Source organism: Vigna umbellata, chromosome 6 (assembly GCF_029865625.1).
Source record: "Vigna umbellata cultivar VRB3 chromosome 6, Vumbellata_1.0, whole genome shotgun sequence".
Taxonomy (NCBI): Eukaryota; Viridiplantae; Streptophyta; class Magnoliopsida; order Fabales; family Fabaceae; genus Vigna; species Vigna umbellata.
In genome coordinates, this window is record NC_142170.1 from 12,408,856 (window position 1) to 12,552,663 (window position 143,808).

General features: G+C 32.1%; 15 protein-coding genes and 1 pseudogene across 22 annotated transcripts in view; 10 read left to right on the forward strand and 6 right to left on the reverse strand.

Annotated features, from left to right (window-relative positions):
- Positions 1–2,394, forward strand: part of LOC148196805 (uncharacterized) — a 6,827-nt gene extending 4,433 nt beyond the window's left edge. Inside the window, exons 5-6 of the mRNA XM_088093517.1 lie at positions 1–1,138; positions 1,193–2,394. The exon at positions 1–1,138 is cut by the window's left edge and continues 977 nt beyond it. Of these exons, the coding sequence (XP_087949643.1) occupies positions 1–1,138; positions 1,193–2,394 (2,340 nt within the window). The remainder of the gene's footprint in view (positions 1,139–1,192) is intronic.
- Positions 2,395–15,523: 13,129 nt separating this feature from the next.
- Positions 15,524–16,518, forward strand: LOC124846669 (uncharacterized). The gene is made up of 2 exons (XM_088093412.1): positions 15,524–15,939; positions 16,154–16,518. Exon 1 carries the CDS (start codon positions 15,571–15,573, stop codon positions 15,931–15,933), a length of 363 nt encoding a protein of 120 aa, XP_087949538.1. The 5' UTR covers positions 15,524–15,570; the 3' UTR covers positions 15,934–15,939; positions 16,154–16,518.
- Positions 16,519–18,775: 2,257 nt separating this feature from the next.
- Positions 18,776–21,271, forward strand: LOC124846665 (THO complex subunit 4A-like). The gene is made up of 5 exons (XM_047323977.2): positions 18,776–19,133; positions 19,241–19,393; positions 20,148–20,216; positions 20,302–20,483; positions 20,814–21,271. Exons 1-5 carry the CDS (start codon positions 18,972–18,974, stop codon positions 20,980–20,982), a joined length of 735 nt encoding a protein of 244 aa, XP_047179933.1. The 5' UTR covers positions 18,776–18,971; the 3' UTR covers positions 20,983–21,271.
- A 6,046-nt stretch (positions 21,272–27,317) lies between these two features.
- LOC124846668 (histone H2A) lies at positions 27,318–28,104 on the forward strand. The gene is made up of 2 exons (XM_047323980.2): positions 27,318–27,615; positions 27,714–28,104. The coding sequence occupies exons 1-2, from the start codon at positions 27,406–27,408 to the stop codon at positions 27,951–27,953; spliced, it is 450 nt and encodes a 149-aa protein (XP_047179936.1). The 5' UTR covers positions 27,318–27,405; the 3' UTR covers positions 27,954–28,104.
- A 2,739-nt stretch (positions 28,105–30,843) lies between these two features.
- On the forward strand, positions 30,844–31,643 carry LOC124846666 (histone H2A-like). Its single transcript, XM_047323978.2, has 2 exons — positions 30,844–31,138; positions 31,232–31,643. Exons 1-2 carry the CDS (start codon positions 30,929–30,931, stop codon positions 31,469–31,471), a joined length of 450 nt encoding a protein of 149 aa, XP_047179934.1. The 5' UTR covers positions 30,844–30,928; the 3' UTR covers positions 31,472–31,643.
- A 2,044-nt stretch (positions 31,644–33,687) lies between these two features.
- On the forward strand, positions 33,688–34,463 carry LOC124846667 (histone H2A-like). Its single transcript, XM_047323979.2, has 2 exons — positions 33,688–33,979; positions 34,078–34,463. The coding sequence occupies exons 1-2, from the start codon at positions 33,770–33,772 to the stop codon at positions 34,315–34,317; spliced, it is 450 nt and encodes a 149-aa protein (XP_047179935.1). The 5' UTR covers positions 33,688–33,769; the 3' UTR covers positions 34,318–34,463.
- A 518-nt stretch (positions 34,464–34,981) lies between these two features.
- On the reverse strand, positions 34,982–38,429 carry LOC124846664 (ACT domain-containing protein ACR9-like). The gene is made up of 6 exons (XM_088093432.1): positions 37,965–38,429; positions 37,653–37,871; positions 37,453–37,558; positions 36,566–36,917; positions 35,901–36,185; positions 34,982–35,318 (listed from the first exon to the last, which is right to left on the reverse strand). Exons 1-6 carry the CDS (start codon positions 38,125–38,127, stop codon positions 35,172–35,174), a joined length of 1,272 nt encoding a protein of 423 aa, XP_087949558.1. The 5' UTR covers positions 38,128–38,429; the 3' UTR covers positions 34,982–35,171.
- Positions 38,430–39,152: 723 nt separating this feature from the next.
- On the reverse strand, positions 39,153–43,521 carry LOC124846660 (UDP-glucuronic acid decarboxylase 6-like). 6 transcript variants are annotated; one of them, XM_088092689.1, is made up of 13 exons: positions 43,502–43,521; positions 42,591–42,725; positions 42,273–42,359; positions 42,068–42,155; positions 41,384–41,475; positions 41,243–41,307; positions 41,078–41,166; positions 40,840–40,917; positions 40,635–40,728; positions 40,313–40,379; positions 40,173–40,236; positions 40,022–40,062; positions 39,153–39,758 (listed from the first exon to the last, which is right to left on the reverse strand). In XM_088092689.1, exons 2-13 carry the CDS (start codon positions 42,699–42,701, stop codon positions 39,573–39,575), a joined length of 1,062 nt encoding a protein of 353 aa, XP_087948815.1. In that variant the 5' UTR covers positions 42,702–42,725; positions 43,502–43,521; the 3' UTR covers positions 39,153–39,572. The 6 variants fall into 6 exon arrangements, with proteins under 6 accessions (XP_087948815.1, XP_047179927.2, XP_047179926.2 ...); XM_047323971.2 differs by having other exon boundaries at positions 43,376–43,503; XM_047323970.2 differs by lacking the exon at positions 43,502–43,521 and adding an exon at positions 43,341–43,494.
- A 1,738-nt stretch (positions 43,522–45,259) lies between these two features.
- LOC148196806 (P-hydroxybenzoic acid efflux pump subunit) lies at positions 45,260–48,723 on the reverse strand. The gene is made up of 3 exons (XM_088093394.1): positions 48,154–48,723; positions 46,990–47,157; positions 45,260–46,881 (listed from the first exon to the last, which is right to left on the reverse strand). Exons 1-3 carry the CDS (start codon positions 48,706–48,708, stop codon positions 45,304–45,306), a joined length of 2,301 nt encoding a protein of 766 aa, XP_087949520.1. The 5' UTR covers positions 48,709–48,723; the 3' UTR covers positions 45,260–45,303.
- Positions 48,724–54,408: 5,685 nt separating this feature from the next.
- LOC124846495 (uncharacterized) lies at positions 54,409–58,399 on the reverse strand. Of its 2 annotated transcripts, none has more exons than XM_088092252.1 (7): positions 58,286–58,399; positions 57,205–57,582; positions 56,512–56,684; positions 56,280–56,375; positions 55,591–55,843; positions 55,167–55,379; positions 54,409–54,938 (listed from the first exon to the last, which is right to left on the reverse strand). In XM_088092252.1, exons 2-7 carry the CDS (start codon positions 57,499–57,501, stop codon positions 54,579–54,581), a joined length of 1,392 nt encoding a protein of 463 aa, XP_087948378.1. In that variant the 5' UTR covers positions 57,502–57,582; positions 58,286–58,399; the 3' UTR covers positions 54,409–54,578. The 2 variants fall into 2 exon arrangements, with proteins under 2 accessions (XP_087948378.1, XP_047179721.2); XM_047323765.2 differs by having other exon boundaries at positions 55,167–55,387; positions 55,587–55,843.
- A 1,839-nt stretch (positions 58,400–60,238) lies between these two features.
- LOC124846493 (ubiquitin-conjugating enzyme E2 7) lies at positions 60,239–64,344 on the reverse strand. Its single transcript, XM_047323762.2, has 6 exons — positions 64,167–64,344; positions 63,947–64,049; positions 63,259–63,356; positions 63,092–63,192; positions 62,080–62,157; positions 60,239–60,475 (listed from the first exon to the last, which is right to left on the reverse strand). Exons 1-6 carry the CDS (start codon positions 64,207–64,209, stop codon positions 60,398–60,400), a joined length of 501 nt encoding a protein of 166 aa, XP_047179718.1. The 5' UTR covers positions 64,210–64,344; the 3' UTR covers positions 60,239–60,397.
- Positions 64,345–73,818: 9,474 nt separating this feature from the next.
- On the forward strand, positions 73,819–75,138 carry LOC124846492 (WUSCHEL-related homeobox 2-like). Its single transcript, XM_047323761.2, has 2 exons — positions 73,819–74,188; positions 74,615–75,138. The coding sequence occupies exons 1-2, from the start codon at positions 73,819–73,821 to the stop codon at positions 74,905–74,907; spliced, it is 663 nt and encodes a 220-aa protein (XP_047179717.2). The 3' UTR covers positions 74,908–75,138.
- Positions 75,139–84,182: 9,044 nt separating this feature from the next.
- LOC148196807 (uncharacterized) lies at positions 84,183–87,482 on the reverse strand (annotated as a pseudogene). The gene is made up of 2 exons (XR_015780480.1): positions 87,204–87,482; positions 84,183–85,327 (listed from the first exon to the last, which is right to left on the reverse strand). The product of XR_015780480.1 is annotated as an uncharacterized LOC148196807 (transcript).
- Positions 87,483–105,101: 17,619 nt separating this feature from the next.
- LOC148196808 (uncharacterized) lies at positions 105,102–106,923 on the forward strand. The gene has a single exon (XM_088092332.1). It carries the CDS (start codon positions 105,642–105,644, stop codon positions 106,566–106,568), a length of 927 nt encoding a protein of 308 aa, XP_087948458.1. The 5' UTR covers positions 105,102–105,641; the 3' UTR covers positions 106,569–106,923.
- A 10,450-nt stretch (positions 106,924–117,373) lies between these two features.
- LOC124841223 (dof zinc finger protein DOF3.6-like) lies at positions 117,374–119,114 on the forward strand. The gene is made up of 2 exons (XM_047317463.2): positions 117,374–117,666; positions 117,831–119,114. Exons 1-2 carry the CDS (start codon positions 117,616–117,618, stop codon positions 118,689–118,691), a joined length of 912 nt encoding a protein of 303 aa, XP_047173419.2. The 5' UTR covers positions 117,374–117,615; the 3' UTR covers positions 118,692–119,114.
- A 17,604-nt stretch (positions 119,115–136,718) lies between these two features.
- LOC124841221 (putative E3 ubiquitin-protein ligase XBAT31) lies at positions 136,719–139,869 on the forward strand. Its single transcript, XM_088093130.1, has 8 exons — positions 136,719–137,140; positions 137,226–137,285; positions 137,387–137,458; positions 137,542–137,663; positions 137,756–137,896; positions 137,989–138,096; positions 138,433–138,688; positions 139,095–139,869. The coding sequence occupies exons 1-8, from the start codon at positions 136,961–136,963 to the stop codon at positions 139,488–139,490; spliced, it is 1,335 nt and encodes a 444-aa protein (XP_087949256.1). The 5' UTR covers positions 136,719–136,960; the 3' UTR covers positions 139,491–139,869.
- The last annotated feature ends 3,939 nt before the right edge of the window (positions 139,870–143,808 follow it).

Here is a 143,808-nt window from a genome sequence, read left to right on the forward strand (position 1 = left end):
GAGGTTCGAGGTTTTCTGGGAAGGCTGAACTACATTGCTAGGTTCATCTCCCAATTAACTGCTACTTGTGAACCAATGTTCAGGTTGCTACGGAAAAACCAGGCCGTAGTCTGGAATGAAGATTGTCAAGTTGCTTTTGAAAAGGTCAAACAATACCTGCAAGACCCTCCTGTATTGCGTCCACCTATGCCAGGAAGACCGCTCATTTTGTATTTGACCGTATTGGATAATTCAATGGGTTGTGTATTGGGTCAGCATGATGAAGATGGGAAAAGAGAGCATGCTATATATTACTTGAGCAAAAGATTCACAGATTGCGAACAACGATATTCGTCGTTAGAGCGAACTTGTTGTGCACTGGCGTGGGCTACTCATCGCCTAAGGCAATACATGTTGAGCCACTCTACTTGGTTGATATCCAAGATGGATCCTATCAAGTATATTTTTGAAAAGCCTGCTCTCACTGGAAGGATAGCTCGATGGCAGATGCTACTATCGGAGTATGACATTGTATATGTTACTCAGAAATCTATCAAGGGTAGCGCTTTAGCGGAATATTTAGCCCATCAGCCCATTAATGATTATCAGCCAATGCAACCTGAATTTCCTGATGAAGATATCATGGCTTTATTTGCTGAGAATAAAGAGGACAAAGATGAAAAAGCGTGGACGGTATTATTCGATGGGGCCTCGAATGTAATGGGGCATGGAATAGGGGCAGTGCTTATCTCTCCTAAGAATCAATACATTCCAATGACGGCAAGGTTGTGTTTTAATTGCACGAATAATATCGCAGAATATGAAGCCTGTGCCATGGGAATTCGAGCAGCTATAGAGTCTAAAGCAAAAATTCTAGATGTATATGGAGATTCAGCTTTGGTCATCCATCAATTGAAGGGAGAATGGGAGACTAGGGATACTAAATTAATTCCATACCAAGCTTACATCAGGGGATTAATTGAGTATTTCGATTCCATCACGTTTAATCATATACCGAGAGAAGATAATCAATTAGCAGACGCATTGGCTACCTTGTCATCGATGTTTAAAGTTGATCAAGATGCAGAATTGCCAATGATTGAAATGAAGAGTCATGCGGGGCCAGTGTATTGTCATTTCATCGAGGAGGAAGTAGATGGTAAACCTTGGTACTTCGATATCAAGCATTATCTTAAGACTCGAGAATATCCAGAAAAGGCATCCGAAAACGATAAAAGGGCGTTAAGGAGGTTGGCTGTCAGTTTTATTTTGAGTGGGGATATTTTGTATAAGAGGAATCATGACATGGTTCTCCTTAGATGCGTAGATGCAAAAGAAGCTGAGCTGATACTAAAAGAAGTGCATGAGGGTACATTTGGCACGCACATGAATGGGCATTCAATGGCCAGGAAGATATTAAGAGCAGGGTATTTTTGGTTGACTATGGAAAATGATTGCTGTACACATGTGAGAAAGTGTGAGAAATGCCAGGTATACGCAAGTAATATCAATGTTCCACCCACGACCTTGAACGTGTTGTCTGCACCATGGCCCTTTTCGATGTGGGGAATAGATGTCATCGGAGCTATAGAGCCAAAGGCGTCAAATGGACACCGTTTCATATTAGTCGCAATCGACTACTTCACCAAGTGGGTTGAGGCTGCTTCTTATGCTAATGTGACTAGAAAGGTGGTGACCAAGTTCATAAAAAGGGAGTTGATTTGCAGATACGGACTCCCTAACAGGATCATCACTGATAATGCCACTAATTTGAACAACCAGATGATGACAGAGTTATGTGAGGAGTTCAAAATTCATCATCTTAATTCTTCTCCTTATCGTCCAAAGATGAATGGAGCAGTAGAGGCTGCTAACAAAAATATCAAGAAGATTGTGCAGAAAATGGTGGTCACGTATAAGGATTGGCATGAAATGCTTCCTTTTGCTTTACATGGTTATCGCACTTCGGTACGAACATCGACTGGGGCAACGCCTTTCTCGCTTGTATATGGAATGGAGGCAGTACTTCCGTTTGAAGTGGAAATTCCGTCCTTACGAGTTTTAATGGAAACCCAATTAGAAGAGGCGGAGTGGGTTCAAGCTCGTTTCGACCAGCTCAATCTCATTGATGAAAAGAGACTAACAGCAGTATGCCATGGACAATTGTATCAAAGAAGAATGAAGAAGGCATTTGACAAAAAGGTACATCCAAGAGAATTTCATGAAGGAGAGCTAGTGTTGAAGAAGATCCTACCTATACAAAAGGATCATAGAGGCAAATGGACTCCAAATTATGAAGGGCCATTTGTAGTGAAGAAAGCATTTTCTGGTGGGGCACTAATTCTCACAAGAATGGACGGAGAGGAGTTACCATTGCCAGTCAATTCTGATGCAGTAAAAAAGTTTTACGCATGATGATTCCGTGATAGTGGTTGCTATTAAAGGGATGTGGATATTATCGTTAAAGATTATTGTACTCTGTGTCTTTTTAATAAATTTCATGTGATTTCATTCATATTTCGGTTGTTTGCATTCCATCTGAAATATTGCATGTCACGCTGAGCTGTTAAGTAGTTAAGTGAAAATGAAAATGAAAATAAGTAAACGCGTGTTGATAAAAGCATCACAGGTATATCAGGTTGGCGAGCTCGGTCCTGGAGGATGTCGGAAAAGAAAAACGAAAAAAAAGGGGTTACATGTTGAGTTTATTGTTAATAAAGTTGTCAAAGACATAGTATTTTCGGAAACAGTTTTGAAAAATACCGTTGGTGAATACTTCCCTGATTCAAGGTTTTGGGTGTAACCGGTGTTCTTTTCTTGATAAAGCATCTGCATTCACATTACTTGAACCCTAACTTTTTCGTTTCTCACAAGACGAAGGATTTCGCCATATGCCTAATATTGGGGCAGTTTTCAGGATTAGGGAGATAAAAAAAAAAAAAAAAAAAAAAAAAAAATGATGAAATTGATGTGTCAAGCACTACATAGTTTAGTTTCAGGTTTAAATTCAAGAGAAAGTCAGACAAACAAGATTCGGAGTGACGTGTGGCCGTTTTTCGTTATCCAATCGTCAAAAAACAGTTCATCCAATTGCACCCCTTTTGAGCCGAAATTCATAATTGTTTTCATCACCCTAGACAAGAATCATTAGCATGTCGACGTCAATTTGAAAGGGTACATCACAAGCATCCAAAGTTGAGAAAAAATGAATGAAAGGGGAAATATCATAAAAGACCACAACAGGGGCAACGAAAAGAATGATCCAAAGGGAAAGAAAGAAAAAACAACAATAAATATGCTTGAAATTCAAATCCCTAAGGACAATTGACTGGGCACCTTGCAAATGATTCGTGTTTAAAGACTTTAACCATCAAACACTTATTTGGGCCTTTGTTATCCTTTCTTTCAAAACCCTTTGACCTTTAACCACGGTACAAGCCCATAAAAGTCCACGCTGACTGAAGACTGTTGGTCCTAATCTTTCTCACGAATTTAACTTTGAAACAAAATGATGTGGTGAACGACACAATTCAGTGTTATTCTTAAAAAAAAAAAAAAAAAAAAAAAAAAAAAAAAAAAAAAAAAGGGAAAAAGAGGTCTCCCTGTCAATCGAAGATCATCCAATTTGGGGGAATCCTTCATACCCAAATCTTTTCACTTTTCCATTGTGTAAAATTGGGGCAGTATGGGAGCACAACATGTTAATAGCACTTTTCCCCAAAGGAGGGACACACATACGTTAATCATTATTCATTTGTTTTGCATAGCCATTCTTCCACATTCTACAGGGTTCAAATTAATTTGGATTGCAAAAAGCGATAAAAAGAATTTTAACTCAGGGTTACACTTTCTTCCTGCTCATCAAAGGGTTCTATATCTATCAACGTTGTTTTTAGGAATGCGTTTTGAACGTACATTGTGTTTGATGACAATATTAACAATGGATTCCAAGCATGGAATTTTCAAAAAAAAAAAAAAAAAAAAAAAAAATGATGAAAAGCGAGAACAAAAGAAAAGAACAAAATGAAGGTCTCATGTGTCCATGCATCCATGCATCATCGTGACATAACATCATCTTAGAGGAAGCGAGGAGAATTGTTTGCAAAATCTTCATGTTTTACTCGGCATTTATCAACTTTTCAAAGTTACAAATCATGGTTTTAATTTTCTGTTATCGACCCTCTGCATGGCAATGGTCGGGTTTAAATTTCTGTTCTGTGAGTTTGGCCCTCTGCGAGGCAATGGTCAAATCCAGGTTTTAATTTTCTGTTATCGACCCTATGCATGGCAATGGTCGGATTTAGTTTCTGTTCTGTGAGTTTGGCCCTCTGCGAGGCAATGGTCAAATCCAGGTTTTAATTTTCTGTTATCGACCCTATGCATGGCAATGGTCGGATTTAGTTTCTGTTCTGTGAGTTTGGCCCTCTGCGAGGCAATGGTCAAATCCAGGTTTTAATTTTCTGTTATCGACCCTCTGCATGGCAATGGTCAGATTTAAATTTCTGTTCTGTGAGTTTGGCCCTCTGCGAGGCAATGGTCAAATCCAGGTTTTAATTTTCTGTTATCGACCCTCTGCATGGCAATGGTCAGATTTAAATTTCTGTTCTGTGAGTTTGGCCCTCTGCGAGGCAATGGTCAAATCCAGGTTTTAATTTTCTGTTATCGACCCTCTGCGTGGCAATGGTCGGATTTAAATTTCTGTTATGTGAGTTTGGCCCTCTGCGAGGCAATGGTCAAATCCAGGTTTTAGTTTTTGTTATTACTTGACATTGGTCATTTGGCACCGTGACTTGAATTGTTTTGTTCGTTTTCTTTCAGGATTGAAACCCGGACAAAATTAGTGTCTTTATCTTTACTTAGCTTTACTTAAATAATACGAAAAGATTAAATTTTCATATTATTTAGTAATATCTAAGTAAAGAGGGGCAGCTGTCAACACTCAATTTTGTCCGGGTTGAAAAAAGAAGTGTTTTTTTTATTGTTTTTTTTTATTTTATTTTACCTTTTTGTTTTATTCTATTTTTATGTATTTAGATTTTTGCTTTTAATTCAATTTCTACTTTTCTTATCTTCAATTTTGTTTTAATAGAGTTAATAATTAAAAAATTAAAAAATGAAATTAAAACTGAAAATAAATAATAAATAAAATAAAAAAAATTAATTAAAAAAAAAGGGAAAATAGAAAACGTGGGAAAGGGTTACGTGGGAGGCATGTCTGGGGGAGGGGGACCAGGCGGTTAGAGAAAGGAATATTTCCCAAGATTTTGGGAGGGATTTTTGTTGGGATCAGAGGGAGAAAAAGGAGGTTTTGAGAGCTCGGTTGATTATCTGGGATCATCCATCGCTGAGGAATTTTGGACCATTTTTTCTGCACCGGCAGAGAACGAAGAACGCCAGCTACAAAGGTGAGCGATCATCGGAGACGAAGCAGAAAAGGCAAGCAGAGCTACAAGAGGTAAGCACTCACTCGTGTGGATGTAATCATGTAAGTTTGCTGCATTATGCTTCATTTTTATGCTTGAAGTCACCTTGCTTGAATATGTATCGTGGTAGGAGTCTTCCCCTTTCTCTATTCTACATTCTCACTGAAAATTTTCATCACCTTTCTCTAAGAACCCCTGCACATTGGAGCTCTGAAAATCCCTTTGGTGTCAATCCGTTTCAAAGTATTTGAGCATCACGAGTTCTCCCAATTTCAACATTCTTTAATGCCTCTGTTCACCCCCAACCAACAACAAGATTGAACCATTAAGCAGAAATTCATACACAACCTATAATTCCTTTCCTCTGCAAGAAGAAGAAACAACCACCACACTGGTCTCATATAGCCAAAAAGCTCCAACTCACTCACTTCCGAGCCTCCACTAGGCTCCCATCATCATCTCGCCAGCCCATATACCATCGTCACAGAATCATCTATCCCACTCATGCTCATATGCACACTACGCACTCATCGTTTCCGATACCAAATGGACAAGATTCAATCAACATTAAAATCAATCAATAAACAATAAAGATTAGGAGAGGCAGAGAGGAAAAGTGGTGTTGCGGGGAGCATTTGGCATTCGAGAAAATCCTCGAATGGGGAAGAAGAAGAGTGTCGTTGATGGCACCGGTGAGGTTAGGGGCGTGACGGCGTTGAGTCCCGGCAGCCCGGGCTGTTGAAAGGGAATCTGGTGGCCGTGGAGATGAACGCGGAGGAGGACCCTCCCTGAGAATTGATGTTGTCGAAAAGAGAAAGGCGGAGACAGTGGCGTCGTGGCTGGTGGTGGATCTGGTGGCGCGAGTTGCCGCCGGCGAAGCCAAGGTTGTCACCGGCGAGGCCAAGTCGTGGTCTTGGCAGAGGTGGTGGTGACTGGTTCCAGCCGAGGTGGCAGCGGCGTGCCTCCCAGATTTAGGGTTTTCCTGGTCAGAGAGAAAGAAACTTGGGTCTGAGTGGGTGAGGAATGAGAGCGGGAAGGTAGAACCCCTAGGAAATTCTAGGTTAGAAACCATTCAATTGGGCCAGGCCCAAAATTTAACGTACGTCCAGGAACCTTTGGCCTTTTTCGAACGTTCGTTATCCCTCCTCATCATTCCCAACGAACGCTCGTCCATAACGAGCGTTCGTTATCCAGCCTAATCTGCCCAACGAACGCTCGTCCCAAACGGGCGCTCGTCATTCGTTCGCCATTCAGCCCATATCCTCCCAACGAACGCTCGTTAATAACGAGCGTTCATCATCCAGCCTCTTCATCATTCCCAACGAACGCTCGTCCATAACGAGCGTTCGTCATCCAGCCGAATCTGCCCAACGAACGCTCGTCCCAAACGAGCGCTCGTCATTCGTTCGTCATCCAGCCTAATCTGCCCAACGAACGCTCGTCCCAAACGAACGCTCGTCCATAACGAGCGTTCGTCATCCAGCCTAATCTGCCCAGTGAACGCTCGTCTAAAACGAGCGCTCGTCATTCGTTCATCATCCAGCCTCATCTTCCCAACGAACGCTCGTCCAAACGAGCGCTCGTTGTTCATCATCCAGCCTCATCTTCCCAACGAACGCTCGTCCAGACGAGCGCTCGTCGTTTGTCATCCAACCTCATTTTCACAACGAACGCTCGTCCAAACGAGCGCTCGTCGTACATCATCTCACCTCATCTACCCAACGAACGCTCGTCCCCAGCGAGCGCTCGTAGACTAGCCTCCTCTTCTCAGCGTCCGTTCGTCTCATCATCCACTGAACGCTCGTCATCTACCTTCCTGTACTCAACGTACGTTCGTCGTATCACCCAACGAATGCTCGTTCTTCAGCCTACATTAACAACGTTCGTTCATCCTCTATCAACGAGCGTTCGTCATTCAGCCTTAGTTACCAACGTTCGTCCTTTAAATTCCCCAATGGACGTTCGTCCTCTCCCCCAACGAACGTTCGTTCTTTACCTAACGAACGCTCGTTATGCTGATACTGTCCCCAACGTTCGTTCAACCTCTCCCATTTTTTTTTTTTGTTTTTGTTTATTTTATTTTTCTTTATTGTCTTATTTTTAAATAACTACTTATTTTAAAATATATATTTAATAATACAATATTTATAGTTTAATTAAAAAGAATTTACAAAAATATATAAAGGTTTAAGCGCACGTGTGACCGCTCGCGTCGTCCTTATGCTAAAAAACCTTTTCTTCTTTTCTTAAATAAAAATTACAAAAATATTTTAAAGGTTTAAGCACACGTGTGACCGCTCGCGTCGTCCTTGTGCTAAAAACCTTTTCTTCTTTTCTTAAATAAAAATTACAAAAATATTTTAAAGGTTTAAGCACACGTGTGACCGCTCGCGTCGTCCTTGTGCTAAAAACCTTTTCTTCTTTTCTTAAATAAAATTTCAAAAATATGTTTTAAAGGTTTAAGCACACGTGTGACCGCTCGCGTCGTCCTTGTGCTAAAAACCTTTTTCTTCTTCCTTAAATAAATTTACAAAAGAAATACGTTTTGAAGGTTAAGCACACGTGTGGCCGCTCGCGTCGTCCTTGTGCTAAAAACCTTTTCTTTTCTTAAATAAAAAGAATTTCAAAAATACGTTTAAAGGTTGAACACTCGTGTGATCGTTCGCATCGTCCTAGTGTTCAATACTTTTCTCTCTTATTTACGTAATATTAAACGAGGGTATGAGTACTCGTGCGATCGTCCGCATCAGCCTAGCACTCAATACTCTCAAGTTTTTCTAAATAAGTAAATAATGGTATGAGTGCTCGTGCGATCGTCCGCATCAGCCTAGCACTCAATACTCTCAAGTCTTCCTAAATAAGTAAATAACGGTATGAGTGCTCGTGTGATCGTTCGCATCGGCCTAGTGCTTAATATCGTTATCTCTCTTTTCAAAAATAATTAAAAATATTTAAATATCATTCTAAAGGTATGAATACTCGTGCGACCGTTCGCGTCGGCCTAGTACTCATTACCTTCTTTTTCTCGAAAATATTAAAAACATAAAAATCTCCAAAAATTAAAAACATATGCTTTTCCAAACAACAAACAATCTTTTAGCTAGAACTACGTAACCCTGATTTCTCATTTTGAATGAGAATACGTAGGAGCAAGGTCAATCCTTGTCGGGCCCAAAAAAACTAAAAAATATATTTTGTTTATTTATAATTTTATTTTAGGGGATAGTTAAACATTTTGAAAACCACATCATATTCGCGCATTTAGTTAAAGGTACTGCCTTAGGGCAGGCGTTGTAGGGTGCTAACACCTTCCCTACACGTAACCGACTCCCGAACCCAGAATATGGTTTTCGTGGACCATGCTTTATCGTTTTGAGGTTTTTCCATAGTTTTCCATAATAAACTATGGTGGCGACTCCAAATCTCTTTTTAAAACCCGTTTCCTTTTTGGATCGTCGTCCCGTCGCGATTCCGGTTGCGACACAATGACAACATTTTTAAAATAAAATCATATTAAGATGGCATAACTTTAATTTTAAAATTCCTTTAAATTAAAATCAGGTTATCTTAACGTGATTTATTTATAATAAAGTCAAGCTACCTTGACATTATTAATCTATTTTCTTAATTTTTTTTTTAAATCTATCCATTTTGATAATTTACAAAAATAGACAAAGATATGTTTTTGCCCAGAAACTCAATAAACTTATAATTCATTCTCGTAAATAATATACGAAATTAAATATTTATTCTAATATTGTATTTGATAAATTTAATACGATCATTGTATTCCAAACATAAATTTATTTCATTTTTCAAAAAAATAGATAAATAATATTTTTATTTCATGATTAGATATAAACTTGTTACACGACTTAATTTCAACTAATGTATTGATTAAAACTCAACGTACATAAATGTAATCACTTCTATCTTTAGTTTATTCAAAACCTTTTGTGAGTATATAATTCAAATTCATGATATAGTGAACTTCTCAAGATTTTTCTCATTCTAGTAAAACTTCATATTTTTTTATTAATTTTTTCTTTTCATTTTTGTGTGTACTTTATACGTACTTTTTTCTTTTTAATTTTATCTCATAAAGTATACTTATCCTTAAATCATTATTATTCCTAAGAATTTGGAATTTAAGTTTAATCGAATGTTTTAAATGGAGATCACAGGGTTGTTTGATCTCGTAAAGGTTAAAACTTGAAACCCAAAATTATGCAATAAACTAGTTCTGTCATGTTGAGATAAAAGTCACACCTCAGAGTCTCCATTATGAATACAACAGGGTTCATAAAATTGAGAAAACAAACAAAGACCATGAAGAGAGAAGCGTTCAGGAAGAAGTATGGAAATATGCTCAGTCTGATGGAGGTGGATGTACAATTACACGTTATCACTGCACTTTCCCAATATTATGACTCTCCACTAAGATGTTTTACATTTCAAGATTTCCAGTTGGCACCAACTATAGAAGAGTTTGAGCATGTCATGGGCTTGCCACTACAAGGTACAACTCCGTACCAACACTTGGAGCATCATACTTCTATTACTACCCTCGCTGCCATTATGAAATTACATCCTAGAGAGTTGGAAGACAGGTTGGTAACAAGAAATCACGTGCAGGGACTTACTTAAGGGTATTTGGAGCAATACATACATCATCTGGCTAATAGTGAAGAATGAGAAACATTTATGAATGTGTTGACCCTTACTTTATATGACATTATGTTGTTTCCTAAGGTTGAGAATTTTTTGGATTATGGTGCAATGGGTCCTTTCATGGCAGAAGCTCGTTGTCCCATAAACATCAGCAAAAATTGCAGTGACAAGATTCTCCGATCTCATCCTACTTGCCACAAAAACATCCATTGCACCATACTCAAAAAACTCCTCAACCTTAAGAAACAACATAATGCCATATAAGGTAAGGGTCAACACATCCATAAAGGTTTCACATTTTTCACTATTAGTCAGATGATGTAAGTATTGCTCCAAATACCCTTAAGTAAGTCCCTGCCCGTGGTTTCTTGTTATCAACCTTTCTTACAACTCTATAGGGTGTAATTTTATAATGGCAGTGAGGGTAGTAATAGAAGTATGATGCTCCAAGTGTTGGTACAAAGTTGTACCTTCTAGTGGCAAGCCTAGGATATGTTCAAACTCTTCTATAGTCGGTGCCAATTGGAAATCTTGAAATGTAAAACATGAGTAGAGGGTCATAATATTGGGAAAGGGCAGTTATAACGGGTAATTGTATACCCACCTCCAGCACGATAACCATATTTCCATACTTCCTCTTGAACGCTTCTCTCTCACGGTCTTCATTTACTTTCCCAATTTCATCAATCCTGTCATATTCATATTGGAGACTCTAAGGTGTGGCTTTCTTCCAAACATGGCAGAATCAATTTGTTGCATAGCTTTGGGTTCCATGTTAAGTTTCAACCTTTACGAGATCAAACAACCTTGTGATTTCCATTAGTACCGGTTTAAAAAATGTTGGTAATGCATATGTATGAAAATGTATATGCCAAATAATAATAGAAAAGCCATACATTTTTTTATCTTTTATGCTTTTAGGGTAGGTCTAATGTTTTAAGGTTTAAATATTGTATATGCAATCTCACAATGATGTTTTCATAAACCTAAAATCAAGGTCACCAGAGCTATGGTCCTTTCCACAACATTTGAGACACAACTAGGTGTGAAATTGCAAGTGAAGAAAACAGACTCTGGTTGGGGTTCTCACGATAGCCAAACAGGATGTAGTTCCAAGTGACACTGCTACACAACCCCTCTAATTTTATGTTACACTTAGACCTAGGTATAAGGTCTCACTCATGATATGCAAAGTAATAATTATTGCAATAATTAAACAAAACAAGACTATAGATAAATTATCAAAATGAAAAAGGACTAATCATATAGGCAAATGAAGGGAAAAGGAAATTATAAAGAGAAACCAGATGAATTTGCACGTTTAATTAACGAGGCACGGTTTTCTAGCGTTCCCAACGGAGTCGCCATCTATCGCAATCGAGATCGCAATGGGACGACGATCCAAAAATAAACGGGTTTAATAAAAAAAATATATTAGAAGTCGCTACCATAATTTATTCTGGAAAAACTATAGAAAATCATAAAATAAGACATGATCTACAAAAATTGGATTTTGGCTTCGGGAATCGGTTACACATAAAAAAGGTATTAACACCCTACTGTGTCTGCCTAAAGGTAATACCTTTAATTAACGGTACAAAGTTGACCTGGTTTTCAAAATATTTAAGTTTCCCAAAAATAATATTATAAAGAAACAAAAAATATTTTTTTACTTTATGAGTCTGACAAGGATTGACCTCGCTCCTAAGTATTCTCATCGAGAATAACAAATCAGGGTTAAATAGTTCTTTAAAAAAAAGTTTGTTTAACAATGTTTATATTTTTTGCTTTAAAGATTTTTGTACTTTTTTTTAATATTTTATTAACGATGGCAAAAATGAAAGAAACAACCTTTATAAACATGAAAACACATTTATCCCTTATTTTATGATTTATTATTTAAAAAAATATGTCATAAGAAAATATTTTTATTTTGGAATTGTTTATCTTTTATTAAAAAAAAGAAAATTGAAAATAGGTATTACGAGAAGGAAGACCTTCTCCTTATGATTTAAAATAAGTTATTTGTGATTAGTAAAAGTAATGCCCTTGTGAGAAAATGCCTAAGTTAATTGTAAAAGAAAAGCGTGTACAATATAATATAATACCCCAGCTCAAAAGAAAAAAAATTGTGGAGGTAACATACCTTGTTAACTTTTGGTACTCTCCTAGTTTTTCATTAGTTGTCACTGAGAGAATCCTTTTGCATGAGAAATTATCTTCTGTATGTCCTCTTCCTCTCTTTCTATGTTTTTATATCTTTATTATTTTTGAGTCTCTCTCACTTTCTTCGTCTCCCTTTCTCCTATGACAGGATGCATATTTATATACCCTTATTGTAATATTATGATAATCTTGCTTTAATTGTGAATTAATTAACAACGAACAAAATAGAAAAAAAAATGTTTTTGGTTACAATATATTTGAAAACAAAATCAGAAAATATCTAAGACATTCATTATAATTATTGTCATAAATTTTATCAATTTTTAGATCATATCTTTCTCTCTTTTTTTCTAAAAAAAACTAACTTAGCAAATCATATCAAAATATTATTTCTAATTATCATCAAGAATATCACTTATAATTATTCATATTGATTCAAATTATTATCCTATTAAAAACATAACTTTAAATAAAAATCAATATTTCAAAAATATTTTCTGTGTTTTGCAAATATAAATAAAACTCAGGAAAAACTAAATTAAAGTTTAAAAATTATATACATTTACATCCTTAAATTTTTTTTCTTCTTCCTTTTCTCTCTCTACTCACCATTAATACTATTATTTTATTTTATTTTTTATCTTTATTGACTTACTATAAATTAAATATTTACACAAATAAACTTAGTTCAAGTCCATAAAAATAATTAGGTTGGACAAATCCATATAAAACATGTTATATGAGGGACATATCACATCAATTTTTTCATAAAAAAAATTGTTGTAATATACCCACTTTTCTTTTATATAAACTTTCTATATTTTTTACGTTAATGATATTAATATTTAATTAAAACAGCACCACGCAATTATTATTCCTGTTATTACCTTTTTTTTTCGTTATTATTAGCTTAATTATTTAATTGTAACTTATTATTATTATTTTGTGTTAATATAACTCATTTGTATCTCACTCTATTATTACTATCAAATTCTTGTATTTCATCAGATGAAATCATGATCTTCAAATGAACCCTAAAATCTCACTTCAATAATCTGTACAATAAATGTTCACATTAAAAGAAAATTTTTTAAATTTTAATTTGTAATTCTAATTATGAATATTTAGCTAAAAAAAAGGAATATTACCTCCCACTCATAGGAACTTATGTGATTTAAAATTGTCCCATGTTATTAAACATATAACTTTTCTAAACAACATTAATATTAAAGGTACACGTTAATTATGAAGATAACATTACATTTTAAACTAAAGAAACTTTTTAGAAGCCTATAGGGAAACTCATCCAACTTTTTCGATTTTATAAACCAATGAGAAATGAGAAGAAATCAAAATAAAAAATCAAAGTAATCATGATTAATCATTTCCGCAATCAATTTACAAAAGAAAGCTTCACCATTTTAAAAGCAAACCAGGGTCCAAGACAGTTAAGCAGTAGTTTTCTTCATGATAGTTTTTTTTCCTGTATTTTCATAAACTTTTCCTCTCCTTCAATATAATAGAAAAATAATTTTTTGTCTTTTCAAATGGTGTGATTTAAAAGTAAAAGATAAACTTGAATTGTATAATTTGAAAACAAAAAAGAACTTCTAAAAATTCAAAAGTTTAAAAAAGGTAGTTTCTGAATTGAAAAATCATTTATTTTTTGAATTATACAATTCAAAAATTGAATTAAACATTTTGAATTTGTTTTAAGAAAAAAAACTCTTAAACTGTACGATAAGAAATCATTTTTGTTACTTTCCAAAATAATTTTTTGATTACAAAATCTTCAAAAGATAAAAATGTAATTTTATTATAATAGAAGTGTAAGGAAAATTTACGGAAGTGCAGAAAAAAATTTCCTTTCTTGGTAGAAAAAGCTTTTGGAAATGGGTGTTGCTCCCTCCATCACACCCCAGGTGTTCATGCACAATTTACTATTTTTTTATTTCAAAAATATTCTACATTTTTCCACTATTTTCTTTTATTAGCAAAATTTTATTTACACTTTTCCTTAAATAAGTTTGATTCAATCTTATTTTCATTGTTCAATATATTTTTTTTTCTTCAAATTACTTGATAAATGGTAAAATTTTGTTCTAAATTTCTAGAAAAATATTTATATATATGTGTGTTTTTTTTATATTTAATATTTATAATTTTTAACATTATATTATGTTTTAATTTACCGACGTGTTTGACTCAAATAACTTGAATAAAGTATTTAATTTATTAGATAAATAATATAAAAATATTATTAAATACTTAAAATATAAAAGAAAATTTATTTGTTAAAGATTTAGAATTTATTTAGTTCTTTCGTCATTATAAAGTTAGTATATAATAATAATAATAATATATTATTTACTATTAATATTATTATGTTTATTATTTTGTATTTGCATCTAAATTTTAAGTTTATAAAATGGAAGTGGTAGAAGCACTAATATTGAAGTTTCCTCTGAATTTTATATTTTGCAATATATCATAAGTTTAAATCTAAGCTATAAATGAGAGAAAAAGAAAGATTGTTGAGGATAGTGGGGAGATGTAGGGTATTTTTGAAATAAAAAAATAGTGAGAAAGTGTAAAATATTTTTGGAATAAAAGAAAATAGCGGAAAAATGTAAAAGGACTTGAGATGGTAGAGAGAGAGCAACACCCTTTGAAAATTTGGAATAGCCCATCAATTGTTTTTTCATTCCTTAATTTGGCAATTTAACTCCTCTATATAAATAAACAATAAAACATTATTAAAATTTACCTCAAGTCCATGGCTTGTGTAACGGAACAGTTTTCTGTTTTAAAATTAGTTTTAAAATTTTCGTTAGATACTATACTTTAATATTTAAAAAATATATTCTCCTTTCATACTCATTATTTTGTTTTTTATTTTTTATAAATTCAAAAAAAAAATAATGATTATAGTATCTCTAAAAATAAATTGTCAAATATTATTTGGAGTGAAAAAAAAACATTTTTCTTTCCATTAAATTCCTCTGTCGTGCCGTGCCACGATGATCTTCACGGCCTGCAATTCACGTTAGTTTCCGGCCAACGTATGCGACCAAACACAAATAATAAAAAAAAAAGTTTTTTTTTTCTTTTTCTATTTTCACGACCCTTTTAACAATTCTCACAAAGGCATTTTCGTCATTAGACATGAACTTATGCAAACGTGCGTCCACATCACCTTGTATTGTAGTCAAAGTCAAACGTTAGTTTAGTGCCAATCAGTAACCAACAAAAACAGTGTTCGCTCTCTAAAATCCAAACCTATTTCCAGCGAAGACTTGTTCCTGAGTTTTCTTATCACATCTCCGCGACCATGTCTCTTCTTTGCTTCCATTCCTTTTTCCGGCAAGTGGCGTCTACGCTACCCTCGCGGTTGCTCAACGCCGTTACGTGGACACTTCTCTTAATCGTCACCGTGACGGTGGCATCGGTGGCTCCTGGGGTGACTTTTCTGTTGGCTATATCTCCACCTTCATCCTTCTCATCCAAACAACCTTGCAACGGCGTCGGTGGTCAGTTTGTGAGAATTCCTTTGGATTTTCCCACAGAGATCGTGTGTTTGCCCCAACATGCGGTTATGAGCAGGTCCAACCTAGATTTCTTCTTGCCAACGTTGTTCGCTGCTTTGGTTGTTGGTGTTTCAACTTGCCTCCTTCGTTCAGTGGCCTCTGTGTGATCGAAGGTCATTAATTGAAGATAGCTAGTTTCGATTACTCTTACCCCTGAATTCCCTTGCATGCTGTAGTTGGTCAATTGGGGTAGTTAACATGCAGTTTCTCTCACCACATCATTCACTTTTGTACATTAGAAACAAATTAAATGCTATTTTGCCGTGAAGTTGAGTATCACTTTTGCAGAATTTTCTCCTGTCAACTTAATCTGCTTTGATTTTTTAGATATTATCCTTTAAATTCGCCGGGGTGGTTGATGAATGGACAGAAAACAAACTTGTTTGAACGTTCTACGATAGTGGGAGTTGAATGAACATGGAGATTCGGGAAAACCTACAAAAAGAGCAGACATGTTTGGTAACTGCTGTGTTCTCCACTTTTACTGAGAGTATTTTACCCTGTGTTATAATTTCTTCCTCATGTTGCATAGAGAATTGTTAGAATATAATTGCACTAGTAGATTGTCAAGAAATTCTTTGAATACAGAGTCAGATGGTGGTTTCCTTCACAATTCTCTTCGTTTTGTTTTTGTTGGAATTTCCTTTTTGTTTAGTGCTTGAATATGAATGTGGGGTAGGGAAATGTATGACAGAAACAACCAAAAAAATTACAGATAATTCTTTATATAGTGATATGAGATGAGATGAAATCACAATAATATATAATATAATTATGATAAAATAAATATTAATACTAAAGAATTAAAATATGATTAATATATAATATAAATATGATTTAATTAAGTTTAAAGTTTTGAAATTTTGAGATATTTTCAATTTATTTTTTATTAAATTTGTTTGTATTATTGAATACTCAATTTTATATTTTTCAAATAAATGGATTATAATATAATATTTATATTTGTTATGAAAGATGTTTTATATGATTATTATTATATCATGTTTGAACGAATATTTATTATTTACTTTAAAAATACAACATTTTTTATGATAATTTAAGGATAAATAACGTATTTAATTCATATATAAACATATATTAAAGTTACAATGTACTTTGAAACAATATGAAATATATAATTTCAATTTTAAGTAAAATAAATATAAAAGTATTAGATTTTTATGTTTTCCTCCTTTCTAAAAATTAATTACGAGTTTGTTTATGGTATAGTTAATCGGAGAAGATATTTCTTATCTAGTTCTTTTATGGTTAAACTTTTCCTTTACTATTTTTTAGTTTTTTATTTCAACCAGTTTTTATATTTATTTTTTTCTTTTTTTATTTAAGAGATATTATACGAGAGTTTACTAACATAAGGAAGAGGTGATCATGGATTTCATGGTTTGAAATCCAATCCACACTTAATGAACTTATAATTCGTGTTTATTTTAGCTGCATTATTTTGATTTTGATTTTTGAAATTTATTTTAAATTAGATAAAAATTGTATTAAATTTACTTTGTCAATTAAATTAAATTTAAGAAGGAATCAACTTAATAATCTAGTTTGGGATCAACCTTACCAAATTTAACATAATTTTAATTATATATCAATTTCAAGTAACTTGATTTGACTTGACAATACTATATTTAGTTTAAGGTTCAATTTAATTTAATTTTAACTAAATTCTACTTTACCTTGATTCAAATAACTTAATTTGATTTGAATTCAATCTACTTGACTTAGTTCGACCTGAGTTTGAATTGACTTGCGTTAACTTGAGTCTGAGACTTAGTTTGACATGTGAGTTTACTCAAATTTATTTTAAATATAGATCGTTTGTCATGACTTTTGTCTAGATCCGAATAGATTTAACCTTTAGTCCTTAACAACTTATCTTGTCTTAAACTAGATCAACTCAACTCAATTTTTTTGTTCAAACTACACCTATTTCATGAAAGGTGTTATTTTTTACCCACATATTTTAATATGTCAAATTTTCACGTTTCATTATTAAATTTATCGAAATTTCACTTTATTTGTAGACATGTTAATTTGACATGTCACACTACATCATGGTACATCATTTCACAAACACATAATATTTCAGTAAAAGAGCTTAGTGTCATAATTACAATGTTTATGGTTTCAAGTATATTTCTTCTACCAGGTTTCATGCTCTATGTGGTTTATTGAAATTTTTTCTCTTATGTTTCATAAATTTATTTTAAATTGTGTACAACAATTTGTATGTATTGCAAAAAAATAAATTATTTCTTTATTATCATTTTCTTATTAAAACGAACATTACATTTTTTTTTGTTGACATTTTATTTCTTCATTAAACATTAGAAGATTATATGTATCATCAAATAAATGCAAAATGGTATAAGCCATCAAAAAGTACAAATCGTGTCATTAAATACTTCTTGTTGTAGAATTTTATTGATACTATTTGAGAGAATCACTTGTCTTTTGGTGAAAATAATTCAAATTTTAAAAAGAAAATAATTAAGTATGAATTAAGTGTTGAAAGAAAATTAATTGAGTATTCAACGTGATACAATATTAGTGCCTATGATCTTAAATAAAGATCATATTACATAAATATAATCAACTATCACAAGATATTATTATGTTCTAATAATAATCAATTATCACAAAATATTATTTATATCTTCTACCTATATTAGATAATTAAGTATTATATAATATGATATCATCTAAATATTTCGACTATATAATATGATTTAATAATATATTACATATTATAAGATATTATTTATAAATAAACATATTAAAGCTATAACAGAATCTAAAATTTTAATAGATATCGTAAAAATATTTTATAATATCTTCTAGGTAGTACACTATTATCGTAAAAGTGTATTTCTTTTGTGAATATTTGTTTTTTTTATAAGCCGAGTTGGTTTTTATTTGCTAGATTGCGCGTAGTCGCTGGCCCAGTGTTTTTTTATCACCCTCGTCTCTGTTTCTTCCCCTTCTTCGACGAAACCCTAATCCTCCCATCTCGCCCTCTTTCTTTCAACAACCTACTTAAATCCCAAATCACATTGAATCTGATAATCTATTCTCTCAGATCCAATATCCGATTCCGTTCCTCGTCTTTCTCTCACAACCAAAAATGTCTGCTGCTCTGGATATGACGCTCGACGATATTATCAAGAACAACAAGAAGTCAGCCTCCGCCAACACCAGGGGCCGAGGCCGAGCTTCGGGACCCGGACCTGCTCGCCGTCTCCCCAACCGGGCCGCAAATCGCGCCGCGCCTTACGCCACCGCTAAGGTATTCGTTTTCATCCCATTAGGTTTTCTGTTTCGAAGATTCCCTTTCCGATCGTAGATTCGCGCTGTGCCCTAATTCGTCTCACCGTTACGGATCGCCTTGTGTAGGCGCCGGAGTCTGCGTGGCAGCACGATATGTACGCCGATCAGCCAGCCGCCGCGGCTTTCGCAGGTCAAGGTGGTCGGGCTTCTTCCATCGAAACAGGGACGAAGCTTTACATATCTAATCTGGATTATGGCGTTTCCAATGACGATATTAAGGTAAGATCTCTACTGTGTTGGTATTTGGCTACTTTATTGTTTCATATTTCGACTAATTGGATTTGTTTTAGCGTTGCTTGTACTATTTAACCTTATGAGAAAATTGATTTCTATCGAAGACTCTCGATCTCCTCTCCAAAAGTGGCCTCTTGCTCTGACATATCCGCATACGTGTCGTGCTGCCATGCTATCTCCAGGCATGCTAGGTTCCTGCTTCGATGGAGACGTCGTGGCAGCACTACATGTATGCAAATCGGCCAACAAAGTGTCTTTTACCGAAAAAAGGACCAAGCGTCTTCCAATCTATTTGTTTTTCATTAATAAATCTGTGTGCGTTTAGTTGTCAAGGTTTAATTGTTAATTTTGACCTTATACTTGTATTTTTGCTGTTTGGTGCCTATATTTGCATGTAATTTTGCCGGTTGTCTTCTGTTTTAGTTAACTTTGACCACAATACTGTAACTGTATTATCCGGGGATGTAGCAATCCGGGCCAAATATCATTAAATCAAAAGCAGCTTGTCCGTGGACTAAAAACAATTTTTAAAAATAGGACCTGTGCTATTTGAGCACACATGTGTAGAGACCAGTTTAATACTGAAGTGTTAAATCAATTAATTTCACATATTTTGTGTCTTTGTCTTCGTTTACTTTTTTGAATTATGCTTTGTTGTGCGGTGTGTGTAAAACATTTAGTTGTTACAAGGCATTTTCATGTGCGAGGTTGTTAATGTTGTATTTTGTTGTACTTGCAGGAGTTATTTCTTGAAGTTGGTGACCTGAAACGGCATACTGTTCATTACGATAGGAGTGGAAGATCCAAGGTATCTTGTCTATTCGACACAACCAGCACCCTGTGATCAATTCAATGTGTCCTTCTGTAGTTTATAAAAGTTGTTTTTCGTATAGGGTACGGCAGAAGTAGTCTTCTCTCGACGTGCTGATGCTGTAGCTGCGGTGAAGAGGTACCACAATGTTCAGCTAGACGGGAAACCAATGAAGGTAGAGATTGTGGGGACAAATATCGCCACACATGCTGCAGCGCCCACTGTTAATGGGACTTTTGGAAATCCTGGTGGACCTCCCAGAAGGTATTGACTTCATAGATAAATTTGTGTGCATAGTTTACTTGATATGATTTTTTGTGGTCTAAACGGTGACCAATCTTGCTCTTAATATTTTTATGTTGGAATATTACTTCTGGGTATGCATATCATGCGTATGATTTGAGGTTTTGCCTTAATATTTTGTCTGTTTTGTGGTTTCTTTGTTGCAAATAATTATTAATTAGGTTTGTGATTAGTTTAAGGGAATTTCATTTTTTACATTAATCACTTTGAATTTGCTATTTCAAATTTCAAACACGCCAATATCTTGTATTTAAGCTGATTGTCTGTATCATGCATTTGACTTTTAAACAGTGGACAAGGGAGAAATGGGCCACTAGGAAGGCTGCGTGGTGCACCTAGAGGGCGAGGTGGCAGTCGGAGGGGTAGAGGACGTGGTAGAGGTCGTGATGAAAAGGTATCTGCTGAAGATCTCGATGCTGAGTTGGAGAAGTATCATGCTGAGGCTATGCAATTGAACTGAAGGAATCACTGATATTCTGTTTTATTGATATTACATTTGCGGTTGTCAAGGGCATGTCAGTGAAACACCGCCCAATTATGTATCTTTATCGAAGTCATGCTTTTACGGAAAGGAAAAGGATAACTTAGAGTGAAAACTTTTACAGTTGATATATGTAGTTTGGGATTCTGTTATCAAATATTTATTTTCCTTGGGTATGACTATGAAATGTGGCTGAAGAAACAGAACTCAGCTTGTATTATTCACTCTGGCTCCTTTCATTGGATTTAATCATTTCTTTATTCGACAAGTGAGTATGGAAGTGGGAATCCTGATCTCATCTATGCATGCACACAGCACAAAGAAAGCATTGGCTGGAATGTAGGAGGCTGCAGAATTCACTCATTGTGTTGCTTTGTGCTTTGGTTAAAACTATTGCAATGGAATCTTCAAATAAGGTAGATTCCTGCCCTAATCCCTCTCCTTCAGCCTTCCTCCCTGAAAGAAAATTGATAATTTAATCTGTTTTGTAGTGTTGTTTGTCTTATGCTATAATTGTCTCATTTGATTTTGGTCTTTTTTTGATTAAACTTCTTTTCAAGTACTTATCGGAGAAAAGTAGAGAAAGGAAATGAAGTTTCTTTAATAAGCTAAAAGTGACTTGTGCATAAGTTTTTTTTACATTAACTTATGTAAGTTAAAAACCTATTTTTGGAAGAGCTAGAATGTGAGTTTTTTATATTAGCTTATGAAATTGCTAATTTTAACATGTAGAAGAAGTTTATGTATTTATTTATTTTATTTTTCAAGTTCTTGTGGAGATGTTTGTCCAAATAGAATCTTAATTTAATGCAATCTTAAGATTTTCTTATCTGTTGTTTTAGGGGAGTAATTTTTCTCTCAACTATTTTGGTAATTTTGGCATATTAGCTAGTGAGATGGAATCTATCATCTTTTCTTCACTGGTTGAGTGCACTGGTCAAGCTAAGAACATTTCGACAGATGAAGAGCCTCCGGGATATGGATGCTGAAGGAGTTAGTATTTTTGGTATGCTCACTCTGGTTGCATTCAGATTAAGTTGTCCCTGTTGTGAATTGTTTTCTTTTGGCCTATTCTGTGATGTGCAATTTTCGGAATTGGCTGAAGTTAAAGTGTTAGTCTTTCTTACAACCCACATTTTCTCCTAGTGGAACTGAGTGGTAACTAGGGAAGGAGGAACTCGAAGTGCTTAATTTATTGGGGGTACTAATCTGAATAGCTTTTGCAGTTACAGTCGAACTTAATTTTCATTGTAGAGCCTGTTGCATATATACCACCTTACCCTGGGATGGTAGGGGATGGTAAAGTATGCTTTTTACAGTGCCTGTTTCTCCTCTGTACTGGAGGTTTTTCAACCGGTCAATATGATAGCAAAATAATGTGTTCAATTATACATGTTCTCACGCAAATAACATAGTTCAGTATAAATGTCGGTTGCTAAGATGATTTTTATAGTAAAACATCCAGTGTGGTGCCCCGCATGCTGAAGTTAGAAGTCGTGGAGTCGTAGTTTTGGAACTCGTTTATTTTTCTGTAACATGTTAGTTTCTATGCATTATGATACATATCTCTATTACGGCTAGTCACGCAGGTCAGTTTGAGTTGTCATGTAAATATAACATTTCAATATTATTTGCCTCCATTTTTTTCATTACATAATTAACATGATCACATTGTCCTGTAAATATTTTCATTAAATGGTATAGGCGGATTCTTGTGCAAAATTATTTAACCTTTCTAACTATGACCTTTGTTTGACTTATTTTAAAATAGTTCTTGTAAGATACGTTTTTGCATGCTAATGTGACGATTGGCTTTAAATTTGAGAACTTATTTTTGTAAATTGTCAATAGAACACCTTAATTTAAAGAACATGATAATCTATGTATAGACGTCTCTTGTTAAGAAGTTTACAACTTCAAAACATTCGTCGTTAAATTGTTCTAGTAAAGTAGTAGTCATCGAGAACGAGTCATCAGAAAAATAGATAAATAACCGATGCCTTTCCTTTCTTCCATAAGACAGTAGGGTTTGGATATTTCACAGTTGGTCCATTGACAATATTTTTGCCCCGCAATATACGTACAAGCCTTTTATGCATTTCAAGAATAAAGTGTTTTACTCAAATCAATGCATATTTGGGTGATAAGAAAAGTACTTCAAAGTATGATTTCTCGTTAAGCTCAAAGTGTTGTTTCTTAGTCTCGAAGGAAAAAAATATTTGTCACTCTCCCTAAAGCAACTTTTTGAAATAATAGTGTAATAATTAAACTATCAACGAATATATTATTTATAACAAACACATAACAATTAGTAGGTCTAAGCAAAGAAGCGATAACCATCCAAATTCAAAAGATCCAAAAAGAAAAATAAATGCATTGTCAATTATGGAGATTGAATTAAAATTGTTAGTACTCAACCCAATTTAATAATAATATTTTAATATTGCATTTTTCTAAGTATAAAAATGAAAGTTTCACAATTAACTCCGTTTCTATCGTCATATTTCTATTTTTCACAATTACAAACCTAATTTCTCTAGGTTTTTGTTGAAGATTCATGATACGAGATTCATGTATCCTTTATTATCTTTCTAGCTAGAGGTGAAGATGATTTCATCGAACCAACAATTAAAATAAACATCTTCGAGAATCCCTGTATTCTTCCTTGGGATAGTCAATAACATTCCATGGATAAAGATTGTCCGGAAATGGAAGTAAGGTAACATACTCGAATGCACACACAACTTAGGCTTTGTTAAAAGTTCATAATCAATTAGAGAGTATGATTAAACTTCAAGTCCATGAGATCCATGTTTCATACCACTTTATAATCCAATATTAAACTATTCATTTATTTAAAATTAAAATAAAAGTTCTTTTTGAAGATTGATCCAATAAAATTAAACTTTAACAACTCACTCATATTTAACCGTAATAAGAATTATCCATACTTTAATTTGACAAATTAAATAATGAGATATAAATTTTAAAACTTTAAATTCAAGTTAAGTTTGATTTATCAAATTGAGTATGAATATAATATAACTATATCGTTGCTTAGACCTACACGTTAACTTTCATTTTCTCTGTAAGTTTTAAAAAGAGTTAAAAATTTAGTCTATAATTGAAATCAAGTTACAAAAAGGATAATTAAACTAGAAGTTGATTTATATCAGAATTTTTAAAAAAATTTAAACCTATAAGTACTACTTAATCAAATAATATAGATAAATTAACATTCAATTCATTAAAAGTGTTGAATTGGTAAAACAAAATCAAATTTCAATTCAATATATATTTATCTGTTATATTTATTTAAAAGATTCATATTTTTTTAAGAGTCTAGAAAATTGTATTTTTGCATTGACAGTTTATTTAAGATAATGACTCAAATATTTTAATATTAAAAGTTAAAAGTATAGATAGAGTTTTATAAATGAGTTTCATTATTTCAAAACACACAATCTCTCTCAAAAAACTTCCCTCTAGAACTCCCTCCCTTCTATTTAGGTTTTCTTACCATTCGTTCATATATTTTAATATTAAAGACTGCTAGAGTGATCCTTGCAGCGCACTCTTCACTTCTGTTTGATTAGTTTCTTCAATAGAGTAAGTTGATTTTCTATCCTTTTATTGGTTACATCATTCTTTCTTTACATGTAGCCCTTTTTGATTCACATGTAGTGTTTAGGTTTTTTTGCTAGCCTCTACTGATCAATTGACCTAATGGTGTGCCTTGATCATGTATATGTTGTTTATAGGGGCAAATAGAGTTTTTCGTGCGTTTGAAAGTGTTTTAAGGGTTCTTAATCAATTTAGAATCTCTCTCATGCAAAGGAAGCTAATTGCATAGTTTTCATGTCATTGATACATTGTAATTGTTAATTGTATGCTTGTATGATGTTTTTCTTGTATGCTTGTATGATGTATTTCTTGTATGATTGAGTTGTGTGAATAAGAATTGGTGAATTAAGTTGAAATTAGGGTTATGAATTAATTCACTTGAATTGCATGATGAAATCGAGGATGTTGTCTGATTGGAATTGCAGGTAATGTTGTTTGAATCATTTGATGTAGTGAAATTTGAATTGAACATTTGTGTTGGCTATTAGAAAGAACTTCCTAGATAGACTAACATAAATTTTAAAAATTGTGGTCACTAGGTAACAATAATCTCATTGGACAAATCCAAAGTCAAAGAACTTACTGGCTTAATAGACATTGGGTGAGAATATAATCACTAGACGAAGTCAAAGCCAAATAGTTACTGACTTGGTGGTCGTTGGACAAAACCAAAGTCAGAGAACTCATTGACTAGATAATGGTTGGGCAAGAGTCTCACTAGGTAACTTTGAGGGAATTTAAGTCTGTGAGTTATAGTGATATTCTCGTGAGGGAGCTAATTGGTTGTTGGACGAGTGTGATTTTAGATACGTTTCATAAGCAAATTTATATTGTTGTTGAGCAGGATTAACAAAGTTTATCTCTATTTTCAAATGTTTTTTTTTTCTGATGTGTTTTAATGTTTGATTTTGTAAATGTTAAATGTTAAAATGATTATTGGTTGGTGATGTTTATCCGATAATGGTTGGAACCAATCCAAGGAGAATTGGTCTCTGGTTTTGTTAGTTTTTGGATTGACATATATGGGGGGTGTTAAAAAGAAGTTATCTTGAACTTTAATAATTACTCACACTCAAATAAAGTAGAACGAGTTATGTGGTGAAACCATGGTAAAGACATATATCCAGATAATTCAGTCTGGTGTTAAATGCTCGTATTAAATCATATTCTAGGACTCAACCTCAAGGGACTAAAGGGTTTCCTTCTCAATAACAATATCATTTTTTTAGGTCCCCGTGCTTTCGGTATGGACAAACACATCTAAGGAATATTTTTCCGCAGTTGGTTAGTGCTAGAAGATGCTTTAATTGTGGAAAAGAGGGGCACATTTTTAGAGGTTGTCCTTCTAATAAGAACACAATGACGAGACCCTTACCCCTACCCAAATCTTAGTTTCAGAAAGAGAAGACAAACCTCAACCTTTTAGGATAGTTTATACTATGATAGGATAGAGGCACCCAAATCCATGTAACCTTATAGTCGGGTGTTGTGTGATAGTTGGTAAAAGTTTATAAGTACAGTTTGATTCTGGAGCGAAACTCCCTTTGTGTAAGAGTCTTGTGTTCAAAAGTTGAGTTTTCTTGTGAACGAGTTATGGTATGATTTAGTGGTATCTACACCAACTTGGGGTTTAGTCAAGACATCTCTAATTTGTGCTAGATGTTTAGTGTTAGTAAAGGGACGGACGTTCAAAGTCAATCATATATATTTACCTCTATAAGGTTTGGATGTAATCTTAGAGTGAATTAGTTATCTGCCAATTGTATTTTTATTAATTGAATAAAATAGATCACTGTTTTTGAGTTTCATTATTTCAAAATACACATTTTTTCTAAAACCTTTCCTCTATAATTCTCCATTCTCTTTAGGTAATGATATGATAGAACAATTCTATAATTTTTTTAGTAGTTTCCTATAAGAGTTATTTTTTTTTTAAATTGATGTAGTTTTCGGTTGACATTGATAATTCTATTAATATCATATATATTTTTTATTATCGGTTCTAGTTTTTATCAATTTTATAATATTTTTTTAACTATTAAATAAGTTATTATATTAGTTTATCAAATAACAACTAGGAGAAACATTTTTAATTATTCGAATACTATTAGTTTTTAATATTTACTTTTGATTGTCCTATAGATTACAAATGCAACCATCTTTTGATTTTTTTTCATTAAGTTAAAATCAGACTATCATTTCCTTTGGTAAGAGCTTTTGTTTGTAATTTTTACGTAATCTTAGTTTCCTATACGTGGTGTGTATGTTCGTGTTTATGATTATTATTATTGATCGTAGAGTAATTTTAGACCAATCATAAAATGACATATAAATGATGTTAAAATGTTGTCAAAAAAATATTGTTAAAGTATCATTATCCTTTAAATATTTTTAGGAGTTTTTGTTTTATAAATCATTTAAAAAATAACTGGAACCCTAACGTTAAACTTCGTATAGAATGTATTCGTGTTTATTTCCTATACCCGTGCATTTTAAAAGTGATAACAAATAAAAAATGGTACACGCTGGCAAAACAGTAGCTGATTGGTCATTTAGAAAAACACGGATCGCCAAATAGAGAAACATGAAGCGTCGATTAAATCCAATCCAACGGCGGATACGTGCGTGAAAACGGTATTCCTTTAATGAGAACGTGAGCGCGGAAAACTATATGTATAACACGGTGTCAACGCATCTTCTTCACAACGCACTCTTGATCTTTCTCATACCTCTCTCCCCTCTTATTGTTCAAGCGGAGTTAATTTGTAGGGTTCCGACATGGACGCCGGTGGAAAGATCAAGAAGGGTGCCGGAGGAAGAAAGGGCGGTGGGCCAAAGAAGAAGCCGGTCACTAGGTCCGTTAGAGCTGGTCTCCAATTCCCCGTTGGAAGAATTGGGCGTTACTTGAAAAAGGGAAGATACGCTCAGCGTGTGGGAACCGGTGCTCCTGTTTATTTGGCTGCTGTTCTTGAATACCTAGCTGCTGAGGTAACTTTACATTAACTACATCCTTCAGTTCCTGTTAACTGTGGTTGGATTTGTGATGTGGCAATTAATTGTGTTTTGGTGTGAATTTGGTTGCATAGGTTCTTGAATTGGCCGGAAATGCTGCACGGGACAACAAGAAAAACAGAATTATTCCCAGACATGTGCTTTTGGCTGTGAGGAACGACGAGGAATTGGGGAAATTGCTTGCCGGAGTCACAATTGCTCACGGTGGTGTGCTGCCTAACATAAACCCTGTTTTGTTGCCTAAGAAGACAGAGAAGGCTTCCAAGGAACCAAAATCTCCATCCAAGGCCACCAAATCTCCCAAGAAGGCTTAGACTATATTTTAATTTAGTTCTGTAAATCAGTGTTTAGGGTACTCTGGTTGTTTCAAGAAAGGAATTTGTTGTTTAAAACGCTGAAGTTTGGTCTAGTTGTGTACTCCAAGAAGTTTGTTCATTACATGAAAACCATCTTGTTTTCGCCCAATTTTCTCCCATCGTAACTGTTTATTTATTTATGCTATTCTTTACCTTTTCGATACAGGGGAGTTAATTCCTGGGGTAGTGAGTTGGGAAGTCATTAAAGATTATAGAATGTTGTTTGCCATTTTCCTTGCGCAATTAATTGTGTAATCTGATTTTTAGTGGGCTCTGTTTTTGATTTGATTCAAGTAATTGTCATTCGAAGATTTTAATTTCTTATAAATATATGAACTGACTACATTGCTCTGGAATATATTCTTAAATGACTCACAGGCTGCTTGTTATGTTGAGACTTTACCAGTACTTGGTTATTGTTGGTTTTGAGCAAATATTTTGTTTATTGCTGGCGATCTGGAATCTGGTGCAAATTGATGTATAATGTGTGAATTGTATCTAATGGGTGACGCATGTTTTGCAGCGTTCAGGGTTACATTTTTTTTTGTAATGCGATAATTGTGGCTGTGAACTATATGGTGCATCATAGTAGGTACTAAGTACCACAATTTGAAAGTTTTCGTGCATTTTATTTCCTTTAAGGCCTTAGAACCAAAGATCGAAAATGGGCAAGTGGAATTACAGAGCGAACACCTGGTGAACATATAAGTAATCATCAGAAAACACAAGATGGTTCAAGGCGCATGTTGCCAAACGCATAATTTTGTATACGTATTGTGGTGAAAAGATGCTGCTTTCCAACCCGTTGAGGTTCTTCTAAGCTACTCAGAATCTTATTTCTAGCAGCATTACCTGTTAACTGAAACTTTCAGTTATTATCCAAGAGAGGTCTGTACGGCTCCCATTCATGAAAATGCAAGATGAGAAGACAACCAACTTGAATGAGTGGTTTTATGAGGGAAAATATTCAACAAATTGTCATGTTTATTACAAATGATCCAACTTTTAGATAAGATCTAAGGTTTTAAAGGTAGAATTTGTGAAAGTATGTTAATAATTTGACATATGTAATAGTTAAAAAACAAGTTCTAATGGATTAAAATGTAATATTTTAAATAGTTAAAATCAATATAAAATAAAATTTGTTTTTGTTACGGGTTGATGTTTGTTGTATTATGTATGTGTTAAGCTCTAAATATTCCTCAAAGTTAGTAAACATTTTATAGTTATAGCAGTTAATTATATTAATTATAATTACTTATCTTTTTATTTGAGTTTATATTTATAATCTTTTAAGTGAGTTTTTGATTAACGCAAATAATTGTCTCATTTATTGTGTAAACCTGATTATATGACAAAAAAAACTACTTAAAAGATTAATTGAATTCTTATAAGAAAAAACGATGGTTGTGAAATGAATATATAAGTTAAAAACAAATAAAAATGATGCTGAAGAATAATATAAAACAAGCCTAATTATATATATATATATATATATATATATATATATATATATATATATATATATATATATATATAATCCAATAAAAATTATGGAGTTTTTTGTGTTTGTTACACATGAAAACAAGATGTTTGATGATTTTACTTATTGCTAAAACTAAATATTAACTCTACCTTATTCCTAGATAATTTAATTAATATATTTTCACTAATCAACCACTTGCACCAAATAGAATGTTTATAAGCTAAACAATATGCTTTATATGGATTGAAGTAGACATCATGAATCAAATATAGTCCTATAAATTATTTATTTGATTAAGAAGATTTCAAGGTGTTGAAGTAGAAAATAGAGGTAAAATGTTGGCTGTGTGTTTGTATCTTAATGATCTTGGTTTTAATGACAAAAATGAGAAGATGGTCGAAGAACTTAAATGTTTTATGATGCATGAATTTGATAAGATAAAACTTGAACAATTAAAATATTTTCTTGACTTAAAAGTTTTGTGAAGTTGAGGATAATTTATAAAAGTTTAATAAGGACGAATGTAATAAAATTCATTATCCAATTATTCATTATTTCAAACTCACATAAAATAAGAATTAAGTTAAAATCTACCACAGTCATTACAAGCAAGAGAATTTGACATTGTAATTATTAGTTTGTTATTTAAGTATTATCAATTTTCAGTACATATGTTTAAATATTTTCGGGAGTATTTTTTTTTTTAGAAATCATTTAAAAAGTAACTACATCCATAACATAAAAAGAACCGCTTATATAGAATGTATTTGTATTTATTTTTTCCATATGATTTCATTTTAAAAGGGAATAATAGAAACACGTATACTTTTATCATAGATAATTTATTTAACTAAAAAAAAAAGAATTTAAATAAATATTAAGTTAAAAAGATAAAATAGTAAAAATAATAATTTTATTTTACAAATAATTAAATTTAAGTTAATATTTATTTAAAAGATAAAAGTAAAAATACAATTATTTTAATTTAAAATAATAATTACTTAAAAGGATAAAATTAAAAAAAATGTCTACCAATCCTTTACATATAAATAATAAATAAAAGAAATAGACATATATAAATAATAAAGAAAAGAAATAGACATATATAAATAACAAAGAAAAGAAATAGACATATATAAATAACAAAGAAAAGAAATAGACAGATATAAATATTAAAGAAAAGAAATAGACGCTGACAAAGCAGAACTTGATTGGTCACCTAGAAAAACACGGATCGCCAGATATAGAGAAACTTTAAGCGTGGATTAAATCCAATCCAACGGCAGAGACGTGCGCGAAAACGATATCCTTTTAATGAGAACTTGCGCGAGGAAAACTATATCTATAACAGGTGTCAACGCAACTTCTTCAGAACACACTCCCAACCTTTCTGATTTCTTGCTCCGTCTTTCTATTTTCAAGCGCATCTAATTTCTAGGGTTTCGACATGGACGGCGGTGGAAAGATTAAGAAGGGTGCCGGAGGAAGAAAGGGTGGTGGGCCAAAGAAGAAGCCGGTCACAAGGTCTGTGAGGGCTGGTCTCCAATTCCCCGTTGGAAGAATTGGGCGTTACTTGAAAAAGGGAAGATACGCTCAGCGTGTGGGAACCGGTGCTCCTGTTTATCTGGCTGCTGTTCTGGAATACCTAGCCGCTGAGGTAGCTTTGCATTATTTGTATGAATCAATGGTTTGAGGTTATTTTTTGTGTTGTGGTAATTGACTATGTTCTGTTGTGGATTCGATTGTGTAGGTTCTTGAATTGGCTGGAAATGCTGCACGGGACAACAAGAAGAACAGGATTATTCCCAGACATGTGCTTTTGGCTGTGAGGAACGACGAGGAATTGGGGAAATTACTTGCCGGAGTCACAATTGCTCACGGTGGTGTGCTACCTAACATAAACCCTGTTTTGTTGCCTAAGAAGACCGAGAAGGCTTCTAAGGAACCAAAATCTCCTTCCAAGGCTACCAAGTCTCCGAAAAAGGCTTAGACTATGTTTCGATTTAGTTATGTATATCAGTGTTTAGGGCTCTTTGGTTGCGGCAAGAAGGGAATTTGATGTTTTAGCTATACGTTTCGTCTAATTGTGTTTTGTGAATTTTGTTCATTAATGTGAAAACCCTCTTGTTTTCGACCAATCTTATTCTATATTTACTCTCGTATTTTATCTTTTTGATACAGTGAAACGAATTCCAAGTATTATGTGTGGGTAAGTAAATAATTAAATGTTACGAATGATTTATGCCAAATTTTGTGGTGCAATAAATGGGTTAATCTGATTCCTAATCTGTTAATATGTTTAAGCTTCTAATTATTCATCTCTTTAAGCTAAGGGTAACAGAAACATTAGGAGCAAATATTTGCTTACTTCAAATGCTGTTGAACCTGCTGCAAGTTGATGTTTTATGCGTGTGTTTTGTCTAATGATTGACATTGAATTATCTCGTGCCAGACTCATCTCACTTATCCCATGGTAATTTTTAATTTCTACATGCCAAGCTCATTGGGCCTATGGTAACCAAACATCAAAGTTTCAGTATCATATCAACTTCCGACTCTTGATATTATCATATATTTAGAGTTCAGGTTCATCAACAGAAATGGTTCCATTTATGAAGCTCTTTGCATGATGAGAATGAAATAAAGGAACTTACCTCTGAAGTTGATGTAAGCAAATCCTTTCAGTAATGAAATTGAAGTCTTACTGAAGTGACCCCATAAATATGAAATTATTGTTATATCAAGCTCTGCCACATATGCTATAGAGTCCCAGAAGGCTTTTTATTCAGGGATATATTGAGAAATTGCAGTCATTGAAATAAAAATTAAAGTCTTGTCAAACGTATTCAAAATTTTTTGCAAAGCAAATATTTTTACTCCCTCCTCAATCACATATTGGTTAGAGATAACAACTTTACATTGTGTCCTAATTCAGTGTAGTGACCTTAACTAAATATATGACCTTGATTTTTGAAGTGGTTTGTCTTTTATGCATTCTAGTCATGACATTTTCCAGCCAGAGGTTATTTTCTTTTTCAAGTGTCTTTTTTATTGCATAGATGTGTTGTATTACTTCTTGTTTTTGATTAAAATAGTATTCACCTTGTCCAATTCACAAGGAGGTATCCAACACTCTTTTTGGATGATGCTCTGATAAAACGCTTTATCCTAATGGATTTTAGGTGAGTTTTTTTTTTCTTTAAATATTTTTGACAATTTTTAATAAATTCAAACATAATAAAATAATAACTATTTTAATGATCATATTACCTTGTTTAACAGAAAAATTTAACAATAAAGATTCAATTAAAAAAATAAATTTATTAAAAACTTAAAATATAATTAAGTCATTATAAAATATTAAAAGAATAAATGTTTTATTGACATTGCTTTGAATCATAAATCAGACTAATATATAGCCTTACATCTATAAAATTTATGCGCAAATATAAGGGTTTGTTTCCTACTAATACGGTGGACTTGTTTAAAAGAAAAAACATAATTGCTACTAAAAATATATAATCAGATCACTCACTAAGAAAGATAAATCTACACATTACCGAGCCTTGTCTATTCTGATTAAGTGGAAGATCATAAAAGTAGGAAAAAACAACCACATGTATCAAAGTCATCGCAATGATTACAAGAAAGGCCTAAACACATAATTTCTATCTTTTCTACGTAATTTATTGTATGAAAATAATTAATTATATATTTTATCAAAGAATAAGTATGAAAAACATTTTTCATCACTCTAACACTTTATGTTCTTAATATTTCCCTATATATTGCTAGTGTAAGTAGCGTTTGATCTTATTTTAGTAAGTTAAAAAGCTAAGTTATCATTTCCTTTAAATAGCAGGAAACGCTTTTGCAAGAGATTTTGTTTTTAATTTTCATATAAATCTTACTTTTTACACGCAGTGTACATATATTTAATTATTTTCAAGAGTTTTTGTTTGTAGAAATCATTTAAAAGATAACTACATCAATAAGGATGCATTTTAAAAGTGATAATAAAGAAAAAACAAAAACGCAGACAAAACAGCATCTGATTGGTCAATTGGAAACACACGGATCGCCATAGAGAGAAATATGAAACGTAGATTACATCAAATCCAACGGCGGATATTTGCGTGAAAAACGTATATCCGTGCAATCTGAACTTGAGCGCGGAAAACTATATCTATAGCTGTCTGAGCTCTTTCTTCTCATTACACTCTTAACCTTTCTAATTTCTCATTCCCCCACCTATTTTCCAAGCGCATCTAATTTCTAGGGTTCCGACATGGACGCCGGTGGAAAGATTAAGAAGGGCGCCGGAGGAAGAAAGGGCGGTGGCCCAAAGAAGAAGCCGGTGGCAAAGTCCGTCAGGGCCGGTCTCCAATTCCCCGTTGGAAGAATTGGGCGTTACTTGAAGAAAGGAAGGTACTCGCAGCGTGTTGGAGCCGGTGCACCAGTATATTTGGCTGCTGTACTTGAATACCTAGCTGCTGAGGTAACCTAACATTAATTACATTAACCAGTGATTCTTAGCTGCGGTTATTTTTTCGATTGTGGCGATTGATTGGTTCTGGTGTGCATTGGATTGAGTAGGTGCTTGAATTGGCTGGTAATGCTGCTCGTGACAACAAGAAGAACAGGATTATTCCTAGACATGTGCTTCTGGCTGTGAGGAACGATGAAGAATTGGGGAAATTGCTTGCTGGAGTCACAATTGCTCACGGTGGTGTGCTGCCCAACATTAACCCTGTTTTGTTGCCTAAGAAGAATGAGAAGGCTTCCAAGGAACCCAAATCTCCATCCAAGGCCACCAAGAGCCCCAAGAAGGCTTAGACTATATTTTAAGGAGTTATGTATATTAGTGTTTAGGGTTCTTTTGTTGTAAAAGGAATATTTGATGTTTGAAACGCTGTTAGTTTCGTCTAATTGCGTGTGAAGGAGTTTATGATTTAATAGAAAACCCTCTTGTTTTCGGCCAATATTCTTCCTATGCTAACTGTTTATTTATTTTTGGTTTGCTTTATCTTTCTGATACTGAAATTTGAATTCCTATTATTCTATGTTGGTAAAATAATTGATTATACGATGTTGTGTTTCAATTATAAATGGCGCAATTAATGGGGTAATCTGTTTGGTAACGGGTTCTGTTTTTGCATTTAAAGTCATTGTCTGTCGAAGCTTTTAATTATTCTTCAATTTTCATTCCTACAAGTACTCGATTAACTGTTTTGCGCTGAAAGATCAAGGATTTATAAATTCTGAGACTTGACCATGACTTGCTAATTGTGGTCCTTGTTTTTTTTGGTCTGTTGAAGTCCGAGTTTGTTGTGAGTTCGTGGTAAAGAGTTTCGAAAATGTTTGATGTAGATGCTGAGATGACGGAAGTAGAAATTGATGTCTTATCCGTGAATTGTTTCTAATGGTTGACTAATACGATGCATCGTTGAGAGATTGAATTTTATCTTTAATGCGATAAACGTGGAAGGTACCAAGCAACACAATCTGAAACTTCTCGTGCATCGTATTTCTTTTAAAGCCATAAAACCAAGAACACAAACATGGCTAGTGGAACTACAGGGTGAAAACCCAGTGACCATTTAAGTACTAATCGTAAGACACTCGATGGTACATGGCTCATAGTGCAACACCCACAATTTGTATACATATTGTGATGAAAAAAATACTACTTAGCAACCCATTAAGGTTCTTCTAACCTTATTTACAATCTTATTTTTAGCAGCAACACCTGTTAATTGAAACTCACAGTTCTCATCCAAGAGAAATCTGTACACCTCCCATTCACGCTCTGAAGTTGAATGCCTTCCTACTTCAGCCTATCACAAAACGGAACCAAGTGATTAGTTTTTTTCTTTTTCATAAGCTTAATATTTTACTATCTAACAGAAAAAGCAGATGACATTAACGATAGCTCTCTCCAAGCTCCAAGAGAGCAAAACAACTGAACTCCATGCCAAAAAAATCAAGGATTTTAAATTTGATGCAGTGATATATAATGTTTTTTCTTCTGTTAATCAGTTAGAAAATCATAGTAGCTCTAATTGATATATTGGTTATTGTGAAAAAAACCAACATATCATATATGATGACTTTTTGTTGGATAATAATATAAAGGCCTTTTACTTTGTCAGTGAATTTGTTGGATAGAATTATTGAATGTAAATAACTAAAATGGGACGTGTATACAAATTAATGACTGTTAAAGATTTACAGTGAAATTTGCATTTTTGGAAAGTGTGAGAATTGTTTTCTCAATGCCAAAACAAACAGATAAATTATATATGAAAGGAACTAAGTTACAAACACAACTATATATGCATGCTTATTTTGAAATGCAGTTATATTTTATATCTACAAAGATATTCCAGACTTGCTATCACATTTCTGAATTTTCTTACCGAGAAAACACAAATTCCAAGTGTTTTGAGAGCCAACGTGACATCATAAAAAACACGAGGTCTTCCTTTTCCAGATAGCTCAACTGGATTAGCGACCAACAGTTCGGTATCTGGTCCTCGGTTGGCAATGATTACTCGCAATGGATGAAGCATTTCCAGTTTCAAACGAGAGCATAGTGCACTCTGCTTCTCCAGATCCAAAATCTTTTTTCCTTCTTTCTGCTGAATAAATATATCTAACTCCCGATATCCCATGGAATTGGGTGAAAATCGGCCGTATGAAATCTAAGAAGAAAACTTTACAAGTGTCAGAAAACTGCTAAAATGCTTTAGTTGACAGGAAAAACAGAAATTCAAGACATTTTCAATTTTGATTCAAATAGATTTTATCCATGATAAGATGAATGATTACTGATATACGAGAGCCACTTCAGAAGTTTGTACCATCTGATTTCCTCAATCAAAATGATGTCTCCTAAAAGTAACAAATACGTTCACAAAACAGATAAAAAAGTATGGAAATCAACCCACAGATTTTCGAAATCAGATGCATGATTGTTGTTTTTCTAGCTTTAGAAAAACACGGAACTTAGAGGAAACTAGAGGGAAGTGAGAAGCTAACAAGGAAACCGTGCTACAAATAATCTTGGTAGAGAAAATTATACCTTTATATTCATGTCCTTCAATGTTCTCATAATGTCATAAAGAAGACCCTTGTGATCAGCACATCGTATTTGAACTAGCGTGTGAGCTGGGCTTAAGGAATTGTCTAGTGTTACGATGGTTTTCTTCAACTTCGCCATATCAGGGCTAAGAGCCTGAGAACGAACTTCATTATCTGATAACTCACATCGAAATAACTCCTCAGCTAACCCAGGAGACAGAGAAGAGATACCCTGATTATATTCATACTCTGAACCCGCCAATTGAAGTTCACAGCTGATACACGAGTCTCGCAGAACAGCATTCAGTCTTTCACATGTCTCATCTTGTCGCTTTCTCGTGTGTAAGAGTTCCCTAAAATAAATTTGAAGCAAATGCTGATAACTTATAAGCAGCAGAATTCACTCGAAACATAATTAGCAGTTGATAAGCTACATTAAGATGTTATAACCAAAATATTGGCAATAACTTGGTCAGCCATGTAAGATAAACCTTAATGCATGATAACTTTATAGAGTTTTAAGATTTAGCGTATCTTGCCAAGAGTCTTTTATAAGTACTTTTAGAAAGAAAATGATAAGGAGAAATGAAATAAACTTTCTTGTATGAACTTTTGCAAAATTAGATTTTGAATATGCACAAGTTCATTTAACTAAGCAAAAAGACTTATTTCACTTATTTAGTTTAATTTTCTTTTACTTGAAATACTACAGATGTTCAGCCAAAGCAATTCTTAGATAACTTCTGATAAGCATAACAGTCTTGAAAAACAGCAGAACTGACATGAAAAGAACATGAGATTCAAATAGGATTATCAACATATTCCATCGAGAACATTACAGAAACTTTACATTCTTGATTTTACGAATCAAATTCTTGACTCACTCACCTGTTATCTGTCACGAAAAACAGGTCCAACACTCTACCATCCGGTGTTGTGGTCACTTTCACCTTTTGAATGGTAAGTTCAAGCTCCGAGAGCACTTTTGTTACATCTACAACCATACATAAACAACATCAACAAAGAGAATTAGAACAAACAAAACACACCAAACGAAACATGATTTCAAGCGACACTATTTCCATTACCGTGTAACAACCCCTCTCGATCAAGGCAACAGAACTTCAACAGATAGACAGGAGAAGATCTGGAAGGCTGCTGGACGAGATAAAAGGAGGCTAAACAAGGAGGACAAATTCCCTGAAGTCGTTCTTTGAGGATCAGATAAGACGAATTCATGGGAAGCAACAGGGACTGTGGAATAACCCACAACACAACATAACACCAAACACCATCGGTTGAAACATCTAAAGCAAAAATTCAAAAGTGGTCCATTAAAGGCATTAAAATAGAATGAAGAATCGAATGGGATCAAGAAAGTGTTTGGAGACTGAAAAAACCTCCTTTGAAAATGCAGAGACCGAAATCGAGAATGATACTGCAGATATCGCAAGCGAGGCCGGTCTTGTCGGGGCAATTGACGGTGACGATGAAAGGGTCGCCGGGCTTGTTCGGATGCTGGATTTGAACGACGTCGTCATCGGCGCCGGAGACTCCCATCATAGGAGCCACAAAGCACACAAAGCAATGTACAGTTGGCAGGTCAAAGGAAACGATGGTTGGTTAAGGTTAAAGTTAAGTTTTGGGTAATATTATTTTCATGGGAGTATGCCAAATCGAAGACAGGAACCTATGTATGCATGATGACACTAGGAAGTGTTTTTTTTTGTAGCGTGATGGTTATTATGTTTGCAAGTTGCAAGTGGTGGTGATTGAAGAAGCACACGTCAGCAATGGCGAAAGCACTGTAGTTGAGGTGGCGGGATATGGTGGTTACTGTGGTTAACTTTTTGATTTCTGCGGCTATGATTTCATCTAATCAGCTTCCATTGTGCTTATCACGTTATGCTCATGAAACAAAAAGGGAAAGGAGTAAATTCTAGCAAAGACTAGGATAATTGTGAGAAAATGATGATTGGACCAATTCTGGTTTCGTATATGGTTTTACTTTTTACTATTTTTGAATAATTTTTTGTTTATTTGATTAACCTAAGTAACGAAGAATTTTAGTAAAAGTCAATATAAATTATCCAAATAAGATCCTTGTTTTGATCAGAGAAGAATTACAAAACTTATAAAAATGCATCTCAGATTTGTATAAGTTTAATAATCACACACTACACAACTTCTTATACCGTTAATTAATACAAAATATTCTTATACACGATTTTTGAAGAAATTATTATAAAATTAAATATTTGTAAAATACAACTGGATAACAAAAGAAAAAATATGATTGAATAATAATATAGAAAATATTTTTAGTTTCAGTGTATTTTATTCAATTGGGCAATATATTTAATTTTACTTTTTTTGGGGTCTCAAAAACAAATTTCGACTTTTAACTTATCAAGTACTAATCTGTTTATAAATTAGTTTTTGACAAGTTATTCAAAAGAATGTATTTATTTTTTTCTCGTGATACTCGTACAATTGTTTTTACTGTTTTCAAAATCCTTAAAACTGCAGAAAATAATAATCTAAAAGTAACTGAGATTAGTTCCTTCCAACACCAGACAAGATGATAATGAAGCTTGAACATAACTTTATTACAAAACAATCGTTGTCAATTATACAACATAAAATGAATTTCGATATTGTGAATCAGTTTCACTTCAAAGTAAATGGCATGACTCCACACTAAATAACATCCTAAAGCTCAGTTCTCCAAGACTTTTAAGAAAGAAAAGTTGAAAATATAACCAGAATACAGGGAAAAAAAAGCTCAATTCACTCGTCTTTTAACCCGCAAAATTTGAAGTGACATGATGTAGTCTTTTGCCAAATGAAAACAAAATATAGCAGTGTGATAGCTATAGACTCCAAATTTTAGGTACCCAACGTTCTCAGTATCATAATACCTATAATGATGAAGGTTTTGAAAACAGCCAGACTCATTTCACTTATTATTTCTACTTTTGACGTGCCACCAAAGGAGAGAAATTGAGCTACTTCTTCTTGTCAACTCCAAGCCTCAGACGGAAATTTTCTTCCATAAGAGGAAGACCATCCCTCAACTTCACCTTTGGCTCCCATCCCAACAATTCTTTTGCTTTTGTTATGTCTGGTTTTCTTTGTCTCGGATCATCAGGAGTGTTCTCCACCATCTTGATTTCAACATCAGGATTGATAAGCTGCAACCACTCACAAAGCATTAGATGAAAACTTCTAGCAAATTTTTTCATTCAAACACTGCACATAAATATAGATGATGATGTATTATTGATTTGGTACTATGAACATGCTGTTCTACTCCAGGAAATAGCCAGATATGGGCAACCAAGGATTCCAAGCGACATTTTACTACTCACAGCTTGAACTTGATGAAAGCAACCGTGTGAATAAAAAAAGGAGAATTGAATGCTGCTTGCAAAGAAAATAAAGGCTTAAAACTGACCTCTTTCACAGTCTCAGCAAGTTCAATCATTGTAAATTCACCTGAAATGTAAATGTACTCTGGTAAGTAACTGGGTGCAGAGAAAGTAAACATACTTTCCCAACTAAGGAACTAAGAAAACTCAAATACAGGTATTACAGTAGAAACTAACCGGGGTTTCCAAGGTTGATTGGCCCGGTGTTTGGCCCTTCCATGAGGCGAATAAGACCATCAACCTGGGACATCTCATAAAAATCATAATCACATTCAGGTAGTAGTAATTCAAAGATACAAAGATTACGGGATATATACCAGGTCAGAGACATAACAGAAACTTCGAGTTTGAGTTCCTGGACTTTGGACTGTCAAGGACTCCCCCCTATAACGAACCATTGATTATATAATGAGATTGAATCAAAATAACAATAAGTCTAAGAAAGAAATAAAAATTATAGCGAGTCACTAAACTTAAAGTATTAAAATTTAAAACAATTATATTATATCAATGATCGATCTAGAGTTGCAATCAAGCATGATCATTGAACAAATCATGCAATGGTTAAACCATAACAAAACATGCAGAGGTAACGACATCATAGCACGAATTTATACCAGAAAACAGTCAAGTAATTACCGAAGTGCTTGAGCAATGAAATTGCTAACAACACGCCCATCGTCAATATTCATGCGTGGTCCATATGTGTTAAAGATTCTTGCAATGCGTATTTCTATTTTGAAAAGATAAAAACACCGCGAAGAGTTAAAAAAGGAAACACTTACTGCATACGCCTTAGAAAAAATGAGAAGCTATTATGAGGAAAAGAAGACATGAAAATTACCAATCCCATGCTGCCTATGGTAATCAAACATCAAAGTTTCAGCCACCCGTTTCCCCTCATCATAGCAACTACGGACTCCTGATATCATCATATATTAAAGACCTCAGACCACAGCTTTAAGAATATGCATAAAAGGATACATATATCTCCAGTAATTTAGAGTTCATATTCATCAATGGAAATAGTTCCATTCAAGAAGCTCTTTTATTCAAGATGGGAATGAAATAAAGGAACCTACCAATTGGGTTAACATTTCCCCAATAGCTTTCAGGTTGAGGGTGCACAAGAGGATCTCCATATACCTCAGAAGTTGATGTAAGCAAAATCCTGTCAGTAAAATTCAAACTAATTAAGACCAACTAATGGCAGCGAATTGAGATTATCGTTAAAAAAGAATCACAACCTTGCTCCTACTCTCTTTGCAAGCCCAAGCATATTGAGAGTGCCTATGACATTAGTCTTTATAGTCTGTAAAGCAATCACTCCCTTAAAGTTAGTATGCATGTGAAGTACTAGAAAGGCAAATAGACTCTCAAAATTATACCTTCACTGGATTGTATTTGTAGAATATAGGAGAGGCAGGGCATGCAAGATGGTAGATCTGATCAACCTCTATCAGCAAAGGCTCCGTGACATCTACCAATGTATCAAATTCATAATTAGCATCAACATCATTGGTTTACAAAAATGATCTAGTAATGCTGAACATAGTAATGCAGAATCAGTATCTGACAGCAACCCAAGCCACCCAAAACGATTAAGTAAATATAGAAAATGGTTTTAACCGGCAAGTAGTGAGTCTTTTATTTATTTGATTCCCTTCTGTTACTCGATTGTAGCCAATTTTTGAAACATGTTTTTTCTTATATATATTTCCTGGATGGATGAAAGAAGGCAGAGAACTATGATTTACTCTTATTTGTATCCCTTTAGTTAGACATAACTAGTCAATAGAATAGTATCCTATCAGCATTAGTTCATTATTGTTCCCTTACAACAGCATGGGATGGTTAACTAACTGGTTATTAAATAAACAGTTAAAAAATAATGGTTTCTTTAATTCATGGTGTAACAACTATGAAGCTTACGCTGAATGCAAAAGATCTACAAGCTCAAATTATATCAGCTTACTGAGCAAAAAATAAATCAACAAAAATCTTCACTTTATCTTGCTTATGACAATTTCATTGGCATTGATAGTTGACAGTAAAAAAAGATGATACTTTACCATGACGGATAAGCTCAAATCTTGGATGGCCAATCCATTTTTTGAGGTTGTCCTTGGATCCAGTGAAGTAGTTGTCAGCAACAATGACCTGATTAAACACAATGATATTGTCGCATAACTTTATGTAATCAAACTTAGTTCCAGATGCTGTATTTATCAAATATAGGATGATTACAGGTTATGAGCAAAAAATCAACCAGCTGACCTCATTTTTTTCATTTTCCATCAATCTGTCAACTAAGTGAGATCCAATGAATCCAGCTCCTCCAGTGACCAAGATCCTCATGTTGGACTATTATCAAGAATGAAAGAGATACATGTAAACATGGCATCAAAACGAGACAAAATGGCCATCCTCAAAGTAACCATTTTCTAAATTTACTAACACCTCATGATCGTTAGTGTACTTTTAGTAAAAAAAATGACACTAAATAACTGAACGAACATGAAATTGGATCAAACAAGAAACGTAAATGATCTTGTATGGAAAATGATAGTCAAGCTAAAAGGATCAATGCTTCACCTGAAAAAATTTGGAAAAGCGCAGGGGAGATGGTGAAGGAGGTGTCTTTGTTGTTGTTATTGATGTTGTCGTCTGGTGATGTCCATTACCATTGGAAGAATCCGTTGCCATTGTTTGGACCTCAGAAATTAATTCCTACACAAATGTTCGGGTGATCAATGCTTAGCACAGAACATTTAAACTAAATAAGATATAAATTTCCCAACCCAAATCATGTGAACTGATATCTATTTAAAAGGGGTCAATTGGAGCAACAAATAGGGAAAAGAGTGACAAATGCCATTAAAAGCAATCAGAATAAGAAAGTAACAGAGCAAGTCAAGCACCTGATCTCAAAAGAACACCAAGATATATAGCTTCACAAAAGCACCAAACCAAAACCCTAACCACTCTTGTCTTACCACTACTGCAAGATCGCAGACCCATTTATATAGATGAATGACAACCAAGATATGAAAAATTATTCCACCAAACTTCTAAATTCAATTTGGAAGTTTGATAAAAAAATCAAAACTTTAAGCATAGAATAGATAAAATTACCCCCTGAAAAACATAATTCAATTTGGAAAGCTTGAAAGTCACGGAAAGTTGAAGGACATAATGAAAGCTCCTGGACAACGACAATAGTAATGGAAATCACACCAAACTATTATTCTGCAGTAAAGATTCAGAAAAGAAAAACCAAACCAAACCCGACACAACCAAACCAAACCCCACATTGAATTTTGCTTCTATGACTATAATTACTACCTAACAGAAGATGGATCGAATGATAGGAATTATACTTTGATATAAGTGCAATTCAATTCATTTTGAAGAATATCATATCATCTCTGTCATTTTGGTGAATTTGGTGAAGTGCATGAGAATGGAAGTTTCTCAGCAGTAACACTAGGTTTAAGGTTACTTACACTTACACAATGCGCAGTACAACGTGAACTGGCAGGCAGATAAGGTACTAGGTTCCATGTTTTGACGAACTGGTAGGTCCCTCAGTTACGATAAAATGTTGTTTAAAATATTAAACAAGGAAAAATCTTGTTTACTAAATTTTTTTATTAGAATAAAAATTCTAGGTAGTTTAATTATTTGGTTACATCTTCATATTAATCTAAAGGAACCAACAACCCTAAAGTATAGATCTATAATTTGAAAAAACAACATTTGCTATAATATTTAAAAAAAAAAAATCCTAATTTTGAAATATTTAAATACAATTATGTCATCACTTAAACATATTTACTTTTAAATTATGGCGGGAAATATAACGATAAATATTAAAGAACTAGTCAATGAAAATCAAATAACGATTTTTATTAAAAATGAAAAACGTACAGTCAAATCATACATATTATTCCAGTTTAATATCTAATATATATCTTGTAGTTACACTAAAAGTTATTGTGTAATTTTATATTTATTAATAGTTACTTTGACAATTTTTCAAATGCTTTTATTTCAATGGAATTAATTTCCTTTTAACTATTAATTAATAGCGTCCAATTCAAAGTTAATCTTTAACCCTTTAGTTAATTAATTAAATTGTTGTAATAAAAAAAACATTCTACCAACGTCTCAACTATCCATTTTAGATTATGGGGTAAATAAAGTTTAATAAAAAAAATTGTTTCAAAGTGGAGCACGAATATATCAAAACGATAATCTTTCTTAACATGGGTGGAGTTAATTTATATATAAGTTGTCAAAACTAATTTAGTTATTTAGCATTGTAAATTTCAACTAAAAAAAATTGATCTCTTTCATGACTGCTAAAATTTTCCATATTTCAATAAAGATTTTCTTGTAGATTTTTTTCAAAAATTTACAGAAAATTGTTTCCTATCAGTTTTTTTAAAGAATTTTAATAAGTAATACCTTGGTGGGTAAGTTACATTTAAATTTAAAAATTCCTAAAATATTTCTTACAGAATTTTTTATAAAAAATATCCGTAGCAAATTTCTTGTTTTATTTTCAACTAATTTTTCCTGAAAAATTAAATTTGTAAGTATATTTTTGTAAGAAATTCAGCAAAAAAATATAATAATATTATATATATATATATATATATATATATATATATATTTTCTTTTATAAATTTTAGATCATCCTTCTTACTGCGCTGTTTAATATTTAAAAATTAATTGCACTGTTTAATTATTTTTATATCCTTTAACTCAAAATTAAATCACCCTTAATTTTAATATTTATTATTTCTAAGAAACAAATGCACTTTGGTTTCATGTTTTGCTTTGCTTTTGATGTGAATATGTCAATATTATAATATGTGTGTGCACACTCTCGGGGAGAAGTGTTAGTCAAATATTCAATTCTATTAAATCTTCAATTCGATTAAGATGCTAGTCACTAGCTAGATTCATCATCATTCAATAACTGTAACCCACTTTGCAGAACTAACAAAAAATTCATGTAAGAACTTCAACTGTAGATGAAGAAAATTTCAACTGCACTGCTTTTATTTGAAAATTCTCATGTTGCACTCAGTCTAGAAGTGTGTACCTTTTTTTCTCGACCTGTTCATGCTATGAGTTGAATGATGTTGATGATGGCAAGCAGCCACCTTTTTTTCTTCTTCCAATCCGGATACAATATCTACCTTTTTCACTTTCAATAAAGATAAAGATACATATTTTTCTATGGTAATGTTTTTCTTTATTAATTTATGTTAAAAATATTAAAAACACCACTGATTTCTCATTGTACAATTTCAATAATTGCTTCTTCGATTTCTATTGTTTCTCGTATGCATGAAAACAAACACAACCCTAAAGCACTCAAACTCAGAACAACTTGGCTCTTCACTTCACTTTCATCACCATCTAACTTATCAACAACACTTCTACACTGTTCCAGAAAACATCCAATTCTTTCTTCTATTCCATCTTCTCCTAAACCTAAAACCATGCACCTTGACTTTCCTGATTCAACATCACAAGCCTTTTCATTCTTTTCATCACCTTTCATTCTACAAATCTCTTCAAGATTTTTTATGGATGAGTCAATAAGCTCCCTCACATGTTCGACTATAGCGTTTAGCATCTTCACATCCTCTTTCTCGTAAGCCCCACATCGTTGGAATTCTTGGTGGAGGAACTTCAAACCACGTTCTCCGAACCACAAGAGCTCCACCATTCTTGACAGTGACCCCAAAACCTTATTATAACAAACACTATTAAACGGTACAAACCAAAAATTAGGTTCCACTTCTGCTTCTACAACAAATTTCTTAAGCTCGTTAACTTGCATTTTCAACCTCCTTAGCTTTTCTTCCAAATCGCTTTCACCTGCAAATAGACTCAACAACCCAATGGACTCACCAAGTGTAGCCAAGCATTGAGAAAGCTCCATTTTCGCACACGTGGAAGCTCTTTTAGGCCCCAAAATAAGATCCACAAAAATAGAACACGAGAGCCCAATAAAGGTTTCAACGATTCTGGCGATAGCAAACTCACTGGATGGGCCATAGTTTTTCCTACCAAGAATTAGAACCGCCCCGATAACTGCGGAAATGGATCCAACAGGCCCATACATTTGGCTTCGTTGAAGGAAACTGGTGAAAATGAACCAAGGAAGGAGAGACAAGAATCTTAAGGGCAAGAATCTCTCAAACACGAAGCTGCCCAAAACGCCGTACACAGTTCCCAATACGGTCCCTTGGGCTTTAACATTTGCTGCCCTAAATGTGGCTTCCCTCCCCGAGACATAGCTCACGGCAACTGGGAGCCCAGCCCAGAGCCCGTTTTCCTTGCTATATACTAAGCCCATGAAAACTGTGAGGCCCAAAGATAGAGAGAATTTAATTGCTGGAATAAAATTTGTATTTCTCAATTTTGCTACCCAATCAGCCCACTTTTGTTTACCCCAGTGAGAATTTTCATTTTTGTTATTGTCTTGAGTAGAAGTTGGAGCTAGGGTGAATGGTTTTTGGTGGAGGAGTTGGGTGCAAAATAATAAGAAGAAGATGGGTAATTCTTGGTGAGTAGTTGGAATGGTTTGAAGGGATCGGAGAAAAAGTGTTAGGTCTTTTGCATTGGATTCTGGAACAGTTAAGCCCTGTTTAGGTTGTTTCATGGTTAGGCTAATATGTTCCTCAAGGTTTTTGAGACCATGTTTAAGGTTTTGGTTGAGAATGTTGTTTTTGAATGAATTGGTGCAAGTGAAAGCCAACTCCATCCCTCTGAGATTGTTATCTATCTCTTGAAGTCTCTCTATTTGGCTCAAGCAATTTGATCTGAAAATTTTAAATGGAACTATCTCCCACTGCACGCCCTCCTGTACAAACAAAAAGCCATGATATTACTATAATTATAAACAAGTTGTGGCTAATTAATTTCAGTTTAGCAATGAATAAAATAACATGAAATGAGTTTTCGGACTTACTTGGTAGAGTGTGATGAGAGAAAGGAGCTTGGTTCGGCTGGTTACCAAACATTTGGCTTGAGAGATGAATCCAATTGCATTAGCTTTGTCCTCCTCACTTATTACTTTTATGAGAAGCTTCAATCTCTTCAACATGTTTTTTGTTAATAGCTTGTAGATTTCATTCATCTGTGCTAATTACCCAACAAAATTTAGATTGTAGATTGTTAAACACGTTATTTATACCTCAACTTACTTTGCTTATTGCTTTAAAATAAAATTGCTACTCTTATAATTTCTTATACAGCTTAAATTCACTCTTCAGCTTAGTATATTGTTGCTAAAACAGATGTTTCTATTTTAATGAATATTTCCTTTATATTCCAAACGATGTTTCGATCATAAGGAATTTGTAAGGTTTTTATATTCAAATAGACTTGAATTTCATATGAATATTTTGTGTTGTTTCATAAAAAAAAATTAGCGTGATGGGTAACTTTTACATCTATTTTTACACTCACTTAATTATCCTTATTATTTTAATAATGTTTCCCATCGTTTAAGTATATATATATATATTAAAACAATAAACCTGCCAACATATATTTTTTTAATTCATAATTAAAGAAAAAAGAAATAACAATTACTGTCTACAACTATATTTGTGTGTAAAAACAAATAGACTTAGGTTTTATTTAGTTGAAACTAGAGTGATGAATAGTTATAAAAAAGTAAATTTTAATATTTATAAAAGAAAATAAAGAAAAAAAATAATAAAAAAGTATTAAATGAATGTAAAAAATCTGTATAGATCAAAATATTATTATTTTTGAAATTAAGTTTTACCTAGTTGTTTGACAACAGAAATAAATATTAAATTAATAAAAAATATTTGTGTGTGTGTAAAATATTATTACTTTTAAAACTAAAATTTTATTTAATTGTTTGGCTGGAAAAACAAATTAGTTAATAAAAAGAAAAATAATATATAAACATATATGTATTTTTTTATTAGATTATTATTTATTTGTTATTATGATCACTTCCTGATTTGTTATTTATTTTGTTATTATTTTAATGTATTTTATCTAAAAAATATTGTAAAAGAAATCTGAGTCAATAAAAAATTCTGTCTTTTTTTCTAACGGAAAATATAATATGGAAGATGATGAAGGATTTGGTTACCTGGGAGCATGCAAAACGCGGGTATGGAAGAAGCAAGGCCAGAACGCAAGCAAGACCACCTAAGGCGGTGCTAGCTGCCAAGCGTAAAGGGTGCATGAAAGGATCAGTGTGAACACCATTATCGTACGCCACCACGTATACCAACACTATCTGTCCCAACGCTAAGCGTTTATGTAACAAATGCGCCGCCGAGTGAGGCCAAGGCAGGACGACCACAAATGCGGCCACTGCCACCGCCACGGCGGTCCCCACCTTGGATAGGCGGCCTGGTCCGAGAAGCCACAGGGTGAAGATGGCGGGGCCTATGGTGTGAAGGGTGGCGTAGAGTGCGAGGCAGCATCCGCGCAAGGCGTCTCCGAAAGTGGCGTGGTTGGCGATGAGGAGAATGGCTGTGACGTATGAGAATGCAGGGAAGGATATGAGGGTGGTGATGGAGGGTGGTGCATAGAGGCTCACACATCGCACTATGGTGCATGCTAGGGCTGTTCGGAACGCTGATGAGGGCCCTTCTCGCCACAACTCTCGCATTGTTTCCATTGCCAACACTTTCTTCATTTCTCCTTCTTCTTACTTCATCCTGCACCATCCATGGCTTCGCCTTTTATAAAAGAACAAGTACCACAAAGCATGAAGACTACAAATATTTTATTTCCACTGACCTGGACGACAATGCAATAGAATTGTCTCCTTCTCTCTTCATTATAGAAAAATTATTATTCAGAAAAAGTGCTTTTAAAGGCCTCCTTCTCTTCTTCTTCTCATGTGATGCATGTATAATTGTTTAAAACTAAAGGGGTTGGATAAAAATATAAGAGTGTTATCAAATTTGATTCCGACAACTGAGCATGCATGCATGAACCAAATTGTGCTAGTTTTCTTATTCAAAATGGAGAAAGGTTTCACTTTTAATACAAAGTAATGTTTAGCTTCTATATATGTAGAAATTGTTCCAATAATTATCTCATTAAAGCAATTACCCATGGACCATATTGTAGTAATTATTGTAATAATTATCTTAATAAAGTAATTACGTATGTAACATATTGTAGTAGTTAGTTTTCATATCCCTTTTACAGACAACAGGACAAAAGTCTGCTTAAGATTCCTAAGGTAATTTTTCTTATTTTCCACTCCTTTGTGATCCTAAAAAAATGTGCATGATGTTCTTTTGTTTGCTAGTGGACATTTTAACATCAGAATATTCAATTAAATTTTTTGTATGGCACTATAATATGCTCTAGATCTTTATGATTTTGACTAAACTAGAACGTTGAGAAATATTAGGTATTTTATAATATTCTTTAGATTTGGTTTTGTGAGATTGTAGAACGAGTATTGAGTTCATAAATTTAAGTTGGAAGTTAAACTAGTAAAATATAATGTGTTGAATTTGAGAAGGTTGTTTTTAAGTATTTTAGTTGCTGAATTGATCTCTTATATATTTGAGGTGAACAAAATTCTTAGTCACGAAATAACAATAGTCTCAATTTCAATGACTATTTAGTAACTAAATTATCACTAACTATTTTGTGACTAAGATTTTCACTATTATATAATTTTAGTCGTTTTATAAAGTATATTAGATAATTGTTTAGTGATCGAAAAGTGTGGTTGCAAAAATATATATTTTTATTGTGTTAAATTACCATTTCTTTATAACTAAATATTATTTATTATGTTATTTCAAATTTAAATATCTATCATTTTAAAATTAATCCGATATAAAACACCTAACAACATCAAAACCATTTAATGATTTCTCCTAAACAAAAAACACACATCTCTACAAGCATTTAAGTTTATGAACAAAACCAAACAACATCATGTCAATCAACATGAAATTTAAATATATGTATGTGTACAAATCAAATGCCTTCACAAAGATACTCCTCAATCTCCTTGATAAGCACAAATCCCAATTATTCATTGTCTTTACATTCAACAGATAAATTTGTTAACTTAAATGATGTACTTTAAACAAAAACAAATACCTTCGGACGAGTGTTCAAATAAGGATAAGTTCTTTCCCTTTTCCTGTTTTTTAGATTACAATACTGATATGTAGATCAACCAATAGTATAGATACTGTTTTAAAAATTCTATATATATTCCTTCTTTATTTAAGGATTATTAAATTAGGTGAGGTATGATAGAGAAGGTTCCACACCATGACCAATTTGGACAAATATTTTTTTTATCAGCACTTTGCACAAATATAATTTATACTCAAATTGAAATGTGAGCATGTGATCAGATTTTTATATGATATATACAGTCATTTTAACTTAACTGTGTAGATTCACAAAGGAGGGGGAAATTTAAAATAATACAAATACAACACCCATTTAAATAATGTATAAACTTTATCCTTATAAATTTTATTCATTATCTGCTGTACCTGAACCACCATTTTCCTTTGTCTTTTAAATTAAAGTTGAAGAAATCCACAAAAAGTTGTAATTTTTCATTTAGAGCTAGTAGGATTGCTCTAAAGTTCTTCACGCCTTTTATTCATTTTTATATATAACATAATATTTCAATATCATTGAACACGTGTTCATTATAAGGGTTTGAGTTTAACGCATCATAATGTAAAACTCAAAAATAGTTGGATTGTGTTGTGTTATTATTCTTTGTAAAAAGAAGTTATATTATTATTATTTAATAAGTTTAATTATACAAACTTGATAATATATTAAATGGCAATTTGATTATTGTTTTTGTTTGTCACCAAAAATTCAAAAAATATGAATATGTTTCTATTACACATAGTAATCTCACGTTAAAGTCCAACACAGTTTAAATATTGATTTCTCTTTCTATTACCAATATGTGTTTTAAGGAAAAAAGGGACAAAAGCTTAATTCATGTAATGTTTCGTTACATTTATCTGTTTTACTAAAAAAATAAATTTAAATTGCTTTTTAGGGTATAAAAGAATGAAGTTTCTAATTAATGATATACATAAAAAGTTGTGTGTTGTTAGTGTCATTGGGTTCTACGCTACCGAAACTCAGAAGCTAGCATAAGGAATCAACCATGTAAAAGTGGGATTTTCGTAGATCTCCACTTAATGTTCATTATTTCCGTTCTCAAACGTTTCCTTTTAGGACAATGAAGGGTCATTTAATTATCAGATCAGCAAATAAATAGTCCTACGACTTCCTCCTTAATGTTTACTATTATATTAACTCATTTCTCCCACGATAAAAGTGAAAAGCAAATGTGCTTTTGCTAGCTGTAGTTCTTTCATATTATGTTTCAAGTGCTGCTTTATCTGTTTTAAAGATTCACAGAAATTAGAAACATTGGAATTCGACAAAACTTGGAAATTTCTACAGCTTATGAAGGTGATTTTATATGATCAATAGTAGGATAAACATCATCCACATATTCTCAACTGTGCATGGCAACGAATTGTACTCGTGAATTTCGATTAAATGAATAAAATTAATGAGTGGAATATATCCATAACTGCAAGAATGATACAATAAGTAGAGATTATCCCTTAAAATAAAGTAGAAGAGAATGTACGTTTTTCATCCTTCGATCCTAGAGATGAAGAGTGATGATGAAATGTCTCTAGCGGCAAACCAAGATTGATAATTATGTCATTAGCAGCAAATCAAGATTGACCTCTTTTATAATTTGGCGTGAAAAATGCTTTTCTACATGAAAATTTTTAGAAGAAATTTATATGGATTAAAACAATCCCCAAAAACATGGTTTGGAAAGTTTAACAAGTCTATGAAAGTTTTTTACTACAGAACAAGTAACTCTTCACGCCTTATTTTTGAAGAGAGGAAAAAGAAAAATTTCAGCTTTGATTATATATGTAAATAATATGATATTCTTACATGAAATGAACAATATAAGATTTCTAATTTACAACAATATCTTGCATCTGAATTTGAGATGAAATAACTTGAAAACTTCAAATATTTTCTGAGTACTGAAGGAGATAGATCTTAACACTTTCTCACCCCACATTGAATAAGAAAACATTATAAAATAGAAAAAAAATGCAATACAAGAAAACCAATCTCTAGTTACTTTCGAAATGGGAAGGAAATAAAGGCTTGTAATGATGACATGGTTGACACATTTCATGTTGGTTACTAGGAAGGCAAAGAAAGAGAATGCAGAAGTGGCGACATGGTTTGCATTTGACAATAGGGAAGGGAGGAGAATGACTCTTACATTAAAGGAGTGATGCAGTGAGGCAAATGAAAAAGTTTTGTGAGAATATAATTTTAACCCTAGCGGACTAATACATCTTGGTTATTTAAAGGGTTCAGGTAAACTTATCGTAGGTAATATTTATTTTCTTTTGTAGTTATATCTATTATATGTATTGACATCATCCACATTTTCAGTGCATGCCACAGTATTCTGATAAGTAATCACAAAACAAAGGGAAATGACAGATTTCTGTCTATGTAGTTGCAAAAATGTATGCAACCAAAACATGCATGATATGTATAACAAAAAGAGACTGTTCTGTTTTAAAGGGGACGAGGATACATATTTTGCACATCCTCGGCTCTAGAGAGAAAGAGAGATGAATATGAATCTCCTTATCCTTTCTAGTTTCTACTAAGTCTGAACAGTGACCTGAATAAAAAGTCTGAGGACCCACGCACCATACTTTGTTGGGGTGGGATGACGCTGCAAAAACTTGTTCGGTCGATAAAGGTTTAGTTTCTTGAAAACTAGGATATGCCATATATACGTGTGTTAGTGGAATCCTGTGTAAGAAAGTAGTGCACCTTTGCTATATATACGTTATAAAATACATACAAGAGTTCTTTCCTAATTCAGTGGTGTATGAGTTCTTTTCAGAAATTTTAGTCCTAATTTAATTTATTTTGTATTGCCTTTTGAATTAGTTCCTGGTCTTCGGGCTTTGCACTGTTAAAAAATGAATGCTGTCTGCTGCAGCTGCTGGTGGTTCCTGAGAATCTGAAATTAGATAAATAGTGAGATCAAGCAACAAAATGGGACTAAACTTTATATTTAATTATTTCATCTGGGTGTTTGTGGAAACAAAATGATCTAGAGCTTCTCACATTTTCCACTTTTCTTTCTTATATAGCTTTACGCATGAAGAAATTGCTGTATGCTGAATATTGATTTTAAATTTGATAGTTGAGGTGGAGCTTAAAAACACTTGAAATAAAGCCTAGTGGTATGAGCCTATTTGAGGAACATGAGGGGGAAAATGAAGCCCATTGTTCCAGCCAACACAAGTGGTGGATAAAATCTGTGCTCTTCATGTGGAAAATTTTACAAGTGTTTTCCATATTCTTTATCAGAAAAACCATTGATACCGATCTTATTATTTGTAACCTTAGAATGCCTTATATAGATTGCTAGGTACACTTATATTAGTGTAAATAAAAATGTAGCCAGGCTGATCTTTTAACAATCAATATGACTCACCAAACCATGAAGAATGCTATATTTGTTACATATTTGTCTTTTTACTAAATATAATAATAATAATTACTACGTCTATAGTATAAATCTCTCCTTCTAATAACAAAAATGATAATAAATACTTTGTCTTCATACATTTTAATAAAAAATGTCGATTTTTTTTCTAAAACAATTTATAATTTTATATATATTTTCCTAATCTACCCCGACTGAAAATATTGAATATTTATGTTTTGTATTAATGAATAGTGAAAAGAAAACCTACAAAAGTATAAATAATGAAAATTAATTTGATACACTAGTAATGTTTTTAAAAATCCAACTAAGTTAATTGTTTTTATTATATGATTAAGTTAAGTGTACTATACTACAGAATAGAAAGAATATAATAAAAATAACCGCTATTGAATGTATAGTAAGGGGAGCACCATGGCCAATCCTATACAAATTGAATGTACAATAACAACTTCACGAAATTAAACGGAGAGATTAAAGCTGTCTGTAAATAACTTAACCTAAATTCTTAGTCATAAACTGCTGGTAAATAACAACTTGTTTACAATTTTGAATATAAACCTTACTGCAATACTCTAAAAAAAACTTGTTTTGATTACTTCTTCCATAAAGCTTACTTGAAGAAGAAAAAACAGGTAGGTCTATGAAAGGTCATAGCCCCTGTTATAAGCCCAAATATAAATTACCTTAACATCTCAACCAAGATTTTCTAAACAGTGTTTTAGAGTTAAGCAATGTACTCATCATATGTAATTTTCTGGAGTAAGGTGGAATGACGTGATTTTGTATGTTACACGACTATTAATAAAATCACAAATAGAAACTATAGTGCAAGTGATAGTATGCTGCAGAATCTGCAATAGTATCATGTTCCTGTTTGGAATTGGATTATGCCGCCCAATAAAAATATTTACTCTTCAAGGGATACAAACCACATTTGGCATGCCTTTAATTATCAGGGCAGGTGAAGATTACTGGGTTTCAAATACTACAGCACCAAGGGCTACAAAAGCCCAAAATATAAGAATACCTACGATAGCAGCTCTCAACAACTGATTATATTGACCATATAAGCCGCCTTCTAATTCATTGGAAGGATGCAAGATTGGAGGATCCTCATTGTCACTGTCACTGGTGTTCTCCACCCTGTCTCTCCTGCTGGTCCCAGCCACATAAGGTTGCAGCATATCCTGTGAGCCAACGGTATAGCATTTCACGCAAGTGCAGGAGCCTCCAAGATATGAAGGCAGTGTTGGCAGATAGTCCGCAAGAACTTTCTGAAACATTTCCCCTTCTATTTTCAACTTGTTTCTAGTAGCAGGCTTCAATTCCTGAGTCAAATGCACAGATTAATTTGTTTAGAAAATTGCATTTTATCTTATAGATCTACTGCTCCGGTTATTACTTACTATTATCTAGGTGGTTGTGTTCCAATCCAATGATAAATGAAATTGTGTTTAATCAAACAATTTGTTTGATACCCCGACATGTTTCATAATCAACAATTCAATGCACTTTCCTAATCATTTTTGGCTGAATAAACTGAAAGGAGAACTTACTTGAATAAAAGACTGCGCAATAACATGAGCACTGGTTGGCAGTTGTATGACAAACATGCAACCAAGACGATTGGGAAAGTGGTCTAGCAAAAGGGAAGAACAAGATCTCGTCATTTGCATGGGAATTCTCGCTGGAGATAAACCATCACAATCCACCAACACTGTAATTTGAGGGTTGTCTGCATCAACCAAGTGCAAGACTCCATATTCTACCTGTGATACTGAAATAACGATTATCAAATGTCAAAAAACTACAGAACACAAAAAGTAATACGTCAAGAAAACAAGACTGACTGATGCTCCGTAGAGAAAGGTAGTAAGAAGTGGAGAGCGAAGAAATAATAGTCTTGATTCACAAAAGCAAACATGTGAGGAAGTTGACAAGAAAAATAAATCGACATTTAAGAAAGAATAACTTACTTACTGCCTGAGCAAATCGAGGTCTATCTTCCCATTCCAAAGTATTGCAGGCTGACCCTAGCCTTACAATTAGGCAAGGTCTGCGCTCCACGTCACACCCATGCCAAAAGACCAATTTTGTCCACATTTTCTGTTCTTCCCAGGAAAGAATTCTGTAAGTCTCTCGCCATCGTATGGTCTTCTTTATTGAGGTAAGAAAGCTAGAAAAATCATTATTAGAAGCTGCATAAAATCTCCTAAGCTCGTCATCATCGATTCTGCATAAACACCCACTAAATCATGGTCTGTTGTAACAGGAGAACAAACAAATATGGTAGTGGATATGCCATTGCTATCTGAATCTACCTGACCCTGATTTTTGTACCAGCTTGGCGTTTGAAAAATATTTTAATATAAAAATGAGTTCAAAATTCAGTAGGTGATGTGATCAATTCAAATTTTACTCAAAATCTCAGCAAATCCAACTCCAAGAGATAGACCATTGTGAATAAATTATTAATGTTGCGTTTCTCATTCTGTTACAAGAAAAAAGTTGTAAGTCTACGACATTAATATAAATCACGGAATCATAACATGTAGCGTTGTTTTGAAACAAAATATTTGGTGGCATCACACGATGATATTCTTCTAGAATGGCACAATCACATCATGCTTAGGATTCTAAATCGTGAATGCACAGGAACCATAAAATACCTTTCAGGTAAACTAAGTCCTTGATTTTCAAGCTCTTGATTGAGTTGAGTCAACCACTTCTCAGATTCTAAATTATTATGATTTGTCAAACACTGGCTGTAAAATGTAAGAAAGTGAAGAAGCTTAAACGTAGAGCAAAATTATCAAGATAGTAAAAACCCCACAATCAATCTCAAGTTTCTCCTGAAGGATAATCTAGTAACACAATATTCAGAAGATGGTTTTCATATACCTTATATTCAAATCAACTTGTAAAGGTGATAATTCGGAGTATACTGCTGCATCTTCTGAACTACAATCTGACTTTCTATCACTACATTTTGATTTCATAGAAAACAACGTTGCAATTGACTGATCAGAAAACAATGTTGCAATTGAAAGGGCTAGCAACGGTCTTGATAGGACCTGACAGAAGAGAGATTTATTAGCTATCTGCTTTAATGATTATAGCTAAACTTGGTACATTTAGAAAATATACAGGACATGGCACAAACATTAACGAGAGAAGTTTTCAATCAATTTGATCTTCAACCAAGATAAATAAAAGGGAGCACGGAGTATAGTAGTATTTTCATCAATATTATTCAAACATCAATATCTTCATTCGCTTCTTCATTAAATAGGTAAACTGGAAAGACATATTGGCCTTTTCCTTTTCACTCTCAAACCAATTTCTAAGATATCACAAAGATTTTCCCAACTAAAAACATTTTTCAGGTCAGTATGGTACATGCATCCTGAGATATTGCGGATAAAATTTGGTATACTCGCTTAGATCGATATGAAATAAACGTTCCTAAATTTTGTAATGGTGATACCTAACCGACTGTAATTGAAAGTGACTTTTAAGAAATATTGTGCTATGTCCAATAAAATGTTATTCAGATATACTTTGATAAAAAGTTCACAAATTTATATAACGAACCTGCATGTTGTCAACCAAACCCTTGAAGGGTGCCCACCTCTGAATCCATTTAAAAGGTGGATAACACAGGATTTGTAGAGCCTGAAGGCCTCGCCATACACATGGACATCTGCTCTTGGAGAACCTCCTTATGATCTCTAAAGCAGCAACTTTAAGTAAGAAAATTGTGATACGACCCACAACACTTCTTCCAAAGCGGCCACAGAGCAGCAAAGTGAGATATTCATTGTTTCTCTTGACAAAACTTTTAGGATGAAATTCAATTAGTAGATTTCTGTATGCTCTATTTTCAGTCATGACACTGCCAGGTCTATGGATCTTACTCTGTCAGAATAATCCACCGGGTCTCCTATGTAAACTGATGGCAGCCAAGGTTATCTGGTACAAGAAATGAATTGTTTAACATAAAAGAATCAGTATGAAATGAAAACGTTTTCTGTATGTATCATGGATTAGTCTAATAAAAAAAAATCGAAGCCCACATTGGCTGTGGAAGTAACTAAATAACAACTTCAACAATAATAACCACCAGTAAGCGATTAAAACAATTTCAAGACAGCAAATATTTAAACACCAAATACTTGGTGTTTATATTAACTTATTACAACTTATTTTAGTGTTCATAGTAGCTTGTAATCAATATCTAGAGGAGAGGGGTTCTCCTAAGTGAACAATTAATTCCTAAAATCTAAGCAAATCCAGCACATGAAAAGAGTATGCAAGCAGAAATGTTTTACTTCTATTTAGTTCGAATACAGTATGTACAACAAGTACACCATCTTCCAAAGAGTTAATACAGTGATCAAAAGAGATAATACTGTCACCATCAACTTCTTCCTATGTATACTATGTCAAGAGTCAAGAGTAAGGTAAACCATTGTATTATACCCACAAGATAACAATGATGCCAATATCTTATGCAACTCAAACAATATCGGGAATAAAGAGCAATTGAAACATACTCAATTCAGTATTTTCCCCAAACAATTATCAAACTCTACAAGGACAAAGTGCACTAAACTTATACGAATAAATTGAAGCGGTAACATAGTATATAAAGAAAAAAGTAGGAAAACTTGACCTGAGATAGAATTGCAGGTTGAGAGCATCCATGGTTCTCGATCAGTCTTCCTGGGTCACCGAAAGTCAATGAAGCCAGAGAGAATGGAGGTTTAGAAATGAAGGACCTTTCTAAAAAAAATTTTCCATTTGGCAATTGGGACTTTTTAGGGGCTTGACATGGGGCATTGGGCCTCATTGCCACTTAATAATTAGCTGTTACTTCTTCCAGCCCATCAAATTTCTTCCTGCACCTTATTATTCTGGATTTTATTTTTCAAAACAGATTTTTTCTGAAGACACTTACACATTTTTCCAGAAAAGAATTTCCAAAAGTTTTGATGGAGTGCAGGAAGAAAGTTGATAGGGTGCACACCCTTCATAATTTCTTCTTGGATCTTAATGGAATGTTAGAAGACTTTAAGGCTACTTTTTCCTGCTTTTCTATAATTTCTTCCTTTGGTTTCATTCACTTTAAAATTCCAATTTCATAGGAAGTTATACAATTTTGAGTAAATGAAATAAAAAATAAATTTATAGATAGAATAAAGTAGGGAGATACACAATTCCGACTAAAAAACAAAATAAAATTTATAATGAACTTCAAGAAAAAAAAAGTAATGCATTTTCAACATTTTCTAACTGTCAAAAAATAAATAAGTCCGAAATTCTTTAAAGTAGCAACAAGTGATGAATGGTGCGAGAATTTGTCTTCTAATTTTTACCTTTTCTTTATAAGGTCATTTAAAGTGATTACATGAATAACATATTTTCATCTCGTATAAGATAATATAATTATTATAAGGAATTAATTATTAAATATACATGTTTGAGTTTGTACAAAATAGTGTTAAAATATGGGCATCGTATTTCATGGAGAATAAAAAGTATTGGGTTTTACTCCCTACACCACCCCACTTTGCTCCCTGCACCACCACATTTTTTTAAAATTCCAAAACTATCCTTTATATTTTAAAATATCCTACACCCCCACTCCTTTTCTTCAACGGATGTCAACATCCGTTAAAGAAAAAATTCTTCCACGGACGTGCTACATCCGTTAACGGATGTGGCGACATCCGTTGCCTTTTTTGTTTTTTAGTTTTTAGTTTTTTTATTTTTTTTGTTTTAAATTAATATATAAATATTATTTAATTATTTTAAAATTATTACTTAATTATTTATAAATTAATTTTATTTTATTTAATAAAATAATTATTATTACTTTTAATTTATGTATTATTATTTAAATAATAATTAAAAAATTTGTTATAAACATATTAAAACGTAACGGATGTGGCGACATCCGTTGCTTTTTTTTGTTTTTAGTTTTTAATTTTTAATTTTTTATATTTTAAATTAATATATAAATATTATTTAACTATTTATAAATTAATTTTATTTTATTTAATAAAATAATAATAATTATTTTAATTTATATATTATTATTTAAATAATAAATAAAAAACTTTTTAAAAATATATTAAACGGATGTGGCCACATCCGTTGAAGTTTTTTCTTTTTAAATAAAAATAATAAACTAAAATATAAAATATGTAAATGGATGTTACGGATGTCAACATCCGTTGAACGTGAAACGGATGTTGACATCCGTTTTATAGAAGGACAAATAAGGTATAGGGAGGTGCAGGGAGCGGTTGGCGGTGGTGGAGGGAGCAACTCTCAAAAGTATTTGACATTAAAAGTTTTAAAACGTCCAGCAGATAAAATGGGTATCTTCATTATGTATTTATGTGTTCGAAATTATTGGTTTATCGAGATGAACTTAAAAATGATTCTGATGATTTTTGTGCAATTTTTATGGAACAATTATCATAGTTATAATAAAAAGGTAAGAAGAATATAACAGAAAGCAAAGACAAAAGTCAGAATGTAGGAGCAGGAACATCAACACTCAGAAAATTAAGCAGAAGGCAAAACTTGGCACCTAATTATAATTTGAACAATAAGGTCATGCAAATGAACAAACTAAATTTCTCATAAAACTAGTGACAAAGCACTTAGAATACAGTTTGTTTTTCCAAGACATGGCAGTCTCTACTGGGACCAATAGTAACATGTGAACCACTGCATACATTAGTTCACAGAAGCAGAATGAGAATTCAGCTGTAAATCACAACATTTCTTGTGACTTCCGCACGCAACGGCTAACTTTTTTCTTGAATTCATCTCTCCTGTCTCTCCACTCTTTCTGCAACATAACATCATCACATCATCTTTAATTAATCAGTAAAACATCTTAGGAATGCAATATGTATTTCTAATGCCAAATTCTCAATTCAAAGTACTCAAACAAATGATACTAAAATGGATTTATCAAGGGAAGAATTGACCAGAAAAATAAATACAAAAGAGACCAGAGTTCAATCCACACATAAGATTGACACTATTTTCAATCCAAAACCTTAAGATTAGAGGTTTATGGATCTTATATGTTTCTCAACTTTCTCACAAGACAATGGATTTTGAGTTTTCTACTTTCAACTTTCTTATTTTTATCTTATTTCTATCTAATCCAATGTAAAACTTAGACTTACACTTGGATTTTCTAGGGATACCACATAATTAATTGGAAAATTAATATTACAAAATATAACTCATAACTCAGCACATGTTAGTGAAAGGAATATCCAACTAACAGAAGAAATAAGAACCCATCCTCAATGTAGCAAAACAGGACAGTATCCACACATACACAACAACTTACTAAAGCCAACCCTCACACTTTACAACCCAGCAACATCAGACATAGATAATTCTAAATGCTTTTATTGAGTCAAACGGGACACGTCAAGAAAGTCAACCAGGTACTAGTGTTCGTGTCAGACATAATGTCAAGAGGCAGTATGGCACAGGGTAAATTAGTGCCAAAGGTCAAGAAGACAAGGGCAGTCCTAGTGGGTGTTCCCCACCCCTCCAGCCATGCAAAAGTTAGTATCATGCCTAGTTATGGTACTTCTGAAGACATTGTTAATTTATACTAAGCAACATGTTCCTGCAAAACATACTTTTACTAGTACATCACGTATCTCAAAAATAGCTACTAAACTGTACAAGATGATTGATTAATTATTTTGTATATTTAAATATTCTTCCAGGAATTTCTTCATAATATCCGTAAATGTGAGGTAGGAAGGGTGGAGCTATACGGTGCAGGTTTCAATACTTTCTTGTGGGGCTGGTCCAGATTCACCTTTAAAGTTGATGGACCCATAGGGTATTGAATGTATCTTGAAAGATGGGACAGGGTTAAGTTGAGAAAAAACCTACCCATACTAGCTACATTGCCAAGCCTGGTGAAATAATACTAAAAGAAGCACTCTTGTGCTTCTTTTGTTTGTTTCTGTGCTTCATAACTCTAATTAAAAAAGTTCCAGGTTTTGCTTAAATCAGCAATTTGAGTACGACTACTTCCATCATAACCCAAGTCCGAATTAAACCATCCCACTTATATTATTTTTCCACCGTATTTAATCACTCGTGAAATCCATCCATACTAAATATTGAAATTATCTCACTTTGTCATCTATCGCTAATAGGAGAAGAATTACATTATCTACAGTCCCCCATCTCACCATTCATACAAACTAGCTATCTGCTCAAGTACCACGGCCATAAGTCAGAATTTCTCCACCATACATTAAATACATAACCTTGAGAAAATAACCGCTGAAATAGTTAAAATAATTGTAAGTTTACCTTTTCTTCTCTAGGATGCAAATAAGTGCCAAAGTATGACAGAGGGAAACAATGCAGATATAAAATAAAATAAAAAAAGAAGAAGCTAAAACTTACCGCGGCTTCAACATTTGCAGGAGATTCATCATTAGGACTAGAAAGCATCGATATGATACTTAATACTATACTTTCTACCTGCGAGTTGGAATACGTAATATTAATTCATAAGCACGTTTCAATGATATTTACAAGTACTATGTCAAACCACCAGTGATAGACCAGAAGTGGCATACATTTTGCAAGAAGCAAGAAAAACCAGCAAAATTATCAAGAAAACCTTGAAATTTTCACCACACCAAATTAGTAGTAGACTAATAGTTTCCTTCTCATTCAAAGTGCATGGAATGGAGAGCTCTATCCTATGATTACTATGTGAACTACCATTGATGCAATGCTGACAGTACAAGACAGTATCACAACAAGAGGATCTAATTATGCATATAAAGAGAACAGAGGAACTGCCAGAAGATGAAGCCTAGTATATATAACTGAGACAGATAGTTTCTGCCACATACGAATGCATTATATCAGTGTTTTGGGGCGTTTAGAATGCTGTTCCCGTAAATTTTAATGTCAAGTTCAACAAAGCTACAGTGTGGCATCACAGTAGATATAGATCACACAGCAGGTAGATACGCAGCTAAACATGCATATATCTTGCCAAAGGCTCACACAGAAGCAACTAACGTTAAGCTACACTAATCTACAACATTAAGGACACTGAATTGCACTTATTAATATACATACATATATATATATAGAGAGAGAGAGACACTGTAAGTATATATCCATTCATGAAATGAAAAGATTGAAAATTTGATGGAATGACTTCAGATTAAGCACATCATGCATATAGCCAAACTGCCGGGGGAATATTATACAACAAGTGCATCATATGATTATCAAACAAAAGCATGAGGAAGGGATACTAAACAATAATCTCACATTTATAGCACTAAATCAATTTACCCAGCAACTCAAAGCAGAGTCACCAGTTGCGTATAAGGCATAGTTCTCATTATTAAAATTAATTAATTAATTAAATTTATTGCTTTTTGTTTGTACATACTGTATGAACAGGTGTCCAGCGCTCACTTGCAAGCTCGTAACCATTCGGATCGTCACCAGGAGGGTGAAGAATTGATATGCAAACTCGCCCATCAGGATAAACTGCAATTTGAACATCTTTATATTTCATGCATTAAAGAAAGCAAGATAAAAATGAGTCAAACTAACCATTGGGATGCCATATCTCAGAGGTAAATTTCACTGATGGCGGACTATTTGGGTAGTTGGGTGGAAAGCTCATAATGGCATTAAAAAATCCCCCCTCACTTCACAAAAATTAAAAAAAAAAATTTGACAAAACAAGGAAACAAAGTAGTCAGTAAAACAAAGAACTCGGGTGCTATAAAAGACCATAGAAACAAAATGAAATAATAACTAGAGAAGACAATCCAATAAGGGAAAGTAAAGTATTGACTTAAATCATTTCTTAAAACAAGTACAATCAAATGAACCCAGCCAAGAACAAACCAAATCAGGAAAGTGTCGTCGTTTGCAGAAACGGCAACAAATATAAATAGAAATACATATTATTTTCATCAAGCCTACGAATATCAACAATAATCTCGAGAATTAAAAAAAGTAACAAGAAGGGTCCATGCAAGAACCGCCTGAATGGATTGGATTCGACACGAATAGGACAGAAAAAGAAAACTTCTAGAAAATTCTGAAGAACACCTCCCGCCCAAATAAGCAATTAAAGAGGCCATCTTTAGAGGGAAACCCAAAACCCCAGAAAGCAAAAAGCAAAGAAATCATCACTGCACAAGCAAAGGGAATCTAAAATCCATAAAAAACAACTGAAAATCGCAAAAATTAGTGTGAAAGAAAAGGTTATTATTTACTAAACAGAGCTTACTAGAGAGTATCAGGAGGCCCAATTACAGTGACGCTCCATTCAAAAATGTTGGTTTCGTCGACCAAACCGGCGGAAAATCCATCAACGGGGTTCTTGCAGAGATCTGCAAGCAAAAGAGAGATCGATCAGAAGACAGCGGAGAATCCACGCAAAGAAATCAAACAGGAACCAGAGGAAGGAAGAAGAAGGGATTGGGTGAGGGAGGACGCAAGAAAGACACCTTTGAGCTGCTTCTGAAGGAGGAGGCTTGCTTGGGACGCCATCAACGAAAGGGAGGTGAGAGAGCGTTGAAGGGATGGGTTGCGTTGTGAGATTGAGAAGAAAAAAAACAAGACAGAGAATAGAGAACTTCAAAAGGTGAAAGAGAGTTGAATTGTATTTATAGTATGGTATTTCTGTAACGTAGATATGATAGATGGAAACCTTATTATATATATATAGTGAGAGAAAGACAATAATTATATAACAAAAAAATAAAGAGACAAAAGAAAAGAAAATGATTCCAATTTTTAATTCATACATCCATTGAGGTTGTTTAGACTTTCCTCTTTTAAAATTATAATTAGTTTAATCTTGTAAAAAAATATTACACTAAAAAAAAGTGTTTATTACACCCCACCAATATATCATTTCCAATTTTTTTAAAAAAATCGATAATGTTAATTCCATATTCAAACACTGTAAAAGGTATAATGGGAGAATGTCATCTTCAAGTTTTCTCAATTTAAAAATAACATTATTGTCATTTTCATTAGTAAATGAAAGGTTTAATAGCCAATTTAGTCCCCACTTTGGTTGAAAAATCTCAATTTAGTCCCTCGTTATAAAAGTGTTTTACATTAGTCCTAACTTTTAAAATAGTGGGTCAGATTGGTCCCTTTCGTTAAATATAAGTTAACGAAATTAATGGATGATGATGTGACACAGCTTAAAGCTGATGTGTTAGATTGGTCCCTCGTTAGTTTTAAGTTGTGTCACATCATCATCCATTAATTTTGTTAACTTATATTTAACAGAAAGGACCAATCTGACCCACTATTTTAAAAGTTAGGACTAATTCAAAACACTTTTATAACGAGGGACTAAATTGAGATTTTTCAACCAAAGTGAGGACTAAATTGGCTATTAAACCTAAATGAAAAACATAAACTAATGTAAACAAATATAGATTCTTACTTTTAGTTTTAATTTAGGTTTAATTCTTTTCGACATTCCTGTTTGTGCAGAGTTGTTTCAGATAGGTCCTCGTTTTTTAAAGTGTGTCAAAATGGTCCTTAATTTTGAAAATTGAAATCAATTGAGACCTTCCCGTTAAGTTGGTTGGACGACGTTAAAGAAATTGATGCGTGGGTTGCTGAGATGACCAAATGGTACTGACGTGGCAAAGTACTGTTGTTGACCTGGCTTAATGGTGAGTTTTTATATTTAAAAAAGTTAAATTTTTAAATCAAAACGCAATGTTTTGATTTTTAACAGAATAAATGAACGTTTTAAATGAAGGAATCCCTAAATTGAAGAAATCCCCAAATTGGTTGAGGAGAGCGAGGTTGGTGTTGGAGGTTGTGGAGCTTGTTATTTGAGGGTATTTTGGTTCGACGCAGGTGGGTGGGTTTAAGAACGTAGTTGTTCGAAGACGATGTCGAAGGAGCATTCTTGTTGTTCGTCGACATGCAATGTGTGGCATGGGATGTTGTTTAAGTGTTTAATTTTTTGGCATAAATCAACTGGTTTTCACTTGATTTTAGTGTTTAAGTGTGAGTATAGGCTGGAAAGTCATGTTTGAGCACCCCATGATTGAGAAAAGGAACAATGTTTGTGAGATGACTTTCCAGCCTATACTCACACTTAAACACTAAAATCAAGTGAAAACCAGTTGATTTATGCCAAAAAATTAAACACTTAAACAACATCCCATGCCACACATTGCATGTCGACGAACAACAAGAATGCTCCTTCGACATCGTCTTCGAACAACTACGTTCTTAAACCCACCCACCTGCGTCGAACCAAAATACCCTCAAATAACAAGCTCCACAACCTCCAACACCAACCTCGCTCTCGTCAACCAATATGAGGATTTCTTCAATTTAGGGATTCCTTAGTTACGTTCATTTATTCTGTTAAAAATCAAAACGTTGCGTTTTGATTTAAAAATTTAACTGTTTTAAATATAAAAACTCACCATTAAGACAGGTTCAACAGTATTGTGCCACGTCACTACCATTTGGTCATCTCAACAACCCACGCATTAATTTTTTTTAACGTCGTCCAGCCTCAAAATTAAAGACCATTTTGACACAATTTAGAAAACGAGAATCTATTTGAGACAACCCTGCACAAATAGAGATGTCGAAAAGGATTAAACCTTTTAATTTATGTAAAAACAAGCAATTTTTTTCTCATAATTTGACAACCTCATCATCGATTTACACGAACTTCGTACATTTTTTTACCGTATACGATTTGCGTAATTTTGTGATCGATGCACCTTGATCGAATAAAAAAAATCAAATAAATATAATTGTTATAGTTATCAATCATCTTAATATACTTTATTTGTTTGATTTTAGATCATTGCTACTAAACCGGTCTACACTGTTTCTTTTCAAAACTATTTTTGAGGGTTCCCAAAAATCGAAATCCAATTGGACTGATTAGATCAATCAGTTTTTTAAACTCAAAAGTATTTATAAAATTAACTGTTTAAAAACTGATAAATATAAAATTCGTAATAAATATATACTCTTATACGTTCAAATAACATTATATTTGTAGATACCCACAATTTATACATGTTTACCTTTTTAAATCGCTATTAGTTTTAAAATATAATTAATATCGTTATATTAAAAATAAATAAAAAATAATTTGGTAGAAAAAAATCCTGGAAATTTCGGAATAAGAAAGAAAGATAACGTCAGAATAATAATGAGCTTATTGAAATAGCAAAATATGCTTATTTATTGGACATTTAATATAATTAAATAAATTTATAAGTTTATTAGTAAGAGTTGATTTAGTGTCTTTGACACATAAAGGTAGGTAAAGTCTTGAGATTTAGGTTTAACAAAATAAATATCTTGATCTGATATGAAAAGAATTCATAATTTAAAATTTTCGATATTAAGAATAAATGATTTTTTATTTATTTTAATTTAAGCTATAAAAAACTAAAACGCAAATAAATTATAAAAATCTGAGTTTTACAAAATAATCTTTGAAACAAATCATGCAAAAATATTTAAAAGGAAAAACAACATATGACAAGATAGAATGTACTTAAGTAAAATAAGACTTCTGGGAAGAGTGTATGTTAACTTTTGTGTAAGGGATGCTTTAGTTAGATTTGTGAATCTAACGTGGGACCATTTTGTTTTTCATTGCTTAGAGGCACACCAAAATAATAGTCTCCTCATAATGGACTACACTATTGGTGGAATAACAATAGACTATTATTACATTTATGAAGATATGTTTGGAGATGAAGAAACCAAACATAGAAGAGGAAATTTTCTAACAATGGTTTTTTTCTTTGGAAAGAAAGTAGAAAAATGAGATAAAATACTTTTCTAAAAATAAATTTCAAATGTTTGTTAAGTCTTTTAATGAAGTTTTTTAGTTTTTAGTTTTTTTGGTAAATACATTTATATTAAATATATGAATGACATTTTCTTTGGAAAGAATTTGTCAATTTTATGTCTATATCGATAAGATTAAAGGTAAAGAATGTTTATTATATGAAACTAAATATTGAAGTGATTAGATTGAAATATTGTTATATTTTTTATTTTATTATTTTTAATATTGTTTGTATTAATTGTATTACTCTTATTGAAGATATTGGTAAGTTTTACTGTAATATATTTTAATATTTTTTATAATTGTGTTTCATTTTGTATTTATATTTGCTAATTTATGGTGTGTTTTCTTAATTATACTAATTTTGTTTGGTTTACATTGAGAAAAGTTATAAATCAGGAGTATTTTTATTTTTAAATATAAGAATCAACTAGAGTAATTTACATAAAAGATTAAGTGATGGTTTAAAGGAGTAAAAAGTCTAAAGCAAATTTAAAATTTAAAAGTGATGATAAGAGGATATGACTCTTCTTAAAAGAATGTTATTCATAGAGAATAATACACCTAGAGCACAATTAAACTGAAGTCACAAGTCAACACAATTCACTTTAAATAACTATTTAAAAGAAAAGAATGAGGTATGTACAAAAAGAATAAAGTCTACATAGGTTAAAACCCCCCACAATAGTCTAGTATTGACCACGAGTCTCTGACAACGGCGTCAGAAACTTATTTGCTCATCGAAAAATGTATCAAATCGCTTAAGTAATATAAAATAGTAAGTTCAAATATCGGTTTTCCGATAGACTCGTGTAATACTAAATAATTGTATGATTAACAACTCATTTAGATTAAAGAATAGTACATGAATTTACACTATGTGCAAGAAGATAGATTTACAAAAAATAAAGGATGGACTTTGGTAATTAGAGATACTTATGAGTAGAAAAAGGTCAGAAATGGTATGGAATGACATTGCTAAGGGTAGATTTCACTGGCTTCACTGTCATGCACACACAAACCTCTTCATCAAACACCAAAGTCAACCCATAAGGACACTCAAATCCTAATCCCTCATGTGATAGAGCCTATGTTTCTTTATCAAGCGTCAATCCTTTGATTACTCAACAAGAAAACTCGCATTAATACCTATGAAATGGCTACAATTGCCCCTAACAAAATGGGTCTGTATGGAGAGCCTCAAGCTTACAAAATGGAAGATGAAAGAAGAAATAAACACAATGAGGAAGAAGAGGATGTTCCCATAGTCCCAAATAGCCTCCATAGCTCCATACAATGTGGTTGTGTCTCCAAGCCACTAAAGACCCTTCTCCCCTTGTGAAACCAGAAGAAATAGGGCAAAACTTCTCTTGTCAGCTTCTCATTGTAATGCCCCAAATTTTGAGTGTCACGAATTATTACAAAACTGAACATTTAAAAATAATTCTTAATTCGCGGAAACGTATTTTTCAAAAACTCATTATTAAAACATGCATAATTAAATCAATTTGTAATATTTTAAAAAGTAATGTTCAATTAACATTATTCAAAAGTAATTAAAATAACCAAGGAAATAAAAATAACTCCAAATTACATTGTCTCAAATGTCTAAACCAAAGAAATTTAACAAAACCCAAATCTTTCCACGTTATTTCGCGAATCTATCATGCTTGTGGAACATTTGCAAAACCCCATTCACATCAAGTATACTGCATATAATTATCATACAATCCTATACAACGCATACCTGCATTTCCCACTCTTTCAACCTACATGTATCTCATTTACCCAATCATCACATACATACAATTAACACAACCCTTAATGAAACCCTACTATCATAGAAACCCCCCTAACCATCATGGTATGCACCATATCATAATGCAGAAACACATTTTCATGCATATCCCATATCATTCAAGACAATCAAAAACATAACCGCATACAACATACAAGAAAAAAAAGGTAAGTTTTCTCATACCTTGAAAAATACTAGGATTTGATCTACACCCAAAAACAGATCAAATCTAATCCTTTCATCCCCTTCCAATCCACACAGGTTTCCTCATGTGCAACCTCTTTCCTTCTCCTAAAGAAATGTCCCCTCCTCTCTCTATCTTTTTATCACGTTAGGTTTAAGGTTTCAAAAGTCCAGACCCTCTTTCCTATCTCTTTTTTGTTTTCCAGTTATATCTCTTAGTCTTAAAAATTTGCTTCAAAAGCCTTAAACCACCTATCTCTTTATCTATGTCATATCTCAACTAATTTTCAAACATACAACTACCCAATCCTCTAATATGCATGTTGCTCTCCTTTTAAATTTTCGATTCATATTATTTTATTTTACATGCTTTTCCTATTTACACCCCTATTTTTAATTTTTGCACCTATTTAATAAAGGAGTAAGACCATTTGATAACTTTTTGGCAAGTATACCAAATCGTTCCAAGTAATACAGTGAATAAGTAAAAGTATCGTCTCCCAAGGGACTTGTGCAACACATGCCAATTCTTCCTTTTATAACTCAATTAGACATCAAAATGCACAAAACAATACAAGAAACTATTTTTGGTATTTTATCAAACAGTTGGTGTGCAAGAAATTTATATTTAAAAGAAACTTCGTTGGAATTGGGTTTCATGAATCATATGAAGATAAAACTCTGTACAATATATCATTATTTCATTCAAACATTCACATCAAGGCATACTAGTCCTAATCCCTTAGCAACTAGTTCTAAATTAATATATCAAAATGCTAATCCCTTATAGTCAATTTAATATACAATTTGCATTAAGTCCGATGTTAAGAATGATCAAGTTATTGAGTCTATCCCTAGATCCCAAATCACTTAAGTGCTCTATCTACGTTCGTTCATGTTCAAAGTTACTTTCCAGTAATCAAAGACATTAAAAGAACGTTATATTTTCATACAATGATAATAAATTCAAGAAAGAGCATATGAACAAACAACGATATATTGAGCAGGAAAATTACAGTGAGTTCATTACATCCAATCCCAACGAAAGAGAAATTTAACTACTCCTAATCATCTAAAACGTACACATTTGAAGCAATCCCTTGCAACAATGGTGTCTTGATGCCTTGAAGTAGTCTCCGGAAGTTCCTGAGATGTTTTCGTTTCTTTCTTTTGTCTGGAACTTCTGTTCGAAGGGGAATGTTTCTGTCGCTCTGTCACGTCTTTTAAAGCCACTTAAATTCATTAATTCGCTTAGCGCACATGTACTGGTGCGCTATGCGAATTTTCTTAACTGCTGTATTTTAACTGATGTTATTCGCTCAGCGCACAGGTACTGGTGCGCTATGCGAATTTTCTTTTTCTGGCAGTGCGAATTTTGGCTTTCGCTTTGCGAAAATTGGCTGACAGAGTCTAAATAATATATCATTTCCTGTACAATATTTTACATAACAATCTACTACCTATTACAACTTTTCAACGAGGAACAACATGAAAAATTACAAGATTGAGTTCATTTATAAGTATAAAAACAACTCTTTTTCACACTTCTCACCATTTTACCCTTAAGCAAAAATATAAATAAAATCTAAGGTTTCCTTAACATTTCTTCTTATAAATTGAATCCATATCCATTCAATCTTGGACGATCATCTCTACCAACAAGCTAACACATCACATTGATAATAACACACACATCAATCTAACAAACATATCAAAACATGTGTTGCACTTTATCAAAATAAAATCAACTAAATAACATAATATTTATGTTCTAACAAAATACAAATAATAGAAAAACATTGGTAATAGTGAGAGGTGAAATAAAGAATGAAAATGTGTGAACACAACAAGTAGCGGCTCATGATATGTTTACATTATATTTTTTTATACGTCTATACACTCCTAAACAACATTGTTTTATTTTGAAAGTTTATGTTTACTAATTAAATATAATATTTTATTATTAAAAAGGGTTATACAATAGAAATAAGAGGAATACAAAATTCTGAAAAGATGATTTTCCTAAAAGAAAAAATATTGATGATATGAAAATTAAAAAGAAGAGTATGAAAAGTTGGGCCATAACTGAGCCACCAAGCCACCAAAAGTTTTTTTGGATTCATGCTTTTGTTTTCATTTTAAGCATTGGGCTAGCTGTTGCTCTCTAGACCGATCAAATTTCTTCATTTACCCATCAAATGGTTTTTAATTTTTTTTCTTATTAGGAGGGATAATTGCTTTCCCCAAAAATAATATAAACCCTTACTTTAGAAACATATAAATTTGCGTTGTACTATATAGTCAATGTTACAATTTGAATCTTCATACATGATCCAATTCAAGCCTTAGCAATTTCAGCTTCTTCTAGCATTGCACCATTTGCCAAAATTGGTCTGTTAGCTCATATAGTTTTTTACTTTATGGCCATGCTTTTTTAAATACAGGGTTCTGTTGCCTATTTCATTGAAACAAATTTACTTATGCATCTGCTCCACCCATACAACATATGAAATAATAATACCATTTTAATGGTTTACCATTTTAGCATAAGAGGTCTTTACATATATGAAAAACAATATGTTTGAGTAATTGGAAAAGAATTAGTCATTTAGGCTCGACAATTAATGTAACGAGTAAATTGGATTGGACACTATTGGTGCAGGTCTTAGACAATTCTTTAGAACAGAGATAAATAAAATCTAGGGAAAATAGAAAAAGTCTCCAGGAGAAGAGATCTCCTCAAATATCAGAGGCTTTGAAGAAACAAAGGAATCTCATGAAAAAGAAATTCCAACAAAAAAGAGGATAGATGATCTAACCAACTAAAGAAAAAAATAGAATACCTCATAAAACAGGTATAAAACTGATTAATTATTTATAATGTTAAACATAAAAAAATAAAATTAGTATATTTTATATTTAGTTTTTCTTTTACAATAAAATTAAATCAGCGTAATTATAAAATCAAAATGTTATACTTACAGTTTTTGGTCTTAAATAAAATAAAAGAAAAATTTTATTTATTATACTGAGACTATAAATTAAATTAAATTACTATTTATTAAAAAAATCAAAAAAATATTATGCATCATATAAAATATATCCTAGTTTTTAATACTTTATTTTTTTCTATGGTGAAATATATGCAATTAATCAAAGACACTTTCATAAGAACTTAAATCATTCTCAGACAATTTCTAAAAATCATTTTAGACTTAAAACCTGATTTTTTCATAAGAACTTAAATCATTCTCCGGCAATTTCTAAAAATCATTTTAGACTTAAAACCTGATTTTCTTTTTAATATTTGTTCATGGTTGATCATTTTATGTGTAGGACTCCAGACAAAAATATTAAAAATAAAAAATATACATTTTTCTATTCAATTGTAAACAAAATACAAATAATAAAAAAACATGTAATAATAGTGAGAGGTGAAAGAAAGGAACAAGTAGCATGATAAGAAAAAAGGCTCTTGATATGTTACATTATTTTTTTTTTTCCATCTCACACTCCTAAACAATAATATTGTTTTATTTTAAAATTTTATGTTTACTAATTAAATATGATATTTTATTGTTAAAACGGGTTATACAATAGGAATAAGAGGAATGAAAAGTGTGAAAAGATAATTTTCCTAAAAGAAAAAAATATTGATGATATGAAGATTAAAAACAAGGGTATGAAAAGTTGGGCCATAACCGAAAGCTTTTTTGGACTTATGCTTTTGTTTTCATTTTAAACATTACATTGGCCTGACTGTTGCTCTCTATCAAATTTCTTCCTCCATGACCAAAAAAATTATAAACTCTTACTTTAGAAACATAAATTTGTGTTGTACTAATCTGCATTTATGATCCAATTCAAACCCTAGCAATTTGAGAGTTAGCTAAACCGTTCAGCTTCTTCTTATCGCACTTCAATTCCCAAGGCATGGCGTACACCTTGCAGCTCAATCAATATGGTTTTCCTTCCCTTTCATGCTGCAATACTTCTCTCTGTTGTTCCCAAGACCATGTAAGCCACCATGGCTTGGGAAATATACAGAAAAATCAATGTTAATCTTAATCACTCCCACATTTGCACCAAATCCAAAGAAAACATGATTGTTTTCTCGAATAAGAGAAACCTGCATCTCTCTCAGCCGCCACAAACCATGTTTTCAGAGATGTTTTGCACAAAAAAACAAGACAATACCTATCTTCCAACTATTTTCTTTGACTTGATCATATCTTTTATTAGTCTTATCTCCATAAAATGAATGCCCGCTAGCTTCAGAACCTAGCCATGCAAAGAGTCTTAGAAATAATTAATGAACAATTCTTATATTAGGAATGCTATAAGTAGTGTATCACAACAAAGAAAGAAGAAGAAGAAAAAGATGGGGAGTCGCTCTGCAATGAGAAGAGAACCAAGTAGAACTCATTCAGTTTCTCGGTGGAGTCCTACAAGAGAGCAAATAGCAATGTTGGAGGACCTTTACAGACAGGGAATGAGAACTCCAAATGCTGAACAGATACAAGAGGTTACCTCCAGATTAAGGGCTTATGGTCACATCCAAGGAAAAAATGTCTTTTACTGGTTTCAGAATCACAAAGCACGTCAAAGACAGAAGCAGAAGCTAGAAAGCCTTGCATGTTCCAATAGCTTTCTTCAAGCCTCACATCCTATTTGCCAAAATGGTCTGTTAGCTGATATAATTTTTTACTTTATAGTCATGCTTTTTTAAATACACATTTCTGTTGCCTATTCATTGAAACAAATTTACTTGCATTCATATGCTCCTGTGATTATCCATCCATCAATTGAAATAATAATATTCAAATTTTGTGGTGTGGAGGGTAGTCTGTAAGTACTACCATCTTATGTGGTTAAATCTTCTTTCCATTGTATTTTTGTATACAGAAACAATGAACAGTGTTAAATGAAAGTGCATATAACCTAATCAACTTTCCTATTCATACAATTGCATTAGCTAAGTAGGTACATGCACTTATTTAACCCAACCCAAAAGTCACCTTAAAGTGTTCATGTTTCTATAGTTTGTTTATCTTTCACATTAATTTTATCAAGAGTCTGAAATCAAAGATTTCTTTCATTGTTTTCAGTTGTCTGTGCCCCATTTTATCCTCAACAAAGTGGAATGAACTTTTATCCTCAACCAGAAAAGGTTGTTGCAACTGGAGGTATTGTTGGGACAGTTGTACCATTTGGGATGCTAAAAATTTGTGATGGCCAGCAGATATACCAACAATTGCGACAGAGGGTACAACCTGATTATAACTATAGCATCAATGACAAAAAAACTTTAAACCTCTTTCCTCTTCATCCAACAGGCATTTTGAAAGGAAAAACTGTTAATCAAGGGTCTTCACACGCTTCAGCTTCTGGTTGTCACTGATATATGATATGGTTCTCTTAGTGCTGCAGAAATCACCAACTGTTCTTGGATTTTTTCACTTCCCAACCATGTTCTCCCGAGAGATTAAATGTATTCACCAAAGCAACCAACTAGTACGTTTTTTCTAGATTGTTGATATCTGAAATCAGTTTTTTTATCTTAGATATTTAGTTTATGATTTGTGATGGAACAATTATGGAGTCACAAAAAAAAGTATTGACACTGTTGGTTAATTATAGATGTTGAATTTACATGTAGGAACTTTTTTATCTGATATGGGTGTAACAAAATTGAGAAGAGACTAGCAGTGTTTGCATTGTGTTTAGAAAGACACTGAACTTTGCCCTACTTGATTAGTGTGTTACTATGATTTTTATAAGGAGAAGGTATAGTTGTCTTCCCTCCATTGATAAGGGATATCTCCACTTTTGAAAGTTTAATTTTAAAATCAATATTTAGTCTTAATTATAAAATAAAAACATTTTTTAATTAAGAATGATTATTAACTTGTTCAACATATTACATTGCAAAAGTGTTTCTTTATTATAAAATTATATAAATGACCTGAAAAAAATATTCATTTGTTTAGAAAAAAATTTAATCAAAAGTAATTATTGCATATGTTTTTTCCAACTTAATTAATCACATAATGTATATCCTCTAGAAAATTCTAATACCTAGTAAAGGATAATTGTACATTATATTTTAAGATAAATAAAACATTATAGATTTAATTGTTCTTTGAAATTGATCCTGTAAGTATATAATTAATACTATAATTAAAAAGTTACTGTGATAGTTCTTGTCCAACAAAGATATAATTTACATAAAAAATTTGGACAAAAAATGAAAATTTATTATTTTACCAACATTAAAAACTAACACGGTAATTTAAGGTAAAAAAAAATTCTTCTTCTTCTTATTTATTCAAAGGAAAAATGGTAATAACTTAAGAATAAAACGAAAAGTATTCTTAGAAATAATACTAGGTAGTATTTATATTTAAATACATAAAATAAATGTAAATAAATTCTAAAACCTTTTTCAATTGGATTAAAATCACAAAGGGAACGGGTGTCTAATTACTATACAATAATATATTGAAAATTTTATTTAAAATTAAACCACAAAAATACGGAGAGAATTGGAAAAGAACATAAATAAAAGAATGGTAAAAGAACAAATTCAAACACAAACATATACAACTATAAGTGGTATACAAGTTTTCATACACACTTTCCATTTACTATTATATTCTTTAATTTGTCTCTTTCTTTACAAGTATAAAATCTATTTTTTTAATATCAAAATATACTCAATATTTTTTAGCTGTCTTTTCCTTCTTCTGTCAATATTTCAGTATTATTAACATAATTTACAAACCCAACTTCTTTGTAAATTTAACAGTAAACCTGGCATGGAGTTTTGCTACTTATGCTTAGATGTGTTTTCCTTTTTGTTTCCTTTCTCTCTCAACCTCTGCTTATACCTTCTTCAAGTTCCTCATCTCTTCCTCCATTACTGTTTTATCTTGTTTCTGCCTCTTCTTTTGTTTTAGTAACTATGCATCTTCGCCAAAGGGAAGATCAAATGGGAATTCAACCAACCATTTTCCATCCAAGATCAGTTAATCCCTCCGCATTGTTAGGGGCACTCAACACCCATATTTGGTACACCGAACATTCCATTGAGATTGAAACCAATTTCATCAGTGTCAATACATTGTGATTGTCAATGGAGCTATAATTAAAAATAAAAATTACAACGAAAAAAACAAACATATACAATTGGCATACAATTTGGTGAATTAGTTGTTAAAAGAGAATAACTATTTCCATTGATCATGTGAAGTCAAAACAAAATTTAGCAATCCTCTGACTAAACCCTTGAAAAAATATATGATCTTAGAAATATCAAGGGAAATGAGACTTAAATCACTTGCAAACAAACAAAATGATGGTAACTAAACCTTTGTGATTAAATATCTCATGAATAATGTTAATACAGGTAAAAACAATAGCACTAAATTGATTTTAATGAATTATGTCTATTTGTGTGTGAAAATGTTAGAGATTGCATTATGAGAAGTTAAACTTTGTCATTAAAATTATATATTGCGAAAGAATTTTAGCTTAAACAAAGTTTGTAATGATTTTTATATCCTTTACAGGTGGTGTATAATTTGCAACATATGATGAAATTACCTATATGAGTATTAAGTGAGGCCGATTGCACGAGATCTTAGGATGATCTCTAGAGCACTCATGAATATCGATCACTCATGGCCTAGTAAGCGCAACAAAGTAATAACAACAAGGATTGTGGGTGATTGATAAATCTCTAACACATGTCAAATGTCTTTGATTCATATGATTTATTATACCAATTACATTGTGTGTCAAACTTTTATCTACTTTTTGTACTAGGGCCTATATAGTTATTTGCCCCTTAGCTCTTGTATTTGAACTTTAGGAATGAATCTATGCATTACTTTGCCTTTTCTTGTTCATTCTTTATCTTTCACGCTCCTTCCCCAGTGATGGACTCTAGGAGTTCACTTGGAACGTTCCCTAGGTCGAAAATGCTAAGGTGAGAGTTACAAGAACGTACCTTACCGATCATTAGACTCTAGGAGTTCACTTGGAACGTTCCTCAGGTTCAAAATGTTAAGGTAAGAGTTACAAGAACATTCCTCACCGATCGTTAGACTCTAAGTGTTCACTTGAAATGTTTCCTAGGTCACAAATGCTAAGGTGAGAGTTACAAGAACGTTCGTTACCGATCGTCAAACTCTAGGAGTTTACTTGGAACGTTCCCCTAGTCGAAAATGCTAAAGTGAGAGTTACAAGAACGTTCCTCATCGATCGTTAGACTCTATGGGTTCACTTGGAACGTTCCCTAGGTCGAATTCTTCTTATAACTTGCTTAAAATTTAGATGGTAAACACCTGATTTTATTAATAGCTGAACTGCACACAACATCGTAAACTTTCAATTGAAATAAAATTTAAGATGTGACGCATTAAAGGTGTTGGGTATAGCTTTGTCTGTCGGGTGCCCCATCACCAGCTGAGAATTCATCTGACATTCAACGAAGTTGCCCCAAAATCTTTAACTAGTTCAAGACTAGCAATCACTGCTTCATACTCAGCCTGATTGTTACTAATCTTGAACCGAAAGAGGATGGATTGTTCAACAAGTAATCCATTCCGGCCTTCTAAAACGACTCATGCTCCCACGTCTGTTCAGTCGGCTGATTCGTCTACAAAAAGTTTCCACGACCATGAAGACTCTTCTCCTTTTAAAGGTAATTCAGCTGCAAAATCAGCTAAGTGTTGCCCTAGAACAGATCCACGCGGTTCAAATCGTAACCCGAACTCGGACAACTCTACCGACCAACCAACTATCCTTTTTGCGAGATCTGGTTTGCGCAATATCTTAGCAATGGATGGTCAGTTCTTACTACCACCCGATGGTCTTGAAAATAAGGCATCAGTCGTCGTGCGACTACGATAAAGGCTAAAGCAATCTTCTCCACTTGCTTATACCTTGTCTCTGCATCTTGCAGATGTAACATCCCAATTATTATAGCATTAAACTATAATAGAGTTCTTACATCATTGATACAATAGAACAGTGGATAGGAGGAGGAATAACAGTTTTCCTCATTATTATACAAACCCACACTCAAATTTCAAACCAAATACGATTCACACTTAAAACATAGACAATTTATAAGGCTCATTCTTCAAACTAAGCTTCCGTCGATCCTCCATCTAATGCTTGCTCCACCGGCATATCACCAACTTCTGCTCCCATCCACCGGATGATCATCGCCAGACAAAACACATAACACAAAAGAACAACCACACAACAGACAAAGCAAGGGTGAGCTAATGCAATACAAAACATCATGGTAAATTAACCAAACTTCCATCTTATAAGTTAAATTACTCAATAATATAATAAACGTACCATTATCATCGTAAACTCACTCATCTGGATAATCGTATGAATATTGAACTCTTAGCTAGTTCTACACTTACAGTGGTACTTTACTCAGCTACATCCTATCCTACTCTGTCCCCCAAACTGGATCTTCGGATATGGATGCACTTATTCGCTAGCTCAAGTATTCTATCCTACTCTGTCCCCCAAATTGGATCTTCGGATATGAATACAACCCCTGAAGCTACATCCTTCCTACTCTGTCCCCCATACTGGATCTTCGGATATGGATGCACTTACTTGCTAGCTCAAGTATTTTATCCTACTCTGTCCCCCAAACTGGATCTTCGGATATGAATACAACCACTGAAGCTACATCCTTCCTACTCTGTCCCCCATTGTGGATCTTCGGTAAGGATTTCCCACTTTCCACTACATAGCTTTCTCTCTAAGTGAGATCGAGACTATTGAGAGCATAAGAATGAACCACTAAATCGGAGTTCCTATATTCATACGTACAGTACTTGACACAAAATCAACCAGGAGTTCCTCCTTGGAACTCTATTCCACACTTTCCATTCATAAGTACACATGTCAACATGTTATCATCTTTAGTCATATCTCAAGAAAATAACTCTTACATACTCAGACATTTCACATCCTCACAGAAAACATTACTTATTAACACATAACTCTTTATGGTCTATTAATTCGAACCTTTAAGTAGTTCAAATAGATTAGATACCCTCACCGATGACTCCGGAAGGGTCAAAAACCCCCATATCGACCTAAAGAACGTCCAAAACGGACATCCAGAACTCCCAAAACGTCAAAAACATCAAAAACACTAAATTTGTCATGCATAACTCGCTCCAGCGAGTTGTCTCATTCACTCTAGCGAATTTACTATTCCAAAATCACGAAAATTCACTTTCCGGGCTATACCGACTGTTCCTTCCATCATACCGGCTTTATAGACGTCCAAAAACTCATCTCCTATCAACAACCCATATTCATCCAAATCTTATAAACATCTAAACTAAACATTTAACAAAGAGATAGCGGATAAATAGTCCAGTCCAAAATTTCATATCAAAAGCCTAGTCTCCTTTTTAAATCCATAAACAAATTCAAATTCTTCGATCTATACGTATAAAAAAAAAAATTCCACCGATTCAAAATACTTAATGCGAACAAGATCTCTTCAAAATTATCAAAAACAGAAACACATCCCGATTCCAAACCGTAGATCAATTCAAAAGACACAACAGAAACAGAATTTCATTCTAAAATCATAAAGAGAGTCAAAATCCTAAACATATACCAAATTTAAAATCATACAGAAACAAAAAGACTCAAGGTTAGCTCCCCTTACGGTTTTCTCCTAAGCTTGCTGTCAAACAGTTCCCCAACGTTCCTCTGCCTTAGAATTCCTTCTCGCGGCTCCAAACTGAGCTCTAAAACTTCTCTGGTCCAATGCTTTTAGGTAACAGTTCTCAGATTCAACTTAGGAATTCTCTCAGCCCCAAAACCCCCTTAAATAACCAGAAAAACGTGTTTAAATAGTAAAACGCGTTTACTGTATCAAAACGCGTCCAAAACGCGTACAGCGAGTGAGTCTGATTTTGACAACTTTGTCAGTCCGGTTGAACCCCTTCCCGATGTCGGAATTATGCGTATAAGTACTCGAATCGAAGCTATTCGAGTCTACTTTCTAATGGAAAAAGAATCAACTTAATATCTAATTTGTACAATTAATTATAATTAAAATACCAAACCATGTCAAAGTTGACAGCATTGTATTTTGCATATAAACTTTAACTTTTGTTACAACTTGATACATTTTTGGTTTCTTACTCTACTAATGACCCGAGATTCACATTTTCCTTTAATTTTTTCAGGGTCTTACATTCTCCCCACCTTTAAAATTTTTCGTCCTCGAAAAATACACTCTTTAATCAAATAAATGAGAATAGAAGTTCTTCATTTCTTCTTCCAATTCCCAAGTCATTTCTTGGGTCTTCTCGTTCCACAATACTTTGACTGTACGAATATCCTTTCCTCTTAGTTGCTTCGCCTGAACATCAAGAATCCGTACTGGTTTTGCGTCTAATGACAAATCTTCTCTGACTTGAACGTCATCCACTTCGAGTACATGATCAGGACTTGACACATATTTCCTTAATTGAGATACGTGAAATACATTGTGCAAGTTTGCCAATTGAGGAGGTAGTGCAATCTCATATGCTACTGGTCCAATTCTCTTGATAACTTGGAATGGACCAAGAAACTTTGGAGACAACTTCTTGGATCTGATAGCTCTCCCAACTCCAGTCATCTGAGAAACTCGTAGAAACACGTGACTTCCCTCTTCAAACTCAAGAGGCCTTCGTCTATGATCTGCATAAGACTTTTGTCTGCTTTGTGATGCCTTCATCCTTTCCTGTATCAGTTTCACCTTTTCTGTGGTTTGTTGAATTAATTCTGGTCCTAACATCACTATTTCTCCTTCTTGGTACCAACATAGGGGTGTCTTACATCTCCTACCATATAGTGCTTCATATGGTGCCATGCCAATGCTTGTATGATAGCTGTTGTTGTAAGTGAATTCAATTAATGGTAAGACCTCATCCCAAATACCCAAGTGATCTAAAACACAAGTCCTCAACAGATCTTCTAAGGATTGAATCGTCCTCTCAGACTGTCCATCAGTTTGTGGATGATACGCAGAGCTCATTTGTAATTTGCTACCCAATTCACGTTGTAGAGACTGCCAGAATTTTGATGTAAATCGCGGATCTCTATCTGACACTATGCTCGACGGTATTCCATGTAGTCTTACTACTTCTCTTATATACAGTTGGGCGAGCTTCAACATTGGCATCTTTAGATTCATCGCCAAGAAGTGAGCGCTCTTTGTCAACCTATCTACCACAACCCAGATAGCATCATGACCTTTTCTTGTCCGTGGTAAGTGGGTTACAAAATCCATAGCGATACTGTCCCATTTCCACTCAGGTATCTCTAGTGGTTGTAACATACCTCCAGGTCGTTGATGTTCTACTTTAGCCTTTTGACATGTCAAACATGCTGACACAAATTGTGCCACATCTCTCTTCATTCCAGACCACCAGAAAGACTTCTTGAGATCTTGATACATCTTAGTCATACCAGGATGCATGCTAAGACGACTTTGATGTCCTTCCTCGAGAATCAACCTTTTTATCTCAACATTATCTGGGACACAGACTCTGTCTCTAAACCTCAAAATGCCATCAGTTCCTAACATGAATTCTCTGGCTTGATCTGTACCCAATAAACCCACTGTTTTCTGCAGCTCGGCATCTAATAATTGTTTATCTCTGACTAAACCCAACAAATCACTTGATATTATTAAGTTGCTGCACCTGATGAAATCCGCCTTCAGCTCAACATACAACTTCATATCTCTGAATTTCTCGATCAATTCTAACTCCCTTACCATCATAGTAGATACATGCACTGTCTTTCTGCTCAGAGCATCTGCCACTACATTAGCCTTACCTGGATGATATAGAAGTTCAAACTCATAATCCTTCAAAAACTCCATCCACCTTCTCTGTCTCATGTTTAATTCCTTTTGATCAAAAAGATATTTCAAACTCTTATGATCGCTGAACACTTGGAACTGTGCGCCATATAGGTAATGCCTCCAAATCTTCAGAGCAAATACGACAGCTGCTAACTCTAAATCATGAGTGGGGTAATTTTTCTCATGATTTTTAAGTTGTCTCGAAGCATAAGCTACCGCTTTCTTTTCTTGCATAAGTACACATCCCAGTCCTTGATATGAAGCATCACAGTATACTTCGAAAGATCTTCTTGGGTCAGGGATCACTAACACTGGAGCACTTGTCAACCTCTTCTTTAGTTCCTGAAAACTGGCTTCACATCGGTCTGTCCAAGCAAATGGATGATCTTTACGAGTTAATTGCGTCAATGGTGACACAATCTTAGAGAATCCTTCTATGAATCTGCGGTAATACCCTGCTAATCCTACGAAGCTCCTGATCTCAGTTACGGACTTAGGTCTCTCCCATTGAAGCACAGCTTCAACCTTAGCCGGATCTACAGATATTCCACCAGCCGATATGACATGTCCCAAAAATTGCACCTCTTTCATCCAAAACTCACATTTGGACAACTTGGCGTACAACTTTTTACCTCTTAATACCTCAAGAACTGTTCGAAGGTGATCCACGTGTTCTTCCCGAGTCTTGGAGTATATAAGAATGTCGTCTATGAAGACTACGACAAACTTATCTAAGAAAGGTCTGAATATTCTATTCATATAGTCCATGAATACAGCTGGAGCGTTGGTTACACCAAAAGGCATAACCACGTATTCAAAATGTCCATATCTGGACCTGAAAGCAGTCTTTTGCACATCTTCTGCTTTTACTAAAATCTGATGATAACCTGATCGTAGATCAATTTTCGAAAACACTTTCGCTCCATGTAACTGATCCATCAAGTCGTCGATTCTTGGCAACGGGTACTTGTTCTTGATTGTCAACTTATTCAGCTGTCTGTAATCCACACATAATCTAGAGCTCCCATCCTTCTTCTTAACCAACAACACTGGCGCACCCCAAGGTGAAACACTTGGTCTAATAAATTGCTTCTCAAGCAAGTCTTCTATCTGCTTTTTCAATTCTGTTAATTCAGCTGGAGCCATCCGATACGGAGCAATTGATACTGGTCCGGTGCCTGGTATTAGATCAATTGCGAACTCAATCTCTCTTTGAGGAGGCAGTCCCGGTACATCTTCAGGAAACACATCCATGAAATCATTTACCACTAAGTGATCCATGTTCCCTCCACTCTGGTTAACCTCCATGTGTGTCAACACCATGAAGCAACACGACCCTTCTTGTACTTCGCGCCACAATTTTCCCGAAGATAATATCCTCGACTCTTCCTCTTGAGGAAACAACAATCTCTTTGCACCGCAGTCTAAGAGAATGTGATTGGAAGTTAGCCAATCCATTCCTAAAATTACCTCTAAACCTTGTAGAGGTAAGCAGATAAGATTAACTCTAAACTGACGTCCTTCTACTACTACAGGACATCTAGTACATGCTAGAGATGTCTTAACTAAGCCAGAAGCTGGAGTAGATACTATTAAGTCATATTGTAGCTCACTCACAGGCAGTCCTAACTCTCGTACACAATCATCAGACACAAAGGAGTGCGTAGCTCCAGAATCAAACAAAACACAACAAGCTTTCCCAAACAATAAACAATTGCCGACGATAAGATTACCTGGCCCAGTTGCCTCCGCTCCAGTCATCGCATACACTCTGCCCACAGCCTGAGGTTTGGTATCTGCCATCTGTTGAGGCTGATTAGTTAGTTGTTGAAGCCTTGATCCTTCAGATGTGGGACAATTCCTGGCAAAATGTCCCTCCTTCCCGCAGGTAAAACATTTCATAGGACCAACTAACTGAGGGCAAACAGACTTATAATGTGGTCCTCCACAGCGAAAACACTTCACCACGCTAGATTGCCCTTCTTGACCTGATGGATGAAACGAAGGTCCTTTGATTGCTTGAAAAGGAGGTTTAGAATACGGCTTCCTCTTGTCTCCATGACTGAACTTGGACCCAGATGGTCCACCAATCCTCTGTGGTTGTCTTTGCTGACTTTGCACTTCATTCTTGGTCTTTTCTAACACTTTTGCCCTCTCCACTAAGGTAGGAAACTCCTTAATACATAAACCTTTTACTAGCAATTTGATATCTCCTCCAAGACCATTTTCGAACTTCCTACATTGCCATTCTTCATCCATATCCAGAGTGTGAAAACGGATCAGATGCTTAAACTTATCAGCATATTCCGTCACGGACATTCCCCCTTGCACTAGCTGAAGAAACTCCACTTCTTTGGTAAACCTTACACTGTCAGGGAAATATTCAGCATAGAACTTCTTCTTGAATAAGTTCCAGGTGATCGGGGTACCACTCCTTTCCAACAATGTCCTTGTACTGGTCCACCAGTGACTGGCCTCTCCTGACAATAAATATTCGGTATAAGCCAATCTATTTTCTTCCGGGCAGTTTTTGGCATTGAAAATCCTCTCCATATCTCTAAACCATTGGTCTGCTTCATCAGCACTAGTATTGCCACAGAATTTAGCTGGATGGTGTTGAAGAAAATTCTCTAGGCTCCATTCTTGAATTGGAGTAGGTGGAATATAAAAATGGTCAGTGGAAATTCTTGCACCACCGTTCATTAATTCCACATATTGTCTTTGGTGTGCCTCGGCTGACACCCTAGCAGCTTCCAATTGTTGTAATGCCATTGTGTTATGTTGCATCAAGGATGCATTCTGCTGCTGCATCGCCACCACAAATGATTCCATTACTTTTACCAGATTAGAAACATCAGACCGTACAGGTGAAGGAGGAGAAGATGGTCTGGATGCCATGGTTCTGTCCAACGAGAGGAACCATTAGTCCAAAAATTAATTCCTATAGTCGAAAGATACAACTAAAACATGATATCTTCATAACCTACAGGATTCCTAAGGAAAGAACTGCTCTGATACCATTAATGTAACATCCCAATTATTATAGCATTAAACTATAATAGAGTTCTTACATCATTGATACAATAGAACAGTGGATAGGAGGAGGAATAACAGTTTTCCTCATTATTATACAAACCCACACTCAAATTTCAAACCAAATACGATTCACACTTAAAACATAGACAATTTATAAGGCTCATTCTTCAAACTAAGCTTCCGTCGATCCTCCATCTAATGCTTGCTCCACCGGCATATCACCAACTTCTGCTCCCATCCACCGGATGATCATCGCCAGACAAAACACATAACACAAAAGAACAACCACACAACAGACAAAGCAAGGGTGAGCTAATGCAATACAAAACATCATGGTAAATTAACCAAACTTCCATCTTATAAGTTAAATTACTCAATAATATAATAAACGTACCATTATCATCGTAAACTCACTCATCTGGATAATCGTATGAATATTGAACTCTTAGCTAGTTCTACACTTACAGTGGTACTTTACTCAGCTACATCCTATCCTACTCTGTCCCCCAAACTGGATCTTCGGATATGGATGCACTTATTCGCTAGCTCAAGTATTCTATCCTACTCTGTCCCCCAAATTGGATCTTCGGATATGAATACAACCCCTGAAGCTACATCCTTCCTACTCTGTCCCCCATACTGGATCTTCGGATATGGATGCACTTACTTGCTAGCTCAAGTATTTTATCCTACTCTGTCCCCCAAACTGGATCTTCGGATATGAATACAACCACTGAAGCTACATCCTTCCTACTCTGTCCCCCATTGTGGATCTTCGGTAAGGATTTCCCACTTTCCACTACATAGCTTTCTCTCTAAGTGAGATCGAGACTATTGAGAGCATAAGAATGAACCACTAAATCGGAGTTCCTATATTCATACGTACAGTACTTGACACAAAATCAACCAGGAGTTCCTCCTTGGAACTCTATTCCACACTTTCCATTCATAAGTACACATGTCAACATGTTATCATCTTTAGTCATATCTCAAGAAAATAACTCTTACATACTCAGACATTTCACATCCTCACAGAAAACATTACTTATTAACACATAACTCTTTATGGTCTATTAATTCGAACCTTTAAGTAGTTCAAATAGATTAGATACCCTCACCGATGACTCCGGAAGGGTCAAAAACCCCCATATCGACCTAAAGAACGTCCAAAACGGACATCCAGAACTCCCAAAACGTCAAAAACATCAAAAACACTAAATTTGTCATGCATAACTCGCTCCAGCGAGTTGTCTCATTCACTCTAGCGAATTTACTATTCCAAAATCACGAAAATTCACTTTCCGGGCTATACCGACGGTTCCTTCCATCATACCGGCTTTATAGACGTCCAAAAACTCATCTCCTATCAACAACCCATATTCATCCAAATCTTATAAACATCTAAACTAAACATTTAACAAAGAGATAGCGGATAAATAGTCCAGTCCAAAATTTCATATCAAAAGCCTAGTCTCCTTTTTAAATCCATAAACAAATTCAAATTCTTCGATCTATACGTATAAAAAAAAAAATTCCACCGATTCAAAATACTTAATGCGAACAAGATCTCTTCAAAATTATCAAAAACAGAAACACATCCCGATTCCAAACCGTAGATCAATTCAAAAGACACAACAGAAACAGAATTTCATTCTAAAATCATAAAGAGAGTCAAAATCCTAAACATATACCAAATTTAAAATCATACAGAAACAAAAAGACTCAAGGTTAGCTCCCCTTACGGTTTTCTCCTAAGCTTGCTGTCAAACAGTTCCCCAACGTTCCTCTGCCTTAGAATTCCTTCTCGCGGCTCCAAACTGAGCTCTAAAACTTCTCTGGTCCAATGCTTTTAGGTAACAGTTCTCAGATTCAACTTAGGAATTCTCTCAGCCCCAAAACCCCCTTAAATAACCAGAAAAACGTGTTTAAATAGTAAAACGCGTTTACTGTATCAAAACGCGTCCAAAACGCGTACAGCGAGTGAGTCTGATTTTGACAACTTTGTCAGTCCGGTTGAACCCCTTCCCGATGTCAGAATTATGCGTATAAGTACTCGAATCGAAGCTATTCGAGTCTACTTTCTAATGGAAAAAGAATCAACTTAATATCTAATTTGTACAATTAATTATAATTAAAATACCAAACCATGTCAAAGTTGACAGCATTGTATTTTGCATATAAACTTTAACTTTTGTTACAACTTGATACATTTTTGGTTTCTTACTCTACTAATGACCCGAGATTCACATTTTCCTTTAATTTTTTCAGGGTCTTACAGCAGAGTTTGTTGCTGAAATAGACGAGTTTGAACTCTGGGCTTGCTTGAACCAAAGTAACATTGATTGTTTCCTCTGACACCGCTAGGAACAATTATAAGTTGTGTTTTGGGTCAAGCCGGCCCATTACGGGTGAACTAGCCAGAATTCCTTTGACCTCGTTGAATGCCTCTTCACACCGATCGTCCCAGCTAGTTGTGACATTTTTCTTCATCGCCTTTATGATAGGCTTGATATGCTCGGCCAGCCTAAGGATAAAACGGGATAATGAAGTCAGTCATTCCACCAAGCGTTGTACCTCTTTAAGGTTTTGAGGGCTTTTCATTTCTAGGACCACCTTATACTTGTCTGGATTCACATCTATCCCTCTGGCCGTCAGCATGAAGTCTAAAAGTATCCCCACGGGTACTCTGAAGGTACACTTAGTCGAGTTCAATCGCATTCCCTACTAGCGCACCTGGCTGAAGATCTCAGCAAGATCTTTCACATGATCCTTTATCAACCTGCTCCGTACGACCATGCCATCCACGTAAACCTCCATGGACCTTCCAATCTGATTATGAAATACCTTGTCCATCAAACACTAATAGGAAGTCCCACATTCTTAAGGCCAAACGACATTAACTCATAACAGTAATTTGACCCGTCGGTGATAAATGTTGTCTTCTCGCTATGCGGAGGTACATGAAGATTTGGTTATACCCCGAATAGGCGTCCAGAAAACTCAGAATTTGGAACCCCGAGGCCCCGAATAGGTGTCTTAGGGGCAAGCTTTGTTGAAGTCTGGAAAGTCGGCACACATCTTCCATTACTCGCTCGACTTTTTCACCATCACAACGTTTGTCAACGAAGTAGTATACTTGGCTTCATGAATGAAACTCGCTTCCAAGAGTTTCTTCACCTCGACATCTACGACCAACATATTCTTCTCTCCTAACCTCCTTTTCTTATGTGTCACTGGGCGAGCTTCCTCAAACAGGGCCAATTTGTGCGACATGACCCTTGGGTGTATTTCTGGCATGTCAGCCGCGGTCCACACAAATAGATCATTGTTATGCTTCAACTCTATGTCGATAAGTTTCGTCTGATCCTCCACCAGTTCATTTCTAGTGGAAGTAACTTGTTCTTCAGGCATCCAAGATCGAACGATTTTCATTTCTCCTAGTGGCTCCATTCAGTTGTTTGTATTGGCTCTAGGATCTAGATTCGTCATTGCCACTAATGACCGCCTGGTTTTAAACCGAGAAGTCAAGGGTTCAACCTTCAATCTCGCGACATAACACTCCTGAGCAACCTTTTTTATCTACCCGAACAGTACAAATTGTACCCTTGTCTGATGGGAACTTGAGGGTTAGATGAGACGTTGAAACTATTGCCCCAAAAGCATTTAGGCAACGCCTGCCTATAAGCATGTTGTACAAGGTGCAAGCCTTTACCAGCAAAAATATGATCTTAAGCTCTTTAGCATCCCGTTCGATACCGAGACACGGTTTTAAATCCACGTATCCTCTTGTGTCCACTCGTTCTCTTGCAAACCCCACAATGTGCTCGTTATAGTGTGTATCTACTTAGGTGATGCATTTGCATGAATAGGAAAATTGGTTAGATTATATGTACTTTATGTATACAAAAACACAATGGAAAGAAGATTTAACCACATAAATAAATTGACAGATATCTTCCATCTTCTATCCCACCCTAAAACAAATTAAAAGAAATGTTAAATGTCCTTCGTATAAAATCTATCCTTTCTTTCTCTGCTTGGAAATTCTTTTTCACGAAAATCCTTCGTTTCTTCAAAGCAACTAATCTTTGTTTGAGAAGAACTCTTCTCCTGGAGAGTTTCTGTAAATTTTTCCTAGATTTTTTCATCTCTTACAAAGTGATCCACCAACTGTAATGTGGAGTAGCTCTTTACGTGGTTTATGATGAACCGATTATATCTATCATTAGATTCATCTGATCTTCTTCTTGCTTGCATCCTATACCACACACTGATTCTCTTCCATATATCTCTTTCTGTCTTTTCCTCATAACCAGAAAGCTTTTCAACTCACTTTTTCTGACCTCTTCCTTCTCCCCATTGATTCCAAACCCATCCTCTTCTTCAGAAAATCCATCAACCACAACTATGCAACCAACTTCTCTTTCAACCCTTTTCACTTACCATCGTGACCTCTTTTCAACTCCTCTGACAATATATTTTTTTATTTTGACTTTCCAATTTTTGGTTTTCTTGTATGATTGATTAAATGGTTACATTTGTTGTGGCTGGATGCAAATAGTAAATAGCAACAAAATACAAGAGACTATACGGTGGCACCATAAGGAAACAGTAGAAAGCTTCATATTAGAAAGCTTCATCAAATTATTTTCAATGAATAAGGAACAAAAAAGTGCTAATATATTGCATATCTTCTAAAACAAATTAAAACTAATATTAAAATAACATGCACTTTTCTTTACTCGTTTTGACGTTCTTCAAAGAAAATATATGTTTTCTTTAACTGCTTGGATATTCTTCTCCACCAATAAGGTTTAAGAAACAAATTTTTGTTTGAGAAGAACTCTCCTTCTCAAAATTCTTCCTACTTTTGTTAATATCTTTTGAGAAGAAATTTTCCGCCAATTTATGCTCCATATCATGCCCCCATTCTTTCGATTCTTTAGATTTTTTCAATGCAGATTGTCTCCTTGTCATATTGAAATATGCCTTCATTTTGCAAGAACAGCATGTCCATTGGGTCACACCACACCCCATATCACATTCTTTAGATTTTCTTTACTATTTGCATCCAGCCACAACAAATGTAACAAAGAAACCCAAAAATTGGAAAGTCAAAATAAAGAATATATTGTCAGAGAAGGAGTTGAAAAGAGGTCAGATGGTAAGTGAAAAGGGTTGAAAGAGAAGTTGGTTGCATAGTTGTGGTTGATGGATTTTCTGAAGAAGAGAATGGGTTTGGAATCGATGGGAGAAGGAAGAGGTCAGAAAAAGTGAGTTGAAAAGCTTTTGGTTATGAGGAAGTCAGAGAAAGGGCTATATAAAGAAGAGAATCGGTGCGTGTGGTAGGATGCAAGCAAGAAGAAGATTAGATGAATGTAATGATAGATATAATCAGTTCATAAACCACGTTAGTCCACAATATAGTTCTTTGTAAGAGATGAAAAAATTTTCCATTCAACCATCTATAAATAAACTACAGTATACAAATGACAAGATGTAGAACTTTTTCTCATGGAAGCTTTTCCATTTTATCAAATATTCTTATGTAGTTCATCTACTTAACTAGTAGCAGGAAGCTAAATGCAAAAAAAAAAAAGTTAAGAAATTCTGAAAAGCTATACCAGTCTCTTGGCCAACTCAGTCTCTTTTTTCTGAAAGGAAGCTTCGTCTTCGAGAAAAAATTATAAGCTTTCGTCTTCAATCATATGCTACCCTCCTCTTTCTCATTACTTCATAATATAATTATAATTAGATTAAAAACTATAATACAATTTAAAAAATTATCTACAGCTCCATCTGTATCACCACTAAGGTAAACTTGCACCTTTTTGAGTATATATATATATATATATATATATATATATATATATATATATATATATATATATATATATATATATGAATAGAAACATCAAGCAATTTTAGCAATTAATTGTAGAAGAAAAGCACAAAAGGGAACCATCGTACTATTACAATGTATCATTATTAGGCAACCTGGTAAATGATAGCAAAATTGTTTCGGGTGTAGGTCAGGCGACTTTCACGAATACACTTTCACATTTCACTCCTAAGTTGTTTGGGTGATTTTACCTTTCCTTCGTCTAACTACTCTGTCGTTCTACTTTCAGATCGATCGGGGTATCTGTCAAAGATACTCTGATGTATAAGTGAGTTTGATCAGAACAAAATCTTAAATTCACAAACTTTTGATCTTTATTTATAGTTTTCAAAATGAACCAAAGATGTAAAGTGTTAATCACACCTCAATCTCAACCCATTACACTAATGAGTACTTACCCCTAACCATAATTCCTGATGTTGCTTAAGAAGTGTTTTGTCACTCCGTCCGGTCTACGTACATGCTAGGTTGGACGACCTTTATATTAACTTTGCTTAGGACTGAGTGTTTTAATCATAAAGGGTTGTTCGCTACTCTTTCGAGGTCGTCCGACCATATGACCATACACTACAAGAACAATTTCAAACTTTTTTAAATCACTTATGATCTTCGTATTTGTCATATTTTGTATAATTTTATTATCTTATTTTTTTTTCAATCTCTTAAAATAATCCAATATGATCATTTTCATTAAATTAATGTTAACATCATGTCTATACATATTACAATGTTAATTTGTAAAATTTTATTTATTTTTTTACTTTAAAAGAAATATAAACTAACATCATGTCTATTAAGAAACAGATCAGTGAGAACAATCAAACCCAAAATAGAATGGAATAGAGATAGGGATGACAATCAAACCCAGATTTAATTTAGCTAGTTCTGTTTGTGTACACCAGATCTGTTTCTATTTCTAAAACAAATTCGTATTTAACAGATATTATTACTCAAGGTTAATATAATGTAGAAATGAATTTAAAGAATGGATTTAAGTAAATTTTTAGATACTTATGTATCAATGGGTTTATTTTTAAATTTCGATAAAATAATCTAGGTTTATTTCAAATGTCAACAAATATATATAATTAAACAAATTTAGAATGTTTTAAGAATTAGATAATTTTAAAAAATATAATTTTAATATAAATTTTATTCAATATTTTTCCCTCTAACGTTTTCTTTCCTCTGTTTTATTCTTAACTTTAATTTTATTATAATAAACTTAAATTTTAGAGATTAATTAATAATTTTGTTTACTGTTGTATTTTATTTTATTTTCGCAGTAGTGTAAACTGGTTTATCTGTTATCTGGATCAGTTTTTATTTATAATTTTTGTTGGGCTGGTGTGTGTTGCTCAGTCAGATGTTATTCTAGTTTTATTCTGTCAGTTGTACTCGGTTACCGTGCAGTTACTTAAATAGCTTATGGCATTCAATAAAAGTATGACAGTGAATTGTATGGGAGAGAAAGATTACACAGAAAAGATTACACAGAAAAGAGAGTTCTGCTCAAACAAAAGTCCATCTTGGAAAAGAATCTCCAAGCAGTTAAAGAAAACATATACTTGCTTCGAAGAGCATCAAAACGAATAAATAAAGGTGCATATAATTTTAACGTTACTTTTAATTTCTTAGAAGATGAAGATACTGTTGAAGACGTAAAGGTGCATTTTTTATGAATTTTTCGTTAATTGTCGGGAACATTTTTTTTAATTATTATTTCTAAGGATTGACGATTCAAATTGTATTTCTGTTCTAAGTTTTGTTTTTTCTTCCTTCTCTAAATCATACTTTTCCTTATTATAATAATGTTTAATTTGTTATTCATATCAACGATATTGTGGATCCTAAACCTATAAATGACGTTTCATCTCTATAAAACAAAAATGACAAGTAATAGATATTGAATTTAAATTTACCGTAACATACCTAATATTAATAGGTAATGAATCTTTAATAATATAAAAAGTTAATTAAACGGTCATATTAATAAAATGCAATTTCTAATAAACCCGAAAAAGGAAATATATGTGTTTTATCTTTTTAAAACGAACATGAAGGTGTAAATATAAATATCCAATAATTAAAACACGATAACGAAAAGAAATATGTGTGGTCCTGTTATAAAAGGGATTGAAGAAGTTATTGAAGTTTGCGAATTTATTGCAACCTTAATCTTAAAAAAAGAGTATATGGTCAACAGCAAGACAATTAAGGAAAAAATTATCAAACATTGAAATTAAAAGCTGTCATTCATCCAATCAAGGAATTTATATATTTACTATTAAAAACAAATATATATATATATATATATATATATATATATATATATATATATATATATATATATATATGGGGTTTGTTAACGCTCGTACGCTCGTACGCCTGTTTTTCGGTTCATACATTTTAGCAATGTGTACCGGGTTTTAGTAGACAAAAATATCTTTATATATCATGAATTCTATGTTTTAAGGTTAATTTTATCTAATTTTCACAAGCATAAAGGAATTGGTAATTGACCTGGAAAAAATAAAAAATACTCGCTGTTAAACAATTTTTTACAAAAAAATAATTTTACAATGAGTTTTTATTTTATAATTTTTGTCTTTATCTAATTTTATCTAATTTTCACAAGCATAATGACTAGAACTGTCAAGTCAGCCCCATTAACAAGATTTGGCCCTAGCCCATGTGGGTTGGGGCCAAAAAAGCCCACAGGGCCAAAAAAAAATTTTTATTGAAAAAGCCCCCAGGGCTAAAAGCCCCCAAAGTCCTATGGGTCAGGGCCAGCCCATGGGCCTTTTTTTTACAAAAATTTATGTACAAAAATATAAAATCATCATATCAAATTATACCAAAGATCACTCAGAAGGCATTATGCAGGCACCAAAGAATAAAAAATCTAGTCAAATCAATCCTACATCCTTTCTTGGTACATGGATATCAGGGAGCAGCCAGTTAGTACCAAGAGAAAAACATCACCATGTTTCATCCATCAATTACTACTAAGATAAAAATAAACAATGTTCCATTTGTCAGATTCAGTACAAGACAACACCAGAGTCATTGCTCATTAACATCTAGAGATGTTTCTTCTCCGCAAGCTTTATCAACACAACATAAGTATACCAGTATACCATGCAATAATCATGAACAGAGTAGAGTTCCAGTTCAAATCCCAAATTGAGAAACCGAAAAGTTATCCAATAAGTTTGCTCTTCTACCCATGCGAGAATGTAGTGGTATATTTTGAAACATATTGTCTGTTAGAACAGAGCAATATTAAAAATTAACAGATGAATTGTACTTTAGTGAAAACAACTAATAGAAACTCAATCAATAAAGTCCCATTAAGAAATATGTGCGCTGTAACACCACATAATATTCACATCCATGCAAGTAAATGGTAAACCAACAAGCAACAGAACTTGATGTTTGAAGTTTTTGAGGCTTCTTCAAACTCTCCTTTAAAAGCCATCTCCAGCTTCAGAATAATGCAATATTAAATCAAGATTAGCTTAAAATGAACTTCCAGCAGTCATAAAATATAAATATTTGCATTATCCATAGAAGTTGAATCCTACACCAAATGCGGGGATATCTTAGAGCATTTAATCTCTTCCCCTATACCAACTTTCAATTTTATTCTTTTGCATTTTCAACTTCTTTGGATATTTTTATGAGGGCATCATAAAATATAAATATTTGCATAGATAAATCATTACAGCAAGAGAATTTCAGGAGGAACCAAAACCCTCCCAAACCATTCTCACTTCAAAAACAATCAAACGCAGTTAATCATAGAGTGACTCATTGATTTTTGGAAAGCCCAAATCAGTGACAACATGGAGAAAAGGAAATGAGTGAAAGGGAAGTACCTGAGACAAAGTCAAATGAAACATCCTCAATGTTGAAGACTTTCAACATCTTCTAAAAGGTTAGACTCATCAATTCTCTCATGACCAAAAATATCTTCAACAATTTCATCTATCACAAGCAATTGAAATACAATCAAACAACTAGTCTATATAATTAATCATTTTAATATAAAGTAATTTTAAAAATAATAACATATACCCTCACCGCTAGGATTATCAGAAAATCCATATAGCCAATTTTGAGTACATGCTCAGGAAGAATGAAGCTTCTATATTTTGAAAGTACACGCCCACCTTTGCTAAAAGCTGACTCTGATGCCACTGTAGTAATGGGAATACTAAATACATCTCGAGCCATTATAGACAATATGGCAAATTTTTTCTCATTAGTCTTCCAATATTTGAGCACATCAAAATCTTCATTGTCTTCATCATCATCTATTGCTGGTTCATCTAAATAAACATCTATCTCGTTCTTTCCAACAATAGATTTTGATTCATTTTGATACATTTTAAAATCCTACAATGCATTACATATGAATTATCAAAATGAAACTAGAAAAACTGGAAAAAAAATGAACACTAGACATAAAATGCTTACCGAAATAATCCTTGATCTCTTAAACTTTTTCCCTTCAGTATTGGATTGAGACATCAAGATGGATTCAGTAGGTGATTGAGAAAGAGAAACACCAGGGATAGAAAAATTCTTTACATATTCTTTAAATAACCTCTTGAACTTCTCTAACACTTTCTTTGTTTTCTCTGCATAGGTTAAAGGATCCAATTTTTTATAACAATATGTTATAAAATCAACTTTTAGTCGTGGGTCAAGAATAGCTCCAAAAGCTAACCCAATACTATACTCCTTCCAATACTTTTGAAACTTTTCTTTCATATTCCAAGCCATATCCTTTAAGGTGGGATCTTCATTCAATAAATTCTCTTCAATGATAAGCTGAATTTTCCAAATTTGCATAAAATACAAATTTGAAGTGGGGTAAGATGAACCAGACATCATGTTTGTAATCTCATAAAATGGTTCTAAGAATTGACATATTTTCTCCCCCCTATTCCATTCCTCAAAAGATGGACAATTTTTATAATTTCTATCAACCACTTTGAGAATTTCAAAAGCTTTCTTATATTTGATTGCACTTTCCAGCATTAAATAGGTTGAATTCCATCTTGTAGTCACATCTAATCTCAAACCCATACTCATATTTATGCCAACATCACTAACACATTCTTTGAATTTGAGAGTTCTTCCATCTGATGATTTAACATACTTAATGCTCTCTCTAATACTATGGAGTGCTCTGTCAATCACCTTTAAACCATCTTGAACTATCAAATTAAGAGTGTGAGCACAACATCGTACATGGAAAAACTCACCATCACACAATAAATTTCTATGAACACAAAGATGGCTTTTTAAAATGTCTTGCAAATTATTATTGGCAGAAGCATTGTCCAGGGTAATTGAGAAAATTTTCTTATCAATACCCCATTGCTTTAGGCAATCAAACACAACACTTTCTAGTTCAACACCTGTATGTGGTGGTTTCATTCGACAGAAGTTAAGAATCTTACTTGTCAATTTCCAGTTTTCATCAACAAAGTGTGCAGTTAGGCAAATATATCCCTCAGAAGTAACTGCAGTCCAAACATCAGAGGTTAAACAAATTCTATTAGGAATCTTAGACATGATTTGCTTAACTTTATCCTTTTGTTCAATGTATTCCTTTTCCACATCTGATACAGTAGTGTTCCTACATTTCATGTCAACATTCGGATTAATGTATTTTATCCACTCCCTGATTCCTTCATGTTCAACAAAATTATAAGGGAGACTATGTTTAATTATGGCTCTTGCAAGTAACTTACGATGAATCTTTTGATTGATTTTTCGTGTCCCAAACTTTCCTTCTTAGTAAAGATTCATATCCGTATCTAAGTTTGCAATACTTCTACACGCATTGACATGTCGACTTAAATGTGAAGTTCCATAATTATTTTTAGTAACAGGATGTTTTCCAACTTTGTAGTTATTGCCACAATACTTACATGCAGCCTTTTCAATGCCATCCTCATCTTTTCCTATTTTTGTGAAAAAATTCCAAATATTTGAAACTTCTTTTTTATTTGTGGTAGCACTTTCAGATGGACCAGGAGTTTCAGATGCAAGATCATCAACCAAAGTTAAAGGGTTACTCTTAAAGTGGTCCATATTTAAGAAGGAAATTTAAGGCAGAAAAAGGGGAAGACAAAAGATGCCCAAAATGGATCCAAATCCTGTTATTAAATATGAACCAACTAAGTTTAAAGGTCACAAAATAACTATTAAAATCATTATAGCTAACAACATAAAGCATAATATGAAAAGACAACAACATATTAAAATCATGATATTAAAATTATTTATCCATATATGAAAAGACAACAACATAAAGCATAATACCTAATATGAAAATTCAAACAAAAAAAGAATGTTATCTTAATAAGAAAAAAGAGTATCCCACCCATTCAATACTCAGAATGCAGACTGCAGGAGTTCAATAAAACAAAAAAACAAAAAATAAAACAAAAGGTAGATAAAACAAAATGGATCATTAGTAACATTTACCTGTTATGTTTTTATCCCGTGGAGTAGCAATCAAAAGTGCAATACCTGTTAATAAAACAAGCAGTGTATTGGTTGTCCGCGTTTAAAACTTATAGGTAATCAACAAACACAATATTTAAAAAACGAAACCAACCAAAGGAGAACAATAGCAAATTAACAATATAATAACATGAAGGAAAAAATTACTAAATTTATTGAATTTGAAATTGAGAAATGATAAAAGTTACATTGAATAAAAAGAATACTTCTTCTTGAAGCTTAAATTTGTTTTCTTGTGAAAGTTATCTTCTTAAAAAGGAAAATACTATATCTATATGATGCATATCATGGAATAAAGAGACTGGTCAATCTTATAAATTATAAGTTATAATGCAGTGTTCACACAAATGGTTATAATGCAGTGTCATATAACTCTTCCCTAATGAAAATGACACATCAACTTTTCATTTTAACCTATATTCTCTAGCCAATTTCAAGGTTAACCACTACTCACCCCCCTCATAAAGTTATGTAAATATCATTACACAGTCTGGTTTTTTTCCATCTGAAAATGATATTTGGATATCATCTAAGATATTACCGTCCTAAGATATCAAAAGTGCTCATCACTTCACACTCATAACATATCAAACACATTTTACTGACAAGGATTAATAAGAACATTTAAGAGATTATATTTATACATTTTATGATCCACTACATTGAATTCCTGCTTGTCAAAGAAGGGAGCTGAGAAGAAATTTTTTTTTCACCAATATCCTAAAGGGGAAACTGAGATAATGGTGGGTCCATTTTGTATGACACTTGGTTTCCTAATATCCATGCACCAAAGTTGCAAATGAAGAATGCTACGCATACAAACAAATTTTTACATACTTTCCTTCAAAAAAAAAAATTAAACCCTTGACCTTTGTCTTAGCATTTTCTGTTATCAAACAAAATCAATATCCAAGAAATTTTATGGGAACCAGTTAACAATTTTTATTTAAAAGCCACAATTTCTGACACCATTTGTTTGAAAATTCTCAAAACATAATCAACAATTAGCACTTTGATGGGAGAGACTATATATTTATATATCTATACATACAATTTTATTACTTGCTTAGATAAAAAAAGGGAAAATGAAATTCTCAGAAAAGGAATCTGTAAGGGTCTTCAAAAGTGATTTGGTAGCTTATGAATCATTGATGAAATAGGACACAACAATCTTTAGAAAAAACACGAAAGTATTTGAAAGAAGCTAACCTTGATTCTTCTTCGTCGTCTGTACCACCGTTGTCGTCAAGAGCTGTTGTTGACTCTACTTTGTGTTGTCGTCCACCATGCGTCGCTGTCTTCCGTCGACTTTGTACTGTCGTCTATCTATGCTACAATTGCTAGCTCTTCAGCAAGTGTTTGAACAGAGAATAATTCAGGGTCAAAAGAAAAAATACGTTGTTGGGGGTTACGGGGCTAACCCGACCCTAATTTAATCATAACCCCATTTTATGGGGCTTTTAGGGTCAGGGGCTTTAAAAAAGCCCCCTAATACATGGGTCAAAAAAATGGGCTAAATGATAGGAAAGGCCAGGGCTGGCCTTGGGGCTAAAAAATATATTGACAGCTCTAAAAGCGGGTGTTGCTCCCACCACCTCCACAGCCTTCTCCCTCCACCTCCCCAATTATCTTTAATTCCAATTATATCCTTAAAGTTAAAATTTTTTATTTTTATTATTTTATTATTTTAATATTTTAATATTTAATATAAACTAATATAAATATACATTATTAAAATACATTAAAAAGATATTCAAAAATAATAAATCAAAATATTAAAATATCTAATAAAATAATAACAGAAACATAAAATTAAAACAAAGCTTAAACGGACATCCTTCAACGGATGTCAACATCCGTTTAAGGCGAAACGGATGTCGACATCCGTTTTGCCTTAAACGGATGTTGACATCCGTTGAAGGATGTCATCCGTTTAAGCTTCGTTTTCATTTTACATTTTAGGGTTAAAGGATTATTGGAAAGATTATTGGAAGGATTATTGGAAGGGTTTAGGGTTTAGGGTTTAGGATTATTGGAAGGATTATGACTACGTACCTGGAGAGGAACCACGACAAGCACATTACACCACAAACGCACTGCACCACGTACTGCACCGAAAGCAAGAGGAAGATTGCTTGATAATTCTTTTCACGATCACTGAGCTTTGCAGAAAAATATTTTACTCATACAAGGAACTACGTAGGTTATCAGTGAAATATGTTATAAATGAGTAAAATTAAAAAAACAATAATTCTAAAAATAAAATTTTACTGAGGGGCAAAATAGTAAAGGGGAGGTGGAGGGAGAAGGTTGTGGTGGTGGAGGGAGCAACACCCCTAATAATGACATCAATTTCTTACAAAAAATGACTTTATAATGAGTTTTCATTTTATAATTTTTGTTCGTATATAATTCTATCTAATTTTCACAAGCATAATGACATCCAAGAGAATTGATAATTGGTCTGAAGGGTTTTTTTTAGAGATGATCATTCAACGTATGCAAATGATGAAATTAGAGAGGTTAGTGAAGATGGTGAAATTGAAGAGATATTGAATGAACCTTTGCCTGAAGGTAAATATGTCAATGACTCAACTCTTTACAAAGGCAAATTGTTTAAAGGCAAGTGTTTCTGATTTTTTCAATTGGAACTACAGTAGTAAGGATTACAGAGAAAATGTTGGAGTGAGAGAGATGAAAGAGAAAGGATTGAGAGGAATGAGAGAGATGAGTAAGGGTTTTGGGGTTTCTTTTTTTTTTTTTTAAGTTTTGAGAATAAAAATTATTAAAATACCCTTAACCTATATAAGGGTATTTTTGTCTACTAAAATCCGATACGCATTACTAAAATGTACCAACTGAAAAACAGACATACGTCCGTTAGCAAACTCATATATATATATATATATATATATATATATATATATATATATATATATATATATATATATATATATATATATATATATATATAAATAAAAGATCAAACAATTTAAGCAATTAATTGTAAAAGAAAAGCATAAAAAAAAAATCATCGTAGTATAACAATGTATCATTATTACGCAATCTGGTAAATGATACCAAAACAATTTTCAAATATTTTTAAATGACTCATTATCTTCGTATTTGTCCTGTTTGTTTAATTTTGTTATCTATTTTTTCTTAGATCTTTTAAAATAATTCAATTTCGTCATTTTTATTAAATTAATATTAACGTCATGTTTATACATATTACAGTGTTAATTTGTGAAAATTTAAAAATATTAAACTTTTTTTATTTTTTAAAAGAACATAAACTAATACGTGATAAGTTACGGTCATGTTACATGATCAGGATCATGACACCGTGTTAGTTTTATTGTGACATTACATTTGTTGTTTAAAATTTAATCTCTATATTTAAAATTTTAATTTAATTTTGTTTTCATATTTTTTAAAATGATTCATTTAAGCTTTCTCATTTTGAGACTAAATTAATTATTAAGTTTAATCACAACTTTATATATATAATATTAAAATAATTTTTTAGAATTTATATATCAAATAATTTCACTTAAATATTCAAATTGTTTTATTTTTTACAAGTGTAAAAATGTAAAAGATAAAATAATTTAAGTACTTAAATGAATGATTTGATATATAAATTTTAAAAAATATTTTAACATGCATATATAAGTCTTAATTAACTTAATTATGAATTTGATCTCAAATTAAAAATTATTAAATTGATATTTTAAAAAACAATGAGACTAAATTGAAATAAAAATTTAAATACAAAGAATAAATTGAAAATAATCACTGGTATGTAAGAATAATACCTATGTGTAACATTGTCACTTGATATGACAATGAGAAATTATATTTTTTTATTAATTCACATGTGACATGTACAAATATTAATGTTAATTTAACATAAATGACCACACGTTTTAAAAAAAAATTGGAAGATTAAATTAAAAAAAATGAAATTAAACTAATGAAACAAATATCAGAAAGATCAAATCTGTAATTAAACATTTTTAAAATTTCCACTTTTCTTAATTTAAATAAATAAATATCAGTAAATGTTTTCTTAAGTTTTTCTTTTCTACAAAATAAATAATCAAACTCAAAATAAGTGTTTATAATTTAATTGAATTTGAAGCTTTTATGCATTTACTAATTTTGGAGTGTTATTGCGGTTGGCCGTATATTAAACCAGAATGAACTACTTTGTTTTACAATAAACCATGATAACTTGTTGCAAACCAAGACTTATATTTTTAGTATTTTTTATTTTATTTTTAGTTCCTCGTTAATTTCCATCTTCCTAGTTTTGTATTTATATTTGATGCTACTATTGATTATACCATCCATTTATAATTAATAATCAATAATTGGTAGTACCAAACACAAAAGTTAGTTGGCATTCAATTTTTTCATATGATTACAATTCAATTTATAAATTAATAAATAATGTATGAAGTTTCGATTAAGATAATATTTTAAAAATATATGGACAAAAATTTTAGCATTTGAGGAGCGTTGATTCTAAACACTTGGTGGGACCGTTGTAGAAGATTCCCCTATTCAATTTCAGTTCAAAAGCTAAGTACATGCGCTGCAGATAACCCTTACTCTCTTATCATTTACTTTTGCTTTCAGAACGGAACTTTCCTTAAGAAATAATAAAAAAAAAAAAGATAAACTCTTTTACCTATTTTTGCTCTTTTAGGTAAGCCACAGGCTCTCTGTAACCAGATAAAGAACGCAAACTTTCTGCTGTTTAATTACAAGTATTATATTAGTATTTTTTTTATTTTTTAATGCTATTTTACTTGAGAATTCAAAGGATTTAAACGTAATTTGCTAGGAGTTCAAGAAGCTTCACCTCAAAAGGAATAATATATAAGTATATAAATCCATAAATTTTAGGTTTGTTGGAAATATCTCACCGACTAAAAGATAATGTTCTAATATTTTATATAAATTTATTTACGGTTTAATTGAGGTTAAAATTTTCCGGTATCTTTTTTCTAAAAATCTAACATGATTTTGTTCATATTTGGCCAACCAAATTCTCAGTCTTTTTGCAGACTAGAAAAAAAGGAAGAAAAATATAGTTTGTTTTGAGTGAAGAGGTTAACGAATTGTAGGGCATGCAATTGAAGATGGATGAACCTAATGATACGTCAAGCGTGTGAAGAAGGGTAGGGTTTGATGCCATTGACAAGGTCCTACCTATCCTTAAGTCCAAACTTCACCTAATTGGGTTTATTAATTACTTTAATTAGGCTCCAACGTTAATCATAAATGAAATAAATAATTACGATTTTACTCAATTTTCTCCCACTACTTCTCTACCACACTCATTTTCTATATTTCTAAAGACACCTACGACGTGGGTTAGGAGATGGATGACCTACATATGACCTGCCACTATATATATATAACCTTTTTAGGCTACACTAAAGTCATGTGTTTTGTTCCACTTTGTCTAGAGCTACAAAATTTCTTTATTGCTACTCTTTTACAAATATTTTCACAAAAACAAACACAGAAATGCACTAAACCTTAATAAATTCATATTAGGATTTTGTTCCGATTTAGGATTTGAAATTAGGATTTTATTTGTTTTCTGATTTTGGGGATTTCTTTTATATGTTTTGATTCGTGTTTTGGGAGTTCGTTTTTTGATTTCTTTTCTGTTGATTGGTGATGCGATTTTGGGGGTTATGAATCGAATGAGTGTTTTTGAGTTTTTTGAATTTTAGTTCATTGATGCAAATTGGATTTTTGAAGATCCTGGTGATTATCACGATTTGGAGATTTCTGTGATTGCGTTCGTTTTCGGAATTTTGGGTTTAGGGTTCTTGTTTGCGTTGATAGGTATTTGTGGGATAATCGAACGACTAAATTGAGACTTCGGTCACTGGGTTTCTTCCTCATATCTTCTTTTTTTTTCAAAAGTTGTTCAATATTTGTTTTCTTTAACTTGTTTAAAAATTACATTGTATCTTTTTAATATGTGGCAAATATATTAAATTGTTCTCTTTAACGTATAATTTAATTAAACTTTATTTAAAAATTGACAAAATATATTTTTTAAATATTTCTAGGTTGAAAACAGGTACCCAACGGGTATTCGCGGGTTGAAAAAAATCCGCAAATTTTTTTAATTCAGATATCCAGTGGATAGCGGGTATGAGTTTTTGCATGCAGGTAAGCACTATCCGTGCCCGACCCGTTACCATCCCTATTATTGACTAACTTTTGTGTATAAATTATCACATTTTTGGTTTACCACGTCGTGGTGATGGAATTTGCTAACCCAAAATAAAGAATGTTATGAGGTGGTGCGAAGAAAGTTTTGAGAAGAAATAGTAGTTTAAAAAATGTTTCATGTGTAAGGTTGAAAGTTTTCACAAAACACTACTTCACATTTTACTTCAAATTCTCTTATATATTTCTAAATGTATTTAGTTAGTCCTTCATTGTATATATTCCAAACTATCTCAATGTACCTATTAAAGACAATCTGACATTCAAATCAGTAACTAATTTGATCAGGATCATATTAAAATATTAAATTCACAATTAAGTGTAATCACTTATTTTTTTACCTTTGATTTCTATTTATAGGTTTTGAATTGGACTTGTGATTTGTTAAGTTCTAATCACATTCCAATTACGATCCATTGTTCTCTAAGTATTTCTTACCAATAATCTTGTTTAGAAACGATGTTTAATAGTAGTTGTTGCTGACGATCGTTTATTCAATCTCTTATTCTTTCATGATCGTCCGATTAGCTAATAGTGTTTATCTTGATGGTTTGACACACTATAGTATTGACCTCGTCTGTTGTTCCTCTTTTGGTTTTCCTAAGTAGCCGTATGACATACAATACAAAAATATAATTGTAAAAAGTAATAAAAGAGTTAAAAATGTATTATGAATATAAATATTTGACTTGAAGTGTTATTTAAGTAAAAAAGAAAATGGTGAGATGGATGGTTAGTGTGATATTTGGTTAGCTTGCTTGGTCGGTTACACGAGAGCAGTCACAGGTGACGCGCACGCATACATAAAGCCCATTATGTCACATCTATTACTATTCAGCCCACACGGCCCTTACCGTAAACCACATTCCCCCTCACATTACTCAACCAAACCGCTCCTTTTAAGCTTTTTTTTTTCTCTCTCTCTTTCCTTGTCCACCAAAATTTATTTTAATTTCAGTTCCGTAGACGTGGTTGATGCTTACAAACTTTGCTTTTGGCTGCGCATATGTTTTAACGTTGGATCTGTGTCTCTGGACTCCGCGTTGTCGTCGATGGTAACTCACATAATCGAATGATGTCATCACTCTTAAACTTGTGTGGTAAGACTTATGTTAAGATTAAGATTTTCCTCTTCCAATAACAGTTTCCACTAGGCTAGTTAGGCGTGTGTTTTGGGGACCCAAATTAGACAGTAGTGTCTTTACAACGTGACCTTCATAAATGGAAGGACACTCCTTACCCAGAAACTGCATGGTCCACTGTGGCACAGTTTTTTAGCTAAGCAAAAATCTAGGCACCTTAGCGTCCTTCCGACACCAGTTTCTTCCTTAATAACTGCGAAAACATCGATAACTTTCAACCACCACCGAAAAGTTAGGGGCTTGGGTTTTGGTTTTTACTTCTCCTCGCTTCTTAGTTCTACCGGTGGCTTGGTATGAAGATGTGAGATTGATTCCCTTGTAAAAGGGTCATGTCTTTCGGTGGGTTGAGTGTTGCTTTGAGTCTTGTGTTTGGGTGTCTTCTTCTGCTGGCTCTGTGTGCTCAGCTTTACTATTTCTTATGGTGGAAGAAGAGAAGGGTGCAGATGGATATTGGGATGGATCATGGCGATTATGCAAAGGGGGTGTTTTATTGGGGGTGTTGGAAGACCCCTTGCAGCATGCATGGTGGAAACGCTGGAGGGGTTGTGAGTAGGGACATAGAGAGCACAATTCGTGAACCAGAGATGGAGCTGGATTTGCTGCACAAGTCCTTTGGAGAAGAGGGTGTGGAGTCAGAGTTGATGAGGCTGCACAATTTGGCCGGTCCACCGAGGTTCCTCTTCCCCATCAAGGAGGAAACCAAGGAAGATTTGGAATCTGAAGATGCTAAGTCCAGGGGTGATAGGAGCAGAAAGGGATCAAGAACAAGGAGCCTCAGTGATATTATGTTAACAATCGACACCCCTTTTCTCACCCCCGTGGCTTCCTCTCCTCTGAAATGTCCTTTGGCTTTGGACCCTCTTCATTCTTACAAGCATCAAGGATTCAATCCTCTCTTTGAATCTTCGGCTGAATTAGATTACAACAGATTTAGATCCTCGCCGCCTCCGAAATTCAAGTTCTTGAGGGACGCAGAGGAGAAATTGCAAAGAAGATTGATGGAAGAGGCTCGGAGAAAGGCTGCAGAGAATGTACAAGAATCTGGGCTTAAAGATTCTTCCCCTAAAGAAACCATGGGCGCAGATTTTAAAGATGGCTCCTTTCTTAAGTTCATTCAGAACAAAGACACAACAGAATGCAACAAACAGCTTCAGCAATATCTACCACAGTTTCCTTCAGGTTCATCTCAGATTCTCCCGTTGGCATCTTCTCCTACAACATTGAGACCACTCGAGAAGGCATCCATTGTGCATTAGTTTTAGTTCCACACAACTAGGCTTCTGTTATTTTATTTTTTTTCCTTTTACCATATTGTGTTACATTAATTTTTCTAAATGACTTCTAATTTGAAATTTTTACAAGCTTTTTGAGAACTGGTAAAGGCCCTCTTTGGTTTGGACCTATTGTGCGGTTTGAAACGGTTGATGTGGTCAATATGATGCAAATTCGCGCATGGTGCGGCAACAAATAGAATGCAGACTGACATGCGCTTGAAGATGGTCATGTTGCAAAGGACTGAGTGGGGCAATGTGCTTTTGTCCATTATTTCCCATGTTTGCTGTGGCTTTAACCGGTTAATCAATCATGTGAATGATGCTTGTTTGCTGCCAATTTCTTAATTTTGTGCTCTCAATCATTCATTCTTTTTTCGTTTTAGAAATTTCCATGATCATTTCTCCCTCTGCTATCATTTATTTATACTCAACCCCTTCATATGCGCCCAGCTGTGTTCTTTGTTCTATATGCCACTTGCTTAACACTATCCAAATTTTAAAGGTTAAGGTATAAACATTAGAAAGTTCCAAGGTAGATTTCACATGCACAGTCGCAAAACAATACTGTTAATTAATTAATTAATTCTGCTGAAAAGTCAATGCTTAATGCTAACGCGGCTAGCAGAGTGGTGTACAGATAATGAATTTGGAATCGCTTGCAGAGGTTGTTATTCAACATTGTGGGCAAGATTGAAGTTAAGAATTTCACTTTTCTCCAAAACAACAAAATACTAATATTTTTCTCCAAAAAGTTGTTTCCTTTTCTTCCTTTTAAGTAAGGAAAATGCTAAAAGAAATCATTGGGTTAATGCATTTCCCTTCAGTTTTTTACAAATAATTAAAATATGTTTGATAAAAAAACAAGGGATTGAATAGATTGCATAGGATTTAATTGGGGCACTCCACGAGGATGTCTTAATCAACCATGAAATGACGAAGTTGAAAACGGTGAGTGTCGCGAATGGGTTATGGTGTCTACCAACTTTTACCTAAACAACAAGTGATGTCGCTGTTGTCACGCGATTCGGCCGAAAGTTCCCTCAGTCGCAAACACACATCACAAACCACCACCTTCTCCTTTCAAATTTTAAATGCAAAATTTCCCAAACCAACGGCGTAAAAAAATAAACATTATTATCTTCTTTTCACGAACATTTCAAAACTTGGTGAATTTAAATTTGTGAATAAAATAACGGCTCATTCTCTGATAGCTGGAAAATTGAAATTGAGATGAGTTGCATGTGAATTAGGGTACCCCAGTGGCGTGGTCCTGGCTTCCTGGGTATGAGTCAATTTCATGGGTCCACTTTATTAATTCGCTAGAATTGGCTTCAATGAATAATAAATATTAAAACCGGCCAACAAAAAATATAATGGAACTTGTTTGTTTTTAAAAAGTGTTCTCTGCATTTATTTTCATTTTCATCTTCCAATTCTTCTTCTTTTATCATCACAACTTGCAATAATGTGAACGTGTATTCCAGATATAGGATGTGTGATGCAGACCAACTTCTCTTTAATTATTCAGAAACAATTCAACAAATTTATCCATAAAATTATAACCATTTATTTCTTTAGTTATTAAAGAATAAAAAAAACGATGTTTTAGTTGTAGATGTTCATGAATTTCGTATATGACTTTGGTAATTACCACCCAACCATACATATGTCCATACCCAACCCTTAATGGGCCTTATCCAACATTCTGGTAGCTTATGATTTTTGCACAATTAATTAATTGTTCAGAAATCGTTTTAAATACATGTGTATAATTATAAGTAATTCTAAGTAGTTGTGTAAATTAAAATGAAAAATTTTTAAATAAAAGAAGGGTTATTAATTGATGAAGCTAATTAAACAGAATCTTACACTACGAAGGAGAACAGGACCTATTCTAAAAGGTGCATCTTTCACCCTTGCTATATAAAACATTCCTATACTTCACCTTTATCAAGTCCAAAATATCACTTAATTACTTCAATTTCATATTTTCTTTTTGTTCTTTCAAAGATATGAATATCTTGAAACCTAAATTTTATTAATTATTTCCCGTTTACACCGTAATTAATGCTTTTTTCGGTGATGACTAGTCCAAATATAAAATTACATAAAGCTCAAGCTCTGTTGATAATACCGACATATATCTGTTTTATGTTATTTTAAATAGGAAACTTCACTTCAAAATCACTTAAATTTAAGGATTTAAAATTTAACTCTTAAAAAATATTTCACAGATGTCGAGACTCGTGGTATATTCGGTGTGATGGAAGGAAAAAATAAACGACATAAAATTGAAATTTGAACTTTTAAGAAGAGTACAACAAATTGAAATTTTATATTTAGTATTCAATATTTTTTCCTTTCTTTTCATTTCACTTTATGTTCGACCAAATAATTCTACGTTACCAAAATGATCATAATGCCTAATAAAACTCACCTATTTATCAAAAACATAAAAAAACAAAATAGACACTAATTTTTAATAGCTAAACCCATTTAGATTTTAAATTAATTATAATTTTTTTATTCATAATAAAAACTATTTTTAGATACAAACAATTTTTAGTTTGTAAAATGTTATCTAAATTAGCCAATAATGATAACTATATTTCTTCTATACATTCTTGTACAATGTGCGCAATTTTTCTATTACTAGTACCTATTAATTTATTGACTAGAGAACCCATTATAAGAGACATTTTTTCTATGTCCTACTTTTTAATTGTAGGTGCAAGTTATAAATCTTGCAAAAACAAAATGATTAACATTTTTAATATCAGCAATCAAGTTACCAGTATACAATTGTCTCTCTTCCTGCATAACAAGAGAACAAATTTTCGTATAGGCTCCATCAACAACACATGTGATTTCATGTTGTTGTATGGGTTGTTCAATCCCCGAGGAATTGCATAGTCTCATTTTCCTTTTTTCTTTGTGGCATAAACATGTAGAACTTAACAATTGCATATTCTATCTCGCGTGCACAAATTGGACTTGGCAAAAAGTTATCTAATTCATCTCAAAGCACTCTTGGTTAAATATTCTTACACTTACATCACCTTATGCTAGAGTAGCAACATTGATGATTTGAAATAAGTATGAAATTTATTTGAGAGAACATGTTATTTAAGTTGTTTAGATATCCACCTATATTATGTTATGACATATACACCAGTGCAAAAATAGATTTTGACATTTAACGTAAAAGAAATACCAACTTAACATTGGATGATGTCAAAAAATAAAAGAGACGTCATTTGATGTCGAAAAAAGTGAATTTTGATGTCCTACAAAGGGCACTTCTTTCCCTGTTTAGTAAAGATCTACGAAGTACTCTCTATAATATGGAAGGGGATAATTTGATGTCAGAAAACATATTTTCTGATGTCATTCTCGCTAGGTTACATCTCCTCACTCAATTAATGTTTGTCTTTGGAATGACACTGTAAAATTTTGGACGTTGAAAAATGCACTTTTCGACATCAAGTGACCAACTTTTAAAATCTAAATTTGGTAATTTTCAATATCTGAATTTCAGTCACTCCTTCAAGATTCAAAAAATCTATGCATAAATAGACGAGTTTACAACAAGAAAAGCATCGATTTTGTGAACATAAATGAACTTATTAAAATTCAAAGACAAAAAATTAACCACATGGAGAATACAAAAGTCACTACAATTTTTTTTAATGGAGGTTACTTTGTGGAGATTATAAAAACTCTCCCCAAATAAACATTATTTAAAATTATTATTATAATGAGTTGTCCAAATGTTAGTAATTGTAGGGGTTTTAATTTTTCTTTTAAGAGGTTTATAACCTTCATAACTCATAATACATTTTTTAAAGTTTCAACCTTTCCACTTAACTTCATATTTTCCAAAAGTTTTCCCCCTTTTCCCTAAATTTTGGAAACCTAAGGGGGAGTTTAACTTAAGTTCAGATTCACCAGACCCTTCCTCCCAAATTTCATCATACTCTTGCTCCCAAATGTCTCTTCCTATTTTTCCCAAATCTCAACCCCCAATTTTCACTTCACTTTCGTCCAAAGTGGAGCAACTTTCGTTCCATTCATTTATTCTCTTCTCTTCTTTGTGCTAGTCGGCCAGGTTCAACAAAGTGTGGTCGCCAACCAGGTTTAAGAAATTTTTACTCGTAAAAAAAAAAATTACCGACAACTTTTTCACGTTTTGACGAATTTTGACTTCTTGTGGTGAGATATAGAAAACTTGAAGTAGGATTCTCGTCTACCATTGAAAAGAACAACAAAAGAAGAAGTAACAATAATAAAAGTAAAAGGAAGAGAAACAATGGTCAAACTTACACAAGAAGAGCTCTTGTAACCATAACACAATATTACCAACTAAATTAACGTAAAAGATTGGAGAAACGATTGAAAACATGGTTGATGCGTGGAAAGCAGAAAGAGCAAGAAGGAAAAAGTGAGAAATGAAATGTGAGAAAGAATGGGAGCAACAAGACGAAAAAAATATATTTATACTTCTTTAAAAAGGGTAGAAGAACTATATATAAAGCTAAAATGGAAAAAACTGAAAAAGATAAGACACAACATAACACCAAACAATTGTCATGCACTTATGCACTTAGCCTATGCGTTTAAGCAATAATAGTTGAAAGAATGTATAGAAAAAATACATAGTTTATCATATACAGTGACTAATTATTATTTGTTTTCAAACTTAATTGCTATTTATTAATTTATATATATATATAAGTTATATATTTAAGTTGTGTGTGTTTGTATGAAAGATAAAATGGTTACTGGTCTTACCTCGTCATCCAATATAGTCCAACATTATTTAGGAGTTGAGGTCTAAGGTAATTTAAATACTCTTTCTCCTTCCATTCGAAACACCTCTTTAGGACAAAACTGTGTTGGAGTTTCATGTTTCAAAACAGACAATACCTCAGATGTATTGTGATTGACCCTAACCACATGTCACTGGATCGACTTGGGATCGAAACATTGGTGCTCATCATGGAGTAAAAAATGAGGTTCTCATATGAATTATGAATTTTTAAGTTCTGGGGATGACTAATTATTTTTCTTAGACCTTGAATGAATTGACTTATATTTTTACCATGTCCAATAGTCTCGCATTTCTTAAGAGTCGAGACATGAGACCTTTTAAATACTTCTTATTCCTTCAATTCTTCGATATACCTTTTAAAAATAAAACAATAATAAAGTTTCACATTAAAAACAAACAATATCTCAAATATATTCACTTTAATGATGTCATTCAAAAAAACTTGAATTTGAAACTATCACAATCACCTGTATGTAGGATGTAATGATGAATGTTAAGAAAAGAGGATGATGGTGGGGGAATGTAATTAACGATGGAGGACATATACATGTGTAGTTGAATACGAGCTAAAAAAGTTACCCACACGAAATAATATCTAGCTGAGGACCATGAGCGACCAAATTTCAGATGAAGTGAATGTCTGCCTGTTTGGTTTGATGCGCGTTTCAGTGTTGCTTCTGCGTTAATTGAAAAGCATATCCAAACACGTCGTAGTAAACATATAGTTCGATAATTATAGTGATAGAGGCCCATTAGGCCCAAGTGAGGCACATGCATGGGAGTGGTACGTAGTACCTGTTTGCACTTTGCAGTGTTTGTGGGGAAAACTATGTTTGCTTTATCATGTTCTTAACTAGGTAGGTCCCACCATCTTCTTCTTTTCTGCTCTGTATTTCTCATGCACGTGCATGGCTGCAATTTATATCTCTCCATCGTGTTACTGAGTGCGTGAGTGAGTGAGAGGACAAGTGAACTCAGGCTTAAGGCTGCTGTTTTAATCCCTTTCCAACTATAACTTTGTAAAATTAAGTGCTAAGCTTTTCACATGAAAATAAGCAAAATTAATAAAAAAACATGCAACCTGTCAAAAAGATAGGGAATTAGATTCCAAACCCACCAACATCCAATTTTGTACCTTCAACCGTTGTAAAAAGTTCGAATAACACCCTTTTAAAATAACCTAAATCCTTTCCCACTCAATTATTCATATGAACTATAAGACAAAATAAATTTAAAAAGTATAATGCTCAGTATATTTCAATCACAATATTTCAATCACAGAATATTTACATTTCAATGTTTTTCAAACAGTTTTATATTGAGTTTATCATGAGATTTATCGGAAAAATACAAATATCAATGAGATATAAGTCCAACTATATAAAGAATTGATATCATTCTCTACTTAAAATCTTTTAAGACAATGAGTCTTTTATTTTTATATAGTGTTTTATTTTCTCATTTTTATTCAAAATAAGACTTGAAATCACACTTAAATTTTTAATATTTTGTTCTATAAAAACATATACTATGACTCTTAAACATGTAATTGAAAGCTTTTTTTATTCAACAGACTGTGTGAATACAGTCATTAAGATAATATTGCATTCTGGAGTTTAAGTATACTAAAATAATATTACTAGAATTAATGATCATATATTTAGCTACTTTAAAAACTTGATTTTTGTACCATAACTCTATCTTTAAAGAAAGATTCAGTAAATCAAGATGATTTAAAGAAATAACTTGATTTTTTCAGTTTCTTTAGCTGAAAATGTATAAAATGCTTAGAGAGGAGTGGTTTGGTTTCAGTTTTGGAAAGAAAAAGGATAGCATAATGGCGTCAAATAATGGAAGATTTTTGTCGTAGAGAAAGGGAAAATTGTAACTTTGGTTTTTAAGTGTGGAAAGTGATAATTTTCCTAACAACCTAACATAAAGTATAATTAACGTCAATTATTGGAGAAGAAAGGTGGACTCACAAAATACTTTTATGTAATTAATAAGGAGAAATGAAAGGAATATGTTATTTTTCTTAAATTTATTTGCTCCAAAAGAATTTCTTAGGATTCTTTTTATTTATTCAACATTATCCTTTTCCACCTTCTTCTTGCTATCCTAAAAAAGAGAGGACGTAATTTTTTTATATCTTTATGTGTAATGATGATTTGCTATATTTATATGAATATGACGGTTCATATTACAAATCAAAATTGATTTTATTTGAAATTGTCACCTGAATAAATTTGCAAAATACAAGTACGAAATAGAAGCATACGAATATAATTCGTAGTATACTTCCGTAGAGAGGTATAATGGGTACCAGATGTCGACGTGGCAGTAACGATTCCCGACCAAGAGCATCTGATGACAAAATGATTGATGATTTGGTGCATGGATGCACATATTAAATTATTTATTTATTTATTAATATTTTATGCGACCATAAATAAATTACATGGCAAATGCCAAAATTGGACCCCACCACCCCCACTTCCATGCACAATCTATGCCCACTCCTTCTCTCTCTCTCTCTCACTTTTACTGTTTCACACCTAACTAATTTTTGTTGGATAACAAAACTATTCAGTAAATTACTAAAAAAGGTACAAATATCGAGAATTTGGCATATTTTTGTAAGAAAAAGATTTGAAAAACTAGTATGTTCTTACATCATTATATATCTTACAAATTTCCCAATTATTTAAATGAGTTAATATGTTTTATGAAAAATTGAAATTTCATGTTTGAAATTTTAATATATTTGGGCTTCCAAATCTTAAAAATACATATGTATAATCATTTTAATTTTACGTATTAAATATGTTTCATATTAGTTGTTTATATTATTTCATACCGTGTAAATATTAATTAAAAAACGTGATTGATACATATTAAAAATATTTAAAATCATTGGATTAAAAATATTTTATTAATTCATCGTTAAAATTCAAATTACTAAAAATATATTTAACTCTATTTAAATTAACTTTATTTTTAACATTTAATTTTTTATATGTAAAATTACTAAGTTTATTCTTTATGTATTTTCGTTTTCACACTGTCATGCTTCTTTTACACGAATAAACCATATAAATAATTTTTTTTTAATCAGTTATATTAATCTCTGTTTTGTTCTCAAAGAAACTTTGAAAACTTTAAATCTGAATATCTGAGTTGAGAACTGCCACTGCTCTTGTTTCCATTAAAGATTTTTTATCAATTTTTACTATAATGAAGACGACTTTTCAATTTTTTTCTTATAAAATCATCGAATATTATATTATTTTTCTCACCAAAATACTAGATCCTTTTTAACATTTCATTGCAATTTTTTTCTTCTATATTTAAATATTCATATTTAAAATGTTCGATATAATACATTTTGTCAAACAACATTTTCGAATAACAAAATAATAGAAAAGGAAAAACAAAAGGACGTTAATAAGATATGTACTTTCTAAGGACAGAGCTAGGTTATAACGAAATAACTGAATTGATCATTCAATATATTTTCAATACATTAAAAACTATACAATTTTCTTTACTGTAATGAACTTTGGTCAAGAGCTAAAGTGGTTTAATAACGTGTCATGATTATTTTATTTCATTTTGTTTATGTATTAATGGTGTTGAATTGATTGTTTTAACTTTCACAAATATAATTTTAATCATTTAAATTTTAATTATATTAACATTTCAAGTATCATCATTGAAAAAATATAGTTTCACTTACTTTGAAACTAAATACACAGTGACTTATATGTAATAGTTGAATACAATTATATATATGTGTGTGACACTCAAGAATTGTACAATTATGCTAATTGAAGAACCAACCAAAACTGCAACTAAGCGAAACAAAATCTATTGCCTAGTTGGTTAATTTGTTAATTATATTATGATTAGTTTAATTGATTATCAATTATTAAATTATTTACTATCTAATACTAAAATAATTTTTCATTTTAAATACATACTTTGATAAATAAAAAATTCAACATAATAATATTTGATAAAATTTACAATTTCATTGTAAATTTTAGTTCCACATTGTTGTTGCTTATTTGATTTTCTTTTTGCTTTTCAATTTTCAACAAAGGCTTCCTCCTGCTTTAAAATTTCCAACAAGTCTAAAATGAAGAGAATACTCAAATTTCCATAATCCCATGTTTAAAGGAATTTTTCTTTAAAGGAATTAATTAAACAATAATCTTCCAAATTAGTTCTCAGCTGGTCATTCTAACATGTCATTATAACACTCAATGACATGAATAGAAATCATCATCTTCTAATTTCTATATCAGAAAAAAAAACCTTGGAGCTGGAAAAAAAACATTTATTATAAGAAATTCCAATAAATTAGACCAAAAGTTGTGAACATGTGGGCATTCACAATATATATATATATATATATCCTTTACTTTTAAGAAGTAGACAAAATGTTGTTGTGGCTCAAATTTTAGTGCCCTTAAGACATAAAATTTGTGACGTTGAATTAATAAATTTGGCATGTTTTTTCTTTGAGGAATATCTGAATTGTTTACTTTGTCTTTTATCAGTAGTTTATAGCTTACTGAGTGATGTCACTGGTGTTGGTGCTGTGCCCAAAAAGGATCTAACCACAACTTTAAGCCACTGCTTTACTGGGCCTAAGTATGAAAAAAGTAAAGCAATTACAGGCTAGCTAGTGCCAATTACTTTATATTTTAGGGTTTTGCTTTGCAACTCTTTTTTTTTTTCAATCTGCATTTTCCCTCTCAATTACCACTTTACTGGTTTTCTTTAATTATTGTTCCTTGGACCACAATCTTTGCAAATCACGATTTTTCTGTCAATTGATCAAATCTTTGTGGTAGTGTGTGAAATTGATTTCATAAACTTAAACATGACGAATGCTCTTACACTGTCTGTGTTTACACCTTTGTGCATTTTACTCTTAAACATGTTCCAAAAGGTAATTGGAACAGACAACTATGGATAAAACAAGAGGAAAAAAAAGCTTCAAGTTAGAAGTTTGAAAGATAACTTAATATATACCAGTGCTTCATGACATTCACATATTATATATTTTTTGTTACACTACCTTTTAACTTTTTGAAATTAAAAAAAAAAATACACTGCAATTTTATTGTTAGTTCTTGATTTTGAATGAAAAAATATTGAGAAAATGATGTTGTTCTATATTTCATCTTTATCTTATGAACCTGATATAATGGTGAAATTACTATTTTAATAATAATTTGAAGGTCGCAAATCTTAAAACTGTCGATTTTTTGGTTGGGAATGAAAGACACCATCATTATTTATGGTTAATACGTGTTTATGAATTTCGGATTATTATGGTTAATCACTGTGCTGTGAAAGAGGAAGAAGTCAAAAAGTACTGCAACATGTGTACGAGATTATTACTATTCTTGCATGATTAAGAATTATTCATCTTTCGACATTTTTACAATTTTAATAGTCTGTATAATTCATTTTTCTTTTGTTATGTAGACTTTAATAATTGGTTTCAAATTTAATTTGTTAATCTATACAAAAGATAACAGCATGTATATAAATTTCCATTCTTATAGTAGTAATATATAACTTTTATTTGTTTTTTTTAGTGGGGGCCAATTTTAAAATTAAATAACATAAAGGGAAAAACTGGAAACAAGTTACTGCAAATTACTTTTACCTTTGTGTTGTGAACTTTATAGAGAATTATGCAGCAGAAGAAACTGGTGTAATATTGAGCAGTAAGTTGAAGGTTCTTAGAAGCAACGACTAGTATTGAATAGAATGAGAAATAGCATTGAATTTTGAGAAGAGTATGATATATATTATTATACGGCGTGGTGTTTTCATGCATGGGAGCCACCATGGCTTTTCTACGAACAAAAATTGAGAGGAAGAACGCGTGAAAAAGAAGCTTACAGGTTAAGATAGTTGCTCCACTTAAAACCCTAAAATATAATAAAACAAAAAGAGATGAGAATGGGAGAATAAGCGCAAAGCAAACAAAGTAAAGCCTCTTCTTGCTTTCCTCTCCTCCATCCTCTTCTTTTTCTCTTACTTTCTTGCCTCTGCTATTCCCTCTACCTAGTGCGATTCTACCTCCACCTTCTCCCTAAAGACCCATCAAACTTTATAAAAAAGAAACAAAAAAAAAAAAAACAAACACTCTCACACACACAAAAGGATCGAAGCACCATGGTTTTCTCTTCTATTCCAGTCTATTTAGATCCTCCCAATTGGCAGCAAGTAAGGTTTCAATTCCCTCAAATCTCAGCCACAGTTTTCTAAACCCTAAAACCAAATCACAAAAAGATAAATCGTTAATATTCCTATTCCTTCTTTGCAATCTAATCTTCCTGAATATACCAGATTTTTTTTCATACTATTTCTCTCTTTCTTTTGCTCTGCAGCAACAAAATCAACATCAGGCAAATGGCAGTAACAGTCCTCAGATGCTTCCCACCATGCCTCAACACCCACAGGAACCTCACGTCGGAGTTCATGAAGCTGCAGGCTCAATCCGGCCCGGTTTGATGGCGGATCGGTCTAAGATTCCGGCCCAGGAAGGAGCTCTCAAGTGTCCTCGCTGTGAATCCACCAACACAAAGTTTTGCTACTTCAACAACTACAGCCTCTCTCAGCCGCGGCACTTTTGCAAGACTTGTAGGCGTTATTGGACAAGAGGTGGCGCTCTCAGGAACGTTCCTGTCGGTGGAGGATGCCGTAGGAACAAGAAGAACAAAAGGAGTCGCTCCAAATCTCCGGTTCCTACTGAGAAATCATCACTTCCCAATCCCACAAACGCTATGCCTGAGCTTATTGGTCGATTCCCACAACCTTTCATGGCCTCTCTTCAGAGTATGAACCGCTATGGTGCAGGGAACGCTGGTGTTAACTTGCGTGAGATGCAAGCTCAGAACGGTTCGCATATGGGGTTTCAAATTGGTGGTCAGGGTCATGGTTCAAGTGTTACTGCTGCTGGAGGAGGATTGGAACAGTGGCGGTTTCAGCAATTTCCTTTCTTGAATGGTTTTGACTCAGCTTCTGCTGTTTCTTCCTACCCTTTTCAAACTGAAAGTGTTGAAGGTCTGGTTGGAGATATTGCCGCAAGTTCTAGGGTTACTCAGCTGCCACCACGAGTTAAATTGGAATACAACGGTGGTTTGAATTTGTCGAGATCTCCTTTGAGTGTGTCAGAAAATAGTAACCATTACTACTCATGGACGGATTTATCCGGTCTTGCATCTTCTTCCGCTAGTCATCTCTTGTAACTTTGATGGGTTAGAGAAAAGAGAAATTCTACGGTAGACACAGAAATGTAAGGGTTTTGGTACTGTTATTTTTTTTTATCAATAGTTGAATGAGTTTCCATCTAATCAAGTCACTCTCTCTGCTGACATGATTGAACTCGTTTAGTTATTGATCCAAAAAATAACTGTACCATTAAACTCTTACATTTTTTATATCAGTTCTAGGATGGCAGCACTCCGGGTTCCACCGTCTTCACGCGTCAGTGTTAACAGAAATCAGGCTGGTAGAATTTAGTCTTCAATTGTATATTTTCTTGTCATTGGTTTTGTTTATGTTTCTTCATCGAGCCTAGTGTCTTCTATGTTCTATTGAGCTTTCTGTGTAAAACAGTGTGTGCATGTACTGTGTTTTGTTTGTTTACTGCGCGATATCATTCGGTTCAATTCTTCTTTTGATCAGTTTGTTACTCTCTTACATGCTTCGTATCATACTCGGTGACTCACACTAGTGTTGCATTTCGTTCATGTATGGCGATAAGCTAGAAGCACGATAAAGCAAAGGTATCAAGACAGAAGAAAAGTGATACTGCTATATACGGTATTAAAGAACGTGCCACTGATCCACACTAACATTTATCGAGGCAGTGTTTCTCGGGATAACTTTGTTAGAAATTTCAAGCTTGAGCACTTTTCTCGTATCTTGCAGCCTCTCTATACAAGTTTACATTATCTTAATCAAAGTCATAAACATGGTTTTGCATACAAAGGTTGATTGTGTCGTGCATCTTGGAGGCCATAAACAGATAACACGAACAATAAAAAAGATATAGCAAGTTGGATAGTTCAGACAACTAGACTAAACATTATGGTAAGTCACTCTTTCCTTTTTCTCTTGATTTTTCTTTTCTTTTCTTTCTCTCTTCCGTGCATTTGCTCGTACTTCAGTTGCTATGGGGTTTCGCACGCACTCAAGATTTATTCTGAGAAAAACTTCTCAGAAACTTGACTGTGTTGACAGTCAGTCATTTAACGTCCATGGCTCTTTGCCTGTCCTCAAAATTGTCGCAAAATCAGAATTCCGAGGAAGCTCCAATCATTGTACTTTCAGCATATTCGTTGTAGGAAGTTTCCTTATCGCGTTGCGAATTTTCAGTTAAGAGTATTCACTTACACAAGCTGGAAGTAAAAAATGAGTGTGAATGGGAGAGAAAAAAGGAAGAGAGATCGATGGGCAGTGAGAGAAACTCGTAAAGAAAATATACATTCGATATGAGTCAACAGGCAAGACTAAGACTTTACGATGTTGTAATTATGAAATTAGATTGATAAGCTGGGACGTACAAATTTGTTTGTTTTTGAGGTTGAAAGTTGAAGTAAGATAACCAATCTTAGAAGACGCCAAAATGCCACTCAAAACCATGCAATTCGACCGAACTAAAGTCGGTGAGTATTCTAGAACTTGTTCAGCAGAATGATGCAAGAAAGAAACACAAATAATGAATGCATCATTTTAGGTCATATTATATTATGCACTCGAAAACAAAAGGAAAAGGAAAAGACTGGAGAAGATAAATGTGAACTTTTTTCTACGTATAATGATGTAAATCGCTCACCATCCACACTTGAGTTATCCGTGCGCTTCAGAGGTAACTGAATGCATGTGTTCAAACACTAATAATTACTAACTTTATTATTACAATACCACTGAGAATAAATGAAGTTATCTTTTAAAAAAGAAAAAGCAGATGATAACTTTTGTAAGGACCAATGCTGCCTTTCAACAACGAATAAAGCAACACGACCAGCAGTGACCAATCCAGACAAAAGCTCTCTCCGTGTCTGTGTTTCGTCAGCTAGTCATGGGACGTCTTAGCCAGCAGAAGATGGTTACCCTAATTCCAAAATTGTCGGTGTGAGTGGTTATTAAACGTGGTTAGTTGCATTATTTAATAGTTTTTTAGTTATAATTAATTATTGTTAGACATCATTCTTAATATAAATATTATATATGGTAATAGAGTTCATTAATTACTTGTGTTTAAAGATTAGGAGTTAAAAGAGACATGAGTAAGAGTTTATAAATAGTTGATGTATTTTTTTTAAAATGTGTGACGGCAAGTAATAATATTAAAAAAATTTATCCAAAGAGCTAGAAAATTGATATCGGAGTTAGAAAGCTTCAGTGTTTAAAAAGAGCTAGAAAATTTGAGAAAGATAGTCAATCAATCTTGTAAACAGTAAGACGATCTTAAAATGAAGGCTATTGGAAGGTTGTTGAAGATGGATGTGAAGAACTATCTAATACCATGAATTGGTCAAATGCCTAATTAAAAGCATTGATAGAAGTGTGTGTGAGGGACAATTGTACTAAGTTGTGGACGACTCCTGTTTTGAAAAGATTACAAGTACAAAATTAAAAAAAAAAAGTGTGAAATATATTGGAAAAGCCATATAAAGGAGACATTTGTACAAAGTATGTGAGACTTCAAACTCTTAGAAACGAACTTGAATATGAGGATGAAAGAGGCTAAAGGAATAGCCAGATACATCTCTTGGATTGAGACCATGGTGAATCAACTTGGAAGAAATGGAGAAACATTGCTCATTAACCGAGTAGTGGAGAAAATCTTGAGATTGTTAACCAATGACTTTGAAAATATACTATGCATTATTGAGGAGTCCAAGGACTTGCCAACACTCTCATAATGCTCGATGGGGATAGCTCGATGGAGCATGTAGATAGCCCAGATATCTTGCTAGAGCAAGTGGACATCTTGAAAATTTTGTTTGACACCTAGGTAGCTCAGTGGGGCAGACAAATAGCTTGGTTAAATTGGTGATCAAGTGGAAAGCTCAGTTAACTTGGTGAGACGTAAGTGGTGTATTTGTACAAATCAAATAACTCGAACATATGCGAAGATAAACTTGTTACTTAAAAGTTACAACTTGCAAAAGGTTATTTGCAACAAGAATTGAAAATGAAGTTAGAGACAATGCAAAATTACATTCAAACTTTAAAGAAATTAGGTTTTGCATAAATGACGTCTAGAACTTGAACAAGAAGTTTCAAATTTGTAAGAAAATTTTCAAGTTGAAAAGGATCTTAAGAGTTGCATTGGAAGTATAAGACATGAAGCGGTGACTCTTAAAAGGAGCTCAACCTATTGACAAGAACCTAACTAGGGACAAGGCGTCCAAAGTTGAAAACAAGAAGCCAAAGCAAAGAAAAAATCAATAATCAAGAATAAAAAAAACAAGTCCGTCACAATTAAAGCAAATCATGAATATAGTAAAGAATCTAACATCATGAAAATAACAAGCAAAAAGTTATTACACATGAAAAACCGTGACAAAAAATAGACGGATATAATAAAAAAAATATTTAAGTTTACAAGAGAATTTTGTTAGATAAATTTAAATTTGATTAGTCACATTTAATAATTTTTTTATTATAATTAATTATGTTAGAAGATTGTAAAGGTGAAACATGTTTATTATTCATATACTTGTTGTTCTGCCTTCAAAATACACCAATTTTTTTAATACTAATTTCAGTATATTTTTAATACTCAGCAGAAAAAGAAAAAAATTCAATCGATAATCCAGACTAAAATCTAAAAGAAACCTATTACATATCTCTCTACACTTTCTTTCGAGAATGGGAGAAATTAAGGTATTTTTATCGAAATTGAACCTTTTTTTAGTAAAATATGTAAGATAATGGTGGAACTTTAAACCACAGTCATGAATAGTTTTATATATTTCTGTATCTCTGATGTATGAAAGTTAGAGAGAGTTTGAGGAAAAGACGTAAAGAGCAATGTGGCCTAAATTTGCAGGGTGCCGCAACCGGCGAATGAACCAAATTCACGCATTTTTCGTGGATTAGAGAGAAATAATGCTCCAAGTATTCGAAAGGTGTTTTCAGAAGCAGTAAAAGAAAAAAAGCAGCAATAATAACAGTGTTTCAAGCATAAATGAAGAAACCTACACCATCGATTGAGTGTGATGAATTGCAAGACAAAAGAGACCCTTGGATTTGCTTTGTTTCCCTTTCCATTGTTTCATTTTACCCTATCATATATATGTATCTTCTAATTCTTTTTCTATGTTCTGACCTTTTCTTTTGACAGTGGCGTGGGACCTTAACCTTACGTGTTCATGGCATGGCAGATACCGTTACCAACTTAACTTAGAGTCGCCAATGTATTTTTTCTAAAAAGTAATTTTGCTCTTAAATAGATCTAAATCCTTTAACCAAGTAATTGTTGGGAATTCAAGTGTGTCTAAATCCTATATTGAATAGAAATGAGAAAGTAGAACACTATATTAGAGTGAAAGATCCATTAATTCATTGTTTAAAGTTTTGGGTAAAGAGTGGTGTCAATCCCTTATATAACTGGACTCATATCTCATTAGTATTGTGTCTTCAATCACCTTTTCAAGAAAAACTTTAAAAAAAGTTACAATTTTACATAGCACGCACGTCATTTTTTTAATGGGAAAAGTTACCTTCACACATTTCAAACCAGACAGAAACTAGCGAGTAACATTGTTAGATGAAGATGGAAAGTAAGAAAAGAGAGACAGAGGCAAAAGAAAAGCAAAGGTTGCTATGTATAGTCTCAGTTTGTACAATTTTATGTGCCACGCACTTATGTTTTCCTTTCTAGGTCTGTGTATCATCACCCTTTTTGTTCCAAAGAAAATTATAATTATATTTTTTTAAGAGATAGATTTTAAGTTTAACTTAATTTCATAAGATTAGTTTGTAATATAAGATTAGTACCTACTTATATTTTAAAACAAAAATATTATTCATTTGTTTAAAATATTATTCATTTGCGATGAATAGGTGTAAAGCAGTAAATGGAAATGGAAATGTAATGTTTGTATATTATCACCCTTATTTAGAATTTACCTTTTTTGTGCGTTAGGAAAATAAATAATTATAAGAGTTAGTTTAAATTGAAATGAAAATATATATTCAAATTTAATTAAATTAAATACTATCTTTTAAACAAAATTAATTATTCACATTCCCAAAATCATTTCCAAATCTGAAATTACATTTTCGAACACTCGTTTTCGAATTCTTTTATATTTCGGAATGACTATTCTAGAATTCATTTTCAGATCCAGAAATATCTTCTAAAATCCAATACAGATAAAAAGAAGAATTTTGAAACATCCATTTTGGAATATATTTCTAGATTTGAAAATAACTTTTTGAAACACCTATTCTAATTTTTTTTTTATATTTCTAAATTCAAAATGTATTTCTAAATTTAGAAATACATTCGAGAACCGTCATTCTGGAATAAAAAAAAATTCCAAACCAAGTATTCTAAAATTTATTCGACTTCTAAAATAAATAAAAAATGCATTATTTTGTACTTTGGAGTCCAGAATGCATTTCCGAATCCAGAAATACATTCCGATAAAAACAAAATAAATCACCAAGGTGTCCCTTAACATTGCATTCAACCGGACCACTGTATAACGTAGAATAGCAATGATTTTCATCCCAAGATAAAGGTAATGAAGGAGCTGTAGTTTCTCTCTATCAACATCCTCCACCTACAAAGAGCAAACAAAATGGAGAGGGATGCAATGGTTACATTACAGCGCAGATAAAGGTAAATGAGGTTATCTTTTTACTTTTTACTCAGGGGTAGAATGGGTATTAACAAATTATGAAGTTGAAAAGGAGATAATTGGGTGCAGGAAGTGGCAGCCTCCTAGTCATCCTCAGATTGACCCATGGTAGACATTGAAAATCTTTTACCCAAATGGGTTTATACAAAATATAAGACTATTGCTTTATGCACTCCCATAATTACTAACTGTACCTTCAAATACTAGGAAAAGACTTAAACATCTTTCACCATTCCACAACACACCCCGCTTCCACCACCGTCCCATAGCAGGAAGAAGAAGAGAGAAAATGCAGAAAAAAAAAAAGAATTTTTCAAAACATATTACATGTATTTTGGAAAGCTTTTTCCAAAGCACATTTCATATATGAGTATTTCAAAAACTCATTCCGGAAGACATTTTATGAGTTTCGGAAAATTCTTTTCAAAATCTCCATTTCAAAAATATTGTTTTGGAATATTTTGTATATTTTACGAAAATTTTGTTCAGAGAATCATATTCTGAAAATTTCGCTCCGGAAATGTTGTTCTGGAAAACTTCAAAATACCTAATCCGGAAGTCAATTTTCTGAAGGCAAAGCGGTCATTTGAAAAGTTTAAGGGAGTGCACAAAGAAATTCAGTGGGAGAAGGAAGTACAAACCATATATACCTTACTGACACTGGCCCAAGATAAAATATATACATATAATAATTTCAGTAACTGTTTCTGATATACATGTTTTTTTTAAAAAAAATATTTTTATTGTTTTGATAAGTATTTATATGTTGTAATAAATGTTTCCTATTTTTATATTAATATAAGTAATAATTATTGTTGGTGTATTTGGTGATGTAGCCACGTAACGTGTGAAAGTTTCCTTCTTGCGGAAATATGGTTTCAACGGGATTGTTTCTTCAAGCAAAGGCTTTCCTGTTATAGAAGAAAAGACAAGAATAAAGTTGAAAGATTAGGTTCCTTTCTAATAGTAATTATAACAATAAAATAATAAAAGCTAACACCATCTCAGTCATACCATTCTCACTACAAAAAGGAATTTTTCTCCATTAAACCCAATTAAAATGCTAAGCATCATTAAGCATGCTTAAGTAAATATACTTATAAAGTCATAGCCATCATTTATTATTTGCTTCCATCCTATTCATACATCCAATTTACACTTCTTCCCAAAGTATATCAAATCATTCCAAAATAAAGTTAGAGTGTCTGATAATTTTTTTTTAAATTATGAAAATAAGTAAATTTAAAAAAAAAATATTAAAATAAGTTAACACAATTTTACAATGAAAAAATTGAGTCAAAATGACAATTTTTTTCATAAATTTTAAACTAAAGCTATGTTATCCTATCCTAGCACAATTAAATCATTTTGAAATGTATTTATAAGAAAATAACTTAATAACTATATTTATTTTTAATAAAAAAGTATGAGAAACTTTTTGAGTAATTTTTATCAAAAAAGAAAAGAGAGAGAAGAGTTTTGGATGAACCAATATGGTAGAATGTGGAAAAATCACATACTTTTATTTTATTAAAAGAGAGAAAAGTAAAGCTGACCTTGTCTGCAGCAGCCGAGTTAGGATCATCTCCATTTTTGAATATTCCATGGATTTTATTTTTTTCATTTTATATATGGAAATCCAAGAAAGGTTGTTGTTGAGTTGACAAAAAGTATATGATGGCTCTTTTTAATAAATATAAAAAAAGATAACCTAGTTTCAAATCTCAACTTTTCGTTTTCATTCTCTATTTTTCTTTTATTTTCATCCATTTTCACCTTCAATAACATATATTTATCAGGTGTAGACACATTTTTTTTATTAAAAAAATAAAATATAAGCAATTCAATTAAACTTTCAACAAATTATAACTTGTTTACTTATAAGTTAATCAGTAAAAAAAATCTCTTCTATTTAAAATAATAATAATTTGTTTATAATATTAGTTTTAATTTATAAAAAATATATTATTTCTTTAAAAAGTTGTTTTAGAGGAAAGTTCACGTATAAGAGAGACTTTTCAACTAAATAAATGAATCTCATATAGTTTACTTTGAGCCGAAAGCTCGCCGGACCCTCTCTTTTTTCGTTTTCTTTGCCTTTTCTTTTTAGTTTTCTCAATTCTCTAATATCTATCTAATTTCCACTAGTTATTTATGTCTCTCTACAAATACATTTCATTAGTTAAAAAGGTGATTAAAAGTATAACATTTTCAACTAATTATAATTTCACTTTTTTAATAATCAGAATTTGATTTTTAATTAATTAGAATTTGTTTTTTAAAGTAGTTTCTTTTACTATAGAATTGCTTTACTTTTAGTTTTTTAGTTATATTTGCAGAGATTTCAAAGTTTCACCGATACAAGCAGTTGAAAAATATATCTTTTAAATTGATTCATCTTTTTTATATAAAAATTGTTTCGGTAAAATTTTACGAGGACCGAGACTAACATGCTGACGTGCGTTTTCCGCTTCCAAGGCGAGGGGGGAGGTACCTGCAAAAGGCACTCCGACGCTCAAGTTAGGCGTATCACTATTGAGTATTTGAGAGTAGCGTAGAGTGAATCATCAGTGGAACGTACCTGGCTTGTGGTCCTGACTTCGTATTTATAATTTACCTCATGGATCATGAACTGATAAAAGCCCAATAAAATATAAACAAAATAAGATATAAACAGATTACCTGAAAACCCTACTTATCAATATCTTCAACCAGATATTTCTGGATTTGGTTTATCAAATATCTTTAACCAAATATCTTATGGTTCACTGGATTATTGGCTCAATTACCATTTGAAACAGCTTATTAGCATTGTAGGCCTAATCACGACCCAAACCTTTTGACCAGGTTAACTAAAGGCGGATGGATCGATCGGTCTTAGTCACCGACCGCTCGGTTAATAATTTATACGATACAAAAATAAAGGTTACAAATACAATCAAAAGGGATAAATTTGGTCGAAAAATAATTATTTCAAAATTCAAAGACATTTTCTACTTAAAATTGTTGATAACATAATAAATTTAATGCAATGGTGGATCATCAAGAATAGCAAAAATGAAAGATAATAAACAAAAATAAAATTATCATGATCAACACACACAAATTTTATATTGATTTGATTCTTCCTAAATTTATATGCAGTTAACTTAGACAACTTAAGCTGAATTTTTTTACTAAACAATTTTGAATTAAAAAATTACAATAAATATATGTGTAATTAAAACAAGGTATAAAAGCAACATCTTTCAAATGTATACACATTTAATGAAAACATTCAATTACCTATGACACATAAAAAATACTGATGCAAAGATATCAAATCATATTACAAGAAAAATAAAGAAATATATCACATGATATTTGATAGATTATATAATATAAGTTTAAAGCATGATAATTTTCCCATGAGTCTTGTATACTTTCTTTATTCAAACAATATATAATGGATGAAATTATGATAATATCTCTTTCAAGAAATAACAATGTTCTCTTTCTCAAAAAATAATTAAAAAAAATGCAATGATGAGTAGATGTAGCTTTACTTAAAAAAAGTTATTTTACTTATATAATTGTTGTGTTTAAATATAATTAATGATATAATTGACTATTCTTCAACATAATTGATTATTGTAGTTAAAAAAGTATAAAATTATTTGTCCAAGGCGAATGTATTTAGGATAATATATGTCTTTGTCATACTTTGATAATAGTTTTGATAGTATATCAATCCATCTTATAGTTGCCTTATTATGTTCTTAAAAGTTTGGTGTGATTTAAACTTTCGTTTACTATTGTTTAAAAACAAACAATTGTCAATCAAAAGAAACTATTTTTTAAATTATAAATGAATTTGATTTTAAGTATCAAACAACTATCTAATGTTATTGATAAATTTGTGTTTTGATATGATGGATTAATTTTTATTAATAAAATGTTATATATTATTGACGAAATTTTGGTGATGGTGAAATTAAAATATATAAAAGTAGAAGGAGATTTAAAATTATGAATGGAGTTTATGTAAATTTTTAGAATTGAGATTAATTGTGTAATAGTCTTAAAATTACATTAGACAAAGATAGACATACTTGTGAAATAACTCCTCTGGTACATGTATACAATTCAAGTGTATAATTCAATATCATTACAAAATAAAAATATTAATTGTTTAAATTTTTTCAAAGAATAGAATGTTGCCTACTTGATATATATTCATTCCAAAAGTCAAGAAAATATTTCTAATTAAACTAATATTATTTAGTCTTCAAGACCTCGCCAGCTCCAAAGTTACTAATCCATATGCATCTAATTGCATTTTATATACTATCATTGTAAGGAAAAAAACCCAAAATAACCTACCAAAAGACAATACTAGCTGAGCTAATGCATTTAAAAGAATGGTAGAAAAAAAATCATATTATAAAACATATAAAAATAATTTAAATATCAAACATGAAATAAAACAGTAATTTAATAAGCAAATAATTTTCATAATACACACATTCATTTTCAATTTGAATTCTCTTACCATCTTTATTATTTGTATTATATATATATATATATATAAAGTATGCCTTCATTATTATCAAAATTGAAGTGTATTAGGCTTCAGTTTAGATAGTATTCTAATTTTATTTTATTTTTAACATATACGGTTTTGGTTAATACTAAAACCAAATCATAAAGTTAATATTAGGTTTTGATTTTGAAAATTTATTGATTTAAATAATTATTTTATAATTAAACATATTATATTTTTGTTATTTATACCATTGAAGTCTAATATTCCTTTTATCCTTCTATTTTCACTATCCAAAACATAATTTCCTATCATTTTCATTTTTTATTATTTTATAATGTTTTTATGCTTTAGTTTTTCTGTAACCGAGATTAAATAGTAAATTTTATGTTTCACTAACCGAGATTAAAAATCCACAACTTTTATCTCATTCAGATCTATTTCTTGTGTGAAATTGATTTATATATAAATATAAATCCCTATACACATGTGAAATTCATATTTGAACTCAAATTGGATTTAATAAATAAATTAAAAGTAAAACTAATTTATGTTCAATTAATTAATTCCTAAGATTAATTATTTGGTTATGTATATTTTAACATTACAGAGTTTGAATATTATTTATAAGTATATTGAACTGTGTATGCTATATTAGATTGCATGATTTTAGGTTGGATGATTAAGCTGAAAGTCATGCTAATATTACATATAATTAGGTGTACAGCTACAATTATTATTGTAATTATTTTATTTTAACGTAAAATAAACGAGATGTTACCCATGATACAAATTTTAATTTTATAAATGTGGTTATGTATCCTCCATGGGTTTAAATCAAGATTATTTTAAAACAAAATGAGATAAAATGATGCTTAAAATAAATCTAAAATCAAAGTGGAGGAGGAACTTAAATATCTATAACAACACAAATAACTTATATGTCGTCTTATGTTAATGCAATAAATCTCGTTTAGCATGTAAACTTAAATTTGTACGAATTTTATGATTAATTTTAAGATAAACAAGATTCGATCAGAAAAAAAAGCTAATTAATCAAACACAATTATCCCATTTCTATCAATTCAGAGTTAAACATGACATCTAAAGATTAACTAGCAGTTGATATGTCAAAGAAAGATGATTTCCCTGCGATTGATTTAAAATGCTATGAATGTGTTCATGTTCCTCTTATTGTTTGTTTTCGCAGCATTATTTGTATGACTTTTGTGGTGTTATTTCATGTTAGATACATGCTCTATATGATTAAATAACTGTGAACAAAATAAATTTGGTTAAAGCAAATGTCTATTGAATAACATATCATATCATTTTGTGGAAGTAATTTTACAAATCTTATATTACCAATTTTATATATGAATAAAATATTATGAATTTATTTTAAAATTTAGTATTTTTGTTAATTATATGTTTAAAAAAACATTTAAACAATAAAAATTTATAATTTATAATTTGGAATTATTTATAATTTTTAAACAAACACTAGTAATAAACTTATAAAAGATTACATAAAAAAACAAATGATACTAAAACATTTAATTTCAGGTAATGTTACTAAAAAAAATTTAAATTATCTTTACAATAAAAATTAAAAAAAAAAGAATAACGTTTTTTTAAAATGAAAAATAAAAGTATAATAGGTATGTATTTGTAATTAAAAAAATTATAAATTTTAATATATATATATATATATATATATATATATATATATATATATATAAAGAAATAATTGAAAAATAATTTACTTTTGATAAATATGTTGTAAATCTATGTTAAATTGTATGTGTTATAAATATATGTTGGTTGTTTGATGAAGCTGTCAACATCAAAAATAATCTTTGTTTTAATCAATTAAAGAAATCATCTAATGCAAATTTTAATTGATTAAAGAAATAATCTAATTTATTAAAACTGACAAAATGTGTCTTTTATATATATATATATGGTTAATTATTCGTTTTTGTAGACACGAAAAACATTCTTATGAATGGTGAAAGGAAGGGTCTCAATTATGAGTATCTTATAATATTATTGTTTTTCTGTAATTCTTTGTGAACTGTGAATAAGAGATTTAAAATGTATGGAATAATATTGACAATTGTTATTAATAGATTTCTTTTGAACTCAGTTTGTTGGGAAAAAAACTATATATAAAAGACTAATCAATCTAAATTTTTATGTTTGTTTTTTTATTGTTCTTATTTAATAATTTGTTAAATTTTTAAAGAGCTGAAATATTTATTAAAAATAATCTTATACACCAACGAATTTAAAAAAAACATAAAAATAATTGTAAACGAATTCATCCCTTCTTAATTCAGATATATTGCTGCAAAAATTTAACAATAATGTATTTCCCTACATCGCTTCCAATAAAAAAGGTGTATTTTCTTTGTTTTGTTCACTGTCTTCTTTAAAAGAAAACGATAATTATACTTATTTCCTTAGCATAATCTAATAAAATAATAGATTTTGTACTTACTTTTATTTTTTATAAGGGTCGTGTTGAGTGAAGCATTTTGTACATTTGTGTATAATAATTTGGAATAAGAAAACTGTAGATTTTAGGATGGGGAAATCGAATCTTGCGATTACCGATGCATATGTCTAATACTACTACTTATTTCATGAAGGGTTTTTCTGAACACAACAAATCTAAGATCTAAAACAATTCCTATTATAATGAGAAGGTTTTAGAAAGAGAATTGCAACAACGATATTATCAGAGTGATTCGCTAATGAAATGGAATTATTGGGTAATTAAGGTTAATTAGTAAGAGAATAACAAGTTCATTGAATGACTAAGAAGGGAAGGAATCTTGTGGTGTTCAGAAGGTGACCATTACAAAATTAAATTAACAAATTTTTAGAATATCTAATAAATTTAAAAGAGAACGAGTACGAAAGTCGATACTAATTTTGGAATGAATATAGAACAAACAGGTATAAATTGATTCATATTCATTTTATTCTCATATTCAATTTAAAAATTGAATAATATTCGTATACATATTGAATAAGATTGTCTATCAAAACTAAAATGAATTCAGTCAATATCAAAATAATCAATAAATCTTTAATAAAAAAGGACTTTATATTTAAAGATGTATTCTTTATTGATTCTGAATGCTATTTTAAACATAAATGAACGCGTGAATGTCTTCTTTTTCTCATGAAATTGTGAATTTTCACGTTGTATTGATTTATTAAAATGGAAAACCGATAATTAGTGGAAATCTTGAAAAGTACATTCTAGAACGTCATTAACGATGAAAATGAATAAAAAGTTAAAGTTTATGACACAATTATGATATATGAAGTACGTATAAATTAATAAAAAAAACATCATCGCCAATTATAGAAACCGAAGAAAAATAGTTGAAAATTATGGTTAGAACTTATTACTTATAAATACCATAGCCTCCTATTATATAATAAAGGTTGATACATTTGGAAATTCTAAAATTGGTGATCACAAAATATGAAGTGCTGATTTGTTGTTTATTTTTTGTGATGTCTGTATCTCATGTTTGTAATTGGGGTTTTCAGGTTTTTGTGTGTTTGGTGTAAAATCTCCTTTTTTTATGGTGTCTTAGATTGTTTCAAGATACGTATTTTACCCTTCCACTTTCATTTTTGTGACTCAGTGTTCTATCTCTTTTGCAAGTTTCATAAGTTTTGAAACTGCCGAAGGTTTTTGTGAATCCAACACAACGATTAAGTTACTAATATTCATAAGGTTTTTTTTTTAAACAAATTAGAGAGAAAGTAAATATTTGTCTAATATTCATAAGGTAAGAGAAGTTAAGGATCACACAATATGATATGATACTATAATGTCACGCATCACTATGGCGTCAACTGTGAGGTAAAAAATTTATATTTGTTATTTTAATTTAATTCGGTCTCAACTTTCTAAAAGTAAAAAAAAATTGTATTTTTTTAAACTAAAACTAAATTTTATTTTCATATAAATTAAATTTTATTTTCATATAAATGTTATCATGATATTTCTATTCAATATTCTTACCAAAATGATTTTTATTTAAATTTATATTTTACATTAAACTTTATTTGAATTTTGTTTTAAAATTTTAAATGTATTTATATTGATATTTTATTATATCATACTTTAATATTGTTTTTATATTTTAAATAGTTGTATATAAATTTATAAATCTATACAAATAATTGAAATATAAATTTATAAATCTACATAATCTTAAAATTTATTTTCACTTGCTTTTAATAAACGAACACTCATACTCTTTATTTTATTTGTGTTTATATTTATACTTATATTAAAATTATATGTATGCCAAACAAATAAATTATATATATATATATATATATATATATATATATATATATATATATATATATATATATATATATATATATGACAATTGATTTATAATTGAGCGAAAATCTATATAAATATTTAAAATATAAAATTATAAATCTACATAAGTTTAAATATAAATGTAAATTTGAATGAAAAATAATATTAAATATTAAAGTATGATGTAATAAAATATCTACAATTAAAATTTTAAAACAAAATTTAAATAAAATTCATATAAAATATAAATATAAATTTAAATGAATTTAATATTGTTAAAACTATTTAATAAAAATATCATTATAACTGTTATATATTATAAAAGAAAATAAAATTTTAATCTCATAAGGACAAAAATGTTTCATTTTAAAATAAATTGAAACTTAATTAATCAGAATAACAAATATATGAATTAAATTGATATTTTCTTTATTACTTGGTATTAGAGTAACACTTGAAGACTTGACGTTGTCATTATTACATTATATTATCTCTGATCTTTGATAATTTTTTGAAAATAAAAAAATAAAAAATTAAAGAAAATTAAAATTGACACGTGACACATGATATATGAGTTAACACTATTGACATAGTATTAATAAAAATAATCAAATTATAATATATTTTAAAAAATAAGAACCTAATTAAAATAGAAAATTAAGGGGCCAATTTAAGATATTTATACATATAATAATAAGTGGGATCAAGTACGAATAGCGTTTACTTACTGTCTAACTTACAATAAAAAAATATCACAAGTTTTACAAACTGACATTTCAGTTGGTACATTTTAGCAATGTGTATCGGATTTTAGTAGACAAAAATATCCTTATATAGCATGGATTCTATGTTTTAAGGTTAAGGGTATTTTAATAATTTTCATTCTCAAAACTTAAAAAAAAAAAAAAAAGAAACCCCCAAACCCTTACTCACCTCTCTCATTCCTCTCGATCCTTTCTCTTTCATCTCTCTCACTCCAACCTTTTCTCTGTCATCCCTACTGTAGTCCTAATTGAAAAAATCAGAAACACTTGCCTTTAAACAATTTGTCTTTCTAAAGAGTTGAGTCATTGACATATTCACCTTGAGGCAAAGGTTCATTCAAGATCTCTTCAATTTCACCATCTTCACTAATTTCTCTAATTTCATCATCTGCATATGTTGAATCATCATCTGCATATGTTGAATCATCATCTCTAAAAAAAAACCCTCCAGGCCAATTACCAATTCTTTCGGATGTCATTATGCTTGTGAAAATTAGATAAAATTAGTTTAGACAAAAATTATAAAATAAAAACTTATTATAAAATCATTTTTTGTAAGAAATTGTTTAACAACAAGTATTTCTGATTTTTTTCCAGGTCAATTACCAATTCCTTTATGCTTATGAAAATTGGATAAAATTAGATAAGACAAAAATTATAAGATCAAAACTCATTATAAAATCATTTTTTTGTAAGATTGTTTAACGGCAAGTGTTTCTGATTTTTTCAATTGGGGCTACAGTAGGGTGTTTCTGATTTTTTCAATTGGGGCTACAGTAGGGATGACAGAGAAAAGATTGGAGTGAGAAAGATGAAAGAGAAAGGGTTGAGAGGAATGAGAGAGGTGAGTAAGGGTTTGGGGGGTTTCTTTTTTTTTTTTTTTTAAAGTTTTGAGAATGAAAAGTATTAAAATACCCTTAACCTTAAAACTTAGAATCCATGATATATAAGGGTATTTTTGTCTACTAAAATCTGGTACACATTGCTAAAATGTAGCAACTGAAAAACAGGCGTACGCGCGTTAGCAAACCCGATATATATATATATATATATATATATATATATATATATATATATATATATATATATATTCAAATATTTAAAAAATTAATTTATAGATTTTTAAAATAAAATTAAAAATAATATAAAATATAATATAATAAAATTAAATTTAAATTTTATTTAAATTTTAACTAAATTTAAATTTTAATAAAATTTATCTTAATAAAATATAAATTAAATTTTAACTTTAATATTTTTGTAAATAACCAATATCCACAAATGATATATATGCCCTATCCATTTATTAAATATTAAAATATTCCTTATTTATAAATAATAAATACTAACATTATCTGTCGTTGATTTTATATAAATATAACCCAGTCACGGTATATTTTTATCATTCTAGACTAAATGCATAATTTAAACACGTAAATACACGCTTGAATATTAAATCATGGGATGTTTAAAGATGAATATATTATTACAATGCTTCTAATTATTTCATTTTATCACCAAGATACGCCTCGACTTATCAATAAAATGTCCTCTTAAATTCAATATTAAAATGTAATGGGCACACCTTATATGTATATATATTAAAATTGTTGAGATTAATCTTAATTTTGACTACATACAAGTCATACTAAGTATATTTTATTTATAATTAAAATTAAATATAACGCGTAATTTTATTAGTTTAAAATAGTAGCATTGAACTTTTTTATAATTTATTTAACATAAAAATTCATAAATTTAAATTACGCTATTCCAAATCAACTTCTCGGTGATTTAGGTGATACATGATTTGATTTATTTTGAGTAAAGATTTAATTATTTTGTGAAAAAAATCTCACCAAAGTTAATATATAACTTAAAAAATTGAAAAATATGATTGCTTGGTTGAATAAATTTAAATTGAAGGAGAGAAAATAAAAAAGGTGTAAAAGTCACGTTCTTTTTTCTATATACTTGTTAAACTTGAACATGGTAGACGCGTGCCATAATTGTTGTGACAATCTTTGTTCGGTGGTTCGAAATAAGCTTTTCAAAACCACCGCAATTAATTTTAGTTCTAGTATTATTTTAAAAACGTCAAAAAAAAAAAAAACAAGTGTTTCTTTTTCCATCTTTCTCAAATAGCTTTAAATTCGTTCTACTTTATTTACTTTCTTATTTTATTTTCCTTTTCCTCACTCGCCTTTTCAAAAAACGAGATTGTAAAATGTCACATTTAATTGAAAATAAAGAAAATAAAAAATATGTTTTCATTTAATAAAAATGCTTAAAAATTTCAAAAGTAGGTATTTGTTAATTACAATGTTCATTTGTTTTACCATACCAAGAAAATAATGAAGCATATGATAAGAATGATAAAATACGTGGAACAAAAAAAAATACAAAATCTAACTTTACAAAGCGTACTTAAAATATAGTACTAAAAAGGAATCATAATTAGAATAAATAGATGGATAAATAAAAAAAGGGGTTCATCATTTGTTACATCACCATGATTACACCATTTTTCCTTAAAGAAAAAGGATAAGCAGTAGATAAAATGAGTAAACAGTGATAGTGTTTGAAAAGAAAGTGAAGGTGGGGACCCTGTGTTCTAATGAATGTAATGTAAAAAATATCATGCAATGAATGTAATATATCATTATTATTATTTTTATTATTATTTCATTTCATACCATTAGATTTATCTGGGTAGCTAAGTTAGCTAGCTAAATCTGACTGCTGTCCCAAGTCATTCTCAGTAACTGCTAATCACTGACACGGTCAGCTACCCTTCTCTCTCTCTATCTCCAAAACCTTTGCCACTGTCTTCTTCCATAACAAAACACAGTTACTTACACCATACACCTTCAATGTGAATCAAGCTTCTTCATTTATTTATAGCACCTTAAGCCACCACACAAGGTGGCGCACCCGAACCCACAAGAGGTGGAGTGAACCATTCTTCACCTCTCTCTCTCCCATGGGTCAGACCCTTAGTTGCACACCCAACCATGACCACGGCCTCTTCACCGCCGTGCAACAGGGTGACCTCCAAATTGTCACCACACTCTTAGAGGCCGACCCCTCTCTCTTCCACCAAACCACTCTCTACGATCGCCACTCTCCGCTTCATATTGCCGCAGCCAATGCCCAGATCGAGGTTCCTTCCCTTTTCCTCTCTCACTCTCTCCCGCGTTCTCTTCACGCAACTTCTCTTCTTTACGATTCTCTTCTCTTCCTTCCAGATTCTCTCTAGGCTTTTGGATGGATCTCTCAACCCAGATGTTTTGAATCGCCACAAACAGGTACTGCCTTCTGCTCTTTATCTATGCTTTCCCATTTTTATTTTTTTTTTAAAAAAATGCTATCTTTGCTTACCCTTCATCGTCTGTCGTGAATGCTTCAGACTCCGCTTATGTTGGCAGCAATGCACGGGAACATCGCGTGTGTCGAGAAGCTTCTTCAAGCCGGAGCTAATGTAATGTTTCGATTTCATTGATCTTATCCTTTGATGACATGAATGAATTAATGAATTTGGAAACTGAATCGTGCGATTTTCAGGTGTTAATGTTTGATACCATTTCCGGGAGAACCTGCTTACACTATGCCGCATACTACGGTCATTCTTCTTGCCTTAAGGCTATTCTTTCCGCTGCTCAATCTAGTCCAGTGGCTGCTTCTTGGTTTGCCCTTTTCTGTTTAACTATTGATTTCGATGTATGGTGTTTTTCTTATGTGTTGTTTAAGGTATTTAGTGTTTTTGAATTCGTTGCAGGGGGTTTGCACGGTTTGTGAATATTAGAGATGGAAAGGGTGCAACGCCATTGCACTTGGCGGCTCGTCAGAGACGGTCCGAATGTGTACATATTCTGTTGGACAGTGGAGCTCTTGTTTGTGCTTCAACCGGTGGATATGGGTAATGATCCATCAAAGAGTGGTTCGAATGATTGAATCTGTTGTGTTTTTCTGTTCTGTTTCGCGAAGTAAGTAATCAATTGCTATTTTCAGCTGTCCCGGGAGTACTCCGCTTCATCTAGCAGCTAGAGGGGGATCTCTTGATTGCATTCGTGAATTGTTGGCATGGGGTGCAGATCGTCTTCATCGCGATGCATCTGGGTATAGTGCAGTTTCTCAGCTCAAATTCTTACCGGATTTTAGACTTAGAGTGATATAGCTAGACGTGTTTAATTCTAACTTTTGGGAGGTTATTGGGTTTTGGATTGTTTGTCTTCGCAGTGTCAATTTTTATGTTCTTTAGGAAAATCGTTGATTTGCTCTGATGGGCCCTTTACTGTATTCATCTGGCATTTTCCTATCGTAACTTTCTTCACTTTATGAGCAACTTACCTCATTTAACGATTAGGTCGTTTATAGGTAGATTCATTTAAGTTTTACCCTGCATCTTTTCCTCATTATATACTCTCAGAATGCGTAGTTGGCGTGTTAATGCAGACGGATACCATATATGGTTGCTCTGAAACACAAACATGGAGCCTGTGCATCATTGCTGAATCCTACATCTGCAGAACCTCTTGTCTGGCCGTCTCCATTGAAGTTCATCAGTGAGCTTAATCCTGAAGCTAAAGCTTTATTGGAACAAGCCTTGATGGATGCAAACAGAGAAAGGGAGAAAAACATATTGAAAGGGAGCGCTTACTCTCTTCCATCTCCATCACATTCTGATGGGGTAACTGATGATGTGTCTGAGGTAATTTCTCAACCTCTGCATATCCAACACCAACTTTGTTCCGTAATTCAATCAAATCAGAGCATGGGAATATAGTTAATAAGACTTCATTTTTACATTAAACGTGAGCGCTCATTGCATAATTTAAAAATGATGCAACATTCAAAGATCTCTGGTGTTCATTAAAAAGAAAAGAAAATCACATTTTGATCATTTTTAACGTGTCCCATACTGCATAAATTCCTTGATTCTAGCAGAACTCACTGATAACCAAATAGTAAAAAGGATTTTGAATTAAATTATTGAGATGTAAGCAAACTGTATTACACTTTTTATAAAGGATGATTATTCTGTCTAGATAAAGACTTGTCTCCATGATGTGTGATATATATATATATCTATCCACTGATCATGGGATATTTTGCAGGTTAGTGAGTCGGAATTATGTTGCATCTGCTTTGAGCAGGCATGCACAATCGAAGTTCAGAGCTGTGGCCACCAGATGTGTGCACAATGCACACTAGCCCTGTGTTGCCACAACAAGCCCAACCCTGCCACAGCCTGTCTCACTCCACCAGTATGTCCATTCTGTCGAAGCACCATAACAAGACTCGTGGTCGTGAAAACAGAATACCATGACGAAACTGATCTAGACAATGTCGACACAAACTGTTCCAAGATGAGCAAGACATCAAAGAAATTCAGAAACGTGAATGACAGTGGTAGCAGCAGCTTCAAGGGGTTATCCGGTGTAAGTTCATTCGGGAAGTTGGGTAGCCGCAGCTCTGGAAGGATCGCTGCCGAGTGGGTCGATAAACAGTGACGGCAATTGCTTGTGGTAACAAATGAATCTCACATTGGCAAGATACCGTAACTACATAGGTGCTTAACCGGCAAGGCAAAAATCAAAGTTAAAAAGTAAAGGAATATTATGTAATTTTGGGAAATAAGCAAAGTGAGTTGAAATGAAGCGAAGTTGGCGGTAGGTACCAAGTGTTGTCGTTGGGAACAGGAGAAGGGTATGTCGTGTTCTTGTATTATTATTATTATTATTATTATTATTATTATTACCATTATTATTACTTGAGAATGAAGAAGCATCACCTGGATCGATGATTTTGGGCATCGTGAATAATTTTATTTTATTCTATTATACGCGCATCCCAGTAAGATGAATAATATGATGGAAAATGTATTGCTTATTTGCGTCTGGTTTATTTCTTTGTACCGATATGATATAAGCAATAAGATACAAAAGAGAAAGACAGAGTCTTATGTTGGTTGTCACGTGATGATGTCTCCTAGGTGAATAGGTTCGTTAGTGCACTTGATTAGGAGGATGATAATTTGTGTGTAAAAATACAAGTGTTGCAGTCTGGTATGGTGATATGCGACTGATGCAACGAGAGAGGGTGAGAAGTGAAGGGTTGTGATTGGTCAAATAATTTGGGGTGGCCACCACGTACACCAACCGGGTTTGTTGGAACTTTTTCACACCAAAAACTGAAAACAGAAAGAGACATAGCCAAAAAACAAAGAAGGAAAGTTGAGTACCAATGCATGGGTATGCGTCATTTCTCTATATGCTGCGTTGCAGAAGCGAACGTGTTTGACCTGTCCTTCCAGACCCAATAGCCCCCACAAACAAAACAACTTATAAGTGATGTCTTATAATCAATTATGCTTCTACAAAGTTTGAATAATCATCCAATAATATTATTTATCAGAAAGAGAGTAAAATTAGAGCTAATGGATTAAATTATTTTTTGAGATAAAATTTTATTTATTGTACTGTTGTAAATAGTAAAGGAATTTGAATACTTGTTTTTATTTTTTTATTAATTCAAACGGCGATATCTTGAGTTTGTTAGTTAATTTTAGGTTTATTGTGGATTGAATTTGACTATACGAATAGTATTTAACTTTTAGCTTAAATTTGGGTTTATAATGAGTTGAGAGTCTTGGTCAACTACATGATTGATCTTAGAATATATTATGAGTGGGGTTTAGAGGTTTGAACACGGACCATGAGTCTACTATCATTTTTGAACCCATCCATGAGATTCACAATCAAATATGACTTCATATTAATTGCTTGAGAAATGAATACTAAAATTATAATATTGTCTAACTAAATTTATTGTCAGGGTCAAGACATTTGAAAATATCATGTTATTTTTATAGGCTAAATTTTTTTATATAAAAATTGGAATAAGTAATGATAAAATATATTGTTGATATTAAATTAAAGAAAAAGAGTTATGAATTTAACAGAAACTTGATCCTTTAAAATTATATAATCTGAAATTTTACATAAAAAATGTGAATTTGAAATTTTTTGTTATATATTTTCTTTTAAATTTATCTGTGTTTTTTTTCTTTCTATGTTGTCTTTTCAACTTAGCATTGGTTAAACAGTGTCAACTTAACTCTAGTTAAAATTAAAATTAAAATTGAAATGTCATTTGTGACATAGTTCTTTTTATTTATGTTGGCAATTGTTATATATATATATAAATCGTTTGTGATAACTTTTTTTTCACTGTTACCTTCAAAAACTTCTTTAACAACATTAGTTTACTCTCTTTTTAGTTAATTTTAATGGTATTTTTTGTTCTATGTTAAATACAATTTTTTTCATTAATATTACTTGAAATTATTTTCATTTTGTGTTAGTTCTAGTTATTTTTTATCACAGTAGTTACAAATATATATGTTAATATTATTTCTTAACTAATATTAAATATAATTTTTTTTAGAAACTAATAAAGCTACTTTTGATTTATGCTAGTTAAAATTTATTTATTAACCTGAATGAAATTATTTTGTTTTAACATATGGAAGTCATATTTACATTGTTAAAATATTTATTTATCTATATAAACTATGACTATTTATTGATTTACATTAAACTTATGAAAAAAGTATAAGTATTTAAATTAAATGCTTAATCACATTGATAAAACTTAAGTTGTTATGTAGTAAGAGGATTAGAAAAATAGAAAGACGCATGGAATGTACACATTGGTGGTTATATAGCCACAAGATTAAAAATCCATAAAAAGTTTATAAAAATAATAATTAAACTTTAAGAAAAAGTAAATGTATATGATTATCACACTTGTATTTCCTTTTATTTATTAGACAATGTATATGATTGCTTATTTTCCAAAAGTTAACAATTTAATTCAAAAATAATACACAGATTAAGCAGTAAAATGAGACAATAACTAAATTAAATTAAATTAAATTAAATTTATATTTCTCAAATTTAATAATATTAACCCCGTTTATCAATTATTGTTTTATTTTTATAAAGAAAAATAATCTTTTAACACCTCATCAAGCATTTGAGAACTCACTTTTAAAAATAATATAGTCATTAAAAAACTAAGATTTTGATTTATAAATAGAAAGAAATAATGAAATATAAAATAATAGATGTGAGATGAGTATAAAACTTTATTGAGTGTCATTTATTAAAATCATTTTTCAATGTTGTTTGGTCATGATTTTTTTATATTTAGCTGTAACGACAACATTTTATATAATTTTATAAAAATGAAAAACAATAGAATTTAATAAATTTAAACAGAGTTTTTAAAAGTCAAACAATTATAATAAAAGAGATTTTAAATTAATTTACTTAATTTTGTTGAAAATTTAAGGTTTATGTTAGTGATTTATTTATTTTTTATATGATTTTATATATACGTTTATACTGTTTTAAATTTATTATATTTTTTAATATTTTTATTTTTAGACTGGTCGGTTAACTCAACCATACATAGGTTGGGTTAAATTATGAAAAATTAAATCTAAACATAAACGTCATTCAACTTTCTTTTGTTCAACTTCGGATAACACGTGATACGTTGAGATAAGTGGTTTGCCTAATTATTATTATATATATTATTATTGTTTCTAATTGATAAAATCAATGTTCCACATATACATTGTGTTTCTTTCTAAGTCATATATGATCGTAAGAAAAAGACTCGTAAGTTATTTGTTGATAGAATTGATAAACTATATTTTATATTTATATTCGCTATTATGTTGGACGAATGGTATCATAATATTAAACACATCTGGCACAATAAGATGTTATATTTTGATACCACAGTTAAAAAAAAGTATAGGATGTAATATATTCCTTACGTTTTTATTTAAATTGATAAATTTTTTATTTTTTCATAAAAGTAAATTAATATGATATAGAGGAATTTTTTAAAAGTTAGAAAAGAAAAGGTATTAATTAATATTTAAATAGAAAAAAAAATTGTAGGAGAAAGAAAGAGTGTGTGCCGACAGAAAGAAATATCTTGGGGGAATGGTTGATATTGAGCATGACATGTGAGTTATGAAAATGAAAAATAATTAAGAATGTGTTTGGATCTAATCCAAGTGGCTGTATATTCACATGACACGTACCCACAAACTACTAATCTCTCATTACGTACACGCATTATATATATTATGTCACAACACCTTCGTTTAGATATATTTATATATAACTTTATTTCTATTCTTCTTCTAGAATACTTAAGGGATCAAATACGAGGACTTCACCTCATTGATTAAAGGAGTTTAATTATTGAAGAAAAATATTAAATTTGTACAATGATGGTTTTTGTGGATTCACGGTTACAAGAGACGAGATGTATTAGTCATAGAAATATTTATTACTATTATTAATTCTTTTTTTAAAGCTTATCGAATAAAAGTTTTCCTTAAAAAATAATTTTCACTCAAAAATGATTTTATATTACTCATTAAGCGTAATTTAATAATTTTTATTTATTATTTAATAAATTTTATATTTTTATCTATTACCTGAATATCAAATAATTCAAAACCTTTAACAAATTTTACTCCAAATCTACTCACTTTTATCACCAAATCTCTTTTAAAAAAATAACTCAAATTTTATCTTTAAATCTATCTATTTATTCTCCCTCAGATCTATATTAAAAAAAACACATTCTAAAGGAATTATTACCCAAAATAGATTGAGACGAGGATTTCAATCCTTTAATCAAAAGATTCAGATTCTAATTTTTTTTTTCAAACTATTTTAATCATGATTTTAAAATATGTTAATCAATTAAAATAAGCGTGTAATTAATTAAAATATTCTC

What these genes read in the sequence shown, in the direction of transcription:
- LOC124846669 (XM_088093412.1), top strand. Translation starts at nt 15,571, where the DNA reads ATGTCTCTTCTTTGCTTCCATTCCTTTTTCCGGCAAGTGGCGTCTACG.
- LOC124846665 (XM_047323977.2), top strand. Translation starts at nt 18,972, where the DNA reads ATGTCTGCTGCTCTGGATATGACGCTCGACGATATTATCAAGAACAAC. An exon ending in TTTCCAATGACGATATTAAG is followed by an intron (nt 19,394 to 20,147) that starts GTAAGATCTCTA and finishes TTGTACTTGCAG; the next exon opens with GAGTTATTTCTTGAAGTTGG. An exon ending in CCTGGTGGACCTCCCAGAAG is followed by an intron (nt 20,484 to 20,813) that starts GTATTGACTTCA and finishes ACTTTTAAACAG; the next exon opens with TGGACAAGGGAGAAATGGGC.
- LOC124846668 (XM_047323980.2), top strand. Translation starts at nt 27,406, where the DNA reads ATGGACGCCGGTGGAAAGATCAAGAAGGGTGCCGGAGGAAGAAAGGGC. An exon ending in TTGAATACCTAGCTGCTGAG is followed by an intron (nt 27,616 to 27,713) that starts GTAACTTTACAT and finishes TTGGTTGCATAG; the next exon opens with GTTCTTGAATTGGCCGGAAA.
- LOC124846666 (XM_047323978.2), top strand. Translation starts at nt 30,929, where the DNA reads ATGGACGGCGGTGGAAAGATTAAGAAGGGTGCCGGAGGAAGAAAGGGT. An exon ending in TGGAATACCTAGCCGCTGAG is followed by an intron (nt 31,139 to 31,231) that starts GTAGCTTTGCAT and finishes TCGATTGTGTAG; the next exon opens with GTTCTTGAATTGGCTGGAAA.
- LOC124846667 (XM_047323979.2), top strand. Translation starts at nt 33,770, where the DNA reads ATGGACGCCGGTGGAAAGATTAAGAAGGGCGCCGGAGGAAGAAAGGGC. An exon ending in TTGAATACCTAGCTGCTGAG is followed by an intron (nt 33,980 to 34,077) that starts GTAACCTAACAT and finishes TGGATTGAGTAG; the next exon opens with GTGCTTGAATTGGCTGGTAA.
- LOC124846664 (XM_088093432.1), bottom strand. Translation starts at nt 38,127, where the DNA reads ATGATGGGAGTCTCCGGCGCCGATGACGACGTCGTTCAAATCCAGCAT. An exon ending in TCTCTGCATTTTCAAAGGAG is followed by an intron (nt 37,872 to 37,964) that starts GTTTTTTCAGTC and finishes TTTTTGCTTTAG; the next exon opens with ATGTTTCAACCGATGGTGTT. An exon ending in TTTTTCGTGACAGATAACAG is followed by an intron (nt 36,918 to 37,452) that starts GTGAGTGAGTCA and finishes AATTTATTTTAG; the next exon opens with GGAACTCTTACACACGAGAA.
- LOC124846660 (XM_047323968.2), bottom strand. An exon ending in GGGAAATGTTAACCCAATTG is followed by an intron (nt 40,918 to 41,077) that starts GTAGGTTCCTTT and finishes TGATGATATCAG; the next exon opens with GAGTCCGTAGTTGCTATGAT. An exon ending in TTCATTGCTCAAGCACTTCG is followed by an intron (nt 40,380 to 40,634) that starts GTAATTACTTGA and finishes GGTTCGTTATAG; the next exon opens with GGGGGAGTCCTTGACAGTCC.
- LOC148196806 (XM_088093394.1), bottom strand. Translation starts at nt 48,708, where the DNA reads ATGAAGAAAGTGTTGGCAATGGAAACAATGCGAGAGTTGTGGCGAGAA. An exon ending in CGCGTTTTGCATGCTCCCAG is followed by an intron (nt 47,158 to 48,153) that starts GTAACCAAATCC and finishes TAATTAGCACAG; the next exon opens with ATGAATGAAATCTACAAGCT. An exon ending in CTCTCATCACACTCTACCAA is followed by an intron (nt 46,882 to 46,989) that starts GTAAGTCCGAAA and finishes TTGTTTGTACAG; the next exon opens with GAGGGCGTGCAGTGGGAGAT.
- LOC124846495 (XM_047323765.2), bottom strand. Translation starts at nt 57,501, where the DNA reads ATGACTGAAAATAGAGCATACAGAAATCTACTAATTGAATTTCATCCT. An exon ending in GGACTTAGTTTACCTGAAAG is followed by an intron (nt 55,844 to 56,279) that starts GTATTTTATGGT and finishes GTGTTTATGCAG; the next exon opens with AATCGATGATGACGAGCTTA. An exon ending in TTGCGCAGTCTTTTATTCAA is followed by an intron (nt 54,939 to 55,166) that starts GTAAGTTCTCCT and finishes CATTTGACTCAG; the next exon opens with GAATTGAAGCCTGCTACTAG.
- LOC124846493 (XM_047323762.2), bottom strand. Translation starts at nt 64,209, where the DNA reads ATGGCGTCCCAAGCAAGCCTCCTCCTTCAGAAGCAGCTCAAAG. An exon ending in GGGCCTCCTGATACTCTCTA is followed by an intron (nt 63,357 to 63,946) that starts GTAAGCTCTGTT and finishes ATTTTTGTGAAG; the next exon opens with TGAGGGGGGATTTTTTAATG. An exon ending in CTGCAAATGTTGAAGCCGCG is followed by an intron (nt 60,476 to 62,079) that starts GTAAGTTTTAGC and finishes GTTATGTTGCAG; the next exon opens with AAAGAGTGGAGAGACAGGAG.
- LOC124846492 (XM_047323761.2), top strand. Translation starts at nt 73,819, where the DNA reads ATGAACAATTCTTATATTAGGAATGCTATAAGTAGTGTATCACAACAA. An exon ending in ACATCCTATTTGCCAAAATG is followed by an intron (nt 74,189 to 74,614) that starts GTCTGTTAGCTG and finishes CATTGTTTTCAG; the next exon opens with TTGTCTGTGCCCCATTTTAT.
- LOC148196808 (XM_088092332.1), top strand. Translation starts at nt 105,642, where the DNA reads ATGTCTTTCGGTGGGTTGAGTGTTGCTTTGAGTCTTGTGTTTGGGTGT.
- LOC124841223 (XM_047317463.2), top strand. Translation starts at nt 117,616, where the DNA reads ATGGTTTTCTCTTCTATTCCAGTCTATTTAGATCCTCCCAATTGGCAG. An exon ending in ATCCTCCCAATTGGCAGCAA is followed by an intron (nt 117,667 to 117,830) that starts GTAAGGTTTCAA and finishes TTTGCTCTGCAG; the next exon opens with CAACAAAATCAACATCAGGC.
- LOC124841221 (XM_088093130.1), top strand. Translation starts at nt 136,961, where the DNA reads ATGGGTCAGACCCTTAGTTGCACACCCAACCATGACCACGGCCTCTTC. An exon ending in TTCTTCAAGCCGGAGCTAAT is followed by an intron (nt 137,459 to 137,541) that starts GTAATGTTTCGA and finishes TGCGATTTTCAG; the next exon opens with GTGTTAATGTTTGATACCAT. An exon ending in AGTCCAGTGGCTGCTTCTTG is followed by an intron (nt 137,664 to 137,755) that starts GTTTGCCCTTTT and finishes AATTCGTTGCAG; the next exon opens with GGGGTTTGCACGGTTTGTGA.